This window comes from Nelusetta ayraudi, unplaced genomic scaffold, assembly GCF_046127955.1.
Source record: "Nelusetta ayraudi isolate G7.1 ecotype Tasmania unplaced genomic scaffold, CSIRO-AGI_Nayr_v1 ptg000005l, whole genome shotgun sequence".
Taxonomy (NCBI): domain Eukaryota; kingdom Metazoa; phylum Chordata; class Actinopteri; order Tetraodontiformes; family Monacanthidae; genus Nelusetta; species Nelusetta ayraudi.
This window is the reverse complement of record NW_027466055.1, coordinates 5,704,481-5,848,659: the sequence shown is the minus strand read 5'-3', so window position 1 is coordinate 5,848,659 and position 144,179 is coordinate 5,704,481. Positions and strand designations below refer to the sequence as shown.

At 44.1% G+C, this 144,179-nt stretch overlaps 1 protein-coding gene across 3 annotated transcripts; it reads right to left on the bottom strand.

The window, feature by feature from the left end:
* Nucleotides 1-29,240: 29,240 nt before the first annotated feature.
* unc13c (unc-13 homolog C (C. elegans)) lies at nucleotides 29,241-120,395 on the bottom strand. Of its 3 annotated transcripts, XM_076051264.1 has the most exons (32): nucleotides 116,137-120,395; nucleotides 112,158-112,180; nucleotides 111,489-111,535; nucleotides 110,116-110,194; nucleotides 107,286-107,339; nucleotides 102,681-102,900; nucleotides 101,397-101,624; nucleotides 97,882-98,023; nucleotides 96,077-96,246; nucleotides 94,179-94,294; nucleotides 93,366-93,529; nucleotides 88,444-88,600; nucleotides 87,968-88,036; nucleotides 80,086-80,175; nucleotides 79,023-79,151; nucleotides 72,656-72,789; nucleotides 69,816-69,901; nucleotides 53,797-53,923; nucleotides 52,084-52,180; nucleotides 50,540-50,683; nucleotides 50,342-50,419; nucleotides 47,923-48,000; nucleotides 47,291-47,317; nucleotides 43,920-44,008; nucleotides 43,444-43,581; nucleotides 41,897-42,020; nucleotides 41,465-41,524; nucleotides 39,212-39,292; nucleotides 37,293-37,440; nucleotides 33,854-33,946; nucleotides 32,451-32,610; nucleotides 29,241-31,098 (listed from the first exon to the last, which is right to left on the bottom strand). In XM_076051264.1, exons 1-32 carry the CDS (start codon nucleotides 120,224-120,226, stop codon nucleotides 30,813-30,815), a joined length of 7,728 nt encoding a protein of 2,575 aa, XP_075907379.1. In that variant the 5' UTR covers nucleotides 120,227-120,395; the 3' UTR covers nucleotides 29,241-30,812. The 3 variants fall into 3 exon arrangements, with proteins under 3 accessions (XP_075907379.1, XP_075907389.1, XP_075907399.1); XM_076051274.1 differs by lacking the exon at nucleotides 47,291-47,317; XM_076051284.1 differs by lacking the exon at nucleotides 112,158-112,180 and having other exon boundaries at nucleotides 116,137-116,220.
* Nucleotides 120,396-144,179: the final 23,784 nt, after the last annotated feature.

The following is a 144,179-nucleotide window of genomic DNA, read 5'->3' as shown; positions in this document are numbered from 1 at the left end:
CATTGTTCTCCCATTTTAAATCTTGTAACGTTTTACTTTATTCCGTATGTGCATATGAAGCTTGCGGTTCATGGCACAAATTATTTGTGACACCTGTGTTGACCCAAAGCCGCATAGTCCACAGGAAGCAATCTGGTTAGCCCCTACGGGCCACCACCTTTCATTTAACCTCTCTCGTCCACTGGGACGAGGGTTAGGAGACAGGAGTTGATGCTATAAATACAGTTTAAATAAGATGTTAGAACGTATTGCGCAGTCAGTAACTGAGCTAAGGGAGCAGGCTAAGTGCTCTGCCAGCAAAGAGTTTTACACTCAATTTTTTATGGCAAAATTGCAGAAGAGAGATTTTGTAAATGAACGGCCTGAATGGCTGATGTGCTGTCGGATAAAAATGTACCCACTCGAATTTGATCCACTTTTTACTTACCGCCACAGTTAGGGCAGAGACTCTGGCCACATTTCAAACTAGTAAAAAGGGTAAAGCAGCTTTGCTGTCATTTTCTAAGTTCAGCAACCATGCAGTCGTGCTCGTCGTACCAGATAGACTCGTTTTATGATTTTCTGCTGGCTCGTTGGTGTTGAAGAATTTGGTTGCCAAGGGCTGTAAAACTCCAGAGGTGTTATTTGGATTGGTTAGAAATGTTCACCCAAGCCAAAACCAATGCCATAGTGACTCACAAGTGGGTAAAAACCTGATATTTGGAGAGTTGTCCCTTTACTTTGTGCGCTTTGTCTGCAGGTGGCATGAGAAAATGACAACAGATTTCACATCGTTTTGCCCAAGTGACGATTGTGGATCGTTCTGGAATTTGAAGTGACACCGGTATGGTGTGTTTAATGTGGTTCTTTTAAAAAGTTGTATCTTGGTCAAGTGGGCCCGTTTTGGACACCAAACATCATTGGGTTCATTTTTAAACAACATGTGAAATGACATCATGATCTCTTATCTTCTCTCAGGTGGCTCTCCCATCACCCTCTTTTAATTCTCTACTCTGTTTTTCTTCATGTGTCCACACACATCAGAATTTCACCAGCTCAACTCAGTCACATAAGCAAATGACACACACACACACACACACACACACACACACACACACACACACACACTTTCTGACCGACATTTTTTTTTTTTTTATATATATATTCTTGATCTATTGAAGGAAATACAGGGTTAGTGCCTCAAAGAGACTTATTTTTTTAGCCTCATGTCTGTGCTTACCATGTTTTAACTGCCATAGCAGTCATTGACAGAATTGAATGTGCTTTTCTTGTTTGCTTGTTTGTTTTGGAAACCTGGGTCAAATTTGGATTTTGCAGGGGGGGACTGGACTTCTCACGTGAGAATGTCAAAAAGACAAAATGAAAGAAAAATGTTCAGGAAATAAACATTTAAATATATGTAAAATAAATTCTAATCGGGTTGCACTGCTTGTGCTTTATGGAATACAAGACATTGTGCAATATTTCTCAGAGGACAATTTAACAGCAAAATCATTGGGGAAGCATTGCTGCTGACCCCTATTGGACTAACAGTGGGAACACATTGTTGCATGAAGCTCAGGATGGTTGTCCCACACACAGTGGCAACTCTTTAGCGAGCTGATGAAAGTTAAACAGCAACTGTGACATCAAGTATTGGCGGTTGAAAAATGAGCGGTGCATCTGCAGCTCTTTTCATATGCAGTAAACTAGAAGCAAAGCCGTCAACATTGTGTGAACGCATTTGATCCAGGTTGCGTATTTATACTCTTCTAAAGACTGGTTTTAGCCATCCTAGGAAACCTCGGTGAGTCCAGGAAGAAGCGCTGTACTTTAAAAAGCATTCCAGTTTGATGTACAAAAAAAAACAAAAAACAGACCTCTCTTAGTCCAAATCCACATGGATTCCACATGCCATGTTGAGAAGAAGCATTACAGCCCCTGACTTGTGTTCCTGTGATGGATCACAGACTCGCTTCTGACCTCCCATTTACACCAAGGCTGAAACAGAAAGGTTGGACTCTGACCAAGTAGATGGAGCTCGCCAAGCCAGGGCCATTTACATAATGTTGCAGGCTAGTTGTCGGATATCCAGACAGCTGACCTGATATGCGATTCATGTACTTTGGATTGTTGATTTGTGCCTTTGATCAAACATGCCTGTTTTCTAATGTAACATTGACATGTAGATGTTTGCCTTTGACTGATAAGTATTTTTTTTTAATGTTTCATTTCACCCAATTACTTCTCACTATTGTGTCGATGGGGACTCTAATTATCTGGTCCACATCACTGTCCCTGCGTTGTTAGGCACCAAAAAATAAATAAAAGGAAACCATGACATTATCTACACATCTATACTGCTCTTTTAGCGGCTGCTCAACTTGTCTTGAAATGGAAACATGCTTTTGGTAGAAAGCCATTTTCCCCTCATGAGCACTGCCAGTTTTGCGAACACACAAATTCATTTGGCAAACTTACAAGAGCTTACATGAACATGCTAGTGGCTAGGAGGAGGACAGTGGATATTTTAGCCAAAAGCATGACAGTATCGTTAACATCACTGTCAACTGGATGGCCAAAGCCTTCCAGATACTCGGATGACACCGCAAGAGCAGTATGGAGATATCTTTGATTTTTCATGCGTTGGTGCCTTTACGTTAAAGTCCTTGGCCTCAATAGGCTTCCATTGTGTGGAATTATTCTCTAGGAAACTTCAAAATACTTACAAGGATGTGATAATCATTTTTTTTTTTTATCAGGTTGTTATTTGGACACATTTTCCACATCCACATCTGCATTTAAATTCTTTGTGCAGTTACGTGATTGGCGGGGAAAAAAAAAATACTTCAGTGCAAAACATGTTCACTCTTGTAGGAGAGGCTACGTTTACTTCCATCCCCAGTTTGTTTTCCCTCTTGCCTGCTCGTTTGTTGGCCTAAACAATCAAATTTTCTTTCAGGAGAAATCATGTTTGCTCTTATTTTGTAGAGCTGGTGATTGTCTGGACGATCCTGTTGATTTCAGCCTCCCTCATAAGGGGTTCTGTCAAGCGGTATACCTCATTTTGGTCACTCGTTGATTTGATTCTGATCAGTTTTTTGGGATAGTGCGCATTTTTCTATGGCGTAAGACACATACGTAATCAAACATTTTGTTTTGTACGATTTCATAGCTGACTGGACTGACTGTTTCATTTTACCTCACTGAGAGCTTGTGGTCATCATGCTGGCCTGGGTGTTCTTTCACTGGTGAAGAAACCAACAGAGAAGGGGACATGTCAGTAAAAAAAAGAAAAAGAAACAGTTCTGAACTGACTTTCACATGTGCAAATGGCTCAGCTTTTCTTCTGCTCAAAGCGTTGGAGTTCTCTGATCAGATGTGTGTATGAAGGAAAAGCAAAATGAGAGTCAGTTTGTTCGAGTTTTGACATTCAAACCCACACAGCAGTACCAGGCAGGGAGAAGGACTGAGGGGACGGTTGTCCCCGTGGCCTCTACCTCTAAGTGCATGCAGTCGTTCTGGAATAATGGTCTCTTTTCTACTCAGGTGCCCTCCTCATGCCAGCATATCTGACTCAGATACATCCATGTCATTTGTGGTCACAGGGAGTCTCACTTTGTACCGTTTCCGGGAGTAAAATCACACACACCAACGATCCATTTCCCTCTCTGTCCTTTGTACGTTATGGTGCTTAGTGGTAAACTGCCTTCGCCCGGTGATGTCATACCGTTGTGCTTGTCCACCAACCCCCCTCCACCCCCCACTAGTCTGTGTTTGTTCCAGCTGGGCTGTGCTTCTCCCGATATGTAGCTATGTGCCAGCGGCGACGCTTCGCAGCTGCTCAGACACCTTCTGTAACTGCCACAAGACCAAACAGGTCCCCCAGCTCACGTCAAGGGGTCCGCTGCACACGGGATTCGTAGATTAGCGCCCTTTCACAGTTTGAGACTGTCATCGTTACATTTTATTTTCAACATTCTTTATTAGAAGTGCAATTTGTTCAGAAGGATCCCTTAGTGTTGGCCGCAGCGACCATAGCCATGATGTTTTCTAGAGACGTTGCTTGTTCAGAGGAATAGTTGCTGGATAGGTAGTACTTGTGGTTCTTAGGAATGTTTCCACTGTGTTACCGTGTGTCCACACTCACAGCTACTCTCGACATGTCTGTGGAAACTACTCTTCTGTAAATGAATAAAGAAAATGAATCTGGGTTAAGCGTGATTTTCTTTGACGTGCCTGTATGTATGTGTGTTGTGTGTGTGTTCTGAACCTAGACCTGTTCACGCTCTTCAACCGTGACTGCACCCCCAGCCACCCATAAAACAATTACAGTTCTGCGGACGACAGAACACTCACTGGGCTTATCACCAACAACGAGGAAACCTGCAGTCTGCAGGAGCGAGTTGACATATCTGGTAACGTGGTGCGAGGGCGGCACCCTGGTCCTAAATTTCAAAAAGACCAGCATTAGCTTCAAGTGTGGCTCTCCTCAGACAATGAAATGCCAGGAGAAAGTTTGGACGGTCAGATGGTGCTTGGTGTCACCTTAATCCCACTGCAACACCTGAAACCTTAACAAAAAAACAGAGCCAACAGAGACAGAGGAAGCTGAAGCAGAACACAGCTTCTCCAGAAACTGCTACCACCAATGACAGAACTCTGTTGTTCACACATCTCCGAATGCTCGCAAATGCTTTTATTCAGTGGTTTCAGTGTTTTGACATCTGCTTGTATGCTGTTTTTACACTTCTATAAACACAAGAATTCTATTGATACAACTTGAATTCATGCTTGCACTTGCTTCTCTCTTCTCTCCATATAATTAGTCAATCAAACCTTCACTCTGAACGCAGTCCTTGGCATTTGAAAAATATCAAAAATAAAACGATGAAATTCTGGTGCAAAATGGGATGGTTTGGTTTTCTCTTTTCCAGTTCATCAGGTTGCACTTATGCAGATGCAAAATTCAAAAGACCCTTTTTATAAAGAACTCAGCAACCCAGAGTCAAATATGTTAAAATATATCTATACGCCACTAAATGAGAACCGTTAGTTATTCTAACCAACTTCCGTATCAGTTCCATCTGAATGGCTGGTGCTGAAGAAAAAAAAAAAAGTGGTCTTTCCACATGGAAGCTGTCAAAGTAAAAGTGCTTGCTCTTTTCAGGAGGAGGACATGGGCAGCAAATGCCCCCTGATTTCAAAGAAAACCATGGCCACCTGGAATGACAGCGATTACATCAGACCCATCATAAGGAGGAGCTTGATGTGAGGTGGGCTGCCTGCAGAAATAAAGAGTGGGAGGGGAAGGAGGTCGAAGCAGCTTATGAGCTGATCCACTGGCCGACGTGGGCTGGCTTCAGAAGACGATTTAGCTGAAATTAAATTCCTTGCACCATCAGGTGCCTTTGCTCTCCGCTTGGGGGGAGTTAAAGATGTCCTTCTCCCATCCACCACAGGAGGGCAGTGTGCTTCTTGCAAAGGATTCCACCACAGTGGCACAGGTGCCACTCCCATCAGCAGGGACTGTTGCCATAGGGTTGGACCTGATGCTTTGCTCTGACATGCTCTGAGCTATACAGCACCCACACTTTCATTTACAGTCATCAGTTTTTCCTCGCATGTGGTTTTGAGGCCCCAATTAAACAAGCATCTAAAAAGCATATCACATGTTTTTAGAGGTGAACTCTGATTTTGGAGTAAAATTATGAAAGCAAGAAAATCCACATTCTGGGCTTCTATTGATGAATTGTGGCCGATGTGTTAGCCTTCCTCCCAGTAGACCTGCTTCTATGTATCTACAACTGCTTACTATACTGCTTATTATTAGTGAATGTGAACAGTTGTATTGCCCTACGATGAACTGGTGACTTGTCCAGGGTGTCCCCCTGCCTTCGCCCTAAGACAGGGGACTGGGATAGGCTCCAGCAGACCCCCGTGACCCTGAGCTCGGGACTAAGCGGGTATGGAAAATGAATGAATGAATGAACAGTTGTATTGTCACTTTAGTCAAAAAAGCATCTGCATATGTATTTGCTGTCACAATTCAGCAGTCCATCATAAATCAAATTTAGGGGTACATTTCAATTTTATTATCCGTGAGTCAGTTCCCCTCTATGTGATTGCCAGCCACCATAAGAAATGTGTTTGTGCAATGAATAGTTTATCCTTTGCTGCCAGCCCGAGTGTGTGTGCGCACAGGGAGGACTGACAGGCATATTGACCAGCAATGAAAAAAAACAAAACAACAACAACAACAACAAAAATGGGAGGCAGACGATGATATGGAGGGCTGAGACGGGCTTGCAGAGTTCAGTCAGGAGGATCACTTTGCAGAATTCCCCCGAGGAGTGGTGCCGACAGCCACTGAGCTCGAGCTCACTATCTCCAGCCACTCATCACTCTTAATCAGCGGACAAGCCCTCCACCTTCTGCAGAGGTCAAACAGAGGGAACACATGCGCAAAAGCCCCGGACTAACACATACACTTGTTGGTTTCTGTTTGCACGCTGCAGCTCCGCGCTCCTGCCTCCGCAGCCGTCTCCCGGCTCGTTTAGCGCGCCTCCCACTTCAGAGAGGCGTGCTCGGGGCACAGAGAGTCAGGCGAGGGCCCGATTCGCAGCCTGTGGGGAAATAACGGTGCAGAGCCCTCGAATCAGCCCATTCATGCGGCCGCCGCTCCACCTCCTCCTCCACCGCCACCACCAGCTGTGCAGAGCAGCAGAAGGGTACCCGATTCGTCGAGCATTTGCAAATAATTCCTTGTGCAGTGTGAAACAGTGGGTTTGGGGTCTTTTTTTTTTTTTTTGCACTGGCGATTGGTCATGCTGAAAACCCTTGGAGCGGGAACGCTATTAAAGAACCCATTTTTAAATAATAAAAGTATATTACAGCCCGACGTGGCATTTGACCACCGAGAGCCTCATCTATATGGTATTAATAATGTCCTCTTTGCCTGATATTGAGCATCACAAACCACTGGGTACATTTTCAAATGTCCTCACAGCAGTGTGGGCAGAAATTGCTTTTTGGGTGATACCACTGTAAAACTGGATGGGTCATCCATTCCAGAAAAGGGACTTAAAAACTTTGTTTCAGCAGTGACGACATGCCAGGTGTGAATCTGCTGACTGAGACAACTTTTAGAACAGTTACGACAGACTTTGGTTCAATCATGTCTTCCTTCCTTCCTCAATTTGTTTCAAGATTTTGCATTTACTTCTGAATTCTAATTAACTGAAATATAATCACAAATTTTGCTCAAACATGGATCGGGGGGGCCATTGGCCTGGCAGCACCGCAGCGTGTGTATAGTTTCTGTTCTTTGCTGTGTTCTTTGTTGTATTGGGTTTAAAATGTCACAGTTCAATCTTGGGGGACTGCTTGATTTAATATTAAAATGAACAGTATACTCTTTTCGAGTTTACATTGATGTGGCACGCAGGAGTCAAGTGGATGAACTGCCATAATCAAAAGCTGTGCAAAACGCTAGATAACGGCGTATTCAGCAGTCGACTGACAGCCTGCTGCAGAAATGCTTCCCCTTAAGCTTTCGCTCTGTCAAGGCCCCAACATGTCTGGAAGGAAACGGAAACAAGGCGGCCATGAGTCGGTGTCACAAGGTGGGACTCGCTCAGAGTGGTCTCGCTAAATTGTCAGCGTTTTGTGACATGACAAAGGGAAATTTTTGCTTGAGGTTTAGTCCTCGCTTGGCCTCCATTAGCTATTTGACGTTTAATGATATGCAGTAACAACATCTGTGATTCCCGTCAGACACACCGCTTTTGGTGAAAGTCAGTGAATCCCTTGTGTTTTCTAATGTTCTTTTGCCAAAAGTAAAAAGCGAGACATGAAAGAAGCTTTTGGAAGATGTCATGGAAGACATTTCAATAAGATAGAAGTGCTTTGTGTGTATTGATATTCATACCATGCCCCTCCCTCGTCAAATCATCAAAAAGATTTCCCATTTGCCGATGCTTTTGTCTCCACACACATCCCGGTTTCTTAGTGTGACACTCGGCTGCACATTCCCCTTTTTTCTTCCTTAACCCCAGCATTCATTTGACTGGTCTTTGAAATTGCTGTAAGAAGTAATGCCGCTCACAGATAAGACATTTTCTCAATGTCAGCCCTGCTGGGGGTTTAAACCTGCCAATCAAATATTCCCCAAACTACATATGGACGTCCTGAGGAGATCTGGAATGAAGGAGGATGGAGTGAAAGATAAATGAGAGCAGCCAAGGAGAAAAGAGGAGGACGAAGGTGGACGAAGTCAGCTCCTTCGTTCGGACCACATACAGTTTTGTTTCCACTGTGTTAAATCCAGTGAGCTTTCAAGCGAAGCTTGAATGTGGCCGGTAGGGCGCTGTGGGAAGAGGCGATCTCCCTGGGAATTAGCTGTCAGAAGGGTGTTATCCTGCTATGGCACCGTGCGATGTTACCAAGTCCCTATTGGTTGGCAGAAAACGCTGTCCAAAGGGGACTGCTTTTTCAAATCCCTACCAGTGTCGTACCCGCTTACTGCAGGCGAGTTCAAACGGTGGTTACCAAGAAAAGAAGCTGGAAACTACTTGGACTGGATCAGGGAATTTTACGAAAGCAGTTTTCTATTATTCAAAAACGCGTTGTGTTTTGAGCCTGTCTGAGATCTGCTCAGGGATCAGCAGTCTCACCAGCTTTACCTGCTCCACTTCTCTACTGGGGCTGCAAATCACCCTATGTGATGTCATCGAGGGCACTCGCACCTCTTACAGGTTAGTGACAATCGTTGCAGCCAGATGTTCACTCCACCTCCTGAAACCACTTTATTTTTTACCTTTTCACAGCAAGTGGAAGGCCCAACAAAGAAACCAGGAAGCTACAATACTATATTTTTATTGCAGGCTTTAAACAGGGAGCTAAACATGTTGTCCTCTGGAGTGTCTGATGACAAAAATAAAGACTTAGAAAATGGGACCTTTAATGCAAAGTTTAAGTTGCCAAGTTATAATATGGGCTTATCAAAACAATGTTTCAGGATTGTTTGTGTGGGAGGCTTTGAACAGAGGGCTAAATATTCTGTTTTATAGAATTTGTATTGTCTTTGTGCCACTTCCCTTCTGGAGGCTGGGTTTTGCCATTTGCATTATATCATAGAGTTCAAACAAGGCAGCAAAGGTTTAAGTCAGATGAGAAAAGATCAACGAAATTCCACTTCGTCATCAACATATATTTAGTTTATCGTCTGTATTCCCATTTTTGGTTTTCTATTTCCTGTAGCCCAAGCAGGCTAGCGGCTTCCTCGAAATCACTTGATGCATGACAGGCTTCCTTCTTGCCTTCCTGTCTGTGTGTCTGTGTGTCTGTCCCCCCTGACCTTACAATAGGGGCCAGCACCAAGCTGATCCCATTGCAGCTGAAAGCCAGTCGTCGTGCTCCCCCACCGCCTCCAGCTTCGGGCAATGCATGTGGATTAAAGCCTCCATACTGCCGGCGAGAGAGAAGGGCTGAGTGAAGTGCTGGCTCCTGGCCATCAGTCACCCAACAAGCGTTTCACTTGCTCTTACATTAAATCCAACTCCTGACCTGTATGTCAAAGAAACAGGAGCTGAAACCTCTGCATACATTAGAGCGGCCCTGGCGGCGGTGCGTAAACACTCAGATTCTCCTCCGTTTGTGCCCCCCGAGCCATAAAGTTATCAATCCCAGCCGTTTTGGGAGGTAGCAGGAGTGGCAAACAACTCCGGGATATGTCAAGTCTTAAGCAAATGGCACCGTTTGCGGGTATTTGGTGCTGCTACTCTGGGCTGAGTAACCACAGGAGTGAGGCTTCAGCACACACAAACTAAGGATGTCATCTCACGCCAGTCCCGCTCGCGGTCGTCATTTTGATCCTGCATAACAAGCAAAGATGTGGCGGTGGGATCCTTCCTTGTCCGGCCGGCTTACAAAGCCGGGTGAAGGCTGTGGCGTTGTTTGGCAGCGCTGCCTTGCGAGCTGCGGCCTGATGCTGCCGACTTATTTCCACATCAGTGATTGGTACAGGCTGAGTCTCAGTGGGTCGTGTGACCCACTTTTCAGGTCTCCAAGTATGCAGCCGGGCACTGTACGTCAGAGTGCTGGGTCCTTTACAACGCAACATATGCCGGCCACTGATGTTATCATCCAAGATTGTATTCCAGGGAGCATTCAGAAGGCCAAGCTGCGAGTCAGGGCGGTAGCGGTGGTGGTGGGGGTTATTGTGCGTTACACGGACTTTAGTTTTAGCATCGCAGCCCCGATTGTTAGCGCTGTTGGCTGGACGGGAACAGCGCGACGGCTCATTAGCCACCTTGTGCTGACGCTGTTTAGCGGCCAAACCAGCAATCCAGGAAGCAGCACAGATAAGAGGCGTTGCTTTGATAAAACACCAAAGTGACACATAGCTAAAATGAAGTTTCATTTTAAAACCGTGGATGACCGAGATGGCCTCAGTTCTGTTTGCTTTTATGTCAAGTGACAAGACAAGAATGGAAATGCCCCAATTGCCATTTTTTAAATAACATTGTTCAGCCCATATCAAAGGTTGAGCCGTTATATTCTCACAATCATGGAAAACACACTTAAATAGCGCTTTCCAGCGCCGTCATGGTACCCCAAAGCGCTTTACAATGGCCTCTCAGTCACCCATTCACGCACACTCATACACCAATGGGCAGCTGCTGCCATGCAAGGCGCTGCCAGGCCAATTGGGAGCAACTTCAGTGTCTTGTCCAAGGACACGTGGACAGTAGGAGCCGGGATTTGAATATGATGATATGTTCACGCAGGTTCTGAACACAATGAACATCACTTTAACAAACAAAAACTCACAGTGGACATACAGTGGACACTCTAAAGAATGCATGTTCACAGATTGAATTCACAGACTCAGCAAATCATTTCTATGCCAAAGTCGCCGCTGCAAATGCTGGCAATAATGCTCTAGTCAAACAGTGAGCAGTGTGCGATTGTAGTTTTAGGTGTGAATTAATGTTATTAGCGCATTAAAAGCAGTGTTTTTTACTTATTTACCATCTGTCACTATGGGGACCACACACTTACTGCCATGTTATTCTGTTCATTTTTGTGTCCCTGACACTTGGCTGTCACCACTCAAGCAGTATGGACACGTGTTTTTCCTCTGTTTAACATTTGAAAGCGTGGCCACCATTGGGCCTCCATTGTTCTGCTGTTGATTTCTCTCCCCTCTTCAAAGAATAGTTGTGAGGATTAGAAAATGTCAGAGCCTCCCGCTGACAGAGTGAAGTGGCCGTTTTGGCCCAACCTCTTTTTACTGAATATTGTTGTGTGGACGCTTTGTCAATGCACACCAGTGTTGATGGTATTGTAGGAATGGTGCAAAAGTGCCAGTTGGGGAGTATACATTTTTTTTTACTGCATAGCTGAAGCATCAATTTAAAGTGTCTGTAAACAAAATAGTATCATAATGCCAAGTGCTGATTAAAGGTAAACAAGATTCTGAAATATTTCAATTGACATTTCTTATGCCATCCACCATAAGTTTCCATTTTCTTTATTTTGCCATCATTCGAACCCTTCATTTCCTCCATAGCAACATTTGTAACGTGTCGTCTGTCTTATGACTAACCAACAATCCTAACATCCGTCCTCTTCCTCACCTAGTTCTGACCCTTGACTTTTATTGAAGCCACCAGCCGTAGAACAAAGCACGACAGTTGTGAAGGTTGTCGTGTAAACTGTTTTCTCCTCTTCTTCTTTTCCCTCACAAATCTCCCCTGACACTCTCCAACACCCACTCGGCTCTGTTGTCAGTCTCTCCACACTCATTACCCTCAAATGTTCACCTTAGATATTGAAAGTCCTCCTCCGTTACCTGAACCGCTACCATTCTCACCCTCTCATTTCCTGTCTGGCAATTACCCACGTTGCCGTTTTGTCATCTTGTCTGACTTTAACTTCAAATAAATACGGAAATTGAAGAGGGCCAAAATAGAGATGTGATAAAGTGTCCACCAACTTTGTGTCAAACACTGACAAACTGTATACAACTATGGTAAATGATAATGATGTTTAGGAAATGATGTACAAATTCATGTGGGTATGAAGGAAGACTGGATTGTTTAGACTCGACGCGAGTCCAGCTTGTGCAGCACCGCGATTGATGAGGGTAAGACTTCCCAGCTTTTTAGGCCTCTGATTGACATACATGACCTTTGCGTCTGGGATATATTGCCATCTCTGGTGTGCACATGGCATGTCCTCACAGGCTGAACACGCAATTACATGTGGATAACACTTTTTTTTTTGGCAAGACGAAGACGACAGGATCTGTTGACAGTGTGTGGTTGTTAGTAAATATTTGCCCTAAGTGTAAACAGTCTCAACTCGCCTTTGACTTGCCAACACTGCTGCTTGGGAACCTTTGCTGACACATCAGCCCAGAGCACGAGGACATTTATTGGCAAAAGCAGCCTGATCAACATGCAGAAACAAATCACCCACTTCACTCCACTCTCCGTTTCAGCTGCGCTGAACCAGCGGTGACCCAAAGAGCATCGCCGACGGGCTAAACAATGTATGCATGACTTGTCATTTATTGCTGGACATATTTACACTTGACACCCAAGAGACGCTTTTAGGGTTGCATTGCTTTAAAATGTGTTATGGAATTGCAGCGTTACCTACCCTATCATTTTTTTATTAATCATTATTATTGTTGCCGCGACATCATCCATGTGCGAGGCTGCCGTGAGGAAATAGTGGTGGAAATGATGACCGTGGTGAGCCTTGTTACTCGGCAACCTCTGCGTGTCATTGGATCAGCCATTAAGGATAATGGCGAACCGCGATATAGCGAGAGCGAGGGGAGGGGAAAAAAAAAACGCACACATGGCTCGCCTCATTCTGATGTATGAGATGCAAAGTGCTGCTGTGAAATCAGCTCCTTGGTGCGGCTATCTAATCGGGTGTTCGCTGCTAATGCCGAAGAACATCTGGGCGGTGGATGATGGATCCACGCTGACTTGCAGGCTGATCGCGCCGCGTGAAGCCCAACCCTGCCGACGTTTGCAACAAAGACTCGGAACAGATGATTACCAGTGTTCACTCTTTTGTCGCAACAGTCGATCTCATTATCGTGCTGAAAGATTGACAACGCCGCCCTCATGATGCCGACAACACATGACGGCAATTACGCACAAATACTTGCACATCATCAGACCCATCTGGATGCAAAAGATGCTCTTTTGATTCCATTGCCATCTTTCCCAATTTCCTGGTGTGTCTGAAGGTAGAAAAAACAAAAGAAAGAAATCGTGGTTTATGACAGACTTTGAGATGCATTATCTACCCTTTGCCATTTGGCTTGTCGATGACAGATTTGATTGATCTCCAGAAAACTTTTTGAAGAAACACTTACTACTTAGACTACTTAGAAACTACAATTTGCAAAGCAAGCAAATGAAAGCAAAACAAAAAAGGCTGGGTGATTTGAATCAAAGGTCTTGGCAGTAGTTTTCTATTCATTACATTTCGTCTGCTGGCAATCTCAACAGACCATGATGCTGGAGCGGCCCGGGCTTGACCCTCATTTTCTGTTTATATTGTGAAGCCTAGGTGTGCCTGCTGTCCAGCACTCTGGAGGACTGTGCTTCACCTTGTTTGCAATGAATCTTCCCAGGAGCCATTATCAGGCCCGCTCCGAGGCATCCGTTCCAAGTTAAAATGTGGGGACAGACCGGGATTTGCCATGCATAGCAATATGTTGCTCAAACCGTTTCGTTTTAAGAAATCTGTGGTCCTTCTTGGGGAAAAAAGGAGGAAGGCTCTCAGTTCTCTGCATTAATCCATGCCATTTAAAATAATCACATAATGCAATTGCTCACAGTGGTGAAGACAGATTTCTGAAAAGCATGTTGACGTTCATAACTGCTCCTTTCATAATTCTCTTTGAATGGCCACTGTTCCAAAATGCTAAAAAAGCATCATACAAGACAGCGGAAAGATTAACCTCTTCAACATACATTTACTCCTTGAATGTTGATACGTTCACAAATTTGCTGCTTGCGACAATCTTACTCCGATTCAGGGAAAGGAAATATTCTTCACTTATTCGTTCCGTGGTGACAAAACCTCATGAGCTTCGTATGCCCAATTATAGCACGCAAAAGTGTGATCATCCAAGCTCAGCATGATCTCCCAGTCTTAAATCTAATTCACTGTGCAGGCTGCAGGAAAGCGAATATTCTAGACAAGAGAGAAAACTAATTTTTGTAGAGAATATGACACATTAACGGTTGCAGTCTTTTCTACAATCCCGATTAACATTCAATTAATAGGCAGCTTTTTACTCCATTGTCAGTGTCAGTGAAGTCAATTTCTTGTTGTATTGTTGATCTTAAACACATTTATGAACTGTACGTTATAAATGTCACACTTTTCAACTGCTGACATTACATTGAGGAAAAAAAAAACTTGCCTCACTTGAACATAAAATTGAAAAACTGCCCATGTGCAAGTTAGTTAGTGTTGAGCAACCAAAACGGCAACAAAAATTGTTTGTAACTAATGACCTACAGCGAAAGAATACATTCCATCTACACCTTGGTGTTCGCTCCTCATCCACCATGCTTGAATGTTGCAGGAAGACCAGCACGAGAACAGCTTTCATGGAAGCGGCCATCTTGTTTTCTGGATCGCAAAAAAAGGTTCATCACTAGCCACTGCTAGTGATGAACCTTTTTTTTAAAAATCGTTTTAAAATATATACATTTACCAGAATCATCTGTTATTTCCAAATTGTTTTGCTAGAAATTTGATACCACTTCCCTCAGAATAATATTTGTAGATGTGGCTGAAAGCTCACCATCCAAAATGTGTAAGCAACAGTAACATTGAGTGCGGCACACAGCTAAAGGTCAGTTTAATACCCCGTGAGGTATTTTACTGCAGATTTGCAGAGTTTCACACATGACCTAATTCACAAATCATAGCGTAGGGAAAAAGGCTTCCGTTCTCCACAAGTGAAACAATACTACTGCAAACACAAGGTGGATGTTTTCAGCCAGATCTATTAAATACATTTACAGGCTCTGCACATTTAGCTTTAATGACCTGAGTGGGCACCGTCAGGAGAGCCTCTAATTATTAGAGCGTTTCACCAGTGATCATTATTTACAAGCGTACCGTGTCAGGCTGACTTCTCAGCCGGCAGGCTTTTATAGACCATCATTGTCCGAAAGGGTCTCAGCCAAACAGATGACTTGTGTCACCTGGACACTGGCTCGGCCCTTGCATAGTCAGCTGATTTATGATTTCACTGCTGAGATGATTATGCAGGAGGCTCCCTTGGCCCTGAGCACCAGCGTAAAGGTTACTAAAGGTGGTCTGTTGCGACAGACATATGGACAAACTGTGGACAGAGGATGAGTTCAGAGGGTGTTCAGGATCACCTGCATACATCTGCTCAGCAGAATTGAATATTGCACGATTGCTCGCCACCAAGCACGTGACCCAAGTCTATGGCTGAGCTTGGCCTATGCACAACATAGTGTTATCGGCAAACCTACGTGATTTTCACCAAGAACCCGACTGGCTTCCTGCCACAGGATTGTGTGCAGGGTCTCTGGGGAGAGAAGCGGAATCGATACAGGATTGACTAACCCCCTCCCCCTCGATGCAATGATCCTCCTAGGCTTAGTCATGTGGAGCCATTTTCACACCATACATTGGACTCCAGGTTTACTGCTTGTCAGCCTGCATCAGCAGCCCATGACCAGAGTGAGAGGGGTATTCAGATGTATTTCTATGTTCTCTTAAGCTCCAACTCAGCAGTCACTCATTGCCAGATGGTCTTCGGACAAATGCAAGCCTTTCCAGTACTTCTCTCCGGACTGATTCTCCGTTGCCGACCCAGTTTGTCCTCATACCTGTCTGCCTGCCTCTTGGACTGATCACCTGGTTACAACTCATTCCGGCATTGATCCCGTCTCTTCGCCCGATGCCCAAAATTCTGACTCGCCTGACCCGGACTTTGTCTCAGCCTGTTCACCTAATTCTGACATTATCATGAGTAGCATCTGCAACCAAACATAGTATTCTGCTGTTGTTTCGCCACTGGATCCCGTCCTGTATGTGGCCCTGTGACACATTGCTAATTCACAACTCTGTTTTTTGGAGGGTTACAAAGTAAACAATTAATAAATCCAACCAATAAAACCATGTGGCATCATTTTATAGTGTCCAGAATACACATCAGCCCTCAACCATTTGATTTGATTATTGTAGCTAAAATATAAAGTGTAGCATCTTAGATTATTGCTCATTACATACATCTTACATCCTAGTTTAGTGGACGCCATGAGTAAGTGGAGATTTATTCTGGCAGCAGCTTCCGAATGCTCCTGCTGTTGTCCCCTCAGTCTAACCTTTCCCCAACTCATGTCCTCAATTCAAAGCATTTTGTCATCGGCAAGCAGTCGCAGCCTTGACTGAATGCAAACAATATCTCTAATGACAGTCTAATGGGCCATCACCTCAACGGCCCAAACAATCAGCAATGCCATCATTAGCCGTTCACTGAAAAATGACCCCATTGGCCAGGCCCTGCACGACTAGTCTCGAAAGTCCTGCTGAACTGTGCCCAGGTACGATGCCTGATGGTATAGATGCATTTCACTCAATGTCTAGTGCTGCAACAGTCTCCAAACCAGTCCCAACCACCTATAGCCAAACCAGACCCAGCCACACTAAACCAGTCCAATGCAACAGCCATATCTGTCCACCCCCAAGCAAACCAGGCAAGATTCAACCACCCACAACTAAACAACACCAGCCTGCCCACCCACAGATTCAATTGCCCACGTGGGCTAAATTCTACCCTAACATCCTTTTACAAAGTAGCAGTGGGCTCTCCATTCAGATGTCGGACCATTCCACCCACAACCAAATCAAACCAGCACTCCCACAGTCCAACCAAAACAAAACTAAACTAAAACTAATTCTTTTTTTTTTGTCCTTGCCCAAAGTGAGCTTTTCCTGTTTGTTTATTTTTTTCCATTCTTTACACTTGTCCTATTTGTTTTCCTTTTGTATTACGCTGGATTAAGGTTGGAAACTGAAGTACAGAGTTTTGCCGCCTCAAGGCTCCCATATTCCATTTAATTTTAAAACCAAGTGGAGGCAGCCTTACATATTATCTTCTCTTCTCAGTCTCATGTATTTTCAGGGGTTTGCCAAAACAAAGTATGCACTACAATCCTTAAATAATATTGAAAATATAAAGCTAAGAGCCTGGTGCAAACACCAGGGACGTATTCTTGTCTTTTGACTCCAAGCCAAACAAGCAGCTGGTAAACAGCATTTAGGGAGACAATTGAGGCAATTGGAGCTTTGAGGGAAAAAAAAAAAGACAGAAAGAGACAATAAATGCCTAGAATTGAGAGATATGTTTCCTGGCAACGTTTCTTCCAAGTTCACTATCCGATGGTCTTTTGGATTCACAGTGTGTGAGCCATTAACCAACAAGGTCAAATATAATACTTATATTGGTTTAAGATCATTTTTGCTGGTTTCCATTAAAAAGAAAAAAAAAAAACTTAATTTACTTCAGTTAGTTAAAAAGTGACTTTAATTCATCTTTCATAAAACTAAATTTAGAGTTTCCTGGGCCTCTGAGGCATCGTGTTGCTACAGATGATGCATCATCTGGAAGGGAATTTCTAACATGGCCTGCATACACATGCCATCTTCCTCTCCTTATAGAGATTAATGACCCAGGCATCCATTCAAACTACACAGTGCAGCAACAAAAAAAATCACCGTGCCTTTAAACTGCAGGTCAGCTCTACCACTTTGCATCGTTTGGACACAATGTGGATCAGATCAATGAGTTTTGATAGTGAAATCATAGAGCAGTCTGGCTGAAACTGGCAGTTGGAGGTAGATCTGGATCTTCCACCTTTCCCACATGGATCGTAATTTGTTTAGTTTTTTTTCTAAAGATTGTGTCCATGAAGGAAACACATGTTACTTGAATGAGTAGGGTGAATTAAAATAATAATGAAAAAAAAACATTAAACAAAAGATGGCAAAAAAAAAGTTCCGTTACAAACATTTGCGAAAGTTAGAAACCCAGATTAATTTCATAAATTTAAAAAACCTGTCAGAACACAGGGGAACAAAACCAACAAAACAGAGAGCATCAACTGAGGGTGTTGACACTCTGACAGCAAACAGCCAAATGGCCCAAACCTCCTTATAATACCTCCCATCTTCAGCTGAATACCATCAGCTGTGGAAGATTCCAGGTGCATCCCATTCCTGCTGATGAGCTGATGGACCTTTGGCCTAGATTCTACACTCCACGTATGAAAGCAAAACTAATGGAAAATCAGGCTTAGAGATTGACAAAGAATAAATGTACATGATACAAATGTGTTTTTTGTGAACCAAACGCTGAGAGGCACTTGCCATTTCGAAAAGAGTGTAGAAACAGTACAGGCACTTTTCAGGATTTGGTTATCATAAGATTTTTTAAATGCTAACTGAAGTTAAAAATGTGTAACATTCCATTGTTTTTTTTTTTGGTTGTCTTTCTTCCCTTAAGTTTAACCTAATTTGGATTCTGATTCTGAAAATGAATGCAAAAATCAACAAAGCTGTTATTTTCATCCAGAATTCAAGATGCACATGCACAACTGATCAAGACTTCAGTGTTTATTTAACAGGTAATTAAAGATGCATCACGGTCTTGACACTGTTTGTGTGTTTGCTTTTATCTCCGTTACTCTACAGTTCATCGTTAATTTGCAGCTGCTGACATCCCGTTTCATCTAAATGCTTGTTTTCACAGACCAAAAACCCTCCGGGCAGCTTTAAATCCTCTGTAGACTCTGAATGAACGCAGCTGTAGATGTATAGTCAGGGCCCAGCCTCAGCCTCACTGCTGCAGGATTTATAGAAAGCCTGGGTTTTCCACATTTGAACCATTCAGGTGGGGGAGAGAAAATACATTCAGGGGTGTTTCACTGTTAATATTTAATGCTGTGCCTGTCAGTGCTCTTAACCTGCAGATTCACAACATCCTGCAAGGAGGCAGTTTATCTTCAAATTTTCTGGTTTTGGACCACAAGTTAATTACAGCCGAGAGGCAGTTGAAATAAAAAGTATTTGAATGAGAAATTATTCATTGCACACGGATACTTTACTGCACATTGCTGGTTTGTTTATTTCCATCCAGGTGTCTGATATTTAAGTTGAGGCAGTGGATATATAATACAGCTGAGGTTGAATTGATGATTGTTGAATATCATCATTTTTGTCAATATCTGCACAATAATAATAATAATAATAATAATAATAATAATAATATGAAAGCACACTGGAAGAATGTGATTGGTTGAACAGTTCATGCTGATGAAGAGGTCAGTTTTCTGCAGGTGAAAGTGGCATACCTTCACAGAAAAAAAGATTTATCAATCTTGATGTAAAAGCATAAAGCCATAAAAATTCAATCTAAAAGAGATGGTAGCTTTAAAACCACATTTTCATCACAGAAAATCTAAAACATAAAGTACATCAGCACAAAAAACATGATGTCTCATCCATCTCTGCAACCATCTGCTGTGGGCTTTTCCGCAGTCGCCTGCAGCGTGGACAGAAACGGGGACAGCTGAAACTGAGACATCGCTGCCTTCTAACTGGGCGGCGGCTACGCGCCGCATCCTTCGGCCAGGTTATTGATGGTCGGCTTGAGAACCTCCGCCAAGAGGGGGCCATACATCTTCAACTGTCACCCAGGATATTTTGCCGTCTGATGACCTGGCTGCGGTCCAAAGGTCAGACAACGGCACACAAACACAATCGCCCCGCTCCAGTCAAGTCATGCTTGTGCAGACGTGCACGTGTAGCGCCTTCACACACAGATGCAGATGTGGGCCATCGCTGCATGTGACTCTCAGGCACTGGGCATAAAGTGTGAAAGGTGGCGCCCATTCCAATCATTATGATTAATAGTAAAACTGTCACTTGCTAACAGCCACGGCTGAGTGCCCGCATATAAGATTACGATCCATTATTTCACAGCGATGGTGAATTTGTGAAGACGTAATGCACCTGAGCGTCATTCATATTTAACATGTTTGCTCGTGCTCATGCTACGCAGATTTAATGTGGCGACGCAAACGTCGTCGGGAGGTCATCCATGAAGGCGCGCTACTGTCCTGGAAGAGAATAGCAGATGGTGCATTAACGGCTGGCGGGTACAGAGACGACGGCGAGCAGGCCCCGTGTTGAAGTCGTCAGGTAAAGTGGCCCATAAATCAGCCAGCAAAGACATCGTCGCCATTCCCGCCGACAATAAACCACTGTTTGATTTTTCCCCCGCTCGCTCTCGAGTGCAGTCAGCCAGAAAGGTATTCAACAGCTTGCTGCTGGCTTAGAAGAATGTAATCTGCAATGCAGAAGGACCGGGGAGCCTGCGTTTACCTCCCAGCCAGGCTATAGGTTGGTCGGCGGAGGGGCTGATTCAGTCTGAGCCAACCGAGGCACAAAGCTGTAATTACACACGAGCAGATGGCCTTGCTGCAGGACTCTCCTCCTTCAGGCCTCCCTCGGTTCAGGCGGACCTCCTACCCCTGGGCGCGCCGAGCTCCCTCTGCCCTTCCACACTTAACCGACGTACAGCAACGTGGAGGGGAAGAGGAGTTGGAGGTCCGGCTGCCAAAGAAGATTAAGTGTGTTGCCATGGAGCATCATTATAAAAGCAGTCAACCCAGGTGATTAGCGACAGCGAACGATCTCTGACCATCGTCCAGATTAAAGAGCATAAACTCTCTCTGCCCTCCACCCAGTCCATCACGGAAGGAAGCACCGCAGAGAGCATTTCCTCGATGTTTTAACATTACATAACATTTACTCTTGGTAAAGAGCCTATACCTGGATATCTTTTTTTTTTCAGAGGTTCTTTTCGGCAAACCTTTTCTTAATTTCGAAGTGAGTTTTCCATGAAGCCTTTTACCTTGCTGTAACTTGTGGTCAGGCAATTTTCTATGGAAACGGATTGGACCACTAAACACTCAAAGCAAACGTTCAGCTCATGAACAATGAACTGTTTTTGCTATTAACACTTAGTAGCGTTCCACATTTCCAATGCTAGCCGACCTGCAAGAATAATTGCAACTCGTCCAATTTATCTGTGTGCCACAGACACTCACTGCAACTCTGGCCAAAGCCAGCCAGGAGTAAAGTGAAAACAAGTTCTTCACAGAGAGAAGCCCTGTGCCAACATGACAACCACATCCACGACTGACCTGCATCACCCACCCTGATCTCCAGCCCCAGCCAGTGTTTACAACTTGCCGTAGCTTCTGTCGGGGTCTTTCGCAGCAACATGGCGCAGTCTGTTTTTTCCCTCATACCTCCTGCCTCCTTATCCAGACAGAGAGTCTGATTGGCTTTAGAATCCAAGGAAAATGTAGACCGATCGAAACCCCCCGGCTGCTGGAGCTTGGCAAGAGGAATGAGGAGGATTTTAGGATTGAAATCTGAGTGATATGGCTGCAATGAAAACACAAGATGTACCGTTGCCATAATACCCTCACTGATGAGAAATGTTCACTTTTTGGCCAATGAAAGATTCATTGCACGAGGAGCTGCACTTCCTTTTTTCAAAAGTAGGTAATGTTCTTTAATAATTAAGTGCAGTCAGAGGGGAAATTATATTCACCCATCAGGTTGATTGTACGTATTCACATTCCCTCCATTGTCACGGATTAATGTTGACCTTTAATCCTCCACACAATAGACTTTCGCTGTAGCTTCTTTTCCATTTACGCCTATTTGCTTTTCCGTATAAAGACAAAAATCAGCTCTTTGAATGACCTAAATGGAAAGATATAAACCAGCAAACAATCTTAGAAGCTATTCATAGTTGTTGTGGTGGAAGCCTGGTGCACCCGAGATCTGGCTGAGATAAATAGATAGGGGAAAGCATATGGGCTTAATTAGGTAGAGAAGAAAAGCAAATGGGACAAAGTGGAACATACTCAGCATGAAGCTGACGACTAAGCTGGAGGGGAAAGAAAAAACAGAAAGCGTAAAATCTCACAAGATACGGATGAAGATACACGTGCAATATGTGAGGAACTTGTGAAACAAATCTGGCTACAAACTCCAATCTCACGACCACAACAAACCAGGTAACAATAAAGCAAAGAAGCCAACCCAGAGAAAAACGAGACAAAGCCGGAGCCATGACGAGGTGGATGATTTATGTGAAAAGGACACAAATCCCGCCCCCGTTGTATTCCGCCGCTGTGTGTGCACGGCCCAGTGCAGACAGCAGCAAAAACAAATTCCACTGCAGCTGGTTATTCCCGAGGTTGATGTACAAGAGGGAAAAACAATATGAGGAAATAGCAGGAGGAGACTTTTACACTTTATTACCCTTTTAACCAAAGTGGCATGCAACCCACAGGGACGTTTGCACAAATGATCCTGGTGGCCCGGCGATTTGGAGCACGAGGGGGTGAGGGGGTAGAGATTGAAGACATCTGGCTCCCAGTTGAAGCGAGAAAAGTGTCAGAGAGCTGATAAGACCGCTGCGGGCTGGAGAACGCAATGATTTGTCAAATCAAAGTGATATAGTCGCCATCCATCCAGCGCTCCGCTGACCGGACGCAGCCTCCTCTCTTTTTTAATCAAAGGCGGCAAAATGAAAGTGTGTGCAGTCAGCCGAAAACCGCACCCAGATGACTGTATTGCGCCGGGAAATAAATTACGCCCCTCCCCCACCCCGACCCTCCGCCACCACCTCCCCCTCCACCCCCCTCTCGTCGCCGTGCGTGTTTGCTATAAAAGTGTCAAAGCGGCAGAACCAATTACGGCATTGTTTGCAGCCAGCGACGCGCCAACGCTCGACTGCCCGTTGCCCCGCCGTGCTCCGGCTCCGAGGCTCATCTATCAGGGCCCGAAACAACGGCCCGGCGGCCCTCGTTATGGCGAGTCGCACCACCGGAACCTAATGGCCGCCTCTTGGGTGCCGCCTCGCTTCAGTGTTCAACAAGTCCACCGTCCTCGCCGCCGCCGCCGCCACCGCCGCGCCTTAATAGGCGGCTCTTGCTTCCCCTCCGTGGCTGTGGACATGATCTTTTTTTGATCACTGCCCTTTTTTTCTTCTTCACCGTTTAATGGTTGCAGTCGGTGTGAGGCACTGAGCTGTGATTACATGCACCTAAAAGTGCACACTTTGCTCGGCTTGGTCCTCGGAGGCAAGTCTTGGGTCTCGGAGAGGTCAGTGGAACGTCCAAGGAGACCAGAGTCCGACCTAAATAAATGGGGGTACTACCATAAATGAGCTCTGATGTTTTAAAGGCTCGTTTTCCACAAGGAGGACCCCACTACGCATTGTGCATGGTGCATCTTAAATGCTGGAGATGAAGCTAATGCATAAGCTAATGCAGGGGTCACCAGCCTTTCTAAACCCGAGAGCTACTTCATGAGTACTGAGTCATAGAAAGTTTAACAAGTTTGCTACACTCTTCTGACATAAGAGATTTTCTCAGTTAGCCTTCAGTTATATCAGTCGTCTGCTGACCGAAACATACTTTGAAAAGTACATTTTCCCGTGGATATGATAATAAAGTTATTCTCCATGGTCTGTTCTTTTCACATCATACAATATTCTAGGGGTAATAGAAACACAACTTCTGATGCTCTGATCGGGGCTCAAGCCTTTCTCACAGCACCTATTGGACAGTGCACTGCACACACACACACACACACAGACTGGTCTGCACACACGCACTGTCCTGATCATTCATCAAGGCAGAAAAGAAGGAAGAGGCCAAGGTCCAGACGGTAGTGATGGAGAGCAGGGCTGGTGCAGCGCTGGAGACTGGTGGGACAACCTGTCAGCCAGTGATGAAATTCAGCTGCGACCCTCTGCACTCCAGAATAGTAACACTGGCAATTTCTTGTTTGCTGCTTGTAAAAACATAGAAAAAATATTTTAAAAAAAAAGTAAACAATACAGCTGTTGGGGAACATTTAACATTTTCCAGTGCTTTGAGTCAGAGAGTTTTGCGAGGCCGTCAGGTAAAACTCAGATGTTGCGACTGAATTTCTTTATTGAGAAAACCCATCAACGATCGTGATCTCCAGCGCTGCACCCCACCACCACCACCACCCCCCCGTCAACTATCGCGATCTCCGCCGCTAGCCTCCACTGCTAGCCGCTAGCCCCCACCCCATCAACGGATCTCCGTTGGTCTTTTCAGATTATCTGTTTTGGCCCCCAATGAAAAACGTTTGGCCGCCCCTGCTATACATGGTGTGCAGATCAATTCAGTGCTTTATAAACTGCTTTATAAACCTCTAAGGTGATTAAAGCCACGGCCGTGATGGAACTGTTTCTTTCAGTGAAACTTTTAGTTCAAACCTAAATATAACCCAGCACTGAAGAGTTCAGATCATACGTTTATACAGAAGGTCATAAAGTGCGACACAGTGAATAGATTGAAATTCAAGGCCACAGAGGAGTCAAAGTAACATTGACCTCAGTGTGATGAATGTCAACTAGGCTGCAGCACATTTAAAAAAGATTATCCTTTAATATTTCCAGCACCATCGATTGGTTGCGGCTGCTTTTCTGCTGAAGGAGTCGGTTGCAATAAGACAGTATTGCATGTGGCATCTTAATATGATTTAACATTGCAACCTGTATTAAGCTGGCAAAGGAGATCATCCCATAAATTCTTTGAGATTAAGCTAACATATCCATTGGTTAAACAGCCTCTTCAGAACATTTGAAAAGTCTTTGAGCCATTGAAATCAGACTTGCAGCATTAGCCACAGACTGTCTGCCCGATAACCACTTGACAGCATTGTTCCGCTGAGGTGAATCGCTGCTGTCCACCAAGAAAAGCTTTCAGTGCCATTTCCTGTCATTCCTCGTCTTCTGTAGCATCTACGCTGATATATTTGTTGCATCTGCCATCGTTTGCTTCAGTTGTCTTTGAAAGGGAGAGACTTCTTCTCATTCTGACACATTCCACGTCTTCAGACAAAAAAGTAGCTGATTGATAAAGGAATATTCAGAAATGAATCTAAGTTAGAATTATAAACACTCTGTTGGAAGCTAGCATGATGAATTTCAGAGGGCGATCCAGCTGTTGCGAAAAATGCGAAAAAGCATTTCCATGACACTTTTGCGATATATATACAGTAGTTTTGCGCAATTCTAGGGGTAATGGAAACGCGGTGTTCATCAAGTGGCCGTAATCAGCGCTATAACGTTAAAGTGAACAAATTTTGTTTGGAAGGGATTGGCAAACGTGTCCCTACAGGGCAGAATCGCAGCAGTTTTTGATCTGGGCCCAGCAGCTTCTTGCTGCGACTGACTTATCCGCCCCTCGAGGTGCGCTTCATCAATCTTCCCCTGAAGGATGAACCGAAAACCTGCGCTCTGAAGGACACAGAAAAGTCCACGTTGGATGCTTCATGTCTGCGGGGCAGCAGCTCATACATACAGAACAGCTGGCCTCGTGCCATTAGCACACATATGGACACGTTCCCCAGGCCTGCAGCCACAATGTAGCCGCTGCCGCCGCCTCCTCCTCCTCCTCCTCCTCCTCCTCCTCCTCCTGTTGCCGAGCTTCACTGCCGTCACACGGTCAATTAGACACCCCTGGTTTCTCTTCCCGTTGCCTCGTTCTTTTTTTAGGCCGTCTCACCCAAAATGATGAGCGGCAACGGAACCAAGAGCTGCTTGACAACACGTGCATGTGCTCTTGTGCGCTCACACACGTGGTCATCCTGCCGTAAATTGTATCGGCCTCTGAGATCATAATCCGCCCACCACCGCTTTGTCCTTTGCAACGTGCAGCAGATGATGGTAAAAGATCCCCCGAGGAGTCGACGGTATGCAAATAGCAGGTCAAGGTTTTCTGGTGAGTCCACGTCCACGTCCGTGTAATTTTCTTGGTCTTCGCCGCAGCTACACGGCAGCCACTGTAATGAGTCATGAGGTGAGTTTCTTTTTACCTCTCGGTAACATTTCGCTCTTTTGTGTATTTTTTTCTTGTTTGACTTGAAAGCCCTGTTGCATAACTGGCTCAGGAAAGAGGAGCCTCTACTTTTTCTTTTGCCTCCTCTTTTTTTTTTATTTAACAATGATGCAATTGCTCGCAATACACTTCAATCCAATTTGTGGGAAATTAAAGTGTGTTAAATTTAATGGAGACACTGAAACCAATAATGGCAGTTGTCATAGAGTAATTTCTATTATGAACCAGATATGTTTTTATGAAGTTGCCTGCCGCATTATTTTTCATTCTCTGTTTTCATCAGTCCTTTACATTTATTATCATTTATGTGACATTGAGTATTTTATCACCTTCGTACCCCGTAAGATCTTGTTATTTTGCCTGTTACATAAGCCTCTTTGTGTATTCAGGACCTCATGCTTTCAGTTAAACCAACATCATATAATATGAACGTTTGTTGAACCTGTTCAGTGTTAGCTTCACACTGAAGGACATGCAGTTATTGCCCTTCGGAACAACAGATACATGAAACCAACAAGTTAAACAAAACTACAACATACAAACACACTCACACACACACACTAAGACACACAGACACGCACACATTGGCTCCTTTAAACTTGAAATGAAGAAGAACACACATATGATATATTTGCCCCTAATTTAAGCCAATCTATTTTTTTTCTGACAAAAATAAAAACCTTCTTCTTCTCAAAACTCATCATAAGGGAAACAAGACTGCCCACTCCTGCTATTCTCCGCCCCACCTTGTGCCTTTCACTTAATAGATATAATGGAAAAGAAATGGCACTTTGGCAGAGCAAATGTATGGTGACTCGTCAGGGGGCAGGCACCGCAGGCAAAATAAATTTAATTACCAAAGACTCAGCAGACTCAGTGTTTGAAGAATCTGATCACAGTGATCCAATTAAACCAGTGCAGGACCCATATTTCCATGCAAAAAAAAAAAAAAAAGTCCATATGCAGTCCTGTCACCTGCCTCGGCATGAAGATTCCACACAGCAGAAACAACGGCTGAAGGATTCTGCACGTGACTCCATTAAATAATACAATATAATGTAATAGAGCCTCGATAAGATCCCTTTGGGGGAAACTAGTCCTTGAATCCGTCAGTGTGAAGGAACACAAACAAAGTTTCACAAACACGACTAAAAATACCTCTCACCACTCCGCAGGTCTGAATATGTATGTAGTGTCTGATCGGCCATATGTCTCATTCTTCTTTGTCATATGGTCTCATTTTGTAAAGGGATGTTTACCATGTTGAAGGTGTGATCTGTACTAATCGGAGCACTACCATAGGCTGAGGCTGGTAAGAAGGACGACCCCGCAGGTGAAAGGACACATGGATCGTTGTTCAGAGTGACAGGAAAACTGATCGATGAATGCAGGATTGTAAACAATGGGCCGCTACGTGTGGTAGTGTTGTAGTACTCGAGATTGGTCTCCAGTCTCAGTCTCATCTCAGACTCTCAGACATTTTGACTCAGTGTCGTCTCGGACTCTAAAGCATTTTCACTCGGTCTTGTCTCGGTCTCGGACTGGATGGACTCGGGATTTTTGATCAAGGCTGGTCAAGACTCAGCCAACACTACAATGACACAATAATAATGGAAAAGAATCCAGTTGCTGCCTTGTTACGCTCTGTTTGTGACACCCAGAGTGACACACCCCCTTATTCCTAGTTAATTTATTTTTCAATTTTATGAAGCAAAGTTTTTTTTTTTTTGAAAATGGTTCAAAACAGTTGGCAAGTTTTGTTATTTTTCTTTGATATATAAAGTCTTGGTCTTGTCTTGGTCTCAAACCCCAAATGTCTTGGTCTTGTCTCGATCTCGATACTCTCTAGTCTTGATAATGTCTTGGTCTTGGAAATGAGAATTCAGAGTTATTCACCCTCAGGCAGTCCTTAGGTGCCGGACCAATGCCAAATTTCTTTACAATAAACGTGCTCTTGTGCAACCAAGTCGGTGTCAGCGAAGATTCCATCATCATCTACATATAATCGCTGCTGAACGACAAACCACAACAGCTGCTCCCCTGCTTTCTTTCGCACATCTCTGCAGAGGTCTGCTTGGCCAAAGTTGTGGAGAGGTAGAACAAAAGAAGGACGAGAGAGACAGTGACGAATGGACTTGTTTTGTCCCAGTTCGATCCAGTGTGTGCGCCCTGAGCGAGGACGACACGAGGTAAGTCTGGAAAGAGGTTTTCTTTGGTGTTTTTGTCTCGTTGTGTCGTATCAGCGCCAACTGTTGAGCCTTTACAGCACATTTCCAACCACAACCAATTTGTCTACATTCATATAGACACACTCGTTGCTGCAGTCGTCCCACGATACCGAACTTTGTCGCCTTGTGCCTCTGGGCTACATGTTTACCTCGGACTGAACTGTCCCGTCAGGTGGCTCCCGAGAAGACGGACGTAAACGCGCTCTGAAGTTTTCGCTTTCCAGGGATTATTTGCTGCCACAGACAGGAAGTTCTTCCCGTGGGTGTCATACGACTGGCAGTAAGTAGAGCAGAACTGATGCGAAAACACTCACCTCGGCCGCCTTGAAATCAAAGAGAAGACACAACTATGACAAAACACAGCCGTTACATTTAGGATAGAGGATTACGGTGTCGCGCGTGGTGTTGGTTTCACAAGGCAGCTGCAGGTGTTTTAGTCTTGGCCCAAAAGAACCTCATTTGTCTGACGGCTGTTTTTAAAATTCCTTGAGCTCCGCTGACAACCAGTGCAGCTCATGTCTGAGACTTAGATCTGCGTGGATTCTCTCTCTTGCCGCCTCACAGTAAGAAGATTGTGGGTTCGATTCCAAGACCTTTCTGTGTGGAGTTTGCACGTTCTTCCTGTGTCTGCGTGGGTTCTCTCTGGGTTCTCCAGCTTCCTCCCACAGTCCAAAAGCATGCATGTGAGGTGAATTCGGAACTCTAAGTTGTACATTGGTGTGTGTGTGTGTCACCCTGCCTTCACCCTATGACAGCTGGAAGAGGCTCCAGCAGACGCCTGCAAACCTGAGTTCAGGAAGAAGCGGGTATTGGAAATGGTTGGATGGATGGATGGCTTTTCTCTCCCAGGCTGGTCTTCCAGTGAGAACTTCAGGACAACACAAACAGGTGAATGAGAATTCAGGTGAAGGATGCGTCAACGTGAAGCGGATCTGTTTGGTGTTCGGCGAACGGTGAGTGGGGAAATGGCTCAGATTGACCCAGATTGTTTTTTACACATTTGCACATACTTTATGCACATTGAAGAAAAAGTAGACTTTTATACAATATCTCACTAAATATATTTACATGACATACAATTCGCCATCAGTGCAATACATAGGAATGTTGCATATTTACCAAATGTTAGACTCTTTCCTTTATGAAGAAAAAAATAATTCCAGTGAAAGAAGCTGAAAGAACTTATGCGTAATGTAACATGTGCAACTTCCATATCGGCTAACAGCTCCACAGGAAATAAAAAAAATAAAGTCTTAGCTCCACCCTATTATTGATCTGATATTTTAAGCATTGAAAAAAAGTAATAGATCACATGTACATACATATCTTTTTTTTTTTATACATGTAATGGATTGCTTTTGTACAAATATCTTATATAACTTTGGCAGTTTATCAGGAACAAAGTTTTTGAAAAAATACGAAAACAATAATATCAAACTGTCTGCAATGTAAGCTGGCCTTCCAAAGCTCATGTTCACAGTGGTTGTTCAAAAAGGCCAGAAACTGATAGTCGGAGGGAACGAACACAAGGCCGAGGTCAGGCGGGAAAAAAACCAAATGAAACAACGAAACAAATCAAACAAAACATTTCCACCCTTTCTGCTAAGACTGTCAGCACTGGAGGTCGTCGTAATTGTTGTCATGTTTATAAAATTACAAACACCTATGAAGGTTTACATAGCAGTCATCGCCATTTAAAAAAAAAAAAAAAAAACTGGTTTTATTTTTCAGGTGCACTTAAAATACAAACAGTTTGAAGGCAAGGGGACAGGACCCTGCTCGGTGGTCACTGTGGAGACATGGGACGGACATGACCGAGAAGAGAACATGCACGACAAGTGCTGCGTGTGGAAGAACGTGAAGCCGAAAAAGAAAGACAGTAGAAGAAGAAGAAGAAGAAAAAAAAAGAAGGAGGGTGCAGAATGAATGACTTTTGCAACAATCGAAACGCCACACAGTCAGAAAATGACTTACACCGGACAAAAAGAATCTAGCAAATTTCAAACGTACTAAGTTCACCATAATTCATATACGTTGGTTTTGTTCTCTGTTGTTTTGTTTTTTTTTTTGTCGTTGTTGTTGTTTTTTTTTCTCCACTGGTTTGGCACTTCATCGGAACAAATTTTTATGTTCAAAAAGACTAAATGTTGTACAAAAGGTTTCTCATGTCCTGTTAACATAACTCAGAGAATATAGTACTTAATAGTAAGCATACGGTAAGTAAACACTTGTACATACTGTAGTTTTAAAATGAACATTCCAACAGATGTTTAACACACATGCACAAAACAAACAAACAAACACAACTCTCTCTCTCTCTCTCTCCCTCTCCCTCCCTCCCTCTCTCTCTCTCTCTCCCTCTCTCTCCCTCTCTCTCCCTCTCCTTTCCTGCGTTGGCCAACGTTTGGGCCTCCTTCCCTCTTTCGCTCTTTGGACGCTCTCGTCGTTTTCCAGCCTCGCTGCTGAAACCGTCGCTTCCCCCCCCCTTCACGTACCTTCCCCGCTGCACCTGTTAGCTCGGGACGACGCGACTCTTACTTGCATTCCGAACCGGCCATTACGACACTTCCTCGGTCGAGCGCGTGTCCGTCTTGAGACGCACAAACTCTTTGGCCACCTCGTCGTTGGTCCTTTGAGAGAGTATCCTCATGATTGTGAGGCCCGTTTCGTCCATGGAGACGCTCTTCATCAGCGGGTAGCAGGCCGAGCAGCTGCCCGAGTCTGCCAGCTCCCGCAGCTGGATGACCGTCATGCCGATGATGCGGTCCTCCCGGGCGAAGCAGTAGTCCTTGACGGCCACGTGCAGCTCGTAGACCTCCGGACCGTGTTCGTTACTAAGAACGCTGTGAGGGGGCAGCAGAGTGGAAGCAGAACGTCAGAGATTTTCTCGCTCTTCTTTGCAAGCCTGATCAATTACTGCAGCAGTTAGCCCGAGGTTGCAAAGTAGAGGGAACAGCGGCGCAGGGCACGCCAGAGCAAATAGAATCCTATCGAGTCGATCTGTTCAATCCTGCACTCAATTCCGCATCAATCAGTATTGAATCGACTAGAAGATAGAAGGTAGTGACGTAGTGATTTGTCGGCGTTGTTAACGAAGGGAGCGATTACTACTTAATTATTACTACTTGCTATTTGCTCTATTACATTGAAATAACACAATTAAACATTAAACACTCTGAATTCTGTTATAGGTTTTTGAGACCTAAAACTAAAAAATTTAAATCGCAGATGTCTGGGGAGACTTTTAGAGGACAGGAAGCAGAGCGTGAGCGCTGAACAAAGGAACAAAGTCACTTATTACTTTCTGCGTTTTATTGCCTCATGGGTGTTCTAATGACTAATTCAAACCAAATTCAACCCAAAAGTTGTTCTTGGTTCCATTCTTGCTCATCACTGCAGCTGGGGGCGTCTGGGTTTTCCCACCAACGGACTGCTGCCATCGCTGGACTATTTGTGTTGGTGGAGGCAAATAAATTAAACGTAATTTCCTTTTCTAAAACTACTGGCAACACTCGGCCCAAGTTGTGGGTAGAAACACTGTAAGACCGCCGCCGTGCTGTTCGGGCTCCAGTGTAGCCGTGACCACAGCACACCAGTGGTGACACTCGTCTCAAGTGACTGAACAAAAACACAAGGTTAGAAGACTCTGAGACAAAGCACGGTCCTCTCACGGTCAGCTACATCGGATCCTTTTTTGTGAAGTGTGCCAACCGGATGAAAAGGGCAGTCACCCAAAAGAAATACTTGAGCACAAAGCATTGAGGACACCCGCATTCAGCTCTGTTTGGAGCTCAATGGGCGCGCAGCTGGAAGAGACGCCAGCTGCTTGACATTTTCACATTGCGTTATGTGGGTGTGTGAATGTGGGTGGGGGAAAAAAACATGGTTTTGCACTTGAAATTAATGGCTGCATTCAATTGAGTCGTTATTCAGATGCAGCAGTTTGTGCTTCCTGACGACCACCGAACGGCTCCTTTAAATCCGAGAGAGTCGGAGCTCAACTGTGGCTCAGCCTCAGACAACGTCGGCGCAGGCCGCTGGATTGCAGGAGCAGAGGTGCTGCTATAGAAACGCCGCTCATTTACCACTTCTGAGAACTGAAGGACTGAGTCCTGGGTTCAGGCTGAAAGTGCGAGACGCAAAACGCTGCTCTTGCACCTCCGCAACAAGCGTGGGAGTGGACGCGGTTACTCACTATTGGAATGTTTCGTTGTACTTTGGTGACCAGTTGTTGTTCTTGGTCTTGGTGCTGAATTTGCGCTTCTTGTCAGCCAGGTGCGGCCCCAGGGCGTTGACCTCCACAAATGGCCGGAACATGGCGTTGGTTTGCCAGATGAGGTTGTTCACGCCGACCACTGAGAAAGCGTGAGGAAATAAAAAATAATTGTTAAAAAAAGAAAAAAAAAGCTCACTTCAAACGCCAAATGGCAAAATGAGTGGCTCTGTGACAAAAGAGTTTATTCTGTTGAACCAGATAACTGAGCTAATGCAGAACAAGTGGCGCGTTATGCTGAGACACAGTCAGGGGGGGGATGTAAAATGGGATGTGATAGCGGGGACATTTTCAGTAATCTGCAGCATCTCAGCATCTTTGGATGCCAGTGCCAGTGCATCAGACAGCGAGGAGTTATTTGTCCGCATCATTTTTGCACTGACGCGACTGGAATGAAAGTGATGGGCGCAGCTGCTTTGGCAGACCCTTATGCAATGGCATTAGGAAGCCAAAGAAGCTGTTGCATTTCATTATTGAGTCGTGTCGCTGTTGCCAGAATTGACTCTGAATGAAATGAAGGAAAATTTGAAGCAGAAATGAAGAACAAAAATGACTACTCTTGTAATATTCATAGTTCCAGGTTTGATTTGCTGCTGTCATGGTAATGCAGGTGGCGGCTTTTACAGTCACTTCACCCTTTTTCACTACCAGTGTTCAAGCAGCGAGAAAAATCCAAGCTATCAAAAAATAAAAGAAAACAATGAAATATCAAAGCATTTAGCGACACATTTCTTTTTTTTTTTTGTCTTTTACCAACCGCTTCAGAGCTATTCAACCTAAGTCTGCTAATTGAAACTGCTGCTCATCAGTTGGACTCGTTAAGTCAATGTCCAAATGTTTGTGCCAATCAATGAAGCACCTATTGCATACAAGTGAACCCTGCAGGTGCCTGAGGGAAATCAGCGGCGTCACCTCCGCACTGGTCCGCTCCGCTCTGTTCATATGGCCAGGGCTCAATTTAATCCATTGAATATCCTGCTCTTTGCTGATGTGGAAATACATAGAGCCCACAACGGACCAATGCAGAGCACACAAATAGATTCCATAATCTCTAGGACATTAATATCCTATTACACTGCATTGTTTGGTCTATTTTTGCCTCTTGATGTTGTGCAGATATGAATATTATTCACCGGCAAATGCCCATGAAGCACTGTCTGGGTCTCTATATTATCTCTGTATAGTTAGTATGACTGCTTTATCACCATTGTGCAACACACTGGGAATTGTTGTGCGCCACTCTTGAAGCATTTAAGAGGAGTGACCATTTTAAGCCAACATGACAAAAAACAGAAGCAGCAGGTCTGAGTGCGCAGAAATCTCACCCTTCACGCTGACTTTGTGCTCTCCTGTGCCAGGGTGAGAGATGAGATTCACTTGCATCGACACCTCCCCCACCGATCCGTTGGGTGACTGACCTGGAAGCGCACCAAGACAACAACGAGAGAATTGGAATCAGGCCTTTAGTTAAATCAAAGAGAAAAGAGCAGCGGTGGGAAGGGAGCCAGGGAGCAAAACAGAGAGATCAGGGAAGTCGAAAACAGAGAAGAAAGATTAGGAAGGGGAGAGGGGATGAAGAGGACAGGAGCCAAAACTGTGGGTGCAGCTCTTTTATTCCCTCCGCCTCACCCCCGCCCCCCACCGATGAGTTATCCAGGAATTGATCGGACGAGAGGTGAATATGAAACGGTGCTCTGCATGTCAAAGGCCGAGCTAAACCCGAGAAACAGCGGGAGGGTGCGGACACGGTTCCACGCTGTGGAGGCCTGGCGACGAGCGCAGCGAGGATCTCCCTCCAGCTCCAGGCTTGAAAAAGAACAAGAGGGAGGGAGAGAAGCGCTACATCTCCGGCTTGCAGGCCACTCAGGAAGCAGATGGTGCGAGGGGGGAAACGCTAAATAAATCATGTTCGAGACAATGAAATCATCAAACTGTGACGCCCGACAGACAGACAGACAGACAGACAAACAAAGGGCCGCCTGGCGTAGGCCGCTGGCAGACAAGCAGCAATTAGGCTTAATGTCACATCAGAGAGCGGAAGAAGGCGCCTAAAAACTTTGAGGCTGACAAGGCGGAGGTGCTTGTCGCGGGCGAGACGACAGTTTGAAATCGCGCCGGGTTGATGCTGACGCCAGAAAAACAATTAGGATCCATTGGCGAGCAGGTGTCTGGCTGGAGTGCAGGGAGTCCTGCCTGGGAACAGAACGGCCATATGTTGAACACGGCGAGGCGGCGTGGCTGATGAAGGGGGGCACGCTGATCCAATAGCTAATCAATATGTGGCGCGCACACGGTGCCCATTACGGCTGGTAATGAAGAAACAAGGCCCCCTGATTTATTGTAACGAGGCCTTAAGAGGCCAGGAGGGCGGCGCTGAAAGGTTACCGTTGCGCAATTAGGGCCCTGAGGGGGGCGGGAGCTGAAATCCTGTAGCCGGCATCTCTGTTTGCCTCTCTGATGAAAGCCGGGTTGTCCACGCCTCTGCTGGGGAGGCGTTTGGCGGCGGCGGCCGCTGGGCGGGGCGCTTCAAGGGACGTCAGGGGAGCGCAGATTGGACAGGTTTTGCACGAGGAAGATAAAGGGCGGCCGAGATCAATAAGGCAAACGCAACGATGAGGAGGTTTAGCGGACGAGGCAAAGCAAATGCTAATAAATGAAAGTGATAAGAAAAGCGTCGAGCTGTCGGCGTCACAGGCGTCGCAACCTTTCAGCAAATTTATCTCCACACGGGAAATACACAGATAAATTTCAGGGCCGGAATGCTCACGGTGCACGCGGCTCTCGCTGCCAGAGAACAGAGAGGCGATGGAGAGGGATTGATTCTCCTGGACGTGCGATGACACGCTGACTCGTCCAAAGCTTGTTTCTGTCGGCGAGCTAACTGGTGGGCTAGCCGTCTTCGACACACTATCTAATGCAATTAGTTTTTCTTTTGTACTTTTTACACTGCAGATAGATACTGAAGACATCAAATATATGATGAGCAAGATATATTCCATTATGCAGCAAAGAAAAGCATGTTCAATAACTCGAAACGTGCTCTTTATGAAAGGTGGCTATTTTGAAGAATTTCTATATAAAACGTGTTTGAGTTATTTTCCACTTTTATCATTCCCTACATAATGCCATGTGTGTTCATATGTAGTTTTGATGCCTTGAATGAAAGAAAAGACATTAAATTCATAGTGTGTCCAAACTTTTGATGGTAGTGTAGCTCATACATGGTATTTAACATATGGTATCTCATAACACAGTTGTCATTTCTGCAGCCAAACGTCCAACTAGTGTGCGCAGAGAGATGTAGTGGGAGCTCGTGCACTAGCGCGAGAAGGAGCTAAAGAGAGCTGTGAGATCGAGGACACGTAATAAACACTCGGACGGCCCATCTGCCAGTCAGCGAGAGCCAGAGCGAGCGCGTCGCTCAAAGCCTGCTTTCCGCCCAGCTGATTGGCTGATTGGCATCTTGGTTCCCGTCAGCGCACTCAGGCGAGCGGGAGCCACAAGCGCCTGACTAAAAGCCCACCTTCGACCCCGAAACCGCTCGCAGAATCTCTGCGGGCACCTTAAGATGTTTCCGCCTCGGTTCGGCGTTCGGAGACAGATGACGGTGGCGGGGAGGGGAAGGGTGAGGGGGTGCAACAGCGAGGGAAAGTGGGTCAACGATGACGGCAAAAACACAGAGAGGGAAAGGAAGTGAAAGGAGGGCAGCTTGTACAGTTACACCGTAACGTGTACATTTTCTGAGAGCATCCTGCCGTCGCTCCCATGTGTGTCTGCTGGCAGATGGGAGAGGAAGGGAGTGCTGGAGGGAGGGGGGGAGGGGTGTGTGTCAGTGTGTGTGTGTGTGTGTGTGTGTGTGTGTGGTGATGGGGGGCGGGTCATCATATGACTGCTCTGTAGTGGAAACCCACAGGCCACTTTAGCGTTTGCTGAGATCTCGCGGCATCACGTCATCTTAAAAAAATGCATATGTTCTGTTTTTAAACGAGGTGTCAGTGAAAAATACAAAAATATATTTTTTTATCGGTCATATTATTTCATACTGTATATAATGATACAGTAGCCCTGAATGTGGATCGGTGGATATCACAGCTGAGACAGCCCAGAAATTACACTTGATCCCATGTGTGTGTGTGTGTGTGTGTGTGTGTGTGTGTGTTCGTGTGCGCGTGTTCAATCCATCTCAGCTTGTATTTCAGGCGGTTGCCGAAGCTCGACGCAGGACCTCAGCACAAAACAGATCATGCGGGACTGGAATTCGGGCGCAGAGCGAAAATAAAGCATCAAGTTTAGCGCCCCTCAGTGTAAGGACCAACCCCTCATTCCGACCACACGAGCATGTTGTACAAGTTGTGTCCAATAACAACAAAGCTGCTTCACCATTTTCTTTCTGAGAAGTCTAAAGTATAGGCGTTCGGTTATTTGCAAATGCCGTCGCATCACTCGATGCTACTGCATTTATCTCACAGGTCTTTATTAGGGCTATAACAAGAGCGGCATAATTTACAGTTAATTCTAAATATCAATAAAAGAAGAAAGTAATTTGGTGGTAATAAGACATTCACTGGGAGGAAATAATTAAAGCAGGGAGAAGCTCCGGGCATCCAATAAACCACAGTTTATAAGGTTCCATTCTAAGTGTGTTTGCTAACTAGCAGGGAAGGTTGTGGCAGCGGCTTAGTTTCGCACGGCCTCCTTTTCCCAAGATGTTTCCTGTTCAAAGGCCTGCTCTTTAAAGTAAAATATACCTGAGCTGTTTCTTACCTTGAGAGGTTTGGGTGCATATATATTTCTTGATCAAGGCATCTGTAGGTTGAGTGTAAAGGCTGAGAGCGTATTTGAGAGACTTCATGTCGGGGCTCTTCTCGAGGAAGGTTTTCTTCAGCCCGTTTCCACCCGCATGGAAATATTGCTGTGGGTGAACGCAGAGAAGACAAAGAGAAGCCCTCACTCTCCGAGAATAGACTCGCATTATGTGGACAGTTTGCTTTCTACAGGGTTGAGAGCAGTGAACAGACACAGACAGCAGTAATTGCTACTTTCTTGTGCAAATTGCCTTGCATTTAAACTTGAACCCCATGATTGGATTGTTAATGCTCATTTGTAATTGTAAGCCTTATAGCCGAGGACCGACAAGGTTTTCGCCCCTTTCAAAGGACTGTCGCAACTCCCACGTGTAAAATGCTGGAGGGTGGCCGTGGACTGCTGCTGTTGAGTTGCAGAGATGTGAACATATGTATCAAGGATGTGTCAACTGTCATTATTCAAATGTGGCTTCTTTTTCGGGGAGCTGCACTTATTAGGGAGAAATAGCAAAACATATTTGCAATGGCACATCGTTCACTGTCTCCGAGGTATGCCTTGCCTTGGACATGTTCATGGATACTGGTCTGCAGACACTGGTGGTACGCGCTGGTGGTACCCAATGAATAACGTTGTCTATGTTGCCTTTATATGGTCTTGAACCAGACTAGATACAGTCGTATAGATAGTTGTAATGTGGTGAATGTTCTCAGTGACTTTCTCCAAACCCCAAATTGAGGCTCCAACTTTAAACTTCAGCAGGTTATCTTCAACCTAAATGCACTGTGTTGCGGCCATGTGGGTGGCGGATTAGCTGTGTTCATAAGCAATTAAAGATTGCGGCTAATGAAGCGACCCATAAGTGTAGATTCAATAATGACCTTTAAATCATATCATCTTTATTAAAGACAGAAAGTTACACCCTGAGGGTTAGTCTGACTGGTAATCATGAGTCGGGAAATAAATCAATACATCATCGGGTAAACACAGTGCTGTGCCGTGGCCAGAGTTTAGTCCATTCTTTCAACCAACAGACACATCGATTAAATATTTACTTTTATCACTTGGTGAGACTGACTTGCGTTTTTGACATGCCAGACTAGTGGTGACACGTGGAACTGCAATTTTGAGGCAATTTGAAAAATGGCTTGAATGTTTTCTGTCAGCTTGTTATGTGCGATGCAACGTGAAGAACTGGAATCCATCATTTCTTGACGTGGCTGCCCGACCCTCCTGGGGCATTACTGATATGTGCTAATTGACTGTTACTGATGAAAAATATTCTGCGACTTGATTGATCTTAACGCTGATGCTCCGTCCTTAGGGAGGCGGAATCAATTAGTTTTCTCTGCACTTTATGAACGCACTGTTTTCCCAGTGGCATCTCACCATAACTCTGCTCCGCGTCGGTGTGGAAACGAGGCCAGGCCTTCAAATTGTCTCATTTCCCTTAATGACATTATGGTGGTAAACTATCAGTTCCGCATTACACACCTCCTTTTGATTAGAGGCTTTAGGCGTCCTTCCATATGCCTGTAACAATTATACCACCTGGGAGGCATGTGGACTAAAACTGTTTGTTTTATTTTGCAATATAATATGAATTTATTTATTTCCCATTATTATTATGAGTATGCTAAATTACAGGTGTTTTATTCCTGTGCCTTCACACTGTGTACAAGCACGTGTATACAGCCCACAAACACCTCGATGGATTTCAATTTCATTTTTGATGATTATTATTATTTTGCTTGAGCGTAGCGCTACATTTATTTTGTGTCCTGTCTATTGCCGTTCTCTTGGTTCTCTCTCTCTTTTTTTTAAAGGTCAACTTGAGCTTGTAGCTGCATGAGCAACAGCGTTCTCCCTGCGGTACTCACCTTGATGGTGGGAAGCACAAGGTCCATGGCTGCACACTGCCGTGGCGTCAGACTTCTGGCTTCCTCTCTAATGACGTGTTCCTTAAAGGATATGGAGGCAAAGCCAAAATGTCAACTGAGAGCAGCACAGTTTCAAGATGTTTCTCTTGTTTAATAGCAACAGTACTTGACACAAATCCCAAATGATTCTTTGAATAAGTCTGTGACTGTAGTGTCATGACAAAATGACATCGAAAAGGTTCTTTAACTAATTTCAATCAAAGTTGCAGCATCGACATGGCGGAGTTCTCCCAACCAAATATCCGTTAAATCGCATTGAAATGTTAAAGGGAATATGATTCATCTTCACTGGAGAGGCATGGATGTAGAAGCTAGGGTGAAACGAAGCTGTGGCACATGACTGTGTCAGATGCCCCGGTTGCACTGGCTCTACTTGATTTGTTTTGACTCAGTTCCAGTAATGTCCTCATCTGGCGAAGGAAAAAAGTGCGATGGCCCAAAATAATGAATTGCTGCAGGGAGGAGGAAACACTTGTCTCTAATTAAAAGGCCCGTGATGCAGACATGGAGCGTTTTAAAGGTTATTTAGGACGGAAAGCAGATAAAATGCAATTAATCCTCGTTTGTAACACCTTTGGGTCGGGGGGGTGCAGCGCTGAAATGAACATGGGAGCAAAGGTTGCGTCTGTCTAAGTGGTCATGCAGAGTGGATTATATTTTCTCTCAGACACTGACCTCGATAAATCTGTTCTTTTATCAATCTGTGTTGCAACGCAGGTCAAAGGTTGGAGAGATTCTATTAAAGGAAATTCATGCAGCATGTGAGCCCTCGCTGTTTGCATTACTTTGAGTTCCAGCAGGACAGACACTTTCCTACAAACAAATTTTAAAACTCAATGCCTCAAGCTCCAGCATCCTTTTACATATTATTTCATCAGATCTCAAACCCAATCATTCCACAATATCTCATGTGGTATTAAAATGTGCACTCCTCATCGCAAAATCCACACACAGTGCAATGTATAGAGTAAAATGGATAGTTTGGTCCAAAAATTACATTTCACCCATTTAATACTCGTCCAGAACCTCTAGTGACATTTTTTTTTTGAAATCCATGTAACCATGCTGGAGTTTCACAGAGGACGAGAATTCCTCCAAAAAGGAAGTTCATGGCAGCGATAACCCCAACAACAATCTATGTGATTGAACAATCTAACTCTATCACCAGTCTTGTATGCGCTCATATGAACAACAACCTGGCCAGGAGGAGACTGTGGACATTTGGACTAAAAAACGTGGCATTAACATCGCCGTGTAGGTCAAACTGGATTGCTGCATCTTTCAGAGGCTCTTTCACTAGTGTACTTGTACACAACAGTGATTCCCTGCTTAGAATTCTTTCTTTCCATGAATCCCAAGAACAGATGCCCAATGCCACCAGAACCTACATCCACAAAGTAGGGGAGTGATAAATAAATAGAGCTGGTGAAGGCATGATAGAAATTGATCATCATCATTGATCATCAAATTATTACATGGGTGAAAATTGAAATACACGCATCCGTGCCCTGAAGATGATTCTCCCTCTCCGATCTCTTGTCGCGCCAACGTTGTGGCCACTGATCCATTCCAGTGCCTGACTCTGCGGGGCGTGAGGGATTAAACCTCCGATGGTAAAATCCACTATGAGACACCAGCCTGGCCAGCGTTGCACCAAGTTAGAGTATATGTTGCAAAAGCCTACATTAGATTAAATGACTACTCTGTGACTAAAAATACAGTACAGTACATTCTATAAAGTGACGACAAAGTCCAGATACTAAGTACTTTCATGGGTGCAGTTTGTGTATTTGTTGAGCATGATCTCTGGTATTTACCTATATTCATGGCCACATATACGTTCATGAATGAATTACAAGCTCAGCTGAGTGACTGTCCTGCACAACATTTCGAAGAGCCTGGATCTGCAGTACCTATATAATACCTGGGATGTGCTGTGAGCTCTATAATACACACAGTAATCCATGTTCAGCATAATTAGAGACATCAGTTTGTGGTTCCCCATAATGCATTTCTTCACCCAGATGACAATGCACGGGCTAAGCTTTGGGAAATCCCTTTAGATTCTGAAACTGCTGTACAGACATTCTATGGTGGGTACACACACATATACACACGTGTGTGTGTGTGTGTGTGTGTGTGTGTGTGTGCTGAGATTAGTAACACCCGGCTTGGATTCATTAATATATTTACCTTCAGTTTGGACAGCTGTCCCAAGTCCTTGGCAGCGTTGAAGATCATCTGCGCTCCTTGCTGTTGGCGAGTCGGACAGTTACCAAATACCATTAAATAAGAAACTACTATATGATATTTACATTTTATTTTTATTGTGCCTGTTGCACAAGATTCTATGCCATCGTAGATAGAGCAACATGTCAAACTGCACAATATTTTAATAGTTTTAATTAAGATAATAAATAATAATGACGAGATTTTCCTCGAGACTCCAAAAACTTTTGCCGAGACTTTGCAATGTTGCACTGCTATTTCATACCAAGCCCAGGAATATTCGTCATAGCCGTAAAAAGGAGGCAAGGCAGAGGCACAGGTGGAGAAGTAGGTGGAGGCCAACCCCAGGGATGGGAATAGCGAGGGGTGCAAAGACAGACAATTAATCAAACTCACACTCTGGTCATTTAGTGGAGGCAGAACAATTGTTCTCTCAATGCTGTTCAGCACAATTTTCCACAGTTCTTTTAGGACCCGTTTCAGCACGGTCTTCTCACAAATCTTGGCAAATAACATCAAACTGCAGAGAGGAAGAGAGAGAGAGGGAGAGAGAGAGAGGGAGAGAGAATGATTGTCAGGTCAGCACTTCACTCACGTGTCTCAGACTGAGTCTCGGCCGTAACGTCTTGGTAAAAGGCAGGAGTGAAACACCTTCTGGTTCATGGAATGAAAGCAGCAGCTTCACGCTTTAATCTCGGCCTATTGTGTGGCCTGGGTCTCAGAGACAGCAGGAAGGATTTGGTTTTTCCATATTATTAAGAGGATTCCCTGTAATACCCCATTGGCCTCAATGTCGTTTTTGACAAATGGTTCGGAGCAATTCCCAGAACTGAAGTGAACCCCCGTAATTCTTTTTAGGGAATTCCACAAAAGTCAAAACAATTGCCAGATTCCAAACATAGACATTTACTAATGATGCTCCTTTTAACAGCAACTGTATTCTGGTGAAGCAGAATACAGTCACAAGATCTGTGACTGGAACCTCCCCACTTTTAAGCCATGCTTTCTTCCTTTTTATTCAAAGTCAATGAAACCTCAGACTCTCACCAACAAATCACAGTGTGGAGGCCAAACTCTATTTAGCTTAGCCTTAGCTTGGCAACTTCTGGAACCCGACTGGTTTTGGAAGGCGTTAAAGACTACGATGACCTGGACAACTGAGATCCTTCACAGACATTGGAACATGTTTCAGTGTTTCCTTTGAAGGTCTCACTCTAACCCTAACCAGACCCTTGAGGGCACCAAATTAAAGTTGAACCATTCATTTTTGTTTTAAACTAAACTATACTAACCAGATGGCCCGCAGCAAATGTGAGACTTCCAGGGCCCAATGTGACGTTGGTTACTGGGGTTGCTGCCAATGACTTGGACAGTCCAGTCTTTGGTGCAGAGCTGAACTAGTTCCCAACACCCAGGAGAACACAGCATATACACCACTGGTTTGTACGATACGAAAAGAGATATTTTTGTCCCAATTTGAACCCCTTTCTTCAGAAGAGTCATGTACTATTTTAAAGGCTCAGCGTGCAAGATTTAGTAGCGTCTAATGTAAGAAAGCACACTGCAAACAGTCTTAACATTAAGTCTTGTTTTCTGACAAAAGGAACTATAAAACAAGCAGATCCGTGTCCTGCGTTACTGTTGAAGTGTAAGGACGCAATAAGGCAGTTTTCTCAGAACTGGACCTGCTTTTTCTGTAAACATACATTTTTATTATTTTGACCATATTATTTATTTTTATAGAGATGCTGTATCCACAGACTTATACATATACATATATTTTGAACGAATTTTCAATAAGTATCTCTTAATATTGCATGTTTGCTCTTCAAGGGTAAACTCTCTTGATGGTGGTCTTTGATATATGAGAGCCCAGTAGTAGATATCAAAACATATCAAAACATGTCTTCACGCTGGAAGTTTCTTTTTCAGTAGATACTCACTTTTTATCCAGAAGATCCATAAGAGGCCTGAGGACTGATTCTGCGTCCATAGCGGCGTTGCTCCCTTTGGCGGAGCCTTTCATCTGCACCAGCTCCTGGTTCATCTGCTTCACACAGTCCTCGATCACTGGTTTGAAACTGGGAGATGGAAAACAAAGAAATCTTTTACTATGAAATGCCATCATGTATTTTAGGTAGGGAAAGACACGCAGACTGGAGGAAGCACTGGCTCACCGCTGCCAATCCTACTGGATTACCATAAAGGTGTCAAGAGCACGCGGGTCTTTTATTCAAGCTGAAATGTTTAGTACTTCAATTTCATCACTAAGCGCAGTGCTCAGCGAAGGCTCAATTGTACTTTGAGAACTTGTCTGGCGGTAAGCAACCGCTCTCGCTGCACAGTGCCTTATATTAGAGTGTTGACGGTAACCTTGAAACACCTGAATGCACATCGACGCATGCTCACGAACGCTCACCTGGAGCCGAAGACTCCGCTGAGCTCATCCAGCACCGTGTTGAGCTTGTTCTGCAGCTCCTTCAGCAGATCGCTGGCCTCTGCGTCCAGCTGTCATCGGAAGAAAGATTTGTTACAACATCATTACACACCGAGACGCCGCCTCACACACCGACTAGACCGCCGAATGCCTGCTTCACTACAGTAGTGGGGTGAGGGGGTTGTTGGAGGAGCGCGACAGGCACAGAGGAGTAACCTGCCTCGCTGGTGGTCTCTGTCACATTCGGCCTGCCATCTGCGCCGGCCGTCGTTTGGAATACCAATGAGAGGCTCACCTCAGAGCACCGCAGTGACGACTGCTTGCCGAGTCATGAGACCAAGTGTCAGCAAAGCAAAATCCCAGTCTTACAGAAAGGAATGCTCTGTGCATGACAAGCAAGAGGCAGCGTGCTGTGGCTCATACTGAGATAAAATTGTATTAAAATCTTAAAAGTTTTGTATTTTGTATAAGGAGTTCATGTTATTTTTCTAAGCTGTGGTCGTGCTACCATACCTCATCAGTGGTCCTGATCTGTTACTGCTATCTATGGCCTGATAGAACACAAGGTTGATGGCACCCATCAGTAACCACAGGCTTCAAGCAAAATATTTGGAAATGATGTTACGATCTTACCTTCTTACAGTTAAAGATAGAGTAAAAATAAATAAAATGCAATTGTCCTTTCTCTTAGTTGGGTTTGAGATTAGCACAAAGCTAATAGTGCATGTCTTTCGTCTTTCGTTGGAGAAACCCTGATTTTATCTTCGCTTAACCAGCCAGTTGTGTGTAGGATATGCAGACGGAGAAGTACCACAACAAAAATAAAGACAAGGATTAATTTAAGATCTTGACTTGACTGGTACGTTGCACGGTTTGTGAGAAATAGCCTGTTAGCTAGCAAGCAAACTGTTACAGCTAGCACACTGTCATATGTTTCCTCTGCAATCCACGGCCAAACTTCTGTTACAGTAACACACTCCAGGCAAATCCAATATATCAGGATGGGGAAACCACGTGTTGGATATTACAGGGATATCCAACTATTCCTGTGGGAATGGTTGGCTTCTTATTTATATAAATTCATACTGCAAGCGGAAATCAGGCAACACATTCAGTCAGCCATGGATAGGAAAAAGCAAACCCCAGCCGTGCTGTGTTGGCCACGTATTGAGTAGACACATGGCTGGACATGAATATTTGTGCGTGTGTGTGTGTGTGTGCCTGTGTGTAAGACTATAGTGACTGCGATGCATGAGTGCATCTGTGAAAGTGTTTGTCTAAGTGCTTATGCTTCAGGTTTGACATGTACAAACGTCCAAATATTGATGTTTGGGATGGAGGCGGAGCGCACACACGGCTCAGTGCCGGCAGATGGATGTGTGAGGCCAGGCATCGCACCACATGCAGCCACGGACCGTTGCCTTGTAAACTCCATGAGCTCCGTAATGGAGCTGCCTATCTTGCACGTTCTAATGGTAGATGGCTCAGCAGGATGCCATGTGCCTTTGACCAGCACGCAACTCTACACACATGCCTCTGCGTCATGAATAGAGTAGATTTGTGTGTGTGTGTGTCTCTGTCTCTCTGTGTGTATACGCATGTGTGTACGTGTGTGCGCATTGCCATGCATCAACATGAAGAAGAGCTGCAGCCCATTTAATGTTTCTGTCACAAAGAAAATTGCCCACACAGCTTCAATTTGATACTGTAGGAGCACAAGATAAGATCTTCCAATGTGATGACAGAGAAAATACTCTCTGCGTCTGGATCTTGTATCAGTTTCCTTTTGGAAAGTTTGAGACCACGGCTCTAATCTGGAGCTGAGACTATGAAATCTATGACTTATTTGGAATTTTTGTTTTTTTCCTCTGTGTTTTTTCAAGAACACTCTTTGAAAGGAAATGCTGGCGTAGAAAATTCCCTTGGCTGCAGGATGAACCAGGACCCCTGTCACCTCATGAGAGAATCCATTCGAACTCTGTGTGCTTCCCCGTGCTTGAGTCAAATATGTGACTGGGAGAGATCTAGAGGGCTGCAGTCCTGCCAGCAAGGCTTCTGTCCAAGGGTGATCACAGAAGGTTTTTTTTTTTGCCTGTGTTTGTTCGGTGTTTTGGACTGGCACAGCGAGCCGGCCTTGTGTTTTAAAAGCATCAAGCATCCATCATCTCAAATGGGAGTCAATTCTTTTGTGTGTGTTGCCTTGAAATGGAAAAAAATTAGGCTATTAGCTATGACTGCAGAGTAGTTGTGACCAGTCTCTGGTTGCCAGTTTTACTGGGCCCAGACAAACATCCACAGTTTACCAGCTCTGACTGACAGCCTCTTGACACAAGTCCAGCTGGCAGTGGGCAGCAAAATCTCCTCACTGCCAGGCTCTTAGTTTGAAAAGCTTTTTGTCCAAACACAGATGAGTAAATACTAGTTTAAAAAAGATAAATCTCCATTTGAATACTAAGAGAGAGAGAGAAAAAAAAACACAATAACAAGCCCGACATCCCAAATAAACTGATACAATCTGGGGAGTCAGTCCATGATGATTCCATAAATGTAAATGATTATGGCTAATCTCTGTGACTGCTAATGCTTTGATAACAGCCCTCACTAATTACTTTAGCTCTCCGGGAGTTAATTGCTGATAGGAGCCCATTTAATAACGGATACAATGCTTTGCACAGAGGGAACTAATGGAAAACCTTCACCTGAAATACACCTTCGCTCGCCAATTAGTGATGAAAAGAAATTACCTTAAACACTCTTAAAGATTTACTCAGTAATGAAAATTCATTATTTCACTTTCTGGCAAGATGTATAAAGACCTCAGGTGCCATTATTTTGGGGGGGTAACACTGGCCTGGAGGTGATACAGGCTGGCGGGGAGGTTGAAGCGCCTCAGCTGAGGACACAGCTGGAGATATTTGCAAGTGTTCCAGAAGCCTGCTTAACACAGCTTGGGTGGAGAGGGGGAGGTGTTGTGCAGCTGCAGCCTGGGGGAAACAGTCGAGGTGATTCAAACCAAATGAAACGCTTTATTGCAAGCCTCTGACTGGGTATAAAGAGGGAAAACAAACCAAAAAAGAAGGCCATGGATATAAAAGATGGGATCTGGTGGGTTAAGCAATTCCCAGTACCCAAAGTGTGGGAAATGAGCAGCCTGGCCGAAGGGCTGATGAGTAGCTCAGGTTCAGTACGCTCAGTGGCACATGCTGCCGAGCATGAGGGCGTGAGGGGTGGCGTGGGAAGCGTGTGTGGCGGAGACGGGCTGGGGAGGGGTTTGCTGTAATCAGTGGGGAGGATGACGGGGGGGAGAAAAAAAAGAAAGAAAGAAAGAAAGAACGGCTCCTATTTGCACACACCTTACAGAAGGACACAACCCCCTCCTCCTGGAGACAGACAGAGAGAGTACAGAAAGGAAACGGGGACGGGGGGGGAAGAACAGAAGACACAACGACAAGGAGACAGAACGCAAAGGCAAGACAGGTGTTAGATACCGGAGAGAAGCGTGCACGAAAGTGGTAAAAAGGAAGCCGAGGCCGCCTCTTCTCAGGTCACACTGACAAGACACGTCGACAGGGGAGGGTGAAAAGTTTGGACTGTTTCAAAACCAACAGACAGACACGAAGGTTTTAACTCAGTGTTTGGGGGGCGGGGGGAGGGGCAAATGTGCTACACGCAAAAAGGGGTTTTTCGAGGTCCGGCTCTGTCAAAGCTGTACGGGAAGTGTAGTCGAGGTGCAAGTTGGAAAGATGCAGTTAGTGCTTGCCAGTTGGGTTTGGTACAGTACAGACGGCGGAAGTGAGTCCGAGTCCGGTGATGTGTCGATGCGTTTGATGTGTTTGATTTAACACCACACTCCCCCGCCCGCCCAACAAAATTAGAAATGCGGTGACAAATTGTCTAACACAGGTACAAGCATTGATCGAGAAGACAAACGTGAAGGTGAAGGTGACAGGAAGTCGGGGAGACACACACTGGGGCGGGAACAAACCTGTTTGCCACCCATGGACTCAAACATTTTCTCCAGTTGGACTCGAAGCTGCTGGATGTTGTTGAGGATGATGCAGGGCTGGAGGAAGAAAACAGTTATAATGCCGTAAGTACATCGATTTGTTACGTACACATACCATGCACCATATACAGCTTATGGAAGACTCAGTAGCATCCGGCGCCGAGGGGGAATTCTACATGAGACAGAAACGCACACATTTCTATGATGGCCTTGAGGCCTTGGAACATGATGTAACGTCAAACAATGAGTTGCTATGAGACTGGTGGGCTGAGTGTCCTGCACTGCAGGTCCGTTTTCCCTCATCAGCAAGATTCCATCTGCAACACGTGTGTTTGCAAAGGAATTATGGTGCAAGCTCACAGGATGTCTTGCATATGTTAGTCCCTTCCATTATTCTGCCGCTCTCATCCTAGAATGGCCTAGCGAAGGTCTCGTCTTCATCACCCACATTTGTTCATTCTGGGCATTTTGTGTCAATTTTACACCAGAGTATTTTATAGTCTATTTTTTCTGCTGCTCTTTTTGCGCATTGTGAACAGTTGATGGATTTACGTTAAAGCTTCAATGCACTTTGGCCCGTGTTGATGCACTACAACTTGGTGTGTGAAAACGTTTTGTTTCCGTATCTGTATTGTGTTGTGGAAACGGATCTCATCTCAATGAGTTCAAACAAATTAAAAAATGGATGTACATTAATAATGGATGTATTGCATGTAAATATGCAAGGAGCTGCTCAGACCCATGCATATTTTTTGTTCCATTTCACACTGATCCAGCTCTAAACTATAACACAGGTAATGGTCTTGTCGCTCAGTAGCTTACCGACACCTGTGACAGTCGACTGCCAGCTGGAATGAAAAATGATGCGTTTGCTCGAAAGCATGTTGCACGAACATCAAATGAGCGAGGATGGTGATAAAAAGTGATTGTATATATGTATATATATTTTTTTTTTCACCCCGGTACATCATCTGCAAAGATGGAGAGCTTCTGCGCAGCGTCGGCAGTCAGAGGGGAAATGCAACACACTAGACGAGGGAGAGCGCACACTGGATGTGTCGGCCATTATTGATTCCCAGCGCCGCAACAAGTTTAACAGATTACGGACATCACTCAAGCTGCTATTTGCGGCCCGCAGTGAGTAAATCTGCAGAGTTTTTAACTCTGTCACATGTTTCGTGAAGGGAAAAAAAGGGAGGGGGAGGAGGGGCTTATTTACACCACGCTCTCAAAAACGCACAATGTTGGTAATAAGCAGGAGTAAACTGATCGCTCGGCGTTGCCGCGGGAGAAGGATGATCATCGCCGCTGGATTCACATTGCAGTCAATATTGTCACTGCGGCGGGACGTAATGGCTTGCTGAGAATCAGATTTATGAACAGATCTGTGCAGTGGTGATTAGATTTTCAAAACAGGAGGAAAAATGGAGCGGCGACGCGCTCGCTGGGTAGAGCCATCATCCTCGAGGTAGCGCGCGAGGGGCGGCTGATCTCTCTGTCGCCGATTCTTCACGGTTGTGTATTTATCGATCTGTGGCGTCCAGCGGTGGGGCAGCGCCATGTAAGCGCAAAAGTTTATCTACAGATGAAATCAATCCACGTGTCCATTTTGCCTGGACATCTTTCTGAAGAGCAGGCGCTCTGGGTGAGACGGATCTGATCTCTGGATTTCCCAAAGGGTCCGAAGATGAACATGAGGATTGATTTGATTTGCCTCCTACGGTGTAAATGAAATTCTCTCATTACAATTGTAATGTAATGTATTTTCCCCACCGACCCGCAGTTATACCTTGGAATAATGACCTTGACTGCAAAGAATATTAAACCTTATTTTTTTCATTTTTAATCCTGCGATAATAAGCAAATACACTATACGCTGCCTCGGTTAGGATGGAATGTGGAGAGTTCTGACCAGTGCGCTTCTATTTCCTGAGAGGAGGGACATTTCATGTTTCCACTGGGTCAGATGTAATGAGCCTGTCAACAATGGAAGGGAACATCTGCCTCCTCTGCCTCCGACCCTCTGTGCTCTCTCTCACGACGTCAGTGTGGATAATGAGGATGCTCACAAGGCTCTGCGTTTAATCAGCCGTCACATTAAACAATGGACGGAGAGACCAGAAAATAGCAATGATTTTTTTTTTTTTCTTTCTGTCCTTTGGAGAGGCCATTGGCCGTGAGATGAATAATTGCAGTTCATTTAATAGCGACACTGTTAAGTGCATTGCGGACGTATGATAAGACCAGACTGCAAAAAGAAACTTCTCTGCTTAGATTCTATGCAAATGTCCCGAGACGCCATCATTATGGAAACATCTTCGTCCCACTCAATGTATCTCCGCTGAGACCAAATATGACCTTTGTCATTAGCATTCGCAGCGCTTGCTTGGGTACTTACCACATTCTCCTTACTCAGATGCAACGGGAACTCCTTAGATATGATTGCAGCATACTGCAGGAGAACTTTGTTGATAGTCTGCGAAAGGAAAAAGTCAAAGTTTAACATTTAGTCGGCGGCGTCCTTATCGATTTTCTTGCTCCTGCTGAGAAAAGTACGTCATAATCAGCGGCAGCATGCAATCATAAGCACTCTGACCTTTGCAAAGCGGCACATAAAGTGAGCCAAGGCCTGTGGGTTTGGACACTCCAACTTCTTGATGATCTCAAAACTCTGGTTTAGTTGAGTGAACACATCCACCACGGAGCAGGAGAAGAGGGCATGCTCCGACGTTTGCTGAAACTGTGGAAGGGAAGTAACGTTGAAAAGAGGCAGACGTAAAAAAAGAAACATAAAGGGCTTACCGGAGCAACAATAAACGATTCAACTGGGACCGTGTCTTCAACTAGCATGCCAAACAAATTAACTAGAGAAAGCAGATGCGGTATTCCCAGTGTGGACAGAGCAACATGAAGCAAACCGCTAATGGCCTCGACAGAATGTGGCTTTTTAAGCTTTGCTGAAATAAAGGAGGCTCCATAAAGAGATTCTCATCAGAGTGATCAAAGCGTGGGGTGATGGAGAAACTTTATCAGAGACATAAAACAAGTCTTTGTTCTTCAGTTCTCACCCTGTCTCAGTGTCGGCTCAGACGTCTGAAGAACCAAAATCAGTATCACATCATAAATTGTTAAAAGTTACACGAGGAAATGCGTTGAGCAAGTTTTCATCAAACTAAACATATTTGTTGGGGTTCGGCCTCTCTTCCACATGACAGTGGTGCTGTCTGAGTGGCTGCAGCCAATCACAGCAGTCTCAACCCGGACTTCCCTAGCGTGCGTGACTGCAACACTTGGACGCATTTAAGATCACAGGACAAACTACGAACTTGCACTGCTGATTATGCAATAACAACCATGAACAGAGATACAACGTTGTGTGAAAATGGTTCAATCTGAGGTGGTCTGGCGGGTCATCTTTGTCGTCTCGTTTGTCTGCTGGTGTTTTTTTTGCTCACTGCTTCTCTGCTCAGTTGAGATGAACGAACGTGTTCTGTCCCCGGACAACAACTCCAGCGTTTCCGACTGTTCATACAATGGCAGTTCACAGTGAGAACGGTTCCGTTTTCAGCAACTCATATCATGTGCGTGACCTTTCAGTAGCTCCCGTCTGAAAATGGCTTTTTGTAGGGATTTGTTCAATGCATATTTGTACAAAGAATTTACAGAATATAGTTTGACCCGCGTCTTGTCTGATACTACTGCCGAGTAGCTATGCCCAATGAGTCTCTTTCGTGCCATTTTTAGCAGCTCCCTCTGCCTTCCTTTATAGAGAGTCGGTGATGGTTGCAGCAGCACAACAACTTCACCAGGTAGAAACAGGGAAGCAGATTCCCGTAGCCTAAAGCCAATCGTGGAACGCAGGGCTTCTCTTGTTTTGCTGCAGGCTGCTATTTTTCCTTCACTGGTTCGCTGTCTTGGAAAAGACCTCACAGAGACATGGTACGATCTTTTCTGCGTTCAAAATCTGATTTTTACACCTTACGAGTGTGACGACTGCTGTCTAAATTGCTGACTGAATTCTGTCTTGATTTTTTTTCTCTTCTTGTGGCCCTTCTCCTCTTCCGTACATTGCGTTCACGCTGAGAGTAATGGAAAAAAAAAAAATCTGATGAAATGTAAAGCTAAAACCGAAGTACTCACCCCGTCTTTTTTGTCCCTCTCCAGGGCCCCGTTCAGGAAATCCATGGCAACGTCTTCGTTCTCATCCAGCCACTGGATGACAAAGGGCTCGAACCACCTTAGAGATGAAGAACATTGCAGCGCTGAGCAGTCGCATCACAGATGTAAAGCAGTTTTGACTGCTGTTGCACATTATCTGTCGGAAAGCAGTGGCGACATTTGCACTGAAACACAATTTAGCCACGGTGGTTTCAGTGACACAGAGGTTTGCTTACTTGATGCATGGCTTTAAATGCTATACCCTCAAATAGATGCCGAGATTTTGGCCGGCGCTGCATTTCAAACAGCAAATTTAGGCCACCGCGAAAGCTTCCACAGAGGACAGTAAAGGACACGGTCGATTGGATCTACAGTAAGACACTCCCGTGTTTGCTTCCGTCTGCCTCGTTTAACAAAACACACGGGTTTGTCCTCACAGCAGCGGATGCTGACGAAATAAAAAACAACCAAAAAAAACAGGAACAAAAACAAAACATGCCATTGTGCCCGAGCTGAGGGCATCTGCTGCAGGGAGCCAATAAATAAGGTGGGCGTGGCTACAGCCGGGGAGAGATAGGAGAGACAGACAGGCAGGCAGGGGCGAGAGAAAGTGTGTGTGTGTGTGTGTGTGTGTGTGTGTGTGTGTGTGTGTGTGTGTGTGTGTGTGTGTGTGAAAGCGCTGGTGTCTGTGCGCTGTCTACGGCTGTGCAGCAATCCATCGTGGCGGAGATGATACGTGTGAGTGACAGTGTCGGTGAGAGGGAGGCAGAGCTGGAGCCATTAATCTGATGGATCTGCAGGACGGCCGCACAGCGGTCGCCCTGCGCGCGCCTTTAACGGCCGCCGTTCCCGCTCAGCCGCTCAGGATTATGTAGGCGCGCTGGAAAGGGAGGAGGGACACACAACAGGCTGGCCGCTGACAGGTTTTTTTTTTTCGTTTTTTTTTTTTTTTTCCAGAAATCTGTCGAATCATCTCTGGTTGGACTGGTGAGTCCAAATTGCCTGCAGGGATTTGAGAACCATCTCGTCATGTGCACCAATGTGCACTGACTTTCCATTAGGAAGTGTTTTATATTTAAATTCTTCAAAATAGCCACCTTTCATTAAAAGCATATTTCAAGTTATTTAATGACTTTGCTGCATAATTACATGTACTGTGTCTTGCTGATATTTTTGAGGTCTTCAGCATGTATCTACAATGTACAAAGTACGAAAGATGAAGAAAAAAACGTCGCATTAGATACTGTGTCCAAACGTTTGACTAGCAGTGTATGTGTTTCAGTTAGATTAAAGCTCAGCCATGACTGACGCAGCTGCAGATTAAGTCTAGAGGCATTTTGTAATGCATGGTGAAGTGTAGGCAACTTCACCAACTGTGCAAGTGAAGGCACATATGTGCTTTTTCTAACGCATGCAACCATTGTGGAGATTCACAGGGAGAATTCCACACCATGGACAAACATAAAACAAGGTAAGGAGGCAAAAGTAGATATTTTTAATAAGTCCCAATTTTAAACCCACAGAATCTGTATGCTTTTTTTCTGTTTAAGTTAAAGTAATTGGATTTTTGTGTCACTGGTTGTTGACTGTGGCTGTACTATCCCTTTAAACTCTGTTCAAAACATTCCTGTCTTGTAAATATATATTTTTTACATGGTGTTACAAAAGGTGCAAAAATAAAGAAAGGACACTCACAGCGAATACTCTGGTGAAACACCCTTAAACGCCGGCAGGTCACGGACGTACTCATTGTGGAACCATTTGACTTTGAAGTGAAGATTCATGTATTCAGTACTTTTGCATAGTCGGTGCTTGTCGTGCTCTGTAATAGAGATGAAGACATAAGAAGATCACATTAGCATACACATTATATCCTCTATAGCCAATTCATCATATCTGCTGCTCTCAAACACAAAGTCACGCACGCACGTGCGCGCACACACACACACACACACACACACACACACACACACACAGTGGAGATATTACAGAGCAATAACTCATCAAATTCTTAGTCTTAGGGTATGAAAGGTTTGTTGCACATGTTTTGGACAAAAAAAAAGGAGCAGTTTTATCTTTGAACCCAGAAGCACAAGTAAAGACTTATTTCACACGTGCACGCACACACACATAGCAGGTGAGAGAGTGAGTGAGAGAGAGAGAGAGAGAGAAAGAGAGAGAGAGAGAGAGCGAGAGAGAGATACGTGTTAATATCCTGACAAGCACCAAAAGGCTGTGGGTGAAGGGTTACTGTGAATCTAACATCTAAGCACTCAATTACGTGGAGCCCTCAGCTATCCGAAAATGTGAAAGTAAAAAGAAATCGTGACAGAAGGCCTGAAGAATCAAAGTCCTTGAAAACAAACTCAAAATTATAAAGGATACTAATCCTTTTTTTGCCAGCTCACGGGGAGGCCAAGTGATTCAACCCGGCCGCTGCTCATCTGTGAGGACAATTTTCCACAGGACGCTGCTGCTGGAGGTGGACAGTCGCAACTGGGGTTCGGAGCAAATGGAAACGGAGACGCAGAGGCGGGAGGAGGCGGGGGGGACATCAAACGGTGGAGAAATGTTCCACGGCTGCGACGGCTGATAAACGGGCGGCCGTCTCCGCTTTACATTCCTGCTTACGTGAGGCTGGCATTAAGGAGCGGGAGAGGAGGCGCGGCCAAAGAAATGTCAGGGCGGCTAGGAGGATCAAACGCACAACTGCGGTGTCGTGGAAATACGAGGAAAGCCATCATCGGCGCGGCAGTGGAAGAAACCAAAGGCCAGCGAGAATGTCAGCGCGGGCCGCTAATGACACGGGACCCTCTGAAACCTAAATCCTGTTGAGCCAAAGCCTGAGATCAGCTTAGCGACATGCTTGCACGGCTGATGTGTGACATTTACGCCATAAATCAGTTGTCTAACAAACTGCGACTTTTTTATGGCACGGAAGTTGCAGTCATGGGATTAAATACACACACACGCACACACACACTCACACACACACACACACACACACACACACACACACACACACACACACACATGTATGAGGAATATTCTGGAACAGTGTGTGCACCAGCGGTGCTCAAACGATGTGGCGAGCTACACCTGTCTGCCTCCAGGCAATTCCAGAGGCCGACTGCAGACTTCCGTACGACACACCTCACGCTCAGGAACTTCACACATAGAGTTGCCAACCATCCCTTAAAACACAGAACTGTCCCATATTTGACAATGAAATGGTGCGTCCTGTTTTGCATCCAGACGGGGGTCCCGTGTTTCTGAGTTGTCTTGAAGGTAAATTTATTTTCGACGCAAACTCACGTTCGTGTCCATAGAGTTTGCATTCAAAACCGTAATCTACGTAGCTGCAGTCAATACCCGTTGCGCAACCCATTCACAACAACTGCGTACTGGATGCATAGCTCGCGTAGAGTAGGCTGCGAATTGGGATTGCTTGTTCTTTTCCGCTTTAGCGGGCTTTGTAAAAGCCTGCTAAACATTCATCTTATTTCTAATGCCTTTTTGGTCCCAAAGCAGTTCAAGCTATGTGAACCATATCATTTTTTGAAACCCTATTTTAAGTTGTGATTTACCACTGCTGGTGAGCCATTGGCCTGTGATAGTCATGGTCCCGAACACAGCAGGAGGCCTCCTTTATTCTTCTTAATGAAAGTTGGCAACACTATTCACACACTCAACAAATGCTGTGGCGGTGCTGCAGTGTGGAAGCGGTGTGATAACGTTACCCTCCTCGCTACTCTTAGCACGTAAGCGTACGCTCTCCGTGCCGCCTTTAACAGCTGTTCGCAAAGTGAACGGCAGAAGAAGCAGAAGACAAAGTGTGCAGAATAAAACCGACTGCGCTATCAATAAGCTGCAAATAGTAGTGCAGGATTTGGTCCCGCACACTGAGCAACTGTTGCACCATGGAAGTGCATTGCATTGAGACAGTATGTACAATGTGTCAGTCTAACACACTGGTTGTTGGCTCGCACAATGGATCCGTTCTTCCATTTTTCATTTAGATTTTGTTAAGTCTCTTAATACCTTCATTGTCTAAATAATATATTTTATAAGTGGAATTGGAAAATTCCAGTCCTTATCTGATTATTTCGCAGCACCCCTGGCCAGCTGTCACAGCGCCCACATTAAGAATCTCTGCTCTAACAGATGATTTTCAGTATATTCCAATTTTTGGACATTTGCTACCATATACTCATCCATCCATCCATCCATCCATCCATCTGTTGTCTATCCACCTCCTCTCCTGCCCTCAGGGTCCCAGGGTGCTGCAGCGTCTGCCAGCTGTCTTGGAGCGAAGGCGGGACTACTACACCCTGGATAAGTGGCCGTGTTTATCACAGCGCCAACGCTGAGGCAAAGAATTCTAAAAGATATTGTGAATTCTTGCAGCGAGGTGAAAGTGCTGACCACTGCACCACGATGAAGCATAGTCAACCCGTCGTAGGCAGCATAAATAAACATGCACAAGGTAATAAGACACAGATTTAAATTTAGATTTGCACTAACTTCTTGTCTTGCATTTTTCGAGTTGCTTGGATGCCAAAAGCTTTAAAAAAAAAACAAAAAAAAAAACGCTGCAATACTCCGACCGTCATCGCTGAGTCACTCTGCATCACGGAAATCGTCATCATGGGCGCTTTGCTCAACAGTTTATGCTGTTGTGACTCTGACTTCAACAGAAGAGAGGAGATTCTATAAACTTTCTTCTCTGTCATGATACTGTCAGCATCATCTTTTCGCTTTTGTTAGCATTGGTTAGTTAGTATAAAACACACAGGCATCGTGAAATGTGTGTGTATGTGTACGCTACGTGCGCGCATCACAAAACTCCCAAACCGGGTCTCTCTGCGCTCTCTTTCCGTCTTTCTCGACATTAATCGCTGCCATAGATTCTCCTTTGCTTCATCTACTTTTGCAGACGCGTGACTTTGATTTTCTTAATGTGCGTTTTACTCTCAAGTTGGTTTGAAAAAATCGTACGCCCGCACGCTCGGAGCTGATACGTGTCTTTGAGCTGGCAGCCGTGACAGACTGGCAGGAGCTCCAAATCCAACTCGGCCGCTCAGAGAAATGTGTTTTTATCCCGACCGAACACAAACCAGTGGAGGGAACAGCGGGGAATTGAAAGGAGTGCCATTTCCTTTTCTTCATTTTCTCTTACATTTACAATCTTTCAAAAAGGGAGAGGCAGAAACCGGAAAGCTCGCTCGGTGTGTTTTTGCAGACAAGCACGCATGTGACATCAAAGACGTGATTAAATCCACACGTTGCTCCCTGGCTGTCGTGACTTAATCCTGATAAGAGCCTCAGTGCTTAACGCCTGCCAGCCTACGCGCGACTGGAAGCGCAAGAAAAATATTTACATTCACACAATTAACATGCTTTACCTGTGGGTAATGTATTGGGCCGCCTTTTTAACCACTAAAGAACCGAGAGGGAACTTGAGCTGGCTTAGTCAACTTCACTGAATGACAAGGACGAGCTCTCCTTTAGAATGAATGGAAGTGTGATCATATCTCCAATGACTCATTCAGAGGACCTCTAAAAGAGAAAAGTCTCCAATCCTGTTTATACTGCAGACGACACCTGCACCTGTTGGTACTCTCACTGTCATTTAGTTCTCTGAAATCAAAGTCAATATCATGCGTTTATTTGCCCATATAATATGATTATATCTGTCTCTACTGTAGCACACAGTTCCCCATCTTTCCTGGCAGTGGGTGAATTTGAATGCTACAATATTGAATATTTAATCGTAATTGTAAAATGTAAGTTTAGATGTGTGATGCAACAGGAGACGACAAACAGCTTTGAATGTTTTTAGTGGCGAATTGTTGATTTTTCTTCTTGGTTTTTCACGTCTTGTGTTGTTATTATTGGGCCTGTTTAAAAAGATTGAAATGCTTTTAACTGATTGTTCATTGGCACTGGATGGAGCAGACTTTAGAAGTCGGACACCTGACTTTTTCCTGACGGCACCCAGCAGGAACGACCAGGACGAATATTTAGAGATTCTGCTTGGAGAAGAAATGAACAAAATTCATTCCTCTCAATGTCTCACATTCGAAACCCCTGGAAAATAGGTGGTAACCATAGAAACAGCAAGTGTGTGACACAATCTGAGTGCATAAACCTGTGACGGTCTCGGTTCGGTTTGAGAATGACTGTTGGATACGGTCCAGGCTCGGTCGCGACTCTCTCTGACTCTCTCCGTTGGACACGGACAGAAATATGTGGCCCCAGCCGAACTCTGCCTGCTTTGGCTGTTTCCAACTCATTTTTCCAGCTCACACTGTAAATGCCTCAGGTGGAGTTTGCTCAACTTGCACATACACTGTATAACTATTTCTTTTTCTTTTCTTTTTTCATTCCGAATCCCGCAGGAGTCACAAACGAGAACAATTTGTTTGAAGTTTTACAAAGTGCAGCGATAACTCATGTGAAAAGGCACATTTTCTTTTCCGAAATAACTGTGAAAAATGGAAGCGTCCGCTGCTCTCATCTGTAACCAGTTTATAGGCGCTGCTTCCTTCTCTTTTCTTTTTTAATAAAGAGTCTGAGGTTTCCCCTGCTCATTCCCTGTCCTGCATTCCCAATGCGGAGCCGTTAGAGACGAGACCTGCAGTTTCCCTGCGGAGACTTTCAAATCCAAGCAGGAGGGTCCAGGAAGTGGCACTGCCCGCCTGGACGCTCGTGCACATGCAGGACGGACACGCACACACTCATGCAACCTTTGTCAACCTTTGCGCGCACAGCTAGAGCGCACAAACACACGCAAAGTGACAGGGAAGCAGATGGAGGTCACTCGGCAGACAGAACAGTCGAGGTCAGCAGGTGCTTTGTTTGGTGCTGCTGGCCAGGTTCTGCTCGCCTTCAACTGCATTGGGTTTGTGTGTGCACGCGTGTGTGGGTAAAACTGAGCACACAGATGGAGTCGTGTCATCATCATAATTTAAGATTTTTTTTGTCTTCTTTCACAGGATTTATTCTTTGAGAAGAAGAATTGCTATTTCCAGAAACACTGGGAGCTTTTCCAGTGGTTTTCTTTCCTGTTTTGAATGAGGGTTTATGTAAAATTTGTAATGGTCAAATCAATCAGTTGGCATTAAATTGAATAAGGAATAGACATGCATGTTCTTAGCGAAGTAAAGTCAAAAAAAAAAAAAAAATGCTCCCGTCCATTTCGATCATTAATACCACACTGGGCCTTTAAGACAATCTGAGGTTTTCGAATAAAACGCATGAAAAAATAAAATAAAATAAAACTCTAAATGTTTCCATCATGGCAAATTTGGCTTTCCGGGTTTCAAAAACTTCCACCGCTGTTGCTCTTCTTTCACTTGCGTTCTCAGCTATGGCTAAACTTTCAGTGGCTTCATATTTTTATGACAACTAAATCCCGACCATAGCGACCACTTCTCTCCCCTCAGGACGCTGAGTGGTTATTTTCAGAATAGCTGAGAACCATTTCCATATGTGGTTCTCCAAAATCAATCAGCTCTCGACAGCTGTCTGAGCTGTTCATATTTCAGAGGAAATGAATACAGTGACAGTTAAAAAAAATATATATACATACATATAAATATATACATATATATATATATATATATATATATATATATATATATTAGCAACCTCTGCAGTTCTTACATGCTGCAGTATTCACAAGCTATTACCAGTTGTACCAGTACAATACAAAGGTTATAATACTCAGGTTCAAATAAAAACTGAGCAAAAACGAACACAATTGCTTTGAGTTCATGCTTGTGCTTACACTGTCCATCTGAAGGTGTAATTGATATTACCTCTAGATTCACAGACACTTCACATTTTTTGTCCCCATTCACATCACAATTTTTCTTTCTTTTGAAAATACCTGGCTGTCTGACACTGTTGCACTCCATTTAAAGCCTCAATGAAAAGGATGGCTGTGCTAAATATTCTGCATTCACAGTTTTTTGTTCCCAGCCTCATTTTCAATGTTGCCAAGGCCAAAGGTTTGCAAATACTGCATAAAAAAAAAAATCATGCTGTAAATTACATAATTTTCTGTTCAGTGGGGCCAATCGGGAAATTGTGTAAAAAAGAAGGTCTGGCAGACAAGTTGAACTCTGTCTGGTTTTACAGACATGAACAACAAGTTTTAACATCAATGAATGAAGGTGAGTCAAAGACTCGCATCCCGTTGAACCTCCATCACATTCATTTCTCATTCATAATTTCATTGTTGTGACAATAATTAGTGTGCAATGGTTTAAAGGAGAAATCCTTCATTCCTCAAGGGGAAGTTGATTCATATTTATTCATGCTGTTTATGCAAATCTAATTCTGCTGGATCTTCCTTGGAGTCTCACGAAAAAAAAAGTCCCATTAAAATTTCAACACAACAGAGAATGTGGCAGCTCAGGTGTCTTTGAATGTGCACTATTCTTGCCACGTCGCAGCCACTCCATCGAGCTGCACTTCAACTGAGGATTGCTTTCGGTGTCCTCGTGGCGTTTTCCTGTCACGTGGCGGTTATGAATGATCCCGAGGAAACGACAATGGGAGATAACAACAATGGGAGATAACAACATGCCAGCAAGCAGCCAGGAACACAAAAGGTGAGGAGTTCCGATTCACTGTCAATGGCAAGGTCAACTGTGATAGTACCAGGGATCTTCCACTCTATCTATCTATCTATCTATCTATCTATCTATCTATCTATCTATCCATCCATCTATGAATCTATCTACATGTCCACAATCCCAAAATACAGCAATGTGTTCAACTATGAATGTGATGGATCAGTTGAAGTAGATGAGATTGAGTACATTTTTGTCTGTTTTTTAAATATGGACATAACTGCATATTATATAAATTTCCCCTGATGCAATCATGTGAGTGTGTTTTCCTCTCTCTTGCTTTCTTTCGGGGACAGCACATCAGAACCTCCCTGCTGGCCTTTTCTTGGAAAACAACTGCCAGACTTTGACTGCAGACTGGCCTCTAGTTCATTTAGCGAGACATTTCTCAGTGCGTGACCTCTTGACTGGCACAGCTGCTTAACACCAAAGGTGCCGCGGCGCTGTAATTAATATTGCGCCCGTGCTCTTCACATTCCGCTTCGCTCTCAGTTTCGCCGATGCGGCTTTGCTCGAACACATTCTCCCCTCCGCGACCAGGCTGTCCGTTCTCCGTGCCGCATCTGTACATTCACATGCTCCATGTGCGTTTGTGTGCCCATCTGAGCGTTGCTGGTGGTAAACAGCGTGGCCCCGTCCTGAGGGAGGAGTAAGCTCAAGGTCCCTGGTGAGGATGTCATCGGGTCTGACTCAGTCCACAGGGACGGAGGAGCTCCTGGGAGCCTCGGTCACTCACTGCCTCACCGACTTAAACGCTATGAATATGATGATGAGCTGCGGCGGTTCCATCCTCTAATTACCCTTTAGTGAATCTTTATCCGTGGGAGTGTGTGGCGAGATGGACAAACGGCTGAAGCACCGGGATGGCAGCCGTGGCCAGGAAGGCTCTCGCTCTGTGACATAATTCCTTCATCTTGGCTCCTGACCCAGTTCTGTCAGAAAGCCTCCAAAGCTGTGTGACTGGGACCTACTGACACAGCTCTGCTATTATACCAGAAGCCTACAGAGACATTAACTGTTGTTGATAAGACTCAAGCACACAGAATAATGCAGCAGGACACAGCCAAACATAGGAGCTGAGGCTAGACTTGCACTTCAGGTCATGATGTCCAAACTCCAGTTTGTGGCCTCGGCCTGTTTTTCTTTGAATGACCTACTGAAGTCTTCGCTTAAAGCGACCAATATCATTATTTAATAATAATCATCGTATTTGGGCAATAATTTAACGATATGTACGATATATAATCTATAATTCCAAAAATCTAATATTAATAATAACATGCAATAATTTGAGCCCTTCATTACGTGTCTGGAATACACTCATTAGCAGACACAATCAAGATATGGATCCTGTGGACACATATTAACATTTCTTTTTTTAACCCAACGTGCCTCTTTACAGTCAATCAACAAACAAGGCAGCTCGTGCTGACACAAGAGGTAAACAATAGACAACACTGATCGCAACACCGCTCAGTATGATTATTTAAAACTAGTACAGCATTACAGGTTATGCTATGCATGGTCTGCGATAAATGCGTTATTGTTGTTAGAATGCAAATTGGATTCATCTCATCATTTTGACCAAAATACAATCACTTTTAACAGCTGGTAGGATATTTTCACACTTTCCATTTGGCAACAACCTTTAAATTAGCTGTAGCCAAAGAGAACAAGCTTGTTTGTTTTTTGAAACGCTTCCACTTCTGTTTTTCTTTCATGTAGTACTTGTGGAACTGTTGCTTTTCAATCATTGCTACCAAGAGCAGATATGAGGTGGTGCGTGCTGCCATATTTTAGCGGATTATCCTCTTCAAAAATGTCAGTGAAATTGTCCCAACGTCTGTTGTCACTTTCTTTAGACTTGCTAATTGAGCAACTATCAGCGGGTCATTTTACACTCATTTTCAATGATCGGTTTTCACCAGAATGAAATTCGAGCAGACTTAAAAAGAAGCGTTCTAGAGGGCTCTCGTAATAAAAAATGTCGTTTGAAGTGCAAAAGGCCAACAGTTGGAAAAGAGCCAACCTTATTAAGATGACGCTTCAGGACACAACACAACCTTTAGCCATGACTTTACACACATAAACAAAGTCTTTCTATGGAAAACAAAATACCCCCATCCAACCTACCCACCCACCCAAGGAAGAGGCACATTAATGGAGGCTCAGTTAAAATATTCTATGGACTGAAGCTGTTCCAACTGGCTGAAGGGGAAATAAGTGGCTGCTGAAGCATCGGCTTTTTAATGAAAGGCTCCAGAGAGAACGGCCGCTCAGGAAGACTAAGGTGGATGTACGGTACGTTACCGCACTTGTTTAGGTGTACACACAGTACTTCTGTTCTCCGCTTGAGTGGCGCTCTGTTATTAAGATACCGGAAGTGACTGACACGTTATTTCTATCTACCATTCATTTTCTACCTCTATTCACGGGCCGGCCGGCAGCCTTTTTTAGCAAACAATGTGTTTTGTCTGATGTTGAGATTCGGTGAAAGCATAGCCCCGCATCCCAAATAACATGCACTTTAAATAGCATGCGGCTTAGCGGACCCTTGACGATGATGATCGTGATGATGACTGATGAGCATCCGGAAAACAACAGACAAATTCTCCTCTCAGCACCCTTTCAGGTGTTATCATGCAGCCAACATTAGAGGCGCGAGAGGGTAATTTTAGCTCTTCGCTGCCCTCTGAAGCGCCGCCTGCTTCCCCCCGTTTCTTATTTTTATCTCTTTTCTCTCGGAGTGTCCCTCCTACCTCTGTCTTTTCCTTTACTCTGTCCTCTCCCCCCCCCTCACACATTCAAGGATTCTCAGAGATGCTAAAATTAGCAGCATCCATTTCTGCACCGAGCGCTGGTACCAGAGGGCTCCGAGCGGGAACGAGCCGATGAATCAAAGACTTCATTAAGTAATGCGCACGCGCGTGCGCACACGCACTGTCTGTACGCACACGCACAGTTCTTTTATTTTTGTTCACTCCCTTTTCAGACTTACATCATCAACGGAGAGCTTGCACTGCACAAACATGCCTGCACTCAAATGGAGAAACACAGGCGAAGCATTCTGGCCCACCTCCTTCAGGGTGTCTCTGTCATACCACCACTAATGCAGCCCTTCTTTGCTAAAAAGGTCAGTCTGACTTCCATTTTTTTTTTTTTAGGGGGGCGGGTGGGATGACAGAGGGAAACCTGACCCGGCTCCTTATTATTTGTCTGACTAGTCAGCGTTGGTGGGCAAACGCACTCGAATCCCGCAGGAGAATATCTGCAAATACCCAGCAGCACCGCACATGTAGTATTTTGCAGCTCGTCTCCTATAGACCTCAGCCTATACATGCGTGCTGACACTCTGTCACACACACACACACACACACACCCACGCACAGAAGGATGTTTGACAGTATGATGGAGAGACAGGAAATGTCACTCCATGCCCCGAGAAGTGGACTTACACGATGGGAGGCAAAGCATCGAATCAAGGATGACCCCTTCATACCAAGGAATCAGCCGCTCCTGTTTCTTCTTTGACAACACACAGAGGTGAATGTGAACAGCACGGTTGAGTTGCGGCTACATGAGGACAATAAGCCGCTGCATGTTAATTAGCACAAATGAACAGTAATAAACATAAAAAAAATGACCATGTGATTAATCAGAAGCTTTTACGAGAAATATGTTTTTCTTGTCATCATTTGTAGGATGTAGAGATTTTTTTTCATCCTTCCTACACATTTATAATTTTAGATTTACAGTCGGCTTGATTTGTTTCTATAGAGAGCTGCATGTAAAAAAAAAAAAAAAGAAAAGAAAAGCAGAACATGTTTTCAGCTCGGCAGATATGGAAACGTCGCTTTGGCCTCCAGAAAAACAAGGATTAAGGATTTCAGCCAGCATTTTCTCATCATTAACATGCAGTGGACAGCGAGGTTTAATTCTATCATTTCAAGTGAACTCCATCAGTGCACCATCGGTGCACTATTTCTTATCCACTAGGAGTATTATGAGGCAGCCCGAGGTTAAGTCGACCAGACAGATAATAAAGTCCGGCCATCAAACGCACTCACATTTTAAACAAAGCGCTCCAACACACAGTGAAGATAAGTAGTACAAAGAGTCAATCAATGGAATGGGCTTTTCCTTCCTATTTGCAAATGGCACCGTCTGTTTTTAATGGTCTTATGATGCGAGCTACTAAAAAGCACCATGTGGCTCACCGGCATCATCACCGCTCGGACCACAGCCGTGTATCCTTAGAGAGCAATACCCTGTCCTTGGGTCACATTCTTGCCAAACCACCACCAGAGCCCCGACAGCAGGCCGGCAAACAAGAAATGAGCAATAATTCATACAAAGTGCTCCTTTGAGGAACATGACAGTTGGTGGCACGTGTCGCTGTGGGTGGGAGGTGATGCAGCGACACGACCGGGCAGAGGAGGGATGGGGGAGGGGAAGAGAAGAAGGGAGGAGAGGAGGGAAGGGGTTTGGTGCGAAGGAGCCTGAAAAAATGGGAATATGTGACTAAGTGCAGCCATGATTCTTGCCTCCTTTTTATAACACGGACACCCTCAGGCCCAAAAAAAAAAAAAAAAAAAAGATGCACACATGTATACAAAAGCATGCGCGCGTGCACGCCCACACACTCAGCCCAAACCTGCTGTGACAGCAGTCAGTAACACCCTGGGTGGTCACATGCCCAGCTGCCCTGAGTCAGATATGCAAACATAAACACAGAGCCACCGCTGACTCCTCCCCCTCTCTTCCTGACCTCTTTAAACGCACTTTATCACTCCTGAATTGAAATGATAAAAAAAATAATAAATCAAAAGCATGTATACAGCACTTTTCATGGAGTCGTATGCTTGATGTACTCGAAATCAAATACATTGAAAAACGCTGCTCACAACAATTTAGGAGGAAATGGTTTTTGGATGGCTTGCACCCGAAATGCACAATCACCTTTACAGGTGAACGTCATGTGATTTCTGACACATTTTGCACAACTGTTCAGTGTTTCAGTGCTTAGTGCGCAACAGGCTGGTCACATGACAAGCTATTGAGCCAATTACATTTTTGTTTGATGTTATATACCATCAGTGTGGTTTGTGTCCATGAACAGTTTGACATGAACAACAAACGACAATCGGCTTCATTTTCTTCAAGCATAATAAGGTCAAGCAGGTAGTCTAACACAAGAGAAAAGGTTATTCGACATTAGTTATGTTGGCAGCACCAAACACAAAAAAGGGTGTACATATAATACATAAATATATGCACGTAAAGAAAAACCCATGGAATCAGGCAAAACAGGTAATACGATAAATTGTGTCTTTAGTTTGTCTTCAAAGGCAGCCAAGCTTCAGCATTGCCTCATTTTTGTGATGAAGAATTCGAAAGAGTGGAGCCACAATAAAAGCAGCCTGAGCTGATGCAGAATTGATTGTGGTTTTTGCGAGGATCACGATCTGAAGGATCTCACAGGGGTTTGTGCTATGAGCTGGCCAGAAAAATAAGATGGATTTCACAGGATAAAACAAAGTATCAATATCAACAGGTGATAAAATTTCGGTGACGTGTTAGAAACTTCTTTAGAAGATTCTGACTGCGCCTTGAACTGGCTGAGGCTGTTTTCGCAACCTTTTATTGAGTCCGGCAAAAGGGAAGGTAACACAGTCCGACTGTGGAAAAAAGGTGTGACCCTGATTCCCCGAGCTCATGTATGACTGGATTAAAGGGGACATGAAGAAATTGTGCTAATTTGGTGTAACTAATAATGTTAAGAAGTGATTCCCTGGTGTAACCACTGCTTCATAACATCAGGCCATATGCTGATGACACACTAGCCTGCACTTCTATTGAGTATGTCCAAAAATCCATTAAGACATTAACATAGGGAAGTTACTAAATTATGTATATATTAAACATATACACATATATATATATATATATATATATATAGCTTCTTAGTGAACATACATTTTATTTTGCTGTGAAGCATTAACATTCCATTTCTCCTCTCTCCTCTTTAAGTCGCCCATTAACTGACAGTAGAGCTGAGGACAGGAGAGCTAAAGTAACACGTGGCAGCTGCAGGGATTTTTACAATTCTGGTCAATTCTAATTTATTTATGCAGCCCATAAAAAAAACAAGTGGGCTTGACATGCATGGGAAAATATCCTGAAACAACAACACACTGAGCGCAACATAAAATATGAACGCTCATGCAGCATTCAGAAAAACATGATAACGGCAGCCCATAGAAAAGAGAAAAAAAAAGGTGATTTAAAACATTTGGGCGCCGGTCCTGTGTGGAATTTTTGGCGGCGTTCTACAGGCTGAATCACTTCTGATTTGGAGCCTTGTTTTGGGCACGTCCTGGGGCAGCTGTGTGGCTGACCTGAGTGCTGTGGCTGGAGCATGAAGATAACGCAGTGGCAGCTCATTAGAAGTTTAAAGTATAGCCAACTGGAAGCCTGTGGGTACAGGGTTAATGTGGTCTCTCTATTTTTCTGCTATGAAAAAGGAGAGTACTTAAGCTTTATGGTAGGAAAAAAAAAAAAAAAAAACGTAAAAGTGCACTGGCATAAATTTGCAAATTCAGTGGGCTGAATTCTATTTCCACGCATGTTTTTCCTTAGGACCTCAAGCGAAACAGTACACAGCGCTCACTGTTTTCCGAGCAAAGAGAGCAACCGTGTGAGAGCGTGTCGCCATTTCTAGATGAAGCATTTTGAAAAAAAAAAAAAAAAAAAGAAGTTTTCTCTTTAGGGCAAAGGAAGGAGATTGCATCACATTTAGCAACATCCTATTTATGACACATGGGCACAGGAGGCCGGGAAATGTGAGGCTCGAGCAAACGCAGCTAGTCTGCGTTCCGCTCGCTAATGGACCTGACTGCTGCCTCCTTTGTTTTAAAGTTCGCCCGGCGCACGAGAATATTAATGTGACACAAACATGCGGGATATTAAAACGATGCACGTGAAATTGTGAAAGCGGCGTAATGCCGTGAGCGTCGCGAGCGCTCGTTATCTGGTGCGCCGTGCCTCCGCCCCGCATCCGTCTTTCGCTCACCTCACCTATTAAAACGCGCACGCCTCATTTCAAACCTGACGAATGAGCACATTAGTGCTGTGTCAATATGCACTCCCCCCCCCCCAAAAAAAAAAGCAGCCCGGACCCCGGAGTCTGCGCCGACTGCACCGTGCACCTCGGCGCAATCAGATCTGCAGCGCTGCCACATGGCACCTGGTCGCCATGGCAACTGACTGGCTCGCGCTCGGCGAGCAGCAGGTAGGTGGTGCCGCGCGCATGCAGGCTGATTTAGCCGTTTGGATTTACAGCTCTGGCTCTGGCAAAACATGCACGCTTTCAGCTCTTATCGTCTAAAATTAGGCGTTCAAAGGTCAGGGTCATGTTTGAAGTAAAAAAAAAAGTGAAAAGCCCCGTTAACTTTACACCCTCACAACTTTCTGCAGGGCACAGCGGCGCTGCGTGCGGAAACACCCACAAGCCATTTACCATTTATTTCACAGACTAAGCCCATTACCTCCCTTCCGCATTACACCTTCACACCATATATCCTTATACCCTCCCACTTAACAAAAAAGAAACTGTTCAATAAACTCCAAGTGGAATGCACTTTCTTTGAAGGAGGTGAACGAGGGGGCGGAGGACTGAAATCAAAACCCGTGTTAAAACGCGGCACATCTGTCTTCCTGCCAGAAGAGCAGATCAGGGATTTTCTGCTTGATCACTGAGTCTTTGCCGCTTTAAAAAGAGGGGGAAAAAAAACTCTCACTTGTGTTTAGAATGTAATAGAAGTAGCTTAAAGAAATGGTCAATGTGAATCCCATTTTGGGTGCATATATATATATATATATATATATATATATATATATGTGTGTGTATCTATATATATTTGTTTTAATTAGCCATGGCTGGTATAGACTGATAGAGTTACGCTCTTGGGTGATTAATGAGAGTGGAAGACATTGATTCGCTATCACTGTTAACGCCAGCTTACCAATGGTAGCTAACTTCATTCCTGTGATCTCTCTCTCTCCCTCTCTCTCTCTCTCTCTCTCTCTCTCTCTCTCTCTCCCTCTCTACCTCTCTCTCTCTCTCTCTCCCTCTCTCTCTCTCTCTCTCTCTCTCTCTCTCTCTCTCTCTCTCTCTCTCTCTCTCTTTCTCTCTCTCTCTCTCTCTCTCTCTCAACAATCTGAAGCCTGTTAGTATTGGAATCATTACAGATGTCATTGGCCTGCAGCAGCTACTGCTGCTATGGAAACGTAGAGAAGTGTATGGAGACGCACATTTTGTCAAGTGCAAAAGCATTCACTAATGAATCAATGCCTTTGCATACTTGATACACTTGAATAGCGAATGTTATCATTCTTTTGTAAAATTTTCATGTGAAATGTTACAAAATGCTAATTAGCTTAAACATGTTAAACATGTACTGGGCTTCCACCAAAACCCTCATACTCGAGAAATCGGCATAAAATCCCATTTCAACATCTTGAATAATGCACCAAACGCACAAACAAACAAGAAGAACTATCCGTCCATGATATTAAAGAAAAATGACACAGCTATGCGATTCAGACATCGCGGGCCTTGACTCACACTAGGACACAGACGCCCCACACACACAACAACAACAGCCAAAAACAAACAAACAAAAAAAACTGTTACACGTGACACACGTCATCTGTGTTTGATTACGCCATTGATCGCTTGCTTATCGTGATTAAAATCAGTTCCAGTTCCTTCGCGATGGTCGATAGAGTGAGATCAGGGACGAGTTATCCCGACAGGCAGCCGAGCTGAGAGCTGCCAGCCGAAGCCAATAAACAGCGGCGGGACACAATGAGGTGAGACACGGCAGCGCTTTACCACTTACTCCACAGCTGTTGCACACAGCAACAAATCCCAAACAACTACTAATGCAACTCCTTCTGCTGTGCGAGCGCGCCCTATTAATTCCCAGCAGCATCTCAGTCAATTTTGAATGATTCATCCTCACCCCGTCCGCCCCGAGGCGTCCGTCTGACGAGCGAGCTTTTACTGACCTTCCATGGCGTACTTCATATCCAGGGCGAAGAGGCTCCACATGATCTCGGCGCTGATCTTGCCCACGCTCAGCTCCTGCGGGAACCTGGGCGGAATTAGAATGGAATCCAATCAGAATCACTTTCCCCAGTTAGGACACGCTCCACTGCGTCGCTCAGACGGTTCGGCCCGGCCTGAACCTCCGAACAAATGATCCAACAGATGTGCAAGAAGACATGGCGGCTGATTTCCATTATCTAATAATCCCTCCACGCTCACATTATTCCCAAAACTGCCTGAATGGTGGCAGCATGGGTGAAATTTATGGATTAAAAGGAAGAGGAGAGAAAAAAAAAAAAAAAATCTCAGAAGGAAATGACACAACGGCCCCGGGGAGTTAGCGAGAAGGTTGCATCCCATTTAGGAAGGAATCCTACTATTTTGAATGCCTATGGATTTTCAGTCAAGGGCTAAATATGCGCTGTCAATGCTTTAATTATCCGTGGCTCCTGCCTGGGATTGGACGATGTTTGTACGTGGCATGAAGAGGGTCGGTGGCCTGAAAAAGGGATCTTTTTTTTCTTTTGAACTGGAAAAGGCGGGAGACCAAACACCATTTGTCACGCAATTTCTGAAAACCAACAGTAATGAAGAGGTGCAACTCAGCCAGCAACCGAGGCGCTCGTCTCCTCTCCCAAATTCCTCGGGAACGGAGAAACAAACATCGCGATCAGAGGGGGGCACTTTCGTGCTTCCCCCTTTACAGCTGTGAAGAGACACAAAGAAGAAACCTCTCGCCGTCCTTCTCTCAATCTTTGTCATTCTCCAGGCTGGTCGGTGTTCCCGTGTGGCGTACCGCCGGCGAAAACAAGCCCGTGGCAGGAATAAATCGGGCGCGGCGCCTACTGTACATGCCTGTGGATGCTTCACAATCTCCTTCTACGAGGTGTAATAAATCTAGTCGTTGGCTTTACAATCCGCATGATGAGTATTTCTGGAAATAATCTCCAAAGCCTCTTATCCCTTTGCGCTGCCGCGTCCAATTTCACATTTCCAAACGTTAAAATAAATAAATAATCCCCCCCCCCCCATGCCGATGGGCACCATTGGGAAGACAACAACGGGCCGCTACTCAGGCTAACAGGTCCAGCTGCTGGGCTGCAGAGCGGAGAGGACGTTGCGTGGACGTGGGCCGGGAGAAAACGTGTCAGTAGAGGGGCATGAATATTGCAGATCTATCATTAGACGCCGTGCGGAGAGAAAGCTCAGGGCATAAACAGAGTGTTAATAAGCATCGTAAATCAGCGAGAGGAGAGAGGGGAGAAGGAAAGTGTGTGTGTGTGTGTGTGTGTGTGTGTGTGTGTGTGTGTGTGTGTGTGTGTGTGTGTGTGTGTGGGGTGGTGACAATATATGTAGGGGTGAGACCATGGATGTATTATAAGAACTGAATACTGGACTGGCAATATGGTGGTGCGCCGATTTTTGCCAGTGGCGACTCGAGGTACTGCAGCAACAACAACAAAAAATCCCAAGGGCCCGAAAAGCATTTTTCCCATAGACCGCATTGCAATAATAAACGCCTTTAAAACGGCTGACAAGGATGACTGTGACCTAGAACACGATACATAGCAAATATTTCAATTGTAGATTTTTCAGTTATGGACTTTTAGTCATTTACACAAATGATACAGGCCAGAAAATCAACAGAGAAGAGTTTATTCCCAGCGTGACGTCACACCGTCGGACGTGCCGCTGTGTCTCAGCTCGTGCTGATTGGCTGCATCCTGACGTGTCTGTAAGTGACGTTCTCCAGAATCGCTCTGATTGGCCAAATAGATCATGTGAGTTTCAGAGGCACGATGGGAAGTGACACTACTGCACATGCTTTATGGGCCCGTTAATTCGGAAGTCCACAACTCTTTCGACGTATGCACCGGGTGAGCGATGTCATTGAAATTAATGGCCCGCCATCTTGGAGTCTGGGAGTTTGGGTGAGACGGATGGAGAAGAATCACTCCCTCCTCTTCTCTCAGAGCACAGCAAGCCCCCCAACGCTCCCGCCCCTTTAGGTTGCATTATTTGTATGATTTTATTAACACCATCGACCATTCCTCACTCTCGCCCCGACACCAACACCACCGCCATCACGCCGCTCCCCTTACGCACCCAGCGCGGCGTCCCTTATCTTATATAATTTGGTGGCCGTGCACTCACCTCACATCCATTCATGTTGAGGCCAGACGCGCAAACAAAGTCCCTCTGCAGCTGCCCGCTCAGGCTAACCTACTTGCACAGCACTGTGCTTGTTCATGTCCCCGGAGTCAGTAGATGTATATTTTTCACTCTGAGAGAAGCTGACAGGCTATAGGGATCTGTGCCCACCCTCCCACCGCCATACATTAGTGTCAAGGAAGGGGACAGCATGAAATAACAATACATGTGGCAAACAACAACAACAACACTAAAGATATTAGGAAAAGGAAAGGCTGTTTCATTATTATTATGTAGCAAATGCAGTAAAAAAAAAAACAACAAGTATTCTACTTGTACTACTCCGACTACTGCAACCGCCTATGTGAATATTACAACTACTCCTACTTTCTTCCTACAAAAACATCTACGACTCGTTCTACTACTACTGGCAGGTACTCCTCCTATGACTGACTCATGCTGATAATAATAATAATAATAATGATAATAATGATGATGACGAGAATGGTGTAAACAACAATAATAGGAAAAATGTCAATGTGAAAACAGTATTTGTGTGATGAAAGCACAACTGACGCTGCCAGCGCAGCCCATTATGCCTTCAACATGTAATCAGCCTGCCGTGCAGCAATAATGAGCCAGTACGTACTGGTTAATGACTGGGGTGTAGGCCGTCCGGTCCTCATCGATTACGGACACCATGAGAGTGATGAGTTTTGGCCAGAAGTCCAGATTCTTTATCGATGGGCCCTGCTCCTCTCGAGGAATGTCCTGCTTCCGGCTCTGCAGGGAGGGAAATTGGGAGAGTGAGGGTCAAAGTGGAGTTTGGCTGAAGGCTGTGATATTGTGATGCAAACAAAATTCAATATTTGTATTCAATCTTTATATTAAATTGGTAAAATACATAAACAAGACTATGGCACTTCATAAATCATCCCAACATATATATACATATGTATGTATATATATATACATATATATACATATATATATAATATTTATCTATCATATATTCATTCACTGGAGAAACTACTAAATAATAAAATAACAGAATAATTAATGGCTTTACTCTCTACTACATCACTACATCTATTCAGTGTGATCTCATCCAAGTACTTTTCACTGGTAATTAATATTATGCTGGAGTTGTGTGTCAATGTAGTGTACAGCAGAAATACGGGCGGCTTGCCGCAGGGTTGGAGGTGTTGAATTTGAAGCTCACACTGATTCCGCCATCTGCTCACTCCACACTGAGTGCGTTCACACCAACGCTCCAATCCGAACGTGACTCTAGCATTCTTTAATTCAAGCACGGCTGAGACCAAAATAACAATAATAATAGCAGAGGCGACGACAATGCTTGTCGCTGGTCCACAGGCAGCCAAGGGAAGGTAACATGTACGGGCGTAATTAAGAGCAGCACACAGCTTATGCACAGTGACAGTGATAAATATACAGTGAGACTATGGGCACACATCCTCCTGAGAGGGGGCATATTTGCTCATTTGTGTGGGCAAATCTGACTCAAACTGATTGATATACATGAAAGAACAAGTATGCTAACAGTGAAACATGTTAAGATCGTTTATGAAACGATTCACTGTGAGGTGTTTCAACAACTCGGGGTTAATTCAAGACTCTGTGGCGGAAAGAGCCGGGAAAGACACTGCGTCTGCGACGTGGAGCTCGCAGAATCAAATCAACGCACACAAAAAACGGCTTGCGCTGTTGGCTTTGAATACTCTGCCGCGTCGAAGATGTAGCGCGGCAGCGTTTGAAACCCGCTCTCGGTTTCAGCCACAGGAGCTACAGATTTTAATCTCAGCGGAACAAGAAGCAAAGACGAGGTTTACAGCTCATCGTGTGACGGTCGGCCTTGTAACAAACTTAATCATTCGGGTTTGGGGCTATAACATCATCATAATAATGTCGACTGTCTTCCTGCACGTCACAGCCATTAAAAACAAATTACAACTCATTTCGTCTCGTGCGTCATGTTGATGAGCGCTTTATAAATTCCTAATTCACTCGTGCATGTGCATTAATCTCATTTCACATGTACCCCAAAAAGAACAAATCATCCGCTGTGCGCACGCGTGGACGTGTGCACGTGCGCGCCACGCGCCACCGCAACTGGTGAGCAAAGGTAATTGCTCGGCGTGATCATAAATTAAAGGGAGCGGGCGGCGAATGCAAATTTGCCTGATCAATTAATCATGAAGTCCAACGTATTGAAGGCAGAACAAGCGATTACCAGCCAGAAAGAACATAAGCAATGTACGGGTTTCGATCGAAGCCGCCGCAAATGGAGCTGCAATCCGGCATTGGGTCGCGGAGTCCGTGGGGATGTGGGGGGGGGGGGGGGGAGGTTGGGAGGGCGGGGGATGGTATGAAATTAGGACAGTCGCGTTTGTGCGTCAGTGGAAACAGTGCTGGAGACGGAGGTGGGTACACCCTACAAAAGTGAGCCACCTAAACCGCAGATACACTGCCAGTCTCATGCATTTTTTTTTAATGTTATCTTTACAGCTTTCTATACTGCAGATACTGAAGACATCAAATGTATGAGCAACATGTATGTAATTATGCAGCAAAGAAAAACACGTTGAATAACTCATAATTCCATGTGTGTTCATACGTAGTTTTGATGCCTTCAGTGAGAAACTGCAATGTCAATAGTCATGAGAATGAAAGAGAAGACATTGAATTCTTAGGGTGGGTCCAAACCTTTGACTGGCAGTGCACATGGACAATGACACCACATGCACATTTGGGAGGAAGTTGAGTGAAACACAGCATCGGCTGTTTTCTCGTTCCCTGGAAAGCGAATCCACTGAGGTGCACGGCTCATCTGTATTCACCTCAAGCAGGTGCCAACACACTGTTTAAGGTGATTAAATGGGCCGGCTGTATTTTTTATTTGATTTTTTTTTACACTCAACAAGACACCCATGGGCTTCACCCTGAGCTCTACCAGGAGCAGAGAGCGTCGTAAACTAAGAGCACGCCGCCGCTCCACTGCTCACGGCGCAGAAAGAAATAAATAAAAAACAAAAGCCTCTCAGTATTTCAGATGCTGGCTGCCGGTTTATGTTTATGGCGCAACACTTTCCGCTCCCTGCGCGACCATTAGCACACAGCGAGCTGCTCAACGGCTCCCGCCACCGTGGCACATCACTTACAATGTGTATGACTGACGGAATCTCTGACAGGATGCTGCAGAATCCCCGACAGAAACCGGCGCTGATGAAAGCGACGCCGGGAGAAGAAAGACTCGCACAGGCCGCTAGGAGTCGGCGCACACGTTTTTTGTGCACGACGGAGAATAACGCTCAAAAGGCCAGCAGAGGGAAAGCCGGGAGGAAAAAAGGAAGGAAAATGAAATAAAGCCGTCTTCTTCAAACAGAGAGCTCTCTGAATTCCATCAAGAAAATTCTGCTGATGAAAGTGATGCTGAGGCGTCTTAAACCCTGGTGGAGCAGGTGCAGCGCGCACAGAGGAGAATACTCTCAAGTTTCTTTTTCCAAGATGCAGTGGAAAAAGAAACCCCAAGAAAAAGAAAAAAGAAAAAGAAAGGAAAAAGAGAAAAAGAAAACCCCAACCCCCCCTCCCCCCCCCAAAAAAAAAACTCTTCTTCAAAAGCTTCAAACGCTGTTAGAATCGACCATGAAGTGAGATCTGTTGGCAAATACGCAGCCGGCCTCGGCGAGCGACATATACTTAGCCAATCCATAGCGCGCATTGTGCGCGAGGCGCCGCCGTCTCGCCGCTCCTCTGGCACCTCCTCTGCGCACGTGCACGTGCGCGGCGCTGACAGAGCCCCGCCCCCCGCCCCCCCTGGCCAGATGGCTTTTAAACACATCCATTTTTATTCATTAATATCTGCATTATGCAGAGCCATGTGTGCACATATACATTTTTTTTTTTTTTTTCCCAAGGGTGCACGTGCACGGTCGCGTGCACGGTCACTGTCCCTCTGAATTTCTGAGCCAGGGATTAAAAACAAAAACAAAAAATAAATAAAATAATTTAAAAAAAAAAATGAAAAAACAAAATGGATGTGCCTTTGGTTTATTTTTTTTTCCCCTTTGGCCCTTCTGCATGATTCCGCTGCCCTATTTCCACGCACTGCTTGTCTTTGCTTTTATAAATCCCTCCCCTTTCTTCCGAGACTTAAACTGTTATAAGAAAAGACCCACCGCCCTCCCCTCCCCCGCCACTCCATCCCTCCCAGTCATTTCACGGCTGGGCAGTGGCGGAGGGGCTTTATTGTCGTGTTACGCAAGATGCCCCGCTGTCATAGGCAGGATTTTCCTCCGCTGCCTGCCTGGCCACCGCGTCCCCACACTCTCCAGCCACTGGGGGGGGGGGGTTCTACCAAACCTCCTGTGCCTGCTGAGTCAAAGGCTACCTGCTGCATGGGATCAGAATCGTTCTAAAGACGCAGAGGTGCTCACAATTTGCTGCCACGGAGGAAAGAATTGATAAAAAAAACGTTGTCGGTGATGAAGAATCAAGAAACGAGCCGTATCTCCCCGTCTTGGCGCTGGCTTCAAACCCTCCAGGCCCTCCAGGAATTATGTTTCATTCAGCAGTTGAGATGATTGCACCAATGATCTAAAAAGCGAATGCTGTGTGTGCGTGCGTGCGTGCGTGTGTGTGTGTGTGTGTATAAACCATAAAACGATCATGTAGCGAGCTTTTCACCTCATTATTGCTCCAGCGAGCTCTAAGAGGGATAAAGCAAGAGAATGGGGTCACATCCTGTTGGTCCCACATCGTTCCCACTTTTCAGATCTTTATTCAGATTTTTCATCTTGGACTTGAGCTTCCTGTTATTTGCAAAGCAGAAAAAGAAAAATCTTGCTTGATGAACCCCCCCCTTCTCTCTCCCCATGCAAAAACAGGGCTACCAGTCAGCTGCTGTGGGCGGAGCCTACACCTGGTTGGGGGTGTGGGAGCAAACTTGTAGATGAATCAGTGTGGTGTCATTGCAACAATCAAAAGTAATGAAGAATTCTCATCTTTGACTTTGTCCCCGGACACACAGATTAATGTTCGACAGCTCTTGTTAAAATCAAGTTTCCATCACATGGAGACTCAAATGTCGTGTTGGCTCAGAATATTAAAAAAAAGGTAATGATGAGTCTATTTAAGAACAAGCCTGGAGCTGCATTGGGGATTATGCAAAAGCAGCATTTTGTCCATATTAAAAAGGTGTTATGATGCTTTGTGCTTGCAGCTTCAGGAACAATAATAATGATAAATGATGAAATGGGAATTTTTAATAGGCAAGTGCTTGGCTGACCTTTCAACTCTTCACATATCCTTGCTGTGTCTGGGATCTCTCATGGAAGTGGACATTCTCATTGTCAGCTAGCTGTCAAGATATACTGCCAATTGATTTCCTGTCTCACCAGGATGAATTTATATATATATATATATATATATATTTTTTTTTTTTTTTTTTTTTTTAAGTTAAAGGGAGGTGCAAGGTCAGATTTATGACAGGCTGAAGGTGAGAGCATAAAGGCAACAATACACCTGGGGGGTGATTGGTGCTGTTTGGATTTCTCCAAACCAATCTCATGTTAGCAAGATCCAAAGTATCTGAAGGCTGATTCTTTTCAAATTCCTCCATTACAAAACATTCCAGCTGAGGGCAACGACCCAGGTTGTTATTCCCTGAAGACTCAATTGTTGTTAGTCCGCTATTTATTATTGCCTGTGCAGTTAATAAACCAATGTTCTGTGGTTTTCTAGATTAAAAACGGGACTGTACAGGGCACGTGTGCAGTGAGATGATCCGTATATTTAGCTGCTCTTACTCACAATGTTATTAGAAACTGTTTCAATGAGATTCTCACATTGAAACAGTCTGGGTTTGATTCATCTGTTGGCCATTTTCCTGACTTCCTACACCATGTATACAAACAATCCTCCACTCATGGGCTGGGTTGGTGTCGTTTTTATCCCAAAAAAAAGCCAGACACCAGCACAACAGAAACAGGTGGCAGACGAATCCCACGCCGTAAACAGAGTAAACAAAGACATTCGCTGCATTTTACAACTCACAATTCTGCTACTCTGCATTCTGTGAGCGTAAAGGGGCTGCTTCAGGCGAAGACCAACAGGTGGTGCTTCCTGAACTTTAAAGTGCCTGAAGATTAACAGCATCCATCTGACAGGCACTTTAGGAAAAGGAAGCATTGATGCTGTCCAGGTGTCTCAGCATTACATTTATGATTGAGCCTACAGAGTCCCCAAGGTCCTAAACAGAAGTAGCATTGTGTCTGCACAAGGGAAAACAATATATTCATTCACAGAATGTCAACGCTATCTGTGACTCAGGTGCTATCAGACGTCTGTACACGAGCTGTCACTGCACTTCCTGCAGTTAGCGGGAGCTAACTGAGCACTGGTTGGTTTTTTTGGTCAGTGCATTTTTCAGACCAACGTGCATCACTGTAAACATGCTGGATGCAAAAGGAATCATGGAATCACATTATATCACGTCACCCAGCGCAGTCCAGTACATAGTGATGGAGATTGTTTGGTATGAACAGAAGGAAACAAATTAACATAATAATCAACCTTCAGGACTTTTCTCTGTATAAACCAGACTGGAAGCTTTTAAGAAACAAGTCTGAAAACCTTCACTTAAATCCCTTTGTAAGTAAATCCAGTCAGAAAACATTAACTGCTGCCTCAGTGGGACATTTATGAGTCTCTACATTCAGGTGCAAAAGAGCACTTCTATTCATCAGTCCGTTTTGCTGCTATGCTATTAAACTGAAGTAACTGACTATTTCTCACCAGCACCAACAACCACATCCACTCACTTCAATTTCCCTTTCTTCTCCATTCTGATCCTCGTTTAGAACTCCAGCGAGTCATCGTCATAAACAGCTGCACAGGCTACACACTTGCACGGCTGTGATGTGGTCTGCTGGTTACCTATTTGCATGCACAAACGATTGAACACTTAAACCCCAAAGATGTGGAAGTCACTTTACCTGGTCGAGGAGCTGGTTGTATAGCTCGTGACAGTTGTCAAAAATGTATTTGTACGTGGAGTCCAGGCACGCTTTCACGCAGTCCTTCACCACCATGCTGGCCCTGGGCGGACTTTGGAGTTCTTGCACCTGCGTAGGAAGACACACAAAAACATTGTTATAATACCAGCCTGCCTGCAGCGTCGGTCGTTCTCCATGTACCATATATCCAGATGGTGCACAACACCGTCTCAATCAATGACCTTATGTCTGGGACCCATTTCTATGCACACATCCATCCATCCATCTGTCCATCAGGTGCGCAGTAACATAACCACGTTATATCAGACTGATGAAATATTAATCCTGCGATATAACTTCCTTGTAAAAAAAAAAAAAGATCATCACTTACATCTATTATGCATTTTATAATTGACATGCGGTCAGACGGCTGAGCGCAGTATATCACACATTAACGGCGGAGCTCCTGTGTGCGAGGCCCAGTCTGGGCGCGGCGCAGAGTGAAGGCTTTGATGAGCAAAAGTGACAGTTTTCATTCCTGCGCTCCCAGCTGCCATCTTAGCTCTGCCTCGGTGCCTCCCGCCGCTGCCGCTGCTGCCGCCGCCGCCGCCGCCGCCTCCCCTCAACCCGCCGCCAAAAGAGAAAACGTGAATGGAGCTTTTCATGCGGTGGAGGACAAGCAGAGACGAGGCGCGCTCTCAGGCAGGGGAAGGAAAGCTGGGAGCGTTTCGGGTTTTTTTTCCGCACAGAGAGAGAGGGTTCCTCCTCTCGGATCGCGGGGCGCACAAACAAAGCCCCGAGCCGCATTCTCCCCCGGCAAGTCAAGGTGATTGTGCAACAATAAATCATCGGGATTTGAATGGTGAGCAGAGCAAGAGCGAGGAGGGGGGTGGGAGCGGGGCGGGACTTTGAGAATTATGAGTCGGAATTGATTTCACCTCAATGACAAGTGTTAAAATCGATGAGGGCTCGCTGTTCATTATGGAAAGTTGCGATATTTTACAGCCGCGTCCGATTTTACGGGCGGTGGCGCGTGCTCACGAGAGATCAGAGGCTGCGTTACCTTCATCCTGAAGAAGGTGATGCTGGTCAGGAGATCAACGGTCGACTTCAGGTCTTGGAGGCGCTCGGGGTTTCCTGCTGGGAAATTATCCTGAGGCGAGAGAGTGGGAAGAAGACGGAGGGTTAGGAAGAGAACATGAGGAGAGATGACATCTTGTTGGGGGCAGTTCCTCAGCATCACTCCACCCTTTACACCCTGGACACACACACACACACACACACACACACACACACGCGCGCGCTCACAGCACACATACACATCATTTAGGCAAAACATTGAAATTGATTACAGAGCAACGCCCAGCAATCATAACAAAATGACTGTCTGTCTAATCGTTTAGTGGACAAGGGAGGTCTCCGCTGATGAAAACCTCTATTTCGGGGCCATGAAGTCATCAGGCGGTGCAGAGCAGCGTGACGGGGAGCATATAAAGCCCTGACAGCCCTGAGGAAAGGCACCGACGACTCATACATTATCCCACTTCTCCTCCCCTTGCACGCCACAAGTCGGGCTCCGTCGGTGTTCATCTTCGTCATCAAGGATTAATAATAAAAGATATGAATTTTATTTTTTTTAGAGCAGATATTGCACTGTGGCCCTCTTCAGGTAAGACAATTCTCAGATGAAGAAGCACCATGCATCGAAGTTGATTGAACTGATGTTGCAGAGTGCAAGCAGCACCAGGGTTCTATTTGCAGTACAGATCCCATATTTCACAATCAATTATCCAAACATCCTAAAAAAAAAAAAAAAATGCTGAGCTTTTTAGAAAACAGCATTTTTATCCCTCTGTTTGCAGCCTCCAGCAAAAGCATTGGTTTTAGCCTCCTGCCAAAATGCTGGTTGGACTGCCCTCAAATACCGAGGGACAAAAACAGTGGTTGCAATAGGTTATAAAACGATCAAGTCATTGGACACGCATAATTTCCCCTTAAATAAAAAACTAACTTATGGTAAAGTCAATTTCGCATCACCAGGAACCGCTAAAAAAATAATGACCGACAACCAGAAAAACGCTGCAGCGATAAAACATAGCGGCTCAGCCTGCAGACCGTTTTCATCCACCTGGGTACCCCCTCAAAGTACACATGTCTCAATCAATTATTCATAAAAAACTCTTTGGTTTTGATGTGAAAGCTCAGTGGAAACAAGCGAAATGGCCTCCGAGCAAACGAGCTGGACACACACTCAACAACATCGCAGCCCATCAGTCCTATCTGTCAAAGCATCCATCACTTCCACTGCTGACATTCTCTCCCTATATGTAGCCTTCAGGAACAAACTATCAGTGCGTCAGAAATATGGATCGCAGTTCTGCTTATGCAACCTTGAATAGTTCCATCATTAATCCACAGAATGCTTTTCTCCGGAGTAGTGTCTCAGGTGTGCAGGAAGCACAACAGAAAGAAACCGCGAGTGATGTGTGATTTTCTTGTTAACAAATAAAGGGGAGGGCGGTAATTTAAACATAATTCATTCATGTACAGAAGCAATAAGACCTTGATCTGGGAGAGAAACACACCTATTAAAGAGGTTGAGAAGCTCAAAGAAATATTAGGGTTTTTTTTTTTGTTTCTTTTCCCAACTGCCTCTCAGTGAAAGTGGAGCTCGGGCCAATAGAGTCTACACTTTGGAAATTTAATGAGTCATTCACATAGCAAACACAAACACACAGAAATAGTCTAAACGTCCTCCGCTGTGGCATTTCAAATCTGTAAATGAATGTAGTCTCTTTCACGGAAAGGTAATCTAACTGCGTAATTACAGACTGAAATCAAAAGTAAAGTCAAGTGCTCATTGACACTCATCACTGCTGTCGCAAATCAGATGGCTGTTTTTTTTCCTAAGGTGAACGAGCTGATCTGTCTGAACGGATGTTGAGACGTCTCAGTCAGAGTTTGGACTTTACTTATTTCTTGGAGTTCATTGACATTCGTCGTTACAAGGTTGCCATTTCTGCTTCACAGTTCAAATCCCCATTGTAGCAGATCTCACGCAGAACAACAGCACCATTAGCCTTGACATGGCCATTCCTTTGCGCTACTCGTCCTGGCTTTATCGCTACCAGTGAAGGTGGGATACTGGTGGAGCAACACCCCCCGCCCCCAACTGTGTTGGGTTTGTGCGTAACACAGAGAACAACGAGGCGGAAGAAAGGCAGCACGAAACCGCCTCCGACAACATCAACAGGCAGTGTGTCATGAGCTGCGTGTTACCGTTGGAGAACATTAGTGAAGTGATTCTTTCGCAAAATGTGGGAGCTTCAACGTTGGCGCTGTGGGGCCACGGCAACAAAGTGCAATGGAAGTCTCTATCTACCTCGTCGTCCAGGGGTTACCAGGAATTCAAAGCACATTTTTAACCTGCCCACTTTTGCAGAGGCTGGCAATGCGTGCTGGGAAGCAGATAAAATCAGTCAGACGCTGACTGGTAGCGGCTCCTCCCACCTCCTACAGGAAAACAGCACCGGTCTCTGTCACACACACACACACGAACACACACACACACACACACACACACACACACACACACACACACACACACACACACACACACACACACACTGAAGCTGCTACCAACGTCTTTTCTCCCCGTCATAGCTTGAAGGAGGCTTTCTCTCCTTCTAATCTTAAAAGGTGACACTAAGTTGCCTCTCATGTTTGGCTTTTACCATCTGTCGAATATTTCAAAGGGAGGGCTCCTGATTATTCAGGCTTTTCTCTGCCAGGAACAGTGTGATCCCAAATATTTGCAGCTACAAAGATGCTGTTTTGCTCTCTAAAAATGTACCTTTTGAGAAACATTTTGTTTGTTTGATTTTTTTGTTTTTGTTTTTTTGCTGTTGTCACAGTTTAACAGGTAATCTCCACCTCAATAAGTAGTGATAGCTGTCTGTAGCTAACTGAGTCATTCATGTTTTGCTTGCAAACTTCAATTAATTCAAACTTCTGACCGGTCGTGCATATGTATATATACATGTATAATTCTATCACAGGGAAACGGGGCAGAACATCTTCCTGTTGGCCTCTTTTCCTAAAGAGAGAACTGCGGGAAGCAACAGACCAGCTGTTTGCAGCTAGATGGTCCCCTCAGACCCATTGTAATGCTACACAATCTCCTTTTTAAAAGAAATAGTGCACAGGTCCCTGGGGTTCTTCCTGAACAAACAGCACTTTATATCAAACTGTCCAAACTATGCAAACAGCCCAGATCTCTCGCAGCGCGCTCTGAATACCGAGGCTTTTGTGTGCGGAGCCCGGAGAGACCCGATCAGTCCCAGCTGGGACGTGTTGACTGTGCAAGAGGTGTCACGGCGGCTGTCGGGGGATAAAGTTTGAGGTTGGGAGAAGTGCACGTGTAGCAAAAAATGTGTAGTGGCAGCTGCACTCCGAACTCAGATTCTCCTTGGAATATCATTAGCGGCGGGATCAGTACAGTGATCAGGCCGAGGAGCCGCAGTCGAATCTTATTACTGTCCAAAAGTGTCAGGGTGGCTCTGCGGGACGGCGTGAGAGAGTGAGAGAATGAAAGGTGCAGTATGGACGTGTGCTTGTGTGTGTGTGTGTGTGTGTGTGTGTGTGTGTGTGTGTGTGCTAGTGCGAGAGACCCACTGGTGTGTGTGGCAGCTCTGACAGCAGAGCAGGCAGGTGGAGGGAATGTGATATATTCTGCGAGCGCTGCGAGTGAACGTGTCATCAGCAGCCTGACAGTCTCCTCCCGTCCACGCTCCTCCGTCCCACCCATTTGTCCAGCATCACTCCCCGTAACTGGACTTAAAGTCCCAGGGTTTCCTTCTAAACAGCTGTCTTCCCTCGCTTGCCTTCACCACTCCATCCTTTTAACCCCTTCCCTCTTCCCAGTCCCTCTCTCCGCACTGGGACCCTTGTCTCTCGCCGGAACGCCTCGTTTTTCATCCTGGCGCTGCTTCATCCTTCATCAATCGGCCAGTCACCCTTTCATTGTTCAACCCTTCATCCCTCTTCTTTTCCTTCGCCCCTCATTCATTTACCTCTTACGCCCTCAACTCTTCACACTCATCCCTTAATCCCTCACCCTTTCATTGCTTGATTCCTTCACCTCTCATTATTTCATTGCTCATCCTTTCACCCACCCTCTCCTTCACCCCCTCCACCCTTCATCTGCTGCTTTTCCGTCTCCTCCTCCTCGGTTCCGTCGACAGTCTGTAATGTGCAGCGAATAAAAACCCAACAGTTATTTAGTTTTAGTTCGCCTGTCTGACTATTTTTTTTTTCATGATCCCATTTCATGCCTAAAGATCCCTTTAAACGGGACACACTGGGACTTTAAATCCATCCACCCGTCCATTAACCCCCCCAGGTAGATCCCACTTAATTCTCTCCCTTTCTCTCTCATGCTCTCTTCCCTCGGTGGTGTTGGCAGACTGAACGAACTGCTGCTATCAAGGTGCGTCCCCGCCGTAATCACATGTAGTTTCACACCGTGATCCGCTCCCGGGGAACAGGGCCGCTAAAGCAATCAGCGGCTCGACAACACGCTGCCTTTACTGTCACGTTAAAGGTGAGAGGGACATCGTTCAGTTACAGGTCACTGTGTCCTGCCACCAGCTGGGGGAGGAGAGCGCGTGTGTGTGTGTGTGGGCCACCAGACTATTAAGGTGTGGCTCTCTGAGGGGAAAAAGCAGTGTGGATGGATGCACATATGGACAGCTGAGTGCAATAGTGTCCATAGCACTGTGGATGTGGTGGAGCATATAGAGGTAAACATTGCATGAGCAGTGTGTGTGTAACTAAGCAATTCTGAGAAAAAGAAGAAAAAGGAAACGCGGACAATCGCATATTTAACTCAATTTCTCCGCGATACGTGACGTGTAAGATAGATGTTCTGTCTCCAATTACAAAGTGACTATAATGTCATTCTACTAAATTTGATCATTTTCATCAATAAGCTTGTTGCATTTCAACGAATATAATTGTGTCCTGGTCATAGATTCTGTATGAAATACAAAACCATTGTTTTGTCTTTCTTATTGGTCATATTGCAAAAAATACTGCCGTGAGTCCCTGCATGATTTTAATAGAAATGGGAACGCTTGCATGCAAAACAGTTATCTCCTTGTGCTTCTTGTTTGAAAATATACAGATTGCTCTTTGCAAAATTGAAAACACTTGCCAAAGTGTTTGAGCCCAACCACACCACAAGAAAGCAGTCCAAAATGTCAAAAATCAGCACGCAGTGTTGCCTATGGGGACAACAAACGGAGCTAGACAATCCAATAGTCCATTAACAGCATACATGGTGAGGGTCAAACAGGCCAGCCAGAAAATTGTTCATTAGATGCAGATTGAGGCGCGAGAAGATGTGCCGCCTGCTGCTCATCTGGGAGGAGAACCATCACTCTTACGACAAAACTTCCTCATCGCGAGGCCACAGGCGCTCGGAAAAAGCATATTAGAAACGTGTTGCACAATAACACTGTGGCCAGGCGCCCAGATTAAAACTCGGAGGCCAAGTCTCGATGTCCTGAAATGGACTCCCAATTTTCTTCCAGTAATCAGCGGCTAGCTCTTCGTTACAGGCTTCCTTGCCTCACTGCAGCGGCAGCCTCCTCTCTGTGCGCTGACAGGTCTATTTGCTGCAGTCTGTCTGACAGCATTTAATCTAAAAGCCTCAGACAACAGATGCAGTGGAGGATGGGCGTTACCCGCTGGCTCGCGAGCAACGTACAGCACAGCGCAACTTCTTATTAGGAAAAGTGGGATGTGACTTTTCCCAGTTTCCTTTAAAACAAGACGGCATTCGATTTAAGATTAATGACGATCAACAATAAAGATTTTTTTTTTTTTTAAATGATGATGAGCAGAAAGCATAACACGTGAGGAGGGACCATGGAAGAGAGTGCCCATCAGTCATGACATAATCTATTTACTGGACCATGAGGACCACTATTTCTTGGGATGCTGATGGAGCCTTTGACGCTGTAGGCAAAATATCAATATTTATGTGCTCTGCTGCACTGCTGGATTGTTTCATCAGGAGTTGGCTGCAATTTATGGCCGGTCCTGGTGTTTTTTGTTGCATGATGCCTGGATCTTCCGTATTGTTTGCACTCTGTTCTTCCATTTGATTGCTAAACTTTACCCGTAATATTGCAACTGTCAAAGCTGTACGCCGTCCAGGCGTTGCCATGGCAACGTGCATTTGACATTATCAAATGTCGCTCTCATCACGAGCTCATCACATCCAAAATGGCCTTTCCTTTTTCCCCGTCAGCTGCGATATTCAGCCGGGCACTTTTACATCCCCACATGTCTGACTGCACTTTTATTCATAAATCAGCCGCTGAAACGCATCAAAGAGAGATTAACCGCATTTGGAGGCCAACAGACGCATGTGTGGCCCTGACATCAAAGCATTAATGGATCGCCGCCGTCCACCATATATGCTGGGGCAAGCAAACAGCGCGCGGCAAGCGGCGCTGCATTAACCTATATTTATTAACCTCATGTAGCAAACGGGCCAGGTGAGGGTGAGGGGACAGAAACACGTCTGTCAAATAAATATGGTCTGTTTTAAAAAATGCTGCAAAATGCAACACAGCACAAAATTGTTGGTTCCTTAAAGATATTGACAGTGTCCAGGCGGAGAACATTTATTTCTATTAATGACTGTGTTTACATGGAGATTTTGTTATCTATACCATTCAAGTTCTTGGCACTTGCAAATTGACTGTTAAGGACAATATCTTATCCTGGATTTGAGACATCACATCTTGATACCCAGACCGCCAAAACAAAAACCGGGATACTGTTATATTTTGCACTCATATTAGCTGAAAGAACGGGAAGACGACGGCCAAATGACATTTTGGAGACATTGGGCTTCAGACATGGATGAGATAGATAGTTGCTTCAGTGCTCTCAGGTAAGTTGCTTAATTCAAGAGCAGGACACCGTCAGGGCAGGAGCACTTTAAAAACATCACAACAATTGGGTGTAGATGAGGTGAGAAGCTTTCAAAAGAAGTATTTTTTGCTGCTTGCAGGGAGAAAATCAGACTGAAGCGAATAATTGAATCTGTCAAAACGGTCAACGTAATAACCTCTGCATAACTGTGTATTTGTACCCGTGCCAGTTTACGTATCAATTCCAGTCGGTATTCACATCACACATTTCATGAGAATTTCATTTATGCTCATTGCAGCCCCCTGCTGCTGCTGACAGATGCAACTGACTCATTAAATATGCATCTTCTGCTGGTTTGAGCACTGCACTTCTGAATCAGGCTGCTAACATTGTGCGCATGTTAATCATTTTTGCTGCATTTATTCAACAATTTCATACAGTAGATTCAATTGTACCCCATGAGGCCCTGCCCTGGTATGCAAAATATCCAAAGAGCCTTACATGCGCACAATGATGTTAGCATATCGTTCTCAAACCATACAACCGCCACGTAAGGTTAGTGAGTGTGCAGTGCCCATACAGACCAGGTGGTGTCCTACTCAATAATTAGCAATGAGTTAGCAAAAGTGCAGTTAAACTATAATATTACCACAGCTGTACAGACTGCAATCTATGATGAATATGACAGGATAAAGTGGCGGGCTGGCAGCGGCTGAAGGCGAGGATCGTAATAAGAAGTTTAATATCTGCTGCTGCTCCCTCCTACCGTAGCTCAAGGTGGATAAACCATATTTTGCAACCTGATGTTGGCATTTAATAGTGCTGAACCCATAATAAGACACAGTGCTCTCATCCGTCTCAGTTTTAAGGAGTGCCAGAGTTTGTGCTGTAAAATGTGAACGTCAGGAGCAGGTAAAACCATTTGTCATGTGGAGATATGAACATAAGTGTGCGTGAATGCATATAAGTGAACACAAGTTGAGAAATGACAAACCTACCCGATACTTTGAGAGGTCGATCCTCAGTGAGTTGTGCAGCTGGTCCAGTAATTTCACAAATTTCTCCCTCTGTTAGGATGAAAAACACAGGAGCTCAGCCCCACTGCCAATGCACCTAATGGATTGTGTTTAAAAATTTACAACGTTATTCCTTCCATAGCTGCACCGGTACAGATTCATTTTTCACTCCCTAGAAAAAAATAAATAAATAAATAATGTGCCAACATTCGACCTTAGTTCTGTGGTTTGGAGCGCTGGGTTGTTGAGGATTAAGTCAGAAGGCATTGGCTGCTCTGTTGTTTATACCCAATGCCCAACAGGCTTAGACAAATAACTTACTTGGAATGTGGACAAATAAGTAATGTCAGTGTCCCAAAGCCAAAGGGCTGCAATACTTAGTCAGGTCTTGCACCAAGTTTCTACCTCACACCTCTGTAATTCCTGAAGAAGATGGCCAAAGCAACCTGTGCACTCACCCCAAAGTTAGAAGCAGCGAAGCGGTCAGAGGCGGACGCAGTGGTCGTGGTGGTGGTTGTGGTGTGGGCAAAATAAGCGTTGATGTTGGCGAGCAGGTTGCTCATGACGGCCGGCACACCGGGACACATGTATTTGGCCGACAGACAGGAGAAGTGCCTGGAGTGGAAGAACAAAGGCAGAGTTCTTCACAGCATAGTGGTGTGGTTTGTTTTTTTTTTTTTTTAGGCAAATTAATATTGAATAACACTCTGAGGACAACGTAAGACAATTTCAGACTTGGTATTTGGTCAATATGTCCACATGACCCAAAGCAAAACCGTCCAAAAGTTCCTTGTAAGAATGAGGGTTTGGCATTTAGTAGCAACAAATGGCCATAAAGGAGACTGCAGACACACCAAGACCTGTATATGTAATACATGTAGCCTTCCACCATTAGCGCAAACAATAAAATGATATCAGGCTGGGGGGGGGGGGGGGGGTGAATTATCCATTGTTCGCAAAGCAGGTGACTTCAGTATCTCATGGATCAGCAAATCCCACTGGGGGAAAGGTCACCCCACAGTTAATCCCTGTTTTCAGATGTTCCACTTGATCTCACATCTGTTTTATATTGGCTGTGATGTCGGGGTCAAATTAGAGACTTGGAGCAGAACCACGTTCCAGGCTACTGCTGTTGCAATAGTTTTAATAACTTGGTTTTGTGTGAATGGTTATTATCAGAAAATGTGGGTCGGCAGTGATTTGTTTTCTATTTTGCTAAAAAAAAAAAAAAAAAAAATCGTATTAAGGCAAAAGATTACTCTGAATCTTATACATTGGCCCTTTTAATCGACATCTCAAAAATCCCATGCAGCTATCTATTGCCTTCATCTATTCATATTATCTGCCAGTATAAATGGTCATAAAGCACAACCTGATCACCACCCTGCAGTGTAGAATCGTCACCTTTTCACCTTTGGGTTAAGTGCACCATCATCTAACGAAGTGCATATGGTCCCCAGCCTTGTTCAGGATATAAAACAGTCCCTTCAGTGACAGCTTATAGCGACTGATGACTTAAACCTCAGCTATTTAACCTGGAAGCCAAAAGGCTGCTTAGTAATATATGTAATACATTTACATAGGGAATGGGTGAGCGGGGGACTGCGTTATAATTACAAACGACAAAGGATGAGAACTGCAAACGTTTTGCTATATATTAAAATGACATAATTATCGTGATTTTTTTTTTTGAAACTGTCTCTCCTTTAAATTGCGCACAGTCAAGGGCGACACATGCGCTGCCTCTTTAGGTCTTTAGCGAGACCCTGCAGTAATTACGCGGTGAAGCCTGAGAGGTTGGGTCTGAGCGGAGATCTCTGCCTGATTGAAGGGCATCTGCTTGCCTTAACGCCTCATGCTGCTGCCGCTGCTGCTCCTTGAGCCATGTGGAAGGACTCAGTCGCTATAAATTGCTTCTGTTTAGAAGACTGGATGGTCGTTTGTTTTCATCATGGGAAAGGTTGCTCTGGAAAACACTCAATATAAAAAAAAAAACACATGAGCGGCAATCTCTTTATTTTAATGTCGCAGAAGTTTTTTTTTTCCTGGCCTGAAGCATAACCTGTGGTGCATAAACATGAGGATGCAGTGTGTTTTGCTTTGGCGCTTTATTTCTCTAGACTTGACAGATTTGGCCCTTGTTTCGCATAATCGCTTTCACAGATCAAAGATGGAAATCCATTTTCAGACCTGCGTTCAAAACAAATGTTGAAAAATTTAAACCCAAACCAAGTTTTGATACCGCTTGGAGGTGAATAATGAAACTACTGAGGTGCACATTGACTCATGTTGTATAAATCCTGTGTTAAAGGTCCCACATTTTTACCAATTTTCCAATGTCTGAATTTCATCTCGACTCTCCACGGAGCTGCTTGATTAATTATTAAGGGAAAAACTTGAAAATACATAACCCAGAAAACAGCATGTAAAAACGCTGGGTTGTAGCTTCCTGCTTGAACGGAGCCTAAATCGAAAATTTCACAGGTTTCAAAGAGGAAAAAAACAAGGCAGTCTCAGCGGGGCGGAGCCAACATCTGGCTGGAGGCGTTGTCGTTAACCTGGGAGAGGTTTCAGTGCCCTCTACCACCACCACCACCACCAAGAGCTGATTTGCATAGGTAAGTGTGCTTGACGCACCTTCTCTGAAACGCGGAGCAATCAAAAGAAGAAAAACAAGGTGTTTCCGAGGAGGCCATTAAGGCCATTACGGTACAGACACACGTTATCGTTCCAAAACCCCGTTTCAGGGAATTTTGCAAAACGTGGCATCTTTTTTAAAAAGGCAGGCCAATTACGTGGAGCAATGATTACAGATAAAACCCCATCCACGCCACAACCCCCGGCACCTCCTTGGTGCCATCTTGACGAGCCACAAATGGAGGCGCAAACTTGTTCTCATCGGGAGGCCTATTTAATTACTCTGCTTTCAGCCTCCAAATTACCCGAGAGCACTCGGGGGTTCAGGCGAGCAAAGAGAGCGGTGCAGAGAGAGTGATGAAGGCATCCGCTGAATTCCCATGGTGAATTTAGAGCCGGAGCTCTTGAGCCAATTTCCAAGAGGAAGACGTTGTCCGCTGTAGTGTTACCCTTCCTCGGTGTCTGCCATTGGACACGAGCCACGCACATCACTTTGTCCCCACCCCACCCCCGATAGCTTAGAGAGATGGGAGCGAAAAGAAAATGGTGAGAGAGTGTGTGGGGGTGGGGAGGGATAACGTGGAAGGGAGTGGTGATAGAGTGAGATGAAGAAAAACTAGCACAGGGGAGTGGTGGTGGGCTGGGGAGGGACCAGAGCAGGCAGAGAGAGTCCACAGCCGCTGTGATTTATGCAGCCATCATGTCAGGAGGTGCTAGGAGTCAAGGCTCCATGATGGGGAAAACAGAAAGGTAGGGTCCTTTCATTAATTCCTGATGAAGCATAATAATCGCTGATCGGGGACGCGTCAAACTTGAATGGGCCTCAAGTCTCGAGCATAAAGTCAACCTCGGGACGCCGGAAATAACCACTTACCGCGTCACACGTCAGCACTTAAATAACCCGGCAATCGCTCAAAAGCCGTCGCGCTAAACAACGAGCTACACCCCGCTAGCAGCGGCTGCGTTGGCTGCAGCGAAACAATCAAACATGTCAGGCCCCCTCATGCTTGATGCATGCTTGTTATTGTTACAGGAACGCCGCTTGGCACGACAAGGCACAACCAGGACCAGCAAGAGGGGAAAGAAGAGCAACGAGATATTGCTGTACGGACACCTGCATAAGGAAACCTTTGAATGGGCACCGCACTGAAAACAGTGAAACAACTAATACAGAGAAATTGCTCAGTGTTTTGGGAAGGGGCGGGGTTAACACAGGGACGTGTGGCGTGATTTATGGACATGAGAGCACAACTGCGAGCTGTGCCTTCCATTCAATTTACCAACACAATCTGCACACAATTAGCAGCTGATTTAGTCAGGCAGCGGCTAATTACAACATCAACGACTGGGGCGGCACAACAGCGAGTGGAGAGGAAGGAAGCGCGCAAAAAGAGCACCCGGGAGATTTTCAAGGGAGGCGAACAGGCAGTGGGAGAGTTGCCAAGTGCAACTGACAATCCATCTGCACAAAATAAGTGCGGATATGAAAAGAAAACGTCAAGATACTTATTGGATATTCAGTATATGAGGACGTACAAAACAATAACTAAAGATTATGTAGAGGTAGCAAAAGACATTATCATGTCTTGAAACAGTTTATTTGCCCACAAGCAGTGAGGCAAGGTGACGTTCAAGGCTCCAAATTGTTGATGTGACTGTTTATATGGTTGCATTTTTATTTTGATTAAGACAGAGTCATGATTGAAATTTAACAAGAGAATGGCACCATATGGACTATGCTTATACCTCCTGGTCTACAGGTGGCGCTCTCATTCTAGCCTTGTCAGAGTTGGGACATGAAATGAAGGTGACCGTTTCGATTCTGTTGAAACTTGTCTCATTGCCACACATTTTTCACAACAATATGACAATCCTGTCAGAGGCTGCCTAAGTGAGCAAATATTTGCTCACTTATCCAGCAGAAAAGTGGCAAAAGTGGGATTTCAGATGTTTTTTTGTCCTTCAGCTCAAAGCACTGCGGAAATCCTGAACCAATATTGACCCAAATCTGACTCCTTTGTTGGTCCGAAAATGTTCGAGAGACATGCGTAAAGAAAGCATCTGTTTCTTTCTGCCTCTTCTCAAGTTGGGCCAAAATCGAATTTCCTATTTCCTTTAAATTGTTGTTTATATCACAGAAAAAGCAAAAAAAAATCTGTATGAAAAACATGCAACTTTCTAACACATCTAAAACATGAGTTTCTATGTTAGGGGAGTGGTCTCCAAGGTATATTATATGGAAAGCGGATTATGTGTCCTTCAACAGTTAGGAGATTACTGTAATGTATGTAAGGGTTAGACAGAGGATGTGGTACACTGCTGTGGTAAGCATTACATGCCGGCTACACATTTTAACATGGCATCGCATGACCTTGATCAATAAGCAATGATCCTAATGTTCTACACGACGTTGGGAAAAGGAGAGCGCCTGCAATGGATGGAGCAGGGTTACAGGGGATCAGAGAGACAGACTGAGAGGGAAATGAGACTGTTTATGTGTGTCTATAATCAATTTGGACAAAGCAAGTTGAGAGTGTTTCTTTTTTTTCCTCCTGGACACCAACAATTAATCAATCAAAGCTCGATAGTCCTGGAAGCTCTCATTCTGCTGAGGAGACATCTTTACTACTGTGCCTCTCCTCCTGCTCTCCTTCTAAGTCTCCTCTGGTCTCCTCCACTCTGGCCAATGAGACAGTGACGGATTGGCAAGGTAAAAAGGCCATAGATCAGAGGTGGTACTCACGTCATGGCCTGATAGATGGACTCCACTCCATATCTCATGGCGAACTCATCCACTATCTCCTGGGACACGTCGTCAAAGTAGACCTTCCAGGCCTCCTCGCCTTTCACCTGGGGGATCTTCACCACGCCGCTGTTCCTCACCTCGGTCAGGCAGTGGAACAGGTTCTGCAGGTGGTGGCCGAGATTAGAGGAAAGAGGTAGAATGCTGTCACCACAAGTTACAGGGTCATTTTCTCACCAGAAGTCCGGTGGTCTTGCTACGACTGGAGACTGAGGTTCCCATTGAGGTTGCAACACTGAGCTGCTACGAGTTTGCTTTCGTGCTGCACTTTGCCAAACAAACCAAATACTTTGACTAATGTGTTACCCCTCCTCGAGTCTGGTGGTGCGACTTGACAAATTACTGAAGGAAAAGACAAGACAACCAATGAACACCAAACCTCGCTAATCTGTAGTTTAATAGGGGTTCTTAAGGTTGTCTGTGCCTGCAATACAAAGCATTGTAGTCCGCTTCCCGCGTTACTTAAAGCAGACTTAGACCTGTTTTTGTGCATTCACACCCCTACAAGTGAACTTTCAAAACAGCAAACTGGGTTCAACAGGACTGGTGTGAATGCACCTTAAAAGACAATTTTCCTTTATGTCCTTTACTGGCAGCAGACTTCTTGTGACGAGCCAAGTCAACAACAGCTGGTCGTTACGACCGCTTGACTGTTTTTCTGCCGACCACACCTTCGCAAACCCACCAGAAGCCGTCATTTGAGGCGACAACTAATTTACCCCCCGGTGTTTTTAATCCCACCGCATTGATCACCTCATGTAAACAGGTGTACTGGCCGTGAGGAGGAACCACGTTCTCCTCTCCTTTCATCTCCACGCTGATTTTGAGCCGGATGGCGCCGGATACGGCAGACTTGTCGGTCCTCTTGTCTGCAACGCGCGAACAAAACACATTGGGCAGAAAGTCAATGAAAAGACATGGGCGAATGAAGGCAACAAAACCAAATATTTCAAAGCCTTTGTATTCATCCTCCCAAAAAACATGTTCTCAATCTTGTTTCCTTCCACTGCTTGATCGAGCATGGCACACGCTCAAATACTCTAAATATGTTTTTTCCAAAAGTTGTATTTGACTCCATTGGAGGAAACGCTGGCGGGCTCACATCATGTCGTAATAGAGATATTTAGGATGGAAAAAGTGACCTTTTTTACCAAATCTGAAACAACTGGATTTTATTTATAGCCCCCATCAGAGAAGATTTTTATGATCTCACTGGTACCACTTATTTATTTGTTCATTGTTTATTCAAACTATTTGAATCTAATAATTAAATTGTATCAGAGTTCTCTACAACTATACAATACATCTAAGTGATACATGCTTAAGTATGAGGATGTTTGCTGTTTTCCTACGAGTGAACACTACCAGGACCCAAGCTAAAAATGGAAGGACTTTTATTTTCATTACCCTTAATTCTTCTGTACTGTACGATTTGCCTGTCCGCCCCAAAATATAATAAGATACAATTTCAGAAAACAAAACAACAATTTTGCGACATTACGGGGATGCCAGGTTAGAGGCGCAAATGCGCACCGTGTGACGTAAAGTGCCGAGACACATGTGCACGGAGGCGCGGTGCGTACGAGCCGGTGACGGAGCTGAGGGCTAATCGCTTCGCCGCTGCTGGGGTTTATTACATAACACCCCGCCAAGCGCCCCTCCCCCCCGCGCGCGCCCTCACAATGCATTGGCGGCGGCTCGGCCGAGCGCCGCTCTCCCCTCCCCTGCGCCGGAGTCGGTCGAGAGACAGACGAGTGGAAAATAATAACGTGACAAGGCGTCACAGGCGAGACCCCGCGGACGTCCAGAAGCCGAGAGCGAAGAGGCTCTGAAGAGGCAGAGGAGAGGGGAGCAGCTGGAGGGGTGGAGCGCCCTCCACGGCAAGAAGCCTGTCTAAACATTCATTGTGGACATCATTTTAAAAAAGAAGGCACATTCAGTGGACGAGGGCTGGGGACGGGCTGGAATTACGTCAAATTGCTCGCAGTCTACGTGGAGGGGCGCGGAGAGGATGAGGAACGGCCTGCTTTAATTGGCGAGCAAAGGCGGGAGCTGTGGTTAGGAGGCCGTTTTCATTCCAGGCTGCCTCAGAAGAGGCGGCTGACACTCACTGGGGCCAGAATACGGCGACGGAGGCGATGAATCAACTCCATCCGGAAGAAGATTAAAACACCGTCACATAGCAACAAGCCGCACCTCACCTGCCTTCTAGATGAGGCATATAGATTAGTTTATGTCCCCAAGGGTGCAACATTCAAACTTCTCCTGGGGATTTCATTGAATTGTCTACAACCCTTTATGACGCACTCACTGAAGCACTTAGAGATTTAGAACTTCTATTCTGAAGCGTCACGGGGGATTTTCGTCAGTGACTCATTAAGAGAGAGTTTTTTCTTTTTTCCAAATAATGCACATGTTAAAACGACATGAGACATTATTTTCCTCACAGGCACGCCAATTAGCTTTTCTTCCCCCATTTTAGGTTTTTTGAAAATGATGAGCAGGTTCTCAAAGTGGGAAATGATTGATTGAACATATTTAATTGGAACAATCTGTTTCAACTCTATGCACCTGTACAAACCCCAGAACCTTTGCATTGTATTTAAATGTCAGTTTCAAGTGATTCTCTGTTGTGTTTCCTGCAAACGTACCGAGATTGTACCAGACGTCCATCTCTCCGCTGAGCGTGCGGACCTCGATGATGGTCTGGCCCAGGAAATCGTCCGATTCACGTTTGAAATGCTGCTTCACCCGCGACTTGATGTCGTCGTCCTCGTCCCACACGCGCACCTTGATGCGGTCGGTGGCGTTGTGACATTCGCTGCGAGTGCACAGGTAATAAAAGTGGGTCAGAACAGCAATTGAAAAATCAGTGCCCTGGTGATCTGACGGATCACCAGGTGCGGAATGTGGGAAACCCGATCTTGCAGCATAAAATTGGCGTGCGTTTGTGGTCACGTGTGGGGAGGAATTGTCCGCCCGAAAGGAGCAGTCGGCCTTTGATGCAGCGTGACATTTATCCTCCACCTCCATCTTTGTCTGCGGCTACGACAAGGAGGCCCTCCGAGTGTCTCACAAGGAGGGCGAGGAGCGGTTCGCACAGGGGATTATTTATTTGCGAAGGCTTTGCAGCCATCTCCTCAGCGCTCCCTGCATGGCTGCCGCCACCGCCGCCGCCGCCGGAGCTTTTTACAATATTGACGCTGCTAAACAGCGCAGGGTGGCCAAAGCACTTAGCTCGAGAAGGGGTCAGGATGTTCGGCTGTGGAATTAAAACGGACAGATTACATTTTGTTCTAATGACATCTTGGGCGCGACAGCCAGAGAAACAGTATCTGCACAATTTTTTTTTTTCTCCCCCACCCCATCTAAACTAATCCTTTTCTGGGGAAAGCACTGCCGGCTGCTGCTGCTGCTGCTGCTGCACACGTCGTCTGGGACTCTGCTCTCTATCAAGCACACAGTAATGTACCGCTCGATTAATCTACATCCCAGTAGTAATTGTTAGTTTTATTATTGCCACCCTGGAGTCCTGTTACAGGTGCACAGGCTTGTTTTTTTTTGGTTTTTTTTAAGCAGCGTGTGCTCATGGGTGCAAAAACACTATATGTTCTCAGTCCCAGACAGTAATTTACATTTCTGAGACAGCTTAAGAACATAGTTTTCTCTTGTTTGAGCAGGCAGATCAATAAAGGTTTAAAATCCGATCTTCAATATTTGTCAGGTTTGTACGTCTCTTGGCTTGTAGGCGTAATGCGTCAGCGCGGAGCGGCTCCGCAGCTTAAAACTGCTGAAAAGGACAATTTTTGAATGAAAATGACACGGCTCGATTTTTTTCTTCAACCATTTTTACTTCAGGTTCTCCAGCTCTACTAAATATTTATCAAGACAAGAGTAGTGAGCGTCACACCAGGGCTGCAAAGGCTCACATTTTCATCGCGCTTTCCAAACTGAATGTTTAAATTAGTCAGCACACACGTTTATTTATAACCACACAGAGGCAAAAAAAAAAATTCAGACGTGAATTGAGGCATCAGAGTCATTACTTAAAACAACGGTGACATTAAAGTGACTTTTATTGTTGCTATATTGATCTCGGGAAACAAAAAAGGAAAGTGCGGTCAGCAGGACAAAGTCGCACAATACGAGGGGACGCAAGCTACAAAAGCGCCATGGTACAAAGGGAGCCAAGACTAATGACTTGAACTGTGCGCTGACTGATGCCGTCGTAAAAGTCAATTCTAGCAGCGTTTGCATTTTAAAAGTCTTGGTCGCAGTGCAGCAGCTGTCCAGCACGCCATCAGCAGTAGTAATTTCCTGTTGGGCTAAGAGTTACTGGTTCAGGAAAAAAAAATGTATTGACTGCGACCTTAAGTTTGTCGGACAGATTGTTTTAAATCTGGGGCAGGGATTAAGCCGGGGGCAGAGAGAGGTCAGATTGATGGAAAGCACTCACAAGTAGAACTTCTCATCCCAGATGGGGTTTAGGTTGCCAAAGATGGTCTTCGTCCTGCGTTTGGTCTTCCCCACCTGCACGGTGACGTAAGGGTCGCTGGAGCCGGTTTTGTCCTTGGCTTGTAAACCTTGTGCACTCATGACTGCAGAGGAGGCAAGAAGAAGGAGTCATGAATAAACCAGAGCATTTGATCATTTCCAGGGTCCAGGTTTTTCATTACACCTACAGGGGCCCCAGTTTTGGATTGAATAATAGATTTTATTTGGAAAGTCAAACTGAACGTTAGTCAGTAAAGTTGGACGGTGGGGGGAAAGAAACTCAAGTGTACGTTTGAAGGAAGTGTTTTTGTCTCAGTCGGCTTTTTCCTTACAATCGCCTCCGGCAGCAGAGTGCGGATGCTGAGGCATCAATACGGCTCATTGACAACACTGTTTTTATTTTAGCTCTTTATGTGTGCACAGGATGTGGAGGCTGCAACCTATTTATGAAATATCTATTGCCGTGTCCCACGTTACATAGGTAGTTTCCCACCCCTGTGTGAGTGTGACTGTCAGTGTGAGTGTGTCTGCCCACACGTCTATGTTGAGCCAAGACTTCCCTTGGAAGTGGGAGGGCTTTGTGATTCAACACTCACAGAGGAAGGCGCGGACAAGAAGGGGGAGACAGTTGTATTTCACTGACCGTAAAAAAGGAAAAAGACACTGGGCCATGAAATATGCAACAGTGACGATCTAAATAATTCACGGTACACATATATGTGTGCCTCAGCTCAGTGCTGTCAAGGGTGGGCGGGCAGGGTGTACAGGGTCTGTGGAGGGTTATAGTGCAGTGGTCAGCTTTCTCCCGCGGCATCATGGGTATAACCTGGTCATTATGCTTCACTACATTAGAGTGCAAGACAGATCAGTCATGAGATCTGACTGAAATGAAATTAAAAAAAAAAATACATAATTAAAAACCAAATCGTTTCGGGGGTTTCGGAGCAAATCTGGATTTATTCTCACGAGTCATTCTTCAAATTTCTCAACACTTCCACACATACGGCATCTCGACAGGAAGGTTTCAGTTTAAACATCTACGTCTCTTTTGCCGCAGCTGCTTTATTGGAGATGTCATCCATATCCATGCTTCCTCACAGTGTCTTCATGCACTGTATGCTGAAATCCGTCATCATTTGTAGCTCTAACTCATTGTTGCTGCACATTTGGTTTTGAATACAACAAAAGAAAGAAAACGGCTCAATATCAAACGTTTTTAAAAGACACTAAGAGTCATCAAAGGCAAAGCCCGGCATCCCTCCAGTGTCTTCCTCTATTTTTTTGCTTCTCTTTCATTCATTCTGCTGTTAGAGAATTTCTCGACTCTGGTTTCATCCATCTACCACTCTATTTGTCCCTCTTCCGCTCTGTTTCTATTTCTCTCTGGTGTATTGACACTGCTAGAAATGCAAGGTGAGCAATAAATAAGCTGAACCTGACACAGTTACCACAGGGATCGATTGGAGAGCAGTGCTAAGGTTACAGCGCTAAGTTCCTGACCTTCTTTCTGGCACTGGAACAAGGAAAACGATGAAACTCAGCAACGGCACAATGTTTATGAAACATGAAGAAATGAAGTTGAACACAACACCTGTGTTTCATATGCATATGATGATATTTAATGTTGTGGTTTACAGCGGTTTATGGACAAAGGAAATATGTAGATTGTGTAGTTCAAAGAGATTCCTGATTCTAAAGATGCCCGAAAACTAATAACTGCATAATGTGGTGAAGATCTCAATTTATAAAACAAACAAAACTGCAGACAAAAATCTCACAGATACGGTTAGACAAGGAAAATAAACCCCCCAAAAAAGGAAACTGTATTGAATATTTTATTTAATGGGTTTTAAATGAGGAAAGATTGCAAGCATCAAGCTGTCTCTCTATTCTCAAATCAGTTGTGGAAAAAAATGGTCCTCAACCAGGCCAGGATGCAAACGGTCTTGCTGAACAGCTGCTCTTTGTAAAAGTGTCCTCGAAATAAAACACCCCTAAATCTGCCTCAAAACTGAAATGCCAAGAGAGAAGAAAAAAATTGGTTTCAAATTTGACAAGAGGCTCAGGGTGACCCCACATGCCATTTCACACCTCGCTGTGCTATTTGTTTATCAAGACAGCAGCTCAGTCTCATTACGGGCCTTTTTATATTCACTAAAAAATGAGCAAGGAGGGGGAAAATAAAAGCAAATGAGGATTGATAATTGGCATTCCAAAAAACAGCATATGAAATCAGCCCAGGGAAATGGACAGAAATTCAAAACATGGACTTGAGTATTTTCCACCATTAATGCTTTGCAAGGAAGAAAACAATTTTGGGGGGTACATATGAATATATCAAATTATGATTCTCCAGTAATCAATCAGAGAATATTACCAAAATAAATTGTAAATCATATTCAAATCAGTTCCTTTTTATGTTTGGGCTCCTTTGTCAAACTTCACTCAAGGGCACGATTTGTGAGTGACATCTTTCCGAGGACTTGATGCGCAGCTGTGAGGGATTCATTTCCAGCGTACAGCTCACGGAAGTGAGTTTCAGATAGGACATAAAGACATCTGGCAGCTGGGAGAAATCTTTCTCTCCGACACTGACATGAGCTTTAGCCTCTCGCTTATGACTGGACTTTTGAGCAGCCATTCCTGTGGTTACAATCAATAAATACCTGTCTTTCAGAAGTTGGGATAAACAAGGGCATTCCCAATCTTTTGTTTTTGCACAGAACTTAGTTTTGTTACCTGTACAACACAGAAAGGCAACCGACTACCGTAATGTGCGAGCAAAACAAACAGGGACAGCTGCAGTAACGAAAGCGTCACACTTCTAGAGCAATGGAGCAATGGAGACAGCCGGATCGAGATCATTTTTCCCACTGCAACAAAACTTTGTTTTCTTGAGAGCCTTATGTAACGGTGCGCTCAAGAAAACAAATCTCTGTGTTATTCAAAACAAAACAGCCACAGCCTCAGAGGATCAGGGCTAAATACGACAGATGAGTCCTTTTAATGATGGCCAACAACACCAATTATTATCCATTCACCCGCCCATGGAAAAGTCCCATCCCTATCTGATTTAGGCCAAGAAAGAAAAATCAATGTCTATTCCCCGTTCACACTGAATATGCGCTGCAGGTTGTGGGGAAAATGTCAGAGGTTAATAACACCAAAATCCTGAGATTAATAAGAGGTGAAGGCTAATCAGAATAACAATGTTTGCACTTTGAAGTGAGTGTGACACAAAGTGGCTGTTTTGTTGATTTAGGATGGGAGGTAGGTAGTGTAGTGTGAAAGGTTAAGGGCCAGCGGTCAAAGGTCAGCTGCAGTCGGACGATGACACAGCGGGACACAATGGGCTCGATAAAGATCAGCTGATTAATGGCTGACTGAGGCTGAATAAAATGCAACAATAATTGACAGGCTTCGATCAATATGACAGAATTAAACTGTGTCATGTGCAGGTGGGAAGCACGAGCCCACCTGTGATGCTGATCTTGGCCGACCACTTGGAGGTCCCATCCAGCACAGCCTGCTTGGCCGTCTTGAGGTGGCTGTTGAACTCCTCTTTAGTCACGTGGAACATCTCCAGGATGACTTCGAAGACCTCCGGACGGTTCTTCTCCCTGATCTTCATGCGCTCCTTCATGGCCATGATGATGTTCTGGGTCTTGTCCTCCGCTCCGTGCTTGGAGCTCTTCTCCACGGCCCCTGGATAAAAAAAAACAACCAAAAATTAGTTCTCAAATCCGGTTATTTCCACATTTCATCAAGGTGAAAAACAAGCGCTACGCCCGGGTGCCTATCAGTGATTTGACTTCATCGCATTGCACCGCATCACAGCCTCGAGGAAACTCGTCTAACATGACCCGCCGTAACCATGAGGCGGATCAGATATCGCCGATTCGCGCCTTAGCGCGCGGCTGTTCGTGTCTGTAAGACAAAAAGAGGCGCATGTGAGAATTAATTTCCTGTATCTGATCTGGAATCGTGTAACCAGAGTGCGTTCCTGAGTGCAGATTGAAACGTGATAGAGATGAAGCGCAGTGTGGACGATCAAACCACGCCATGCTTGCATAAAACCGCTGTAAAGCGTTGCGTTTTATAAACAGTGAGGGTGTAGCTAATCCAGTTAGAGTGTGTGAGGATTACTTTGAGGATCATCCTGTAGCCTGCGTGTCACATTGTTCCTATTAGTTCACGCGGCGGCGGCGGCAGCGGTGGCGTGTGCCTGATTGGAACAGCTGATTGGAGGGTTCGTAATGAGCGCGGCACACGTGGCGACAAAGTGTAAATGCACCATGTCACTTGTAGCAGTGCGTGTCAGGGGCCGCGCAAAGAGTATTACATCAATTCCCCCATGGCACTTGCATGTACTGTGGAAATTAATGAGCATCATGTTAATATATATTGAGCAAACCTCTAAACCTGGAATATAACTCATAAATGTCATGCCTTGAGCGTGTACACTTAAATACTCATGTTCCTGTTTTATTATTAGCAGGCAGCAGTAAAAAAAAAACAAAAAAAACAGCAAAATCAATGTGTACAACTCTCACATACAACACAGCGTACATGAAAACAATAATGCAGCAGCTTATCTTCCAAAAGGAAAATCATATTCCGCACACATCTTCGTGGCACTTTGGAATGCCTTTAGAATAAGAACTAGAATTAGAATGCCTGTACACATATATCCCACCTTGGGGAAATTTACTTTGCACAAACTCATAAAAACCATTCTTTTTCCCGGTTTGCGTCCCTTACTTTGTAAACAGTCTGCATTGAGGAGGTCCTGGCACTTCTCGTGGCATTTGACGCCGCACTCCGAGCAGCGCATTCCCTGCCGGGCGATGCCCCACAGCAGCCCCTCGCACTCATGGCAGTACGTGGGTGCAGTCGCCGTCCACACCTCAAAGTTATGGGGCGTTGTGGAGGATATAGGATAGATCAGGGCCTGTAGGGTCTTCTTGAAGACGTGCAGTTTCTGAGGAGAGAGGGGCAGAGAAGGTATTGTCACTTCACTGTGGTTGCGCCGTGTTGTTTCAGTTGGTTTGGTATTTTGGCTTGGTCCTGCACAACACTTCTGGTTTTTGATGGTCATGCAATGTATGATCACACTTGTGGACTTTGGTACTGCAAGTCCGTTCTCAGTTTTGAGCAATGTGAACTGTCTTGCCTCCCCCCTCTGAAATAGCAGCAATTATGGCCTGGTTATGTTCAGGAAATGAACAATTTCTTGGCTTAATTACTTCCATAAATATTGAATGCATGGTGAAGCATTTTGTTTAACAATTAAAAACAGCATTTGCCAATTCCAAGGGAAGATGTCAAATAAAGAGCAAAAACAATACCCTCTGTTGAGATATTAAAATAAGGTTTCACATTATGTAATTTCAGCGTTTGGCCACAACTATGATGCATTCTTGCTTCAATTGAATCTCTAATTATGTGACGCAGCTAAATTGGGGTAACCATCCACACCAGATCTCCTTAACTAAAGCGATTCTTGACCCTTCTTCTGATCACCTTCTTCCTGCCAAGGCAGTCAGCTGTAAGACTAAATCATTGTTACGTCTCATTAGGATCAGATTAATAGCGTCATTAAGCGCGAGGCTCTGTTTACATTCGCTTCTTTATTGTCAAAAAGCCCCTGTGTGGTGTAACACTGCAGCCAGGCAGAGGGCTGTCTGGACTGGACAGGAGCCTCTTCAAGCCAAATGCTTTACTGCAGCACGCCCGCCATCCACATGGGTCTGGGAAAATGGGCCGGGACGTGGCAGTTCTTGAAGGCAGAATCGATGGATGCTGTAAATAAGGTTTCTAAAAGTGAGCATTATCCCGATTGAGGGAGCGAGTGAGTGCGGGTGCCAGTGAGAGTGACAGAGAGAGAGAGGGAGATGTATGGTGCTTAAATAAATCTTGAAGTGCTACTACCTCTCCACTCTCCCCCAAGCATCACTTTCATCCCCCCCTCCCTCCCTCCCTCGTCCCCTCCCTCAGCTGCCAGACTCCTCCCCCAATGTATCGACAGTGTGCTTTAACCACCAGGCCAGCTCTTCCACAGAGGGCGAGCAACGGACAGTGTGTGTGCAGCGGCCACCGCGCTGGTGATTAAATCACACTAGATGACAGGACAACATCGTGAAAGTTGGCCGCTGCCACGCAGAGGTCCTCTCCGACCCTGGAGGACCTTTAATGAAACGCAGAGGGAGACGGTTGGAGTGGGGATTTCTCTTTTAATCGCTGGGGGATGAGATGAAGCAGATGTCTGCCGTTTATCCACAGCTTGCACACGAACGGGACCAGGGTCACACCCAGAAGCTCTGTCCCGTACCGAGTTTGACACTGAAGCTGCTGCTGATGCCTCCTGCAGCAGATGAACCGTGGAGATTTTCATGGGGACCTCGTTTGACTTGGAGACTACAGGTCGCCACAGATGTGGGAGTTAGAACCCTGTGTGATGTTACAAAGGTCACCGTTGCCTGTGCCCAGATTGGCAACACGCACAAGCAGTTTGTTTTACTTCCGCAAGGCCCAACGGAGCGTAACTTTCCTAAGTCCCATTGTTATTGCTGCAAACCGAGGGGTCATTCGCCGTGTTCTGAAGATGTGAAACCTTTCGGGGAGGATTATTCATGTGAGACTACTGCTCCACCCGAGTCAATGATGAAAAATAAAGGCCAGAAGATTTCATACACACACACATACACACACATCTCTGTGTCGCATCACTTCCCATCCTGACGCCACACGTCACACACCACAGCAGCAGACGTGCGAGGAGCGCTGTGCTCGTGGGTCTCATGTGTTGCACTGCGACTTAACCCTGGTGATTTTGTGGGAGACGGTGCTGGAGCTGATTGACAGCCATGGCCACTCTGCCCCGGGAGCGACGTGACGGAGGCGGATCTAATCTCGCCTCCTCTTCTCACCCCTCCTCTCCGTCTCCGGTCTCGCCACCTATTGTCCTTGTCAAGCTCTGGGCTGACACCTCCGTCCTCCCCATTTTGTTCCAGCTCTCAACACATCTAATCTTTGTCATTAACTTTACCTTCGTCGTGGGCTTAATAAAGACATCACATGCTTTGTTTGTACCACTGGAACTTGCTGTGAATGTTTTAAATGGTGTCTGTCTGTCTGAGATTTAAAGCGCATCACATTTTACCTCCTGGTGCTTTACCTCTTGGGTTGCAACAGATTCTCATTCTCATTCTACTTTTGCCCACGTCTTCATTCAGGCAAGTGAGTTTTATTTGAGACTGACCGTTAGAATGAATCTCCAGTCTGTGAGTGAACTCCTCAGAAGTCACAGATTTCCTCCCTTTGATTCTGATGATTTGGATTTTGTGCCCTAAAAGAACTAGATCTGTGTTTTCAGCCTTATGTGCTGTCAGTAAGGGCACTGGTACACCCCCAGCAAGGTATTTGTTCCCATGTTTTAGATCCCTTCCAAACACCAGGAAGGTCCAACAAAGCATCAGTTCAAGCAGGAAGCTACACCCGAGGGTTTTTTTTCTTGCAGGAGGCTAAAACAGAGGAGCTCCTTTTTTTTGTTTTGTTTTTTAAGAATTATTCATGCAAAGCTGTTGTGGTTTCATAGTGTCTGTCCGCATCGGACTCAGAACCACCAGATGCTTGTTGAGCCACGTCAGATCCTGGCTCTCCTTCTACCCTGGCACCTAAACCTTATCAAGGCAGGTGACTTTATGTGTGACTGTTGAAGCTGGCACTCCGATGACACGCGGCTCAGAACATCGAGCAGACGCAGGCGCCGCTAGCCGGCCCACACACGATGTTCCTTTCTGCTCTAAAAAACACATCCGCCTGGAAACAACACACGATGTGCGACATCCATAGGTCGGTTGATGGCGTTCAAATCAGCTTAAATTGCACTAAAGCGATACGGAAAACAAAGCGGAGCACGGAATCAGATAAGACGAGAAGGAGGGGATCGAGCAGGGGGGGTCTGGAGGAAGAAAGCAATTCGGACAGAAAACATTTCTCCGGGGGCTTGAGGGGGCCGGCGGTGCGGCCGCGGCCGCAGCAGCACGATCAGTGACATCAGGACCGCGAGGTCACTCTGAACCGGCTCACTCCTCACTCTCCTTCCTTCCCTTCCACTGTTCCTCCTTTGTCCTCTATTATTCCCACAACTCGTCCACTCTCCTGAACAGCATATGGTGGTTTGCTGAGCAGCCCTGCCATCCTCACAGGAAAGCACTCTCCTGGACATAATGCAGCAGATAAAACTCGACATCTGCTCGTCCTACTTAAACAAGACCACACAATCTGCAGCTCGGCTCCAATTTCGCAAGCTCCCAACCACGGCCTGCTAAAATCTTCCTTCCAATCGCGCCGTTCAGACGTTTTCAGGTCGCCTATTCTTCTCCACCGCGGGTCCAATCGCCACATCTTTGCCCGCTCCCCATCCATTCACCCAATTAACATGGCGCGACTATGGCGTCATTCCTCCATCATCTGGGACACGCGGGGTTCATCCCTAAAGCCCCTTTAATCACGCCCGTGGTTATGAGTAAGCAATCAAGACCGTGACATTTTGGGACATTTGGGCATGTGGAACATGAGGGGTCAGTCAAGTGTGTGAAATGGGTTCATGTACACAGCGCAGTGAGCTCACACATGAGACCCCCTCGGTTTGTTTGAAAATGTAATATTTGGGCATAAACTAAAGAGCTCATTTAATCCGTCCAGTGCGGTTGTTTAGGCACACACAGGCTCACGCACGGCGCACATCAGCAGATTTGAAATCGCCTGCTTGTTTGTCCGGCTGGGAAACGGCTCCCTCCTGCTGTTTGCCTCCTTCCAACGATGCCTTCCCTCTGGGAGGAAGCGATGGCAATCAATTAATGCAGAGGGAGCTTTGGAGGTCAATGCAAGAAAAAAAAAAAAAAAAAAAGGAAAAAGTGTCTCACACCATCGACAGACTCTCTGGCCTTCCTATGCGGTGCCGTCGCTCGATGCACAGAGCTTGTTATTAATCGCAGCGCATTTATTTCCAAAAGTCAGCCGAGTGATCCGACAGAATGAGCACAGCTGAAAGGATCGAACGAGCACAGACACTATTTTAATAGACTGCAGTATCGCAGGCCGATAGATTGGAGCATGCCAGATGCAGATATGGAGAAAATGAAAGACAATCTCACGAGGGGCATCTTGTTAGTATTTTTTTTCTTTTTAAAAGAGCCAATTTGCCGCCCCTAAAGTCTTCATGAAGTCTCAGCAGACACTTCCTTCAAAAATAAGAAGGACACATACCCTACATCTCAGCGAGACCATTAGACAGTAGGCCTGCACGATAAAACACTTAACGGTATCTTATGCAGGCATGGCAGCCATGCTTGTACTCACCAAGTCCTCATTATTCAGGGTGGACCGGTTCACCAGAGCGAACGAGATGCCTGCCTTTCGAGCAGTGAGGGTCTGCAAGACGGAGAAGAGAGATGATGAAACAGATAAATGCAATGACCCATTTAGCCTATCTGCAGTTTGAGGCAAACGCGGCCATAAAACAGCTTCTGAGTTAGGTTCATAATTTTTTTGTCTTATCCTAGATATTAGACGTATCCTAGCAAATATATTAGACATAATTAGCAAATCAAGTGGTGAAGTCAATGAATCAGATCCCGCAAAGCATTTTTTTTGTTGTACGTTTCAAAGGGTTTATCTGTTGCTCTGTAGTGAGAAACACAGAGTGAGCTTACCAAGGCCTGCGGTTGTCCAGCAGCCCGCGAACAGAGTGAAAGAGAAGAAGTGATTGAATTAGACAAGAGGTGAGGCCAGTCGATGCTAAAAGCACAAACAGCAGAGTTGTTCTTTTCATTATCCATACTCAGCGCACAGGTGCCTTAACTGCCATGCAGGACTGCCGGTTGAGGCCAAAGAGCTATTAGAGATTTGACTGTTCGTCAGGAGAGATTCCATAGCTGCTGCCTGATTCTTTATCCGCTCATGCAATAGAAGTTACTTAACTGCAGTCATGCTTGGCGTTTCTATTCAATTCTCCGTTGGATGAAGCTTTGATCATATTTTCTGCTGTCTGCTCTGCACATTAGTTTGACACAAACAGAACAAACACACAGGACGCACGCTCACGTACGCACGCACGCGCACTCACGAATGGGTGAAGCCAGCCGAACTGCACAACACCGACTCTCTCTTTCGCTCAGAAACACATACGCGCGCGCACACACACACGCGCGCACACACACGCATCTGCACGACACAAACGCACTCCATTGAACACTACACACCCACTCCCACATACAAAAACAGGTAGCACACACGGAGATGTGCACATGTAAAGACACACATAGAAATTAGCGGCCGTGTTCAGTTACTATCCATTTAGGTTGAGTCTAGTTGAATCCCAGACTGGCGCAGGTTACGTAACAGGAATGCAGACATGGACAGCTGACAATATTGGATCAGTCTTTACCAAGATCTCCATCATCCGTACAGCCCGGCTGTGGTAAAGATCCATGGAAGCCATGGAGAATGTGGGGAGGATTTGTGACCTCTACATGAACTATGAGTGTTGATGTAAGTTTATCAACATGCACCAGCACTGCTGAGGATGCTAAGGGCAAAACAATGTGACCCAGCATGTCCAGATGTTATCTATACACCTATGATATACCGATCAATGCTTGTTGGAGCCATTTGAAACTTTTCCTCTTCTTGTTTTTTTTTTGTCTTGTTTTGTGATTTTTTTTTTCAATCTTTTTTTATTTTTTTTTGTTATCCCGCTTCCCGCCTAAATGTGGGGCAGGCTCACTGTCTACTCCAATCAAATGCTGTTGCTGCCCTGAAGCAATCACACAGCAAAAAAAAAATGGGAGACATTGACAAAGGAGAGGCATGGGACCAATTATTTTGTTGACCAGTGACTTCATCCCACGTGTAAAAGGCTTACTCAGCGTCACTTTTACATGATTTAAAAGCCTCGCACAGTTAAATCAAAAGTCAATGAAGTCTTTCGGATATATTTTTGGGTTGAGTTGTCAACATTTCAAGCTAGGAACAATTGTTTTTTTTTTTTCCTTTGGTTTGTTTTGGGACACCAACTGAGCAAAAAAGTGCACAGAGAGACAATGATGGCCGAGCTTTGGCTTGGCTGAAATCTGACAACTCACTGAAAAATATCACCCATAGCTTTTATGGGTCTGTGTAGGAATGGCGAATATACACGCAAAACCCAAAATAATTTAGAAGAAATAAATATATAAACGACAACCCATACTTACCAAGACATTGTTGGTTATTAATTTCATGAGAGATATGAACAAATACAGCATCAACTCATGTTGTTCACTGTGATATAAACATTCATCATAATCATCAAAACTACAAAATTATTTTACAGGAGGCTCCTTTGGGGTAAATTTAAAAAAAAACATATTTTTTTTCAATTCTAATTGTGATTATTATAATTATTATTATTATTATTTTTAATTGAAATCCATCTTTATGATATAAACACATGAAGATGAGAGACAAACAAGAACGAGACAGGTACACTGTGTGTGGCACACGACAGACAAACAGTTATAAACAAGCACTGACAGTATTTAAGCTTGGAGAGGGAGCGTGTGGTCTCTCTCAGAGACCGGCCATGTGGCAGAGCGCTCCGGTGGACTGCACTGTACCAAACCTCTCGGTGGGATAGCGTACAGCACATTATGTTGAGGATCTTCACTGTGATGCTGCGTCTTAAACACTCTCTGTAGGCTAATTAATCATGTCACGGTGCACTGGCTCAGATAGCATAGCCTTTGTTACCAATCCCACCCTTGCTAGCCAGCTTTTATTTTAATTACAGAGAAATTTGTGGTTCTTCTTTTACTTACAAACTACAGAGGGAGTCCATATATGTTATGCGGTGTAAATAATCCCAATGGTTTGCTCTCATGAATAGGTTTAATAAACAGAGACTTAAAAATATGGATATAATAAGGGCCCCTAATAACGAGCCCACGGCTAGCTTTGATGTTTTACATAATGACAAGAGACGCTGTCACACTAAAAAATTATACGAGGCTCTTCTAGTGAAGCTGTTATTGTCCTCAGCAGGCATCCATAATCCCACAGAGCAGGATTCCACCAGTGTGGCATAACATGTGGTCACTTAGATACATTTCACCATAAATCACAGGTAACCTTGTTGAGGCGGATGACTCACCAGGTCTCGGACAAGAGGCACTGTCCTCTTGCGGCGTAAATCTGGCATGCTGTCAATACCATAAAGAATACTGCCAGCCCTGGAGTAGCAGACAGATTTAAGGTGTATTAATATCATAATAATGCCATGCTGGGGGAGACATTAGTGAAGTGGTGAGTGTGGGGGGATGGACATGGGCAGGGCGGTGATTTACACAGCCGAGCAAACACCATGGATCATGCTTCCTGCCTCACGCTGTCTCGACCCTCCCCATTCATCTTGCACGATGCCGTCCACCTTCACTGGCGATCTGTGTAGTTTCCCATGAGTGACTCTCTTACACGCAATCTATTATCTTCACAGGACGCTGCTGTTGTGACATTTCAAAGGTCACTACAGGTAATACCCTAATTTTTTTAGCGGTTTGCTGAGAAGAAATAAAGTCCACTTGACTCTGTTTGCTTTCATTTCTGAAAGTGTGTACATTCGTGGTTTCTTTTATCATTGAACGTCGGGATCCGCTCGAGGTTTCTGCCTGCTGAAATGCAGCATTTGCTTGCTGCTGTCGCCTCAGTACTCGCTCTCACACTGGGAAAAACTGGCTAAAGTTGAACCCTTTTGCTCAGAAACTTTATCATAAATGACTGGGCAACACTACTTCAATTGGGTAACTGAGAGAACAAAAAATGAACATTGGAAAAATATCCCAATATGCAATCTATACCTTCAAAGCGAACACCTGAAGATGAGTTTGTCCCCATAATGCTAACATTCTTACTTCTTCCTCTCGCTCTCTATCCTCCACCCTCTTTCCCGCTCTCAGCAGCACCCTTATAGTTTTACCAATGGTTCTACCCATCTCTTGTGAAGCTCTCAGCGACTCCACCTCAGCCGTCACTCTGAGCTTCTCTGGTGACCTCAACATGACATTGGGGCTCCGAAGGCCTCACCCTGATAAAGCTCCCCAAGCTTTTGTGTCAGCCCTCTCGGCGGCATCACTGTATAACCCCAAAGCCACACAACGTGACGAGCCGCACTGGCCCTTGCCTCACCCTGGGGTCCCTGCTTCTCAACGCCTTAATGCACAATGCATTCTACAGCTGGCTGCATACTCGTTTCATACATCGACAGCTTCCTCTTTCAGGCGTACCTTCGTCAATACATGTGCACAGATGTAAATGTGCGTCTAGAAATGTTGCACGTATCAGGCAGCCAATGTGTGCACATTTGTCTCTATGGAGAAAAACCAATCCAACAATGTCTCCAGAATGGTTGCATGCCGCATAATCAGAATGTGCACCGTATCTGTGCTGAATTTGCCCACAAACAGCACAGCAAACTCAGGATATGTGTAAATGTGAACTGATCAGATCAGGAAGTGAGCAACCACTCACCCTCCAGTTTGTATTCCGAGCACTTTGGGATCCAAAACACTGCGAGGCTGCAGAGACAAGAAACGCACAATAAGACTGGAGAACTGGATAAACGTGCATGCAAAACAACACCTGAACTGAAAAAGGACAAAAGAAATATAGTGTGAAACTTAATGGGCTCGGTTAAATTTCAGTACATTTGGGAGGTCAACTCAGGATAACATAAATGATAAGGGAGGAGGAGTGGAAGACAGGAGGAAGAGAAGCACCAAAGGCAAAAGGCCGAATTATTCCACATCAATGTAATTTGTGGACTCAAGACTTGAGAGTTTTGCCGCCTTTCGCGCTTGAGGGCAGATTTGCCTATTGTGTAACGCTCCTTCCTCACTGGCTCTCGCAGTCATTTTGAAACACAAAAAGTTAATAAATAAATAAAACACAACCACTGCAAAGTGACCCGAAAAGGCACATGCTGTGTACTCGCCCATATAAAAATATCTTTATCTATAGAAATAAATCAACATGTTCACAGACACAAAGGGAGATGGTTTAAAAATATACATATTTGAAAAAAGAAAAAAAAAACATCACATTACAACATAACTAAACACAAGAAAAGATATAGGGACAAAAAAAAACATGCAAGGAATCACAATCAACACGGCGGTACAATGTGCAATGACTTTTAACCTGTGAATCCAAAGCACTGCTGTCTGAAAGGACAGAACGACAGAAGGTTGAAGCATTAGAGAAGGCAAAGTCACTGGAAAATAGACACAGTAAGTAGGAACACTTATCTACTATTACTGTCCAGCGACACAATTGTGTTTTGCCAGACGTTATATGCAGAAATGGAGTTAGTGAGAGACAGAGTCACCACCCGCCCCAGGGACAATCATTATATACCACTATAGAGTCCTCGCTATCGCTTAAACACACAGAATACGTAACCTGATTTTTTTTTTTTCTAAATGTCTTATAATGATAACGTTACATGATGATTCAGTTCAGCTATACAGACAGAGGGAAATTGGGTCATGAGCAGCTGGTATTATAACTCTCTTTTCAAGACAAGCTGGATGCAGGAGAACAGAGGTGTAATTACTATGCTATTGATCTGTGGGCAACAAATGGCAACATGATCACAATCTAATGTGATACAAACAGAAAACAGCTGTTTGCCAGATTAATGATAAAACTGTCGCAATGTCAGAGCTGAATCTGCATGCTGATTGATATGGCATTGGCCAGAGTTTTTACAAAATATAAGATATTTACAATTATCAGTGGTTGAAATGACACCACTACTGCACACATGGTGAGACAGAGCACTCAGAGAGAAGTTAAACTAAGATCAGGTAACCATGGTGATCAACTAAGCTTCCGTCAGCACAATTTCAGTGTGTGTGTGCTTTAATTTTGACAGATCTTGCATCTCACGCTTCTCATGCTGGCTTTTTTTTTTTTTTTTGGGAGGATTTCATTTCTACCCAAGAGAAAGACCATTTAAGAGGTGGGGAGTGGCACTGTTTTAATCACCTCAATAAATTGGCTTAATAATAACCAAGGATATATAATCTGCAGACAATGCAAGATTCAAATGATGAATCGTTTAAACACAAGTAGGCCAAGTCCAACAATATGACGATGAAGTTAATATTAGATAAACGACTATCTAATCTGCAACCTTCCATTGGATAAAACATGTCAGCTAGATTCTAATTAAGGCATTGGTAGAAGTCCAATACACATTCTAATAAAATAAGTTTGGAAAAAAACTTTATAGTGTTCAAAAGAACAAATAATGAGGGTAGATGCAGGTAGATGATCTCATCAAACAGACAAACCAAGATCTTTGCCTACTATCTTGTCTTCCTATTTCCCAGCATCCCAGTATCCTCTGCTTTGCAGACTCTAAGAAACATTCATTCCCTGACTTGAGACCAAAACACTGCCCTTTTCCCTGTAGCAAAACCCCATTTCATAGTCAAGAATTTCACACTGCAAATGCTCCATTTCAATATTTGAAGTTAATGATGTCAACAGAACTATGTCATCTGCAAATAAAAAAAAAGATGCAATTCTAGATCATTCTGACATCTGATTCCTAAGGTCTAATCTGGGTTTCAATGTAGACCACAAATATAAACAGAGGTTCTACTGCGATGCTACCAGCAAGAGATTGGTACTGAACACTGAATAGGACTCTTATTTGTAGAATCCTGCCATTGTACGAAACCAACAACAGGCCCAGCAACAATATAAACATCCAGTTCACTGTTTCATGTAAATTTAAATTATGTCTTGTTTTTGGTCATATACAAATATACAAAAATTGTATATACATCCTTACAAAGTTAGTCACTGCGAGCCTCTCTCTTATGACTCAAACAACATGACAGTGGACTATTTCCTATATGAGAATGTACGTCAGCACAGATTATACAGAAATGTAGGAGCACTCACTGCTATTCCCATAAGCTTCTATTTTTTCCAGCAATGACTAATTGTCTGATGCCTTGGTAGGCTGATGTCAGAGGCTTTATGTATTTTGATTTCAGCACATAAATGAAATCAAGCGGGCATTAACGCAATAATGCAGAATTTATGGCAATATGGATGCACTAACTTTGACAGAAATGTGTTTTTTCATGATTCTGAGGTTTGAAGGTTGCATATGTAGGCAAAATCAATGCCTAATTATTCTTGTGGAAGTTTGGATAAAACTAGGCCTGCAGGCATGATAATGACGAGAATAACCCAAGGATAAGTAATTAGAGAAAGAGAGTAGTCTCATCTGAACTCCATGTTGCATTGTACAGTCAAAGCTTCAAGTTCCGGAGAGGAGTCTTTCCCTTTCCGTAGTCATCTACAGCAATACTGAATCAGATAGGTCTTCAAATTAGATTGCAGTAGTGAAAAAAGACAGCCATCATTCCCTGTATCTGCATTTTTCTTTTCCATACTTTCTGAAGAACTGGTGCAATAAGCATAAAGAGGGTCTACCTCTGCTCCTCCCCCAGGAGCAAGCAGCAAACTTCACTAGCATCAGACCTCTATAAATATTCCAAGCAAGGCTGACCTGGTTACAGAATGCCCTTGGGAGTGTGAATTAGCATCTGAATACAGACACTGCTGTAGCCAGTCGAAGACAAGCCTGGCAGGAGTGGCAGCACAGTGGAGACTCCCTTCACAGCTCCAACTCAGACCAGCAAGCACGTTTCACAACACAGGCCTGATGAGCAGACAGTAGCTACTACAAATGAGGGAAGATCGCTGGCAGCGTGGAGGAGTGCATGACACTTTTTTTTAACAAGCGCAAATGATTCTTTAATTCAGTGGTAGAGTAGTATTACAACAATGTTTTATGACTATTTTAGATCAAGTAGTTTATGCAATAAACTAGCTTAGCATGTTCAACTCTGTGCTCTATTCAGCTGGTAAGTTGCAATGAAACGTATTGTGAATCCTACAGTAGTAGTAATAGGAGGAGTAGGAGTTTAAGTCTCAACTTTCCTTCTGTGCATGTGTGTGTGTGTATTTTCTCATTGATAATTTCTGATTTGAATTGTTGAACATGCAAGCAGCCAGTGTCGAAAGCCAATGCACAAGTGCCTACTTTAATTCTCCTGGCACCAATGTAATTAGAGTGTCAGCACAGTGACATACAATAGTATTGAGGGAGCACTCCTGGTTTGATAGCTTAATGAATCACAGTAGACGTGATTTATTTGCTGTATGGATATTTGTGAATGTGCTCGCTAAAGAAAATATGTGCACACAACTGTCAATATCCCTATACAATATCTTCTCTCCTACTCAGCCTAACACCTCACTATCAGTGCCATAAAGGAACACTATACTCTCTGTGGGTCAACAGCTTTCTCATTCAAACATGGAGTGCAAATTCCCTGGCCCTCTTTCATCCCAGACTTTTTTTGTCCTTCAATAAATCATCCTTAACCATTTAGAGACCAGCTGAAATATACTATTTCATTCTCCTTTTTTCCGTTAACCTTGATATATCCACCTTAGCATTTTTTTCACAGTTGATAATAGGTCAATAAGTACTTCACTTAAAATTAACATCATGTCAATAAGAACGTCACTTAAATTTAACATCGTGTCAAATTAACATATCAGCTCATGCAATAGTTTTTCACAAGGACAGACTGGAGCTCCATTAACCATGGCAGTGCAATATGTCATGCAAAAAGATATTTCACACCTTTTGGAAATATATGTTTTCCAATATTGTTTCTTAAGGTTCTCCCATCATATTACAGCTTTTTGGGTCTTGTTTTTCAGTTACAAAGTTTGTAGACATTTAATTCTTTTAAAATAATTGAATCCAATACTGATGAGAGTGCACCAAATGGCATCTGAAGTAAACTGTGTCAACAAAACTATTATTTTTATGTAAAAAACAACAACAAAAAAAACATTATTTTGGCAATTCCAAATGTTCAAGTGGTGCTTTTGTATTTATTACTATTCTGTTGACAGAATATTGTTTGTCTTTATATATCAGGCTCTTGCTATTGGCAATAACCATCGTTATGCCAATTATGTTATGTCAATGTTATAAATCTTTCATTTTCGGTGATATTTAAATTAATTAATTAAAAAAAAAAAACTTAAAGAAAGTAACAACCAAATTCAGGCATACCTCCTGCCAGGATCTGCTGCTCCAGCTCAGCCATCTGCTTTCTGTAGGCCCTCAGTGCTGCTTCTTTGAACGTTGGCCGAACCCGTTTCTTGGGTGGGGCCTCTGCTGGCTTTTCTTCAGAAACATTCTTATTCACATCTTCTTGCTGTGGCGCAACTTTTTCAGACACATCAGTAGCCTCTTCTGTTATCTCCTCTACTTCCTCTAACTCCTCATCACCCTGCTCCATCTCCTCTGTGATATCAATGTCCTCATCCGGTTCCTCAACATCAACATACTCCACCATTGCATCATATTCAGCAGTGTCCGCTGTGAGTTGGGTTTCATATTCCTCAGTATACTCATCATACTGTTCATCCAAGCTGCAGTCATACTCAAGAACATTTGCTTGTTTACTTGCATCTTGATCCTCCGTGGCTTCAGGATCTTGAGTGACATCATACTCCTGAGAGTCATCATTGTCTTGAGAGGCCTCAATGTCATCGGACACATCATATTCCTGAGAAGTCTCACATTCTTGTGCATTTTCCTCTGTATCCTCTATCTCATTGCTGTTAGTTCGGTTCTCCAGGTTAGCAAGTACCTGCTCCATAACTTCAACGTAGTGGGTCTCACCATCCACTGATTGTTCCCCAGCCTCTACCTCTGTGACTGTTTTCTCATCTGCTGGATTGGGGAGGACAGGTTCCTTGGACACGACAGTGTCTTTTGTAGTTGTAGCGGTATTAGCTGGGGAAGTTGACAAGGTGCGGAAACGGCCCATGAATGAAGAAGAGGAGTTGGCGGGTTCTTCAGTTGGAGGAGGAGGTGGAGGAGCAGCAGCAGCAGGGCTAGTCGGAGGGCCAGTTTTCCATACAACTTCCAGTGCTGACTTAGCCCTCTGCAGTGTCGAGCCGAAGCCAAAACCAAAGGACTTTTCAGTGAGATCTATACTGAGCCTACTGCTCCAAGACTTGGGAACCTCCTCAACCTTCTCAGTTCTAATCTCACTCTGACTGCGGTACATAGTTGAAGACTTACTCTGAGATTGGTGAAAGCTATGATTTACATCTAGTTCAGGGAACTTTTCATTAGGGAGAGGTTTGACTTGTTCCTTGGGAGCATTTTGAGAAGGTGCCTTGTTTGCTTCTTTGACAGCTGGGGTTGGGGCAGCTTTAGGTGTCTCTTTTGGCATCACTTTAGGACTACTTTTGGATGCTACCTTCACAGGTTCTGTAGATGGAGCTTTAGGACCATCTTTAGATAATTTTGCTGTCTCTTTAGATGCCACTGAAGGCACCTCTTTCTGGATCTCTTTTTGGATTGGTTTTGCGGCTTCTTTTGGAACTTCTTTAGCAGCAATTTTTACACCTTCTTTTGATGTAACTTGCGTGGGCTCTTTAGGAGACACTTTAGGGGATTCTTTTGGAGACTCTTTAGGGGAGTCTTTGGGAGTTGATGCAGGACTCTCAAATGGGGTTACTTTAGGGCTTTCCCTTGGCGACTCCTTAGGGCTATCTTTAGGAGTCAGTGATGGACTATCTTTTACAGTAACTTTAGGAGTGACTTTAGTTGGCTCAGTTGCAGTGACCTTAGTTGTCACCTTGGACACCTCTTTAACAGTGGGCTTTGTGACATCTTTAGGTGGAGCTTTACAAATGTCTTTAGAGATATGTTGAGATGACTCTTTAGCTGATGACTTCACAACATCTTTATTTGTATCTTTTGAAACTGCTTTAGATGTCACTTTAGGCAATACCTTTGCAGATTCTACTGGGCTTTCTTTTTGCATTGATTTAGCTGCTTCTTCTTTCTGAGCTAATTTAGTTTGTTTTGTTTTAGTTTGTTGTGTTCCTTTAGCAGCAGCTTTAGGAACATCTTTTGATGTTACTTTTATGCTTTCTTTATTAATCACTTTACATCCCTCTCTAGACTGTCGTGTGGATGTCTTCATAACAGACTCACGTTCAGTGACGGGAGGAATGATATGTGTTGTTATTGGTGGCAGGGGAGATTCTCTGTCAAGCATCATGAATTCCTCCTCCCCCTCAAACTGTAAATCAACCTCCTGACATTTAGTGATGTTTTCTGGAAATCCAGGAATGGTTGATGGGTCAAATGGACTGCTAACTTCTATGGATGCTTCTAGGCCAGAGTCAGCACCCTGTTCCAGATGATGCCAGTCTTTCCAGGGTGACAGGTCACCTTGTAATGAGAGCTGAGAGCCACTGTAATGACTTCTGTCCCCAGACATGCAGACAAGGCCATTGCTGACTCCACTGTCAATAGTTTCTGTGGTCTCAACCTCATTGTGTTCAAAGGTTTGGCCCTCATGTGGATGACTGGGGCTAGCATACCAGGACGAGGCCATGTCTTCTTGTTTTCTTTGCCAGAGTTCCTGGTCTGAAGATGAAAGCAGGCAGCAGCCATTAGTTCGTGAAAAGTATGGACTCTCTGAAAAGTCTTCAGAGTAAGACTGACAAAGTTTTGAGCAATCAGATTCAGAGCGACTGAGTTTAGGGGTTGAATAGTCACTCTGGGACAGCCAACCGGAAGTCACGTCTGAGTAGTACGCCTTTGCATGCTTGTCTGGGTCGTAGTAAGAGTCATCAGCATAGTGAACTGCACTTGAGTAGCCTGCCTCTTCCCCAGATCGGCTATGGCCATGGGATCGCCTTTTGTCTGTTTTACTCTTGTGAACAGGCTTTGAAATTACCATTGCATATTTATTTCTGCTTAATTCATCTAATTCCTTGTCACTGTCCATTGAGTCCCAATCATCACTCTCTGCTGCTTTGTCTTTTCCTGACACCTTTATATCCATGCTTTCATAGGTTTGTGATGAAGACATTGTTTTATCTTTTCTATCCTTTCCATCATTGGTTAAGCTATCAGTGGAGACTAGAATTCCTGTACCTTTTAATTTGTAGCATTTTTTCAAGACTATGTCCCTGTCTTGGGTTGTTGCAAATATAACAATAATGGGACGGGGTTTAGCATTAGAACATTCTCTTTGTTGGCCTAACCGATGAGCTAGCTCAATTTTGATTGTTTTATGGGCATCAATAAAGCCCATTTTGTCTTTTAGTATTTTATATATTAAAATCTCGGTTTTCTCCGGCTTCTCTTCAGGAACATTGAGAAATCTCAAGGTTGAATTATTTGCCTGGTGACTGATCTGCTTAATGTAGTCATGAATATCACGTGTTTCCCTTCTCGACTGGACAAATCCTGAACGAAGCTGTTCAATCTCACTTTGAACTACCTCCACACTGCTGGAAATCTCATCAATGGAACTTTTCAGGGCGTTCACGTGACCGCGCAGTTCAGACAGTTCTGTCTCTATCTGACTGATCCCTTGAAGCTCCTTAAAGATCATCTCCATGACATCCTGGGTCTGGCTGATGCACCCTGTGGAGGAGGACCCAGGTTCCAGCGTTGAGCTCTTTTGATGGCGTCCAGCACGGTCCAAAGACTTGCTCCTGATACCCAGGGTTTTCCTCCAGTTGCTCACCTCTGAATCTGAGGAGACACATTCTTGACTCTTTTTCCATTTTCTTAACTTGCGTAATGCACCTAGCCTAAGTGTGTGTAGACTTGAACGCTCCCCACGTTCGCCCTCAGAGCTTCCGTCAGAGGGAGCCAAACTGATAAGGCTTTTTCTGTTCCGTCTTACTGGCATGGTGTAAGATTTATGCTCATCCAGTCTTTTGACAAGTTTGGTCTCACTCAAAGAGTCAGAATAACTACTGTCAATTGAAAGAACCTCTTGAAAGATACTTTCATTATTATTCAAAAAAAGAGAGCTTTTTGGGAGTCCATTAGCAATAGCTACACGATAACTGAAAGTGGGTGACAGGGAAGGACAGTCGTTTTTTCCGTCGTCGTCTTCAAGTGATATGTTACGTGCCGAAGAGCATTTGGAAATCTTTTTAACTGTCGTCTTCAGTGTGGTAGACAAATTTTGTGCTTGTGGATCAGTGGTCAATTTAGGGTCTTTATGTTCGCTTCTCTCTTTTTTCTTTATTGGGTTTGCCAATTTCTTTGTAAACATTCCTTTGCAAAGCTTATTAATGTATGATGATATAGTCTTTATTAGGGTAGAAACCATGGATGGTAATCCTGTTGACTGTTATTTCAATCCTCAGTGGAGAAAAGCCGTTTGAAAATAAAGTCGACGGTGAACCAAGCACAATCAACTTGTGCTTGACAGTAGACTAACGCACAATGACTAAAGCTGCAGTTGGTATAGGGACTCATTAATACTGAAAATCCAATGGCCTTAATCCAGAAAGGAATATCTGCCTGAAAGACAAGCACAAGAACAAAAGCACAATAAGAAAAAGAAGAAAAACAGTCATTGCAATCCTAGAGTCTAGCAAAACATATATATATATATATATATATATATATATATATATATATATATATATATATATATATATACTGATTTTGTTAACATGTATTTACTAACAAACGTTCCTCTCCAGAAAATGTACAGCATGTGGTCTCAATAAGCCAAATGGTTTTAAATTAAAGACTGAACTGCTGAAATGGTGAATGCTTCCACAGAACAGTCAAAGCATGAAAACATATCTATGCTCGTGTATATTTGTGGAGAAACCTATAACGTAGACTGCAGTGGAATATACAGTATAGTGGAATATTTAGCAGCATGGGGATAAAACAAAGGATTATAGAGCAAAGAACCTGGGCAGTATTTGGGTTAGTATTTTCATAAAGTTGATAATGTAGGTTTACTTTTAACTTTTAAGAGTAATACTTCTCTCCTAATAACCAAAATAATGTAAGTGCATAGGCTGCAAAAAGAGATGCAGTATTGTGGCATAATAATGGAAAAATTTGCCATGTAGAATAGGAACAGATACAGCAAGACAATTGTGGAAGTCAGACCCACTCAATGGGTCTGACAGGTATGCTGTTTCTGTAAAACTGGCCAACTGAGTCAAAACCCTTGACGCTTGTTGTGCAGGGGACCCAACAGCTGCTCCACATTAGTTCTAGGGTTTAGAGCTTGATGCGTCTATAGTCTCATGACCATAGAAACAAGCTCACTGCAAATGAGCTGTGAAACATAGCCTTCCAGCAGGCTTTTATTACTAAACTCTAAGGAAGGAATAGAGCTTAAAGACGCATTTGCTCCAATTTCATGTATGATGAACTGACACCCAGGGGCGAGGACAATTTGTTAACTTGGCATAATACTGTTCAGGCAGGCACGCAAGCTGAAATGTCTGTGGGAATTTGCGAAGTTAAATGAATTAATAAATACAGTGCCTACTCCCTATATTCAACCAACACGAGCCTTTAATTATAATAAGCGATTAAGTCTGTCATAATTGGTCAATTTTTGGAAGTCTCGTCTGAGTTTTAAAAAACTGAAAAAGAGAAGGCAAAAAAAAAAAAAGAATGATGTCTGTCATGGCAAAGCTGTAAAGAAAGTAGTACATGGACTACACCATGGTTTATGGCATGAGAAGGTCCATGACTCAGCTTTCTTGAACACTGGCATGAAGCCAGGAACAGCTTTTTGCAATTGAAAGGTCAGGACCCAAAATTGTCACTCCCATAAATAAATCACATCAGATCCTTTTAAAAATATGTCCTGACATTGCCTGGACTGCTGTCACTGACATTTGCAGCTCTTATGAATCTCAAATGACCATTTGCATGCAAAAGCAGGGGGTTCTCAGTGAAGAACCAGTCAAACTGTGTTAATCAGTGAGCATCGAAGAGTTAAGTGTCCTGCTTACGGGAATCGCTTTCGGCTGATAATGGTGACTAATTCTGTTACTGTTTCTGGGTAAATGAGTTTGTTTGTTGGCCTGCATTTTGGTCAACAGCATCCAAATAATGAACAGTGTCTTACCAAACTGCTGTGGAAACTATTCTGTTATCTATTTAAGATACCATGCACAATTCCTGAGAATGGATGAGATGAAAGTTACTGTCAGAATGTACAAATTACTACGAGTGCATAACCAACTACTTCCCTAATGTATTACTATGGTCATTATGAAATGCGAGTAGGTAATATTCCAAAGCTTCTTACTGCATGATTCATGAGCCAAATGCATGATGGGATGGCAAGTAGATAGCCAGCAATCATCTTAACAACAACCCATCAGTCAAGTGATGGAAGGATAAATAATTCATCACAGATGACACTCACTATAGTGTTTATCATGTTTAGTCGAATAGAGACCATACATCGGAGTCACACTGTGGTTTGTGAAAAGTGATAGTAGCACAACTTTGTTGCAACCAAAGTTGCTCCCCACAGCAGCCATGAGTGTCATAAACAACATCACATTCAAAGCACATCTAAAAAAAAAAAAGAGCACATATAAATAAAAAAAAAAAAAAGAGTTGCAATTGGACTACCGAGAGCTTCAGTAGAAAGTAGAAAAATAATATCTTTTTTTTTTTCTGTCATATGATTTTTTTCAAATGGATAAAAAAAAATCCCTACCAAGATGATAATCTTAAATTAGTATCAACACAATTAACAAAACAATCTAAATCTAGTGTGCAATTATTGAGAAAGTGAACTGATAAATGTAATATAATGAAGGAAAGAAACCCAACTTTGCTGACAAAAACACGAAATAGATGAATGTGTGGTGTGTCTTCAGTCCCGGAGCAAGTGATTGGCAGATCAATTTTACAATGTGTAACAAATTGACAGTAAACAAATGATCTGTCATTGTAACTGTTACCTTGTATGAAAATGCAAGGGGTGTGTGTGTGTGTGTGTGTGTGTGTGTGTGTGTGTGTGTGTGTGTGTGTGTGTGTGTGAACAAAAACATGAACAAAAACCATTTCCAAAGACAAATCAAAAAGGTGTGATACCATACAAGCCACTGACACATATTCTCAATATTGCCTCAACTGTGCTTATTTGAGTAACTGTTGTTCTATGGTCTCTACTCAGTCTGCCCATTCTCTTCAGACCTGTGAAATCAACATGACAATTTCCTACACAGAACCACCCCTCAACAAGTACTCAGACCAGCGTGTCTGACTCTAAAAGCCACATTCAAAGTCACTCATATCCATTTCTTTCCCATTCTGACACTGACCTTGACCTGCCACAAATTAAGTTCTCGATTCAGAAAAATATTCTTGTGTTAATAACAACATAAAAATCAAACATTTTGGACACAGTCAAGAATTTAGCCGAAACTCATTGTCACGTTCCACAGGTTGTCCTAGGTAATTGAGGGAGCAGCTCAAATCTTTCTGCCAACAGGCCTAAACCTGGGGAGGTGGGCAGGGTGGCTTGTTAGCATAACAGTCACCGGGACGTTACTTTTAATCACTCCGGCTGCCCTGGTCATATCACACTGAAAGCGTAGGTTCCTCGTGTGCAATGAATGTTGAGCACCAATTAGGGTGGTTCCCCTCTCTCTCTCTCTCTCTCTCTCTCTCTCTCTCTCTCTCTCTCCTCCCCCCCTCTCTCTCTATCTTTGCGGAGCCAACATCCTGACATCTGCATGTTAAGACCTGGCACATAAAGCTTTCACTGTCTTCCATAGCTGCAATTCATACACAAATGACTTGATAATACCAATGAGGTATTGCCTGTATCATCCCATCAGAGTGTAATGATGCAGGAATGGAAAGACTAGGATGACAGATGAATAACTAGATCACCTTATCCATCTCCCTAGCATTTTGTCAATATGAACACAGAACAGGTTCAGACATGACACTGTAAGTAGTCTTGTTAGCAAATGAGGACCAATTAAAATGTGTCATTTATTCTGTGCAATTGATTGTTGAACAGTAATGCAAGTTAAGTAGTTAGACATATACATATATAAATATATATATATATATATATATATATATATATATATATATATATATATATATACATATATATATATATATATATATATATATATATATATATATATATATATATATATATATATATACATATATATATATATATATATACACACACACACACACACACATACATACATACATACATATATATATTGCAATTACTTCACAAGTGAGCATGTAAAGACTGGACATGACTGATCACAGCTGAGAAAACTGTGTGTGTGTGTGTGTGTGTGTGTGTGTGTGTGTGTGTGTGTGTGTGTGTGTGTGTGTGTGTGTGCGTATTTATGTATGTACATGCTCACACTGATGCCCTCTGGCCTGAGGTGCTTTCATAATTGAATTGGGGTTGAGGTAAAAATTATGCCACGCTCAGAGATGAAAGGCTTATATTTAGCCTAACATGCCTCTGAAAATACATCACATTTATGTATATATGCTCCTTCTTTAACCCTTAAAAAATGTGCTTTGAAAACTTAATGCCAATACTTAAAGGGGCGTGGCTCAGGTTAGAAAAAGTCACTTAATAGGAAAGTAATGTAGGTCTTGATTTTCATGTGTATCAAGTGCTTATTCATGAAAATCAGCAACTAACAGCTTCAGCTGATATGAGCTAATGACTGCTCACTAAACCTTTTCCTGACCTGACTAGACTCACTCCTACTGCTGAACAAAAACGACTTGCTTACACTGACTAACATGATTACAGACCGATACTAACCTATATGATCAACTGTTGGACTATTTAAAAGTCTCCTGATCTGACAAATGACCAGGCCACCCTGATTAGAAGTGTATCCCTTTAGTGATGAGACATGGCGTTGTTGATAAAATAAAAAGAAAGGTTCATTTTTAATGCATTTCTTTGCCTTTTTTGTATTCTTCCAAAACATAAAATCATGCAAAAACTTCAAATTCGGCACCTCACCAACTGGCTTGTCTTGGAAAAAGAAGATCATGACAAAAAAAAAACAACTAGTTGTGGCAAAAGAAAGAGTGGGAATCCCTCCTCCTGAGGAAGTGCTGCCCCTCCCTTCTGTGAGTCAGCCCAAAAAACACAGAGATGGGAAGCACCGTAGCCACTCCCACCGCCTGTGCGCCCCAGGCACTAGCTGTCTCCCCAGGCCTCGCATCACTGGTTTCATCCAAGCCCAATATTCCAAGCCATCTATGAGAGAACACAACAGCTGTTTGAAAGACCAAAGTGCTCCATCCTGTGCCCCTCTCCTTTACTGAAACAGTGTCAGCAGGAGACATGCTAACCCATTTCTCACCATTGTACAATCTGCCCTTGATTTAAGCACAAGCACGCCACTTTGAAGTTGCTATATGCTGCATGCACGCTGTCACTTTCCTGTCTTCCAGAATGAGACTGTGTTCTCCTCTCCCTTTCTCTTGCAGCAGCTCTGAAGCAGATGCATATGGATGAGAGATGTGTTACGTCATGTCTCCAAAACACCACCACTATAGTGGAAATATAGCCGTGTGTGGATTAGGGAGCACATGTGTTTGATGTGTGCAACGCATGCCTGCCTGTCCCTGCGTGCGTGTGTGTGTGTGTGCGTGCGTGCGTGTGTACAGTACGTGTGCAGCTGTGCGTGTGCACACATGTGTGACATGCCTCTCCCTCCGCGTGCATGGTTGCTCTTCAGCCTGCGTTCTGCTCCTCAGACAAGCGGAGGCTCTTTTTTTTTTTGGTGGAGGGTGTGTGCATCCCAAACATCATCCTGCCCTCTCGTCCATCCTCGGCTACATTCCGCCTCCATTCTGTCTTACCTGTAAATCTACCCCACCGGCTATGTAAAAAAAAAAAAAAAAAAAAAATGTATATATGCGCCCTATGCATCCGGAAAGCCGCCAACAAGACGTCTTCCCTCCTCATCAATCAAAATATTGCAATTCCTCGGTGGGGTGTCTGGCCACGTCGAGCTCCAGTCTCATCGCAATCGCATGCGTTCACGCTTGCACACCGAGGGAATGTATGAATGAGAGCAATGGGACACTGTTTGCGTCGGACATGGATCAGAGGATCGGGGGGAGAGGAAGAAAAAAAAAATCATTGAATGACATCAACTCCTTCCATTCTCACAATTCGGCCCCATATCTTGCTGCACCGACAGACGGAGGGATGCCATCTATATACCCGCATCCTTCCCAAATAGCGTTGCCGTCAATCCATTGACTGGGCCACAGAGGGAGCAAGCAGCAAGGAGGGGAGAGAAGAGATCACACTACTACTACTACTACCACCACCACCACCACCACCACTGATCATATAATAAAGACACGGAATCGAGACAAGCCGTCAACACGCACACACCCTCAACATGCAAAACACGCCATGCGAGCGCCCGAATGGCGCTTCTGATGCCGACGCACATACCTGGCGGTGTCAGATTCCAGATGAGTGCAGGACGCCAGAGGTTTGTGGTGACCACCGGAGTGAGAGCCGTGGAGTGGAGCCGATTTTTTTTTTTCTTCTTCTTCTTCTTCTTTCCTTCCTTTTCCCTTTTTTCTCTCTCTCTCTCCCTTCGTTTCTGCCCCCTCCCGTGCTTTCAGCGACTGGTCGGTGGGAGGAGAGCAGCTAGGGGTGAGGAGGGGAGGAGAGCGGAGGGAGGCGAGGGGATGATAGGGGAGGGGAGGGCGCTCGGTCGCTCGGTCGGTCGGTGCGCAGCTCGCCCCGTTAACACCGGAGCTCACAGCACCTCTCGGCGTCCGTCAGACGCCACATCCGCGCGCCCTGCTTCCGCGGAGAGACGCGCTTCTCCTCCATCGCCAACCCGCGAGGACCCCCGCGATATCCAGCTGCTGTGATGTGAGCAAGAGGAGGAGGAGGAGGTGGTGGTGGTGGTAGTGGTCTGTCAGTGCCGCAAGCTGCTGGATTTATTTGCTCCGCCGTTAAGACACGCTGACACACACACACACACCCCTCTGCTCCGTAGACAGGACGAGGCGTCTGGTCCAGGATGAGGTGCAGGCGGGTGGAGGTGATGGTGGTGGTGGCGGTGCTGATGGAGAGGCAGACAGCGCTGCTGCTGCTGCTGCTGCTGCTGCTGGCCGCCCAGACTGAGGCAGTGCCGTCCGGTTGAAGAGTGTCTGTCCCTCCCTTCCACAAAACTCTCTCTCTCTCTCTCTCTCTCTCTCTCTCTCTCTCTCTCTCTCTCTCTCTCTCTCTCTCTAACACGCACGAACGCGCATGCAACTGAGTGAGCCACTTTGCAGTGATGCTAGCCCGTCGACGTGTAATAGGGGGAAAACAGTTATGGCGGGAACTGTATCGCAAAGCGAAGGTCAGAGGTTACAAGACGCATCCCCCCCAAAATTAAAAGAAATATGGCTAATTTGGCCCGTTTTAAAATGTTTATGCCGCCATGCCACCACTCTCGGAGCTCACGTGTGCCCTGCACAACTGCTTCTCGGCGCGGCTTGTGCTTTGGTTGTGTCCAAAATCACCCACTCATTCCCGACTACTTACACAAGGGGTTCTACGTAGCTAACTATATTGTATAGTGTACACATTAGCCATATTATTAAGATGTCCTTTCGGCGGTCGTAAACAAATTAATGATTAAATATAAAATTTGTGACGAGGATTCTATACTAAATGTCTTTACACATTTAAAAAAAATATATATTTAGCTCGGCTGCTCTTCTGTATTTGTGTCATCATGAGCGCATTGCTAGGTTAGTGACCATCGGTTGGACACTACTTCAGCGATGCATTGGGGGATATGTTGAATGGACTATGTATAGTGAATATCGACGTTCACTCAGGATTCGCACACAAAAAAATGGCTTATCCTATATAGTTCACGACATAGTCAGTAGAGGGCGAATTTGGACACAGCCTTAATGCCCCTGGAGCGTGAGGGCCGCTCTGTTAGTTAGACCCTCCTGTCAAATGTACGCGTTTCAATCATTCGTACAGAGAGAGAGAGAGAGAGAGAGAGTGCATGGCTTTACATTTTGCACACAGCCTTACACACACATTTCCATCTGCTAGCTGCCCCTCACCACCAGAAATGCCCTCGCACTTGCTCATCAGTGGGGATGCAGATTAGTCACTGGTGCGACTGTGATGTGGGAAAAATGCGCAGGTCACGTGGCCAAGGAGCACAAGCGGAAGGATGCTTGCCATGGAAATTCAACTTGACACACCTGACATGACAGAAGAGTGTCACAGTGCCATGTGCCCCAAATTAAGGTTTCTACTTCACCGTGGTGGTGGCAAGTGGGCCGCACCCAAAGAACAGTGAACATGTCAATATATCAGGTGGACGGCCACATAATGGTCCACGTCGTTCCAGCAACCAGCCGAAGTAGCAATTGAACATTAAAATGACAACAAAACAAAACAAGTTTGCCCCTCAGCCTTCTACCTTCGCTCGCCTCCCTGTCAGTCTGATTCTCCTCTCTCAGCTCAGATGGTTGTCATGCGTTCGTCCAAACAAGCACTAATTGCCTGGCCCTACAGCCAAATGTTATCTCCCTTTCCCCCCCTCACTCTCACACAAGCGCCCAAAAGAAAGAGGTAGGAGCTAGATGTGTCCACAAGCGTGTGCCAGTGTCATGCCGAGATCACAGAGACATTGTTCAATATGGTTGTTCAACTAATACATATTTGACACTCAGTCACTGAAGTCACCAGTGTTTTATCAAACTCGGGAACACTTCGCTGATCTAGACAAAAATTATATTTCTGAGGGCAACATGTGCATTTTTCAATAATGCAAAAGATGACTGATGTTTTGAATGTGATCTGCCATACTTTGACGATTTGAAATGTCCTTAATGGGTATTTATGGTTGAATTAAACTGTCCGTGTCTACTTACTGATACACAAAGCACGAGCCAGAAACAGCTTTTCGCAATAAAGAGTCACCACAAAGCAAAAAGGAGTGCATTCCTTTCTCAATAACGGTGAGAGCCCATGTACCTTTTTTTTTAAGAACAACTGAGTGACAAATGTGTCGATGGATGTCAAACTTTCTGTGTCCAATCGCAATGACTTTAAAATTTAGTCTGATTCCTTAGTAACTTTGATGGTGTGCCACAGGGATATCTTCCTTCCCCACTATCATTCAGCATATTTTGTTCACTTTGTTTTAGGTCTTTCTTACAGAATCAGAAAAAAAGAAGAACCATGCTATCGAAAAACCGCCTTAGCTTTAGTATTTAAACGGGCAAAACAGTACAGTAAATTACTGAGTGATGAGTGACATAACTGAAAGAACACATTCAATGTGCTGTTTATCCATGTATTACGTTTGTCATGTTCAGCTTCCTTCACAGCCTAGGATAGGCATATGTTTATTAATGTAAACGAGAAATGCAACTCTCTGCCACATTTTAACACAAAACTCTTTTGCATCTAGTTCGTTTTCTGTTTATATGTTGATTTGATTATGCGCTACAGTAGAGAGCCAAAGAGCCATCTGCCCAGCCCTGCTGATTTCTGCACTTGTGTTTATGTGGATGCATTTAACCTGCACAGATTACAAAAAATCACCGTTATGTGAGTGCCTGTGACCTTTTACAGAAACAAGATTCTTACGCATAGGAAGAACTGATGCTTTTACCTCAACCCAGAAGAATTATACACATTGCACAACAATCTCCAGTGACAGACCTTTATCCTCAAGAGGCAGAGACACGGCAAAGTTGGCACTAATGAGACGAGCAGATGGCCTTTATATTGCCTTTTAGTGGTTAGAATCCTTCTATTGGAGCATAAAGAGATAGCTGTGGGCTAATGAAGTATTCAGTGTAGCACATGGCCATCAGCTCAAGGGAAAATATCTTTTCATTTATGTGGATGAGAGGCAGGACAAGAGTGACAACACTGCAGAAGTAGTGTATCCAAATCTCACAGCTGTCGACACACTGTTGGCATCCTTTTTTTTACTGCCCTCGAAACCAAATGACCAGATTAACTATATTAGCGCCTGGTGAACAAGAGACATTTTGGCAGTGTTGAGGGGTGTAGAAATTGAACAAAGCAAATTAGAAGGTCTAAATTAAGGACAGTAATAATGGTAGCATATTATTTTTGTTCCTACCTGAAGGCTGGAGCCCATTTAATGAAAAAAATACTGTTGCTGCATATTAATATGTAGCATATGATATTATATTAGAATTACCACTATGTTTTAAATTTGATTGCCTGTGCTTAGATGTTACGCCTTTTCTTTGTCAGCACACAATCGTGTGTTAATTAGCACAAAAAGGAAACCTCAGATACAGCATTTTTTTTTCACAAGTCCCACAGCATCTCACCCAGATGTGGAAGTTCCTCTTTAAAGGCTGCATGAGACCCATCAGGCTTAAACTAACCTCAATGTAATCCCCTCGATGTCAGAACTATAAGATCAGAGCAACCATTCTTTAAGAATGGAAGTGGGATTGGACATATACCTCCACAGCCTCAGGGCCAGAGAAACAATTAAACCTAAACAAGCATGATTTCATTTTTTGTGATGAGACTTAACCGGAAGTTTCCTTAAAAATACATTTTTAAATTTCCCCATAAACTTAGAATGTCAACCAAATCTTTTCAATAGAAGCTTAGAATATTTACCTTGAACCTTATATGAATAGTATTCAGTCAAAAGAAACATTGGAGCGATAATTCTATATTTCCAGTGAGTTGTGGATAATCAATCTAAATTCTTCTGATCTGCAAACATGCACTTTTTCTCAAGAATGCTCAAACCACACTTGATCCGTTTAATCCACCATGAATGGAAATTAGTTTAGCAACAAAGTCTATGGGTGATTTTATTGATTAAATATTAAATTGTAGAAAGTACACACAGTTTCAGCAGCAGGAGCCTGCTAATTGTAAAGACTCCTAAAAAACCCTATTTAATGCAAAATTTAACCAATATTTTTCCAACAATAATCTGTGTTAATCTCTTGCCAGACAGAACTCCAGTTCACCCTTTACTTCTTTTGTTCATTGCACTTTTTAGAAAGTAACACACTTGTTTCTGTAACTAAGTCATTTTGTGATGTCACAACGAAGCCTGGACCCTTTCAACTCAGTGACACAAGTTAGATTGCTCTTATTTTTATATGTTTATATCTTTTCTTTTCAGAGGATACAGCAGCACAATAGCTTAATAAACCATCTGTTCATCCTTCATGTTCATGAAAGTGAGTTGTCTTTGGTTTTGCAATGGCGAGAGGGAGAGATCCTGCGGATCAATCAGCGGATGTTAGTCTCTGCCAGACCGAGTCCCCACTTCAATTCATTCAGATGCTGCATTGCAGATAAATAAAATAAAAAAAAATAAAAGCTTTATCTGCCAGAAACCTTTGACACACCACAGAGACCAGCTAAAATGTTTCAAAAATGTTCAAGAAATATATACAGTATATATTCCTCCTATGAATACAATGAGAACCCATCAGTACTATGAAAAAGTATTGTGACTGTCGATCTCATTGCCTGTTTTGGCCTCATCAATTCATCAACTTCACAAAACAAGTGCAGCAATTTTTACTCTAACAATTTTACCTTCACAACATAGTGCATGTGTTAATTGCTTCTGGGGTGGGGATTTTAAGGAAAAAAATAGAGTAGTTTTTAGTTTTTAGTCTTACGCTAACAACAGAAACTTCTTGACATAGCTTGTCCACAGACAAACTATTCTTGTACATCTTCCGACGTGCCACTTCAAGTGACCAAAGTTGCGGCTAAATGTTTCTATTTCTGCATTTAATTTGTTAAAAGACCATTAAAGGATGTGAGAAAAAAAAATCTGTAGCTAGATATTTAAATTCAGCAGACGGAAGAGCAATTTGTCTCCGCTCAAGTACCTTGCTTTTTGTGACGCTTCAATAAGCTAATCACCATCTCCGCTCAGATGGCTGAAGGTAAACCTGAATGTTTTCAGGCAGAGAGAATGTGACTCTATGCTCTAAACCATAATGGACTGAGAGCTTATCCCTGCTGCGCAGCATGTCACGCCCCAGACAACATTTTTCAAAACACCCAACATTTTAAAAGGACTATTTAACAGCGAACAGTTATGCTTTTCACAGCACAACTGTCTGAAGATCCATTGCTGCTGCCCCAATCTTCATTAAGCTGTTATGTTTTCACCAATGAAATTCTTCCAAAGTAGGCGTATACCCACAAACCCCACACATTACAAGTTAAGGCTTCACCTTTTAAAAATGAGCAACACACCTCAATAGGTGGCCCGCCAGCCCCTGAATCCAGCCCCTGAATCCACAGGCAGACTCGACAAAAACTTACACGACAGTGAGTGTCAACACAACTGAAGAGGAACAACTCGGAGGCCAGATACGTCAGATATGGTAAGCCAATGAAACGCCAGCATTTGGTAGTTGAGAATGCATAATGTTGTTTTTGATATACTGATGTATGTTGTTGAGGGTAATTGTTTAAAATCATCAGATTGGACATTGGAAAAGACAACCAGGAGGAACGTGCCGCACGCACGCACGCACACACACACACGTACAGGTACATACAAACGCACACTTGCACGCACACAGATTCACATGCACACATATTCTCAGATTCTCTCTCTCTCTTTCTCACACACACACACACACACACACACACACACAGGAGTCAACAGAGAACAGTCGTATGCCCAGAGGCTCATCGCCCACTGTTGACATTATTGTCCTCAGTTCATCTTATTTATTTACTCGTAGATGAGTCACTGCATCATACAGATACACAGAATGTTGCCATACGCCGTGCACTATGACCCCTGTGGAAACATTTTGCTTACAGTCAAATTCAAAGCTTTATTAAGAAGCATAAACAACATGCGTGCACCCATTTTCCTGACAGCGCTTGGACAAGAAGCGCCCTCGCGTGAAACAGGAACATGCGCACATGCAACAGCGCAGCCATTTTAATTCCCCTCTTTATTTCTCACACTCAGAGAATCACAGGTATGGATGCCTTGATGCCTCCGCATTTAGAGCATAGCTGATTATCATTAAAATTAGCTGTGAGGGCTGCAAAGGCTCCCTATAATGTGGCGTTAACAGCATGGCAGCGTCAGCGCAACACTTCCTGTTTACAGTTTAATCTCGCAGCAGGCTGCAGACGGCAGATAACAAGTGCACAAAGCATGCTGGGAGATAAAAGCTCAGAGAAATGCGCTGGGGCTCCCGTTGCGCCTGTCGCTTCGGTGATGCGGCATCAGTTGGTATTACTGCTGAGAATGGTGCTCCCTCAAACAAGTCACCTCATGGGAAAGAGGAGGGATGACGTGGAGGGAACAGAAGGAGAGAGATGTGTTCCCAGTGATTCAGCCATTAAACAGAATTGGTTGCACACGAATGAATGTGATGTTTATTCTTCTCACCGAGACTAAGTGGGGGGGGATGGCAAAATTCGAAAATGTTAAATATTTAGTTTGCTCGTTACAAAATAATGTGCCGGTCATTAGTTAGAACAACCTGCCATGTTCTTATGAAAGGTCTCACACATACACAATTAATGTGTTGGTGAGACTGTATGTGTATGTATGAGAGTTTGACTATGTATGTAAGAGTGGCTTTGAATTATGGCCCAGACAGCCTCTCATGGGTTGCTGGCCTTGTAGTGCAGCCAGTATAGTTGATGCGATGAATGCTGAATCACGTTATATGACATTTGGAAACTTACACTGTGAAATGTATAACTTGTTATTTGGGACCCGGTGAGAAACTTCAGCTGAATAGCACAAAGACTAAGAGGAGATTCAAGGCTGCAGAGATGAACTAACAGAATCCCCACTAGATTCACTGAATAATTGAGGGCGAGCGCCTAATCTGCCATTTCGAGACATCTGAGTTTGTTCCAGCCTTAAGCGAAACTTCTGACGACTATTTTATGCATTCAAGTGCACGGTGTGAACATTAAAATATGTTGGATATTTATGTGTTTGCCCAGCACTCCATATTCTAATGTTCCACACAGGCCCCAAAGTATATTAAAAAAAAAAAAACTGCACATTTGCATTTTTTTATTTTTTTTTTGACTCTGCAAACTTCAAATAAAAGAACGAGTTTGATCTTGTGTGTTCTCTGTCAACCTTTAAGGCTAAAATAATTCATCTTGAAACACAATACTTTTTTTAGTTAGGGGATCCTAACGTCCAAGTCCAAGTTGATGTTCTGACTTGTAGCATAAAATTGGAATGGTAATGATAAAGTACAATCCTGTCGACTCCAGATTTGCTCAGTAAACATCCAACGGCCTGCATCTCTGTATTTCTGCATATTCTGTATTTTGTATTAAAGTGAAGAAACAGAAAAGCAAAACACCAGCAGAACAATTTCAATATCTCATACAACCCTGACCCTGACTGCATTTAGCTGAAGCATCACAAGTTGGTCAATACCTAAACACAAATGATCTAAAATCATCAAGATCACATGAATTTGAAATAGAGAATTACATAAACGTGTCAAAAATGCATCTGTATAGCATTAAGAGATGACCCAGTTTGAAATTCCTCTCAAATGGCCCATTTGAATTCTAAAATTAACATAGAAGTGAAAAGGGGAAAAAGCACCAGAATTTACATGTTTTCGGATCAGAATCAGGCCTTTGTTTTGCTGTATTCAAAAAGAAGTCTGATTCGGATCTGCTGTGTGTGTGCGTGTGGAAGCACACAGATTGAATATGCACTGTGTTTGTTAGTCATAGTTAATTGAATATGCAAATCACTCTTACACAGGCACCAAAGCTTCGATGAAGGCTGACTTGTTTTCTGCTCCACCATAAAATGTCAATTATTTCATGCTGTTTTACTCTTATCAAGATCTGCAGGACGCATGATGAACACCCGTCTGCTCCATGTCACACTTGGTTGGTGTTCCACCCCAATCTGTCAGGAGCAAACCTAAGGAACAACAGTTTCACAGTGATACTACACATAAAAATACTTCCAAAAGCTCTAACTTTGATTATGATTTGGCTCTCATCTAAATACAGGTTGAAAAGGGATGCCACTCACTCAAGTTCCAATACTTATTGGATATTGACATTATTTTTCCGCTAGCGATTCAGCCTTCTTCAAGATGACACTGCCGGCATAGGAGTTACTCTGAATTCTAATGCTGCTTTGTCCAGCATCAACATGTCATTTAATGGGTTGGTAGCCAAATCATGTTGATGCATGGTGGACGTTCAGATATGGGTCACTTTTAAAATTAGATGCAGGCAGATGATAAAAAAAAAATAAATTAAAAAAAACTAGAATTGGGCAGAAATTAAACAATATTGGAAATCCTGTAAGCGTCAAAAATAGGAGGCACCGACTGACAATTTATTTCCCTGACACAATTATCACGCTGATGTCGATGTCAGACAAAAAGTCAGAGGATTGGCAAAGTCAGCAGTGTTCATCTTCCACGGATGGCAGTGCCCTTATCAGCTGAGACAAAAAGACAGCTTGCCAGACTGACACTGCCATCTATTGAACTGATTGCCTGATTAGAATAGAGCCTGAGCATTTAAAAAAAAAAAAAGAAAGAAAGACAACGAAAGAGAAAGGGTCGTCGTCATTCCATGTGCTGCTGGGAATCAGGAACTGAGAACACATGAAGTCTATGTGGCCACTTCAGGGAGGCTGCAGCTTGAAAATAGTTTGGCTAGTTAGAGTGTTTTGTTGAAAACTGTGACATTCATTGTCAACACTAAAAAATCTGTGCTGTGACATTTCAATACCCGTTCCTCAGCGCTGGCAGTCTGACTCCACTCTCAGCCATTAAATATTGGCTGGATCATGGCCATAAGTCAAACTGGGCTATGTTCAAACTCCAGATAAAAATTAGTTCAGAGTTCATTCATGCATGAGCCTTCAGATATAATTCTGTTTTGCAACTTGAAGTGGTTTGAGAGACAGATACCACTATCTTTATCTGTCCACGAAGCTTCCTAACAGCCTCTGGTTACAATCAAAAGTGGCTTCGAGTCTGCCGTTGGCTAATTTGGAAGCCCCCACTGCAACGGGGTAATTGCATCTCCCCGGCAGTGATAAATGTGGCCCTGCCATGATGTAGATGCAGCTGTCCTACCTGTGTTTCTATCATCTCGTTCTAATCGCCCCCTAACACACAAACACACATACACACACAGTTGAATGCTCCTGAGGGCAATTATCAGAGAGTCTGTTCTCCATTGTACTGACTTTGCACTGATGCTACAGTTCCTTCTGTAGCTATTTACAGATCAGTTGCAGGCCAGTGGTTTGAACTCTGGCGACAAAAGATGAAAAAGGTGATGTATAGGAGCCAAGCAATTACTTCACAAGTGAGCATGTAAAGACTGGACATGATTGATCACAGCTGAGAATACTATATGTATGTGTGTGTGTGTGTGTGTGTGTGTGTGTGTGTGTGTGCGTGTGTGTGCGTGCGTGTGTGTGTGTGCGTGTGTGTGTGTGTGTGTGTGTGTGCCTACAAAAACAATTTGTAGGCAGTGTGTTGTCAACACTTTGAATTTTAGCTTGTGGAATGCACTTCTTTATTTCCAAAGCTAAGGTATAGAATGCAACAAGGCAACATATTTTTTGGGCTGACGCCAATCGCAGTGGCATCCATACAAGTATTTTGCAGTTTGTTGCCGTCTGTTTTTCAGAAAGTCGGTTGTGAGAGGTTATCAGGAGCCAGACCAAGGCGTCTGGCATGGGTGGATAACCAGCAGGGGTTCGGAAAAGGCAAGCTGAGATTCATAACAGATGGCCTTTGCCTGGACCACATCCATTGACCTCGCACACACACTCACACATTCTCACAAACACATTCACAGCAAGTGCCTTAGTTACTCCACTACCTACCACAGAATAACAGATGACCGGTAGACTAAGCTTCCTGTTTTGCAGTTAGAAATAAAATAAAAAAAAAAGGTTATCTTCACCACTGAGCTTTTGACAGTAATAATTATAATCGTCATAGTAGTATCAAAAGACTGTTAGTCCTCTTGTTGGTTTCATTCCATCCAATCGGAACATTGATGTGCAGTTGCATTGGCGCCACACTATCGAAGTTCAACTAGTCAGGGAGACTATCACCCTTGGTTAAAACTCATTTTCTAAGGTATTCCTTGCGATCCTGAATGGACAACAACAGCGCATATTAGGAAACATCCTGTGAAGAAATCATCCACGCTCTTTGCTTATCTGCAATGACAGTTTCTGACGCCATGCTGCATGCGCATCCTCGCCAGGCTTGGAATGTTTGTATACAACGAAGAGTGAGTCTCATCATACTCGGTCAGCGTGTAAAGACACCGGTGGGAACTGTCAACTTCTGATGGGATGAAGACAGATTTTAAAACCAGGAGGGAATACGGCGTATACTCAGCTGTCAATATTATATCCAAGACTAACCTTTGTGTTCTCTGGGAAAACATACTGAAAGAGATCACTGACTCATGGGGTCATAAACCTGAGTGGTTATTCAGTGAACTTGGAACCTTCCTTACTGACATGTACTTGTTGTTAGTCTTATTATAACGCTCTTACAAATACCTGCAACAATAGCAAGGACCAAACAAGTCATAGGATTATAGTATAAATTGCAAAACCCATTCTTTGACTGCAGACAAACTGAGGTAGAAAGATGTTTTGTGAAGAAGGAGAAAAGAAAAACAAGAAAAAAGGACCTCCTCACAGTCCGATTAATCACACTGGACCTTCTTTCTTTTAATGAATACTGTTGATGCATGAGGGCACGACTAAGCCTGTTTTCAACCAAATAAATCTGTGATAATGATGTGAAACTGAGATAAATCACCACTGCAGATTTTGCTGTTTTTTTCCCCCCAAACAAACAATTTGGAACCTAATTATCAAGACTTTCATACATAACTGCCATCACCAGGTGGGTGATCAACTTACTTCTGCCTCTCAAATTACACAATAACTGTGGCTGTTGAAATTATTTCAATGTACACAGTTCATCATGAGTTACACAGAAGTTTGTTTTGTTTTCTTTCCACTGCTGGGTTTCTATAGTACACCTCAGAAGTTTCCATATGTGCTGGGTGGAAGAAAACTACAATGGCTAACCAGAGAAAATCACCACACCTCTGACTATAACCACTAAACTAAACAAATCCCAACATGTCCAATCCATCGATAATGCCACGCTGTGCAAGCGGCCAAAGCAATTTCGAAATAGGGACTTTACCCGCTTACTCAATCATCACAATGGCTTCCATTGATCCCTTGTTGAATATGATTTTCATTTCCTTTCAAAAATTGCTATTATCAATTTGGACGAGGTTGAATCCATTAGCAGTGGTCGCTAGGCTAGAAGACTAACAGCTGACAAATGTTTTGTGTGCAGCGGCCAGTCCTGCTAATGGAATCACTGCATATGATGAGTGTTTGTGCACTGTGACCTTAAACCTGAGATCCATCATGTCTCTTTGTGCCAAGGTCTCTTATGTCTGAAGGCGTTTGACTGAAAGCCTTGAACGGCCAATGAGACTGTGGCTTGCAAAGGTACTTCAGGCCTCTCAGGTTTACTTCACTTAAGTGGAATGAACAAATGTCTTATCGATGTGCACAGCAAAGAAGGTATGAGATATTACATCCTGGGAGCTTGTTATCGGCTTCTCCTTGATGAAGATAGCATGCCATGCATACAAGCGAGCTGTGCCTCTTTTCCAAATTGATGCTGTTCATCATCTGCAGTATTGAAGTATTCAAAGGAGTTGTTTGAATTCAAAATTCCCCCTGGTAGCTACTCATCTGTGTTGACATCGGCATTCTTGCCCGCAATTTTAATTGATGGAAGGATTAGCACCCAAGGGAAGCCCGGTGTGACCAAGTACAAATGGCTTCTGCTGGATGGACTTCTTTCCAACAGCCTGTCCTCCAACATTGTCTTCTCTTAGTGACTCCTTTGAGCCTGATTTATACTTTTCCATGGTGTTGACCGTTTAGTGCACCTTCCAGAGTTCTGCCTCCATGGGACACCTCGCAGTGCAATTCACCGCCTTACCACTGGGGTTTGTTTGTGCGGAGGGGTCCTATGCGACACCTCGTTTATCTTCTGGCCACAGTGAACAATGGAGGCCGAGGTGGAAAGAGAGTTTTTTTTCGGAGTTAGAGCTGATCGATAGCAACAAATGCTTTAATTGCGTTGTTCAGAAGACGATTTGTTGAGGTGGTCGTGCTTTCGCACCTCCTCAATTAACCTCTCCTCGACTTGATCCATTCAAAACAACACCTGAGCAACACCACCAAACTTTAAAAATGGCCTCGAAGGAAACAGGGAATGCTAACTGCGGAGTCGATGCAACGCAATCATGCAATAGTCAAAGGTCCTGATTTCAATTACCGTGTGTAAACATGTTGTGGTTTTCTTCTTTGGTGTCCATCACTCTCCACGCCATTTATTGGGTGGAATTCTCTCCATCCATGGAACTCCAGAACAGATACAAATATTCAAACATTTTAAAGCAGAGCTTGAATTTTCAACTCTGACTTCACTTTCAATTTGTCAGAGGAGAGGTGATTTTAATTTTGTCTGAACTATCCCCTTAAGCACAGCACACCATCCTCAGCTGTCTGAAAGTCCAGGAGAAAACATGCCTGGCAAAAGTACAATACATACAACTGGCATCATGGAGCGAGATTCCAGCCAAACTTGCTTCTAACTATATTTTCACTCACATTTTGATTGATTTTGCCTCCTAGGGCAATTTTTCCTGATGTTCTATCTTGGGTTGTTTTAATTGGCCTGACATGAAGGAAATCCGGCATGTCAGTGACATTCACATGCTCTCCTGACACGCACACATGGCTGCATTGCACTGCTCTCCATTTTATCAGTGTTGGCATGAAAACAAAAACGCTTCATATTTACATTTATTGCAACCAACTATTCTCAACCGTCATAAAAAATAAATGTCTATAGGTCAGATCCACAAAATAAGTCACAACGTTCTCATCAGACAGACAATGACTCACAGATTTGGATTAATCAAACACACATATAATAAGAATAAAAAGCTTTTTGTACTGTATTTCACAATCCGTTACGAAACTGAACTAAATGTTTGTGTTCAGGCATCAGAACCACTTTCCCGAACTCACTCACGATCAATCTAATATGTTATAAAATGTATAAAACAATGATTTTTAAGTGTTTGTGACACAAATAGATAGAAAAGTATTCTGCTCTAATCAAACAGCCATGGTTTGAAGTGTATAATATTTCTGAAACACCCATTAGTCAGAGGTGTGAAGTGCATGAAAGGTGCTTGTTGAATTTCATTGCTTCATAACTAGACTCTGCATCCTGCACCTTTACATTGCAGACTGCGCCGTTTTTTAATCAAAACCTTTCCAGCTGCTAATCTTGAGTTTAATTGAGGTTGCAGATCCTTGAATCCAGAGAGGCTAAAACAGCATGTTGTCTTATTAAATTACATTAAAACCTTCCGTTTTAAGCCTCATAACTGTATACAGCGAAGGTCAGTGCGTCTGACATAAAGGATATAATCTATGCACCATCCATCCTATTCATCCAATGAGCATGCGTGGGATGTTTACGTCTTGGTTTAAGGTTCTGGCACATCTCACTTCTTAATAACAGCAGCAACCTCTTGCCTCACATGACCCTTAACCCTCTTGATATGCAATGTGAGCTCGGCGGCTTGATTAACACTGTTCAGACACTGACATGTCCAGAAATCCCATCCTGCAGACGCCTTGTTGATTCTCAATTAAAGCGGATGGGGCCCGGAGTGGATTTTAGGACAGGGTGAGAGTGACTGGGTTAAAGAGTGTCTAACCTGTATCGATGGGCAGGAGGAGAATTCAAAGAAGGGAAAAGTCAATAAGCCTCCAGGAGTAATGAGTGTCAAGGACCCCACTGGTCTTCGTCAACCAATCAAAGGATCTGCTTTTCCATCTGCCACTGTGCATTTTTAAAAGGCACTCAGACCAAAAATAGATTCAAATGGCTGGTTGTAGATTGTAGTCATTTAAAAACTGTAGCTTTTACAACAACAAAAAATGTTTAACCAAATGTTGAGAATCAATTATTCCAAAAACAGTTTCTAAATTGATGTCAGTCATCAAACTAAGGTAGCACCACTTGCTACACCACAGGATAAAAAAAAATAGTTTGATAATCTAATACAAAATAGAGAAAAAGGACATATCAAATATTGTTTAAGAAACAGCTGCCATCAATATTACATCAATTAAAAAAAAGAATGAAACAATAAATGCAGTCAGACAGCAGTCTTGAAAGAAAAGTTAACGCAAGCGGACTGGTTTTTGTAAGCTTGATGATGTTTCTCCATAGTGTAAAAGTAGTTGAAGTAACACAATGTTCTGCGCAAATGGTAATGACGATATTGTAACATTGGTACTTGGGAAATGCAGCCGGATTTTCATCTACATGTCACATCCAAGGATGCTCGGTATTGTCAAAACTATGGTCCATTTAGCCGTGCAGCGGGTTGGGCCAAAACCAACAATAATTTGTCAGTTTGAGAAGAACATATTTTTCACATTATCCACAGTCGCTAGGAACGGCGCATGGATTACTTTTGTATAGGCCGACACAGGCTTTAGACACGTGTGCCATGGTTTGCGGGAATGAAAGTGAAGCTGCAGGCATTTCGGGCAAACAAAGTGTGTTCGTTCGCTTGCCTTTCACAATGGCTGTTGTCTTTGTTTTCAGCTGTGCTGAAGCCGAATTCCTTTGTACTCTTGTGTTCGTCCAACAGCAGCTACTCGGAAATTCTGCTTCACTCTGTGGTGTTGTGGTAAAGACGAGCAGCAGAATTAGACATTTCTGAGTTTGTTTGTTTGTTTGTTTGTTTGTTTTTTGTTTTCTCATGTTAATTCCATCATGTTAAAATATTATATGCAAGAAAATAAAAAGATTTTAAAAAAAATATATATATATATATCTAAACAGCAATACAAGACTAATCAGGAAAAATACTAAATATGTTGAGAAATTGGGGAAAAAAATACATTTATAAAATAAAAAAAAAGCGACTGATGTTTTTAAAAGTACTTGCAGTAGAGGCAGAAAAATAGAGATGGATTTTAAGACCAGATAATTAGCAGATGATGAAAATGTCTTTATACCCTCTATTATTAGGTTGTTACTAGACAACTGCAAGAATTCAACCCACTCCGTTTCCCAGCGTGGCAGTTGTTGACGGAGCGCACGCAGCTCTTGTTCTCTTGCTCGCCTTCGACTCCCGACTGTCATGTTTGTTGACGCTTCTTCAGCATCACTGAGCATCTTGTCTGCGAGACCAGCCCTGACCATCGAACCTTGTGAATTTTAATACACTGATTCCTTGACTGAGCTGCACGTCATGCAAGTCATGACACAATTACTCCCTTTGTCACAACATCGCCACAGGCAGAACCTATACACTGGTCTGCTCCGATCATCCGCCATGCTTGACTACCCGCGACAAAACAAAAGACTTTGCTCTTGTAAAAATGAACTGCGGTGGGGATTTAGGGGCAAATCTTTCACTACGGACTACATACACAACAAAGTCTTTGATTTTGGCACCTTTCTCTGAGGTCACACTTTGCAACGTATCACCCAGCTGATCTTTCAGCTACCAGGCAACAGCTGTTCCAACACAAGTCTTGTACTGTTTATCAGCTTCAATGAAAGCTGCTTGTTATTCAGTGTCCTTCTTTCCGTCACATTGTGTCTTAAAAAAAAAAATAGGGGGGAAAAAACAGGTATTTGTAGTCTGACAGCCCCCTGCTGTTAAACTTTGAGCAAATCGCACGGGGTGCCTTGTTTTTTGTGTGTGTGTGTTGGTGACAACAGGGGGGTTGTTTCTCAACGCAAAGCTGTCGTCTGCTGAGACACACACTTTTGTCCCTCTGATGTGTGTTGATGCACGTGTGTGTAGGTGTGTGGGCATTCACAATAATACACGTCCACATCAAGTACTGTTTGTATACATGTATGTTGAGGAGGTGATGTGTCCATAAAATGGTCTACATATGACTACATTAGTGTGAACTTCAGTTTGCAGAGCTCCACAAATAGAGACCATTCATGGTGGCTGATACGTACCGTAGTACATTACTACTACATAGTATAGTATGTAGGTATTATGTACGGTATGTATAGTAGTAATGTGTAATGCGCATGCTAAAAACCTTTGTTCATGATCCTGCACTTCTTTTAGTATCATTAAATCCAGTGCACGTTTGATGCAATAATCTCATCTGAGTGGCAAACAGCAGCTCCTGCATTTTACCTTTTTTTTTTTTTTGACAGAATATGTATTTAATTCTGGTAAATCTTCTACAGTGGGGAGGACATTTATTTTACTCACGACGTGAATGCCTATTGTAAAAGAGCACACGCCTATTCACATTAAATTTGCTATTCAAGATGCGGGCCAGAGAAATTGAATTAGAGGGTTTTGTGGATAACAGTTGGTTTATAAAAAAACTTGAAGACCACTGAACAACAGATGCTAAGAGGCTGTTCTGAATAGTTTTATCTCCACTCTTACAAATCCTTTCAAATCGCTCGTCCTGTCTCTGCGGAAAATAGAAGTGGTATCTCGGTAATTCCAGTTAAATTCATGCGTTGCGCTCATTAACAGCCAATGGGAAGATTTCTGAGCTCTTGTCGGACGACGCCTGCATGTTAGGGAAGGTGAAAAATGGTGTTTTAGTGTTTAGGGTTGGGGTTAATGTTAGGGATAGGGCTTGGGTTTGGACTACGGTTAGGGTAGGGTTAGGGTTTAGATTTAGGGTTGTGACTAAGGTTGGGGTTAGGGGTGGAGTTGGAACAAGGGTTAGGGTAGGGTTTGGGTTGGGACTAAGGTTAGGGTAGGGTTTGGGTTGGGATTAAGGTTGGGGTTAGGGGTGAAGTTGGAACAAGGGTTAGGGTAGGGTTTGGGTTGGGACTACAGTTAGAGTAGGGTTTGGGTTGGGACTAAGGTTAGGGTAGGGTTTGGGTTGGAACTAAGGTTAGGGTAGGGTCAGAATTAGAAGGAACACGTCACGTACACAGCCTGTGCTTCCAAACAATGACCATAGTTTAATTTCCCTTATCGCCACATTGAGGGATTCCCATGAGTGGTGGAACTCCCTCCTTTGAAATGGTTGTCACATTTTTGTCATAGTAACTTCTGAGCCAGTTGACCACCCAGTGAACCTCGACCTTGCCCTCCTCTG

What these genes read in the sequence shown, in the direction of transcription:
- unc13c (XM_076051264.1), bottom strand. Translation starts at nt 120,226, where the DNA reads ATGGTTTCTACCCTAATAAAGACTATATCATCATACATTAATAAGCTT. An exon ending in TGGGATGAGAAGTTCTACTT is followed by an intron (nt 96,247 to 97,881) that starts GTGAGTGCTTTC and finishes GTGCACTCGCAG; the next exon opens with CGAATGTCACAACGCCACCG. An exon ending in GGACGTCTGGTACAATCTCG is followed by an intron (nt 94,295 to 96,076) that starts GTACGTTTGCAG and finishes CGCGCGTTGCAG; the next exon opens with ACAAGAGGACCGACAAGTCT.